Genomic DNA, 141599 nt, shown 5'->3' with positions numbered 1-141599 from the left:
ATGCATGGCTAGATGGATTTTCATCTTCAGAGTTCCTGGAGGTTTTCATCTTTGTAGTTTTCAAATAGCATTGTATGTTCTATACGTAGAAAAGCAACTTTTTCAACAGGAACAAGATTCGGTCCTTTGCCTTTCCTGCTTTATCTTTTGGACGCTTTTTCTGCTGACACATCGCCCTCTTCTGGCCTTCCTGCAATCCTGTCAAGGAAAGACCACGAGCAGAGAAATGCCATATTATTTTTCTTTGACATTTTCTATGCCCTGATCACACAGATTCCTAAACCTTCCAACAGCATGCTTGGTTGCATGTGGTGAGTGGATCTCTTCATCAAAGCAAGTATCAAATGCACCTGTGACTAAAACAAGACATGGCTAAGCCAGGCAGTTCTACAAAACCAGATCCAAACAGGAGAGTCACTGGAGTACATTTAAACCTATTCTTGAGCCTGCTCTTTGCCTTGCTATAAACACACAAACCAGACACCAGGCCTCTGACTATGAAGAGGTGGGATGGGGCAGGCCAGGAAGTCCCATGCAGACTGAGCATTCTCCAGGTGAGGTAAGTACAGAGGGAACGAGATACAATGGTTTTACTTTCATGTTACCATATTTACCTATCCACTGTCACTTAGTCCCCTTGATCCCCTTGGCCTCTGGGGGGTGAGGAGCAATACTTGTTAACAACAGCTGCATGGATGCTGTCTTAGAGGGTACCATTCCAATTTTAGTCATGCCACTGACAGCATCCTCTGCTTTCAGACATGTCTTTGGAGACCTGATAAGTGATTGGGGCTTACAGCCAGTATGCGTGTATTCCAGAGTGGTGTTTTGTACAGTCACAATCTGTTTAATCACAAATTTCCAGTTCTCTGCTGAGCAGAGGACAAACTCTAGCCCTTGTGCCCCTGAGAATGTGTTCTTGCTTAGCTAGCACTAGCCTATCTGTGAGCGCAACCTTTTCTGCCCAAACACTCCGACAATCCTTATATCTAGCTCCCATGTCAGGAAAACTTCCTACTGGGCTGCTGTCATGTCCATAGCTGCCTTTGGCAACACAGCATGCTCCAGGCACACATTATGGAAGGAAAGTCTTGCTGCTGCAGGATGAGCTTGGTACATTAAACCATGCTTAAGAAGGGTGAGGCACATAACTGTCTCCGCTTTTCTATTAGGACAGACTAGTGGCCCTGAAACATATTCACTATTGTGTGCCTCCCCATGGTCTCAAGATGAAAAGGTGCCCTACTAAGTCCAAGGCAGTCAGAATTGCTGGAGGATGTAAACACAAAACAGAGTGGAGAGCTGTGCTGTTCTTCTTGGCCACTTCAGGAATTTACACAGCAAGGCTGCTGTCATGATCTCAGAGACAGTGAATCCTTCTTACTATGGAACTATGAGTTTTGGCATCCCAACTGGAATGTGGACGGTATGTGTTAAGGAAAAGGGAAGGTGACTGGGACTCATCTTAAGACAGAGCAGGGCTATCATACATCCAGTTCCATACTCAGCTTAGATCTGTGGAGTCTCTCTCCCATTGACGGTCTGAGCATATCGTCCACATCCAATAAGGGAGTGGACTTGCAACTGCATTGGCAGCATGCTATCATTAGAGCATGGAGAGTGTCCGGGCCATGTTCTGTTCTATGTTCAATACTTGAGTTGCAGGTTATCTGCCATGAGCAGAACTTATTTGGCTTGCTGCCATGTGATAGGACAAGTCACTGGCACTTAGGGCTTGATATCATTCTTATCACATGGAGATGATCACAATTCTCTAGACACCAGATGGCCAGCTCTCCATTACAATTCCTTGGGATACAACTCTGCCACCCCTTCATCTTGCCCTCTTCACCTAGCCAGACTGCAGGGCCAGCTGCATCCCTGCAGTGGAGAACAATCCCTTTGTGTGCCAGCATCTGCTCTGTGCCTCTAGCACCATCTTCCCAGAAAGAGCTGGGAATCAAAGAGATCACTAGGCTGGAAGATCAGTGGTCTTGTTCCTAGAACAATCTGTCCTGGTAAGCATTTCAGTGGCTGGTCAGCTCTAGATGATGTCCACCTATCCAGAACCATTTCTAACCTGATATGAATCAGTTAACTTTTCTGTTCTTAGATATGGGTAGGGGCCAGGGAGGGGACTTAGAGGGCATCAGGGACTAAGCTGCCAGCCACATGCAAGTGCTATATGCTGTAAAGAAATCCTCATTCTTCCAGGGAACAGAGGAGCTCCATGCAGCACCCTCAAGCTTTTACATCAGCAGCCAAACAGCTGTGATTCTCCTCCACAATAGCAAAGAGAAAGGATGGTACTATCAAAACCACTAGTGAGTCTGGCTGAATCACGTCTAGCTCTTGTATAATCTACAGATACATGGAACACCAGAGAAACAGGACTTTTAGATTGTCTACCACCTTGTGGTACCACTTCCCAGCATCAGAGATCCCAAAGCAGGCTACTGTTCAGGCTGTCATTCAAATGCCAGTCTCTAGGCACAAGGACTTTAGATCTAGCTGGCTAGAGCCTCTTGTCCAGCAGAGGATGAATCTTGAGAAGATGACAATGTCAGATTTTAAAACAGGCTGCTGTTCTACATGGTATAATTTCCTCCAACACAGAAACGATAACTCATCTGTCAGTACCTCTTCCTGTTGGGTTGGAGGATGTTGCTTTGATAACAACACTAAAATGTCTGATTTGCTTTCACAGGTAGAAAAGTCATCAGTGAGCTAACTGAATAAAAGCAATACAGATGTAAATGGCTGGATACCTCTGGGAGACTTAAACCCTGCTCTTTACAGATGCTCACTCCAAAAAGGGCTTTCTTCAAAGTGAACTCAACCCTTTCTCAAATCCTACATCAAGGCTGTATAGAATAGTATTTTCTATTTTAAACCCAGGATTTTTAAAGTGATGGTGAAGGCTCTCAAAGGTCATCTGCTTCACTGCTTTTAAATAGCACTAGGGAAAAGTGTCCATCTTGACTATTTACAGTGGCTGTACACTGACTGACAGCATTATGATCTTTACCACATTGGCACCTGACTAGACATTCTTCTAAACAGCCTGTAGGAAGTTTGAACTACTTCTTTCCTACATTAGCGCTTGTACTGTCCTCGACTGCAACTCACTCAAAAGCCAGCTTGAACTAGTCAGGGTCAATAGGTACAGAAAAAAACCTTGGAGTAGAAGTACCTTTCAGTAAGAAGGGCTCTGCTAAATTAGCAATTTGGAACACTTAATCTGGTAGAGAAGCTTTTTGTGCTGGGCACGCCTCTTCAAAAACTACTAGGATTGAAATTCATTGGTAAAGTAGAGAAAGGATCTGCTAAGCTAACTGAGTACGTGATAAAGCAATACTTCTTGCAATTTCACCTGAGGTCCAGACAGTCAAAGAACATAATTGCAGGAATACTTGACACGTTCTCTCCTATGATGTCCAGTAGCTAGGAGTTTGTCTTTATTAACAGACCCTTTGAAAAAATAAAAACACAACTTACATAATCTTTCCAACAGGAATTAGAGATTCCAGAGAGACAAATGCAGCAAGTTGTTTTATTGTAAATTTATAATAATTAGTCTCTCTATGTCAAACAGATAAAGGTGGACACCAAAATGAAGTGTTTTCAATACCATGCTCATAAGTCCAAAGGTCCAGGTTATCTTCTCAACGCAGAGCTCAATGAAGGAAAAAATGAAGTTTAGGTCCTGCTGCTACTAAGGGAAAATATCTTTATAGGTTATGGAGGGCTTTTCCTAGATGGAGTATTTCATGTGGGACATAGGACTAACACACAGATAGCAAATATCAACATACGGGTTAGGGACAGGCTTCTACTTTTCACTGCAGAACAACTGAGGCAACAAAACCTCTTGAGAAGAGGAAAATATTATTCCACCTTAAGCCTGAATACATCCTAATGTATTCAGTAGATAGAAAAAGTTACCAGTCTTGAGGTTAGCTGTAACCAAATCCTTGTCAACATACAGAATTCCTGTTGTGCAACTTATAGCCCAACTCCAACTTAAAGACTGTTGTAATTTCATCGTTTCTCCAGTTTTTTGTACTTGGCTTCTGCAGAAAGAAAAATAACAATATTTTAGGACTGGATAGGTAAAAGCTTTGAATCCTGTAAGCTGCTATACATCTTAAAATTCAAGTTAATTTACAATATCACTCAGGGTCACTTTTTGCTAAAGCATTTAGGCAAATATAACTGTACAATAAAATTTTTAAGAACCAGGTTCTTAAGTCAGACAACTAATATTAATTTAAGCCAAAGGGACTTGGGTGCCTGGTGGAACTTTATGAATCCCTCTGTTTGCAGGATTAAACATCTGTCTTTAAAATTTGGGTCAGCGCATATTGTAAAAGAGAAATCAAGCCTTACTAATAAGCTGTAGTTCAATACCTGTACTAGTCCACCTCCAAATAACTTGATATATTAATCTTTTCCCAACGCTTGCCACTTCACATACAATGTTCGTTGCTCAAAAGCAGCATAGGCAACTCTGCAGCTCAGACTTGTTAAACAGAGGAGGAGTTTACTTTGTATTTTTAAGTCCCCTTGGCAAGGGACTATGCTGCTAGGTAGTAACAGTACAGGACAATAGTTACCAAGTTTTTTGGAATATGCATCCAATTTATAAGCTGCCTGCTCCAGAGCTGCAACCTGTTCCTCAATTAGGTTGATTTGTTCCAGATATGGCTGAAGAGCAGCATCTTAAAAAAGCAGAAAAATTGTATCTGTCAGTTCTCAGTAATTCACTTGCAAGAAAAAGTTCACACTTCAAACACAAGAATTTCTCACGACACTCTTCAGAGAGAACAATTTAAAAGCTCCTTCCTTCCCCTGCCCCAAAATCAAGTGGTGATACTGATAGCCATGTTCCAGGAAAGTATGAAATGTGTAAGAGTACTGGCTAGACTCAACACAAGTAACAACACAACGTGAATCAAAAGAAGTGTTATTTCCTATCAGATCCAAAATCTGGGGTAAAACAGGACATCAACTCAGATATGTTTTCTCTTATGCTAATCTACATAGTCTATAGCTGTAAAGAAATATACAAGATTGGCATTGTATAGCAGCATGTCTATTTCAGTGAGTTTTCCCTCCTTTGGCACCTAACGGAGTGTGAACTACCTGAATCTTAGATACTTCATATCCTAAACAAGCGTACCATTCATTATACCCCTACCTTATTTGGTTTACTTACATTTTTGATTTAAATCCTTCAGATTTCTGCTGATGTTTATAGCAATATCTTTCATTTCTAGGTACTTCAAGCTAGTCAGCTTATTCATGTTTTCCAAGAGTTTGTAGTCTTCACTGGTGGCTTAAAAAGAATAGAGTTTATTTTAATTAAAAGCTGAGGCGGTTTGAATTGGGTGCAGACTCTTCAAGAGGACAAGAGATTTCAAACCAATAGCCAAATGTAAGAAAGAATAGTTTAGATGGTAATGCAAGTATTAGCAAAATGTTCTACAAAAAGAGAGATGGCATTTCGTGAATTGTAAAAATCAACTGGACTGATTAATACTTATTCACTTGCAGGGGTTTTTTGAGAGAGAAATTGACTAACTGCTCACATTTCTACTCTTATTCTGTCAGTTAAACACTTATGTTTACAAAACTGATAGCACATATCCAGACTGGTAATCTGTACCATCTACCTTTCAAGTCCATGCAAATTAGTAGTGCTGTGAAGTGCTTTCAAAATTAGAGCCTATGGAATCCACTAACTTGTTGAGCAGTTTACTTCGCTCCAGTTAATGTTGCACAGCAGTTTGTTCTACAGCACGAACGTTGGAAAACATGTATGATCCTTGCTGTCACTCAGAAAAAAATAGCTGCACATGTTCCACTCTCAGTTGTGCTTCTCTTCTAGTCCTTCTTAACCTAGACCCCTTTTGTTTGTTTGTTCTTCCATGTACAAGCTTCTGCAAGACTAAAAATAATTTTTTTAAGTTGCTGATATCATACTGAATTCTTTGGAAAAATGTGCTATTCTGGGACTTTATTAATATGACTAATCTCAGTGTTGTTAGTAGTCTAGCAACATGCCAGACTTGAACTGCCAGTCTTGCTAGATATGATCTAAATAGGTATAGTTTAGACAAACTACACAACAGACTTCTTTAAAAGAAAATGAAAAGGAACAAAAACTTACTTGCAGGTCAGTATTGCAGTGCCTTACCTGTCAGTTCACCTGTTAAATAAGTGGCCATTTTGTTGAACATGTCTTTACAGAGTTCATTGATGTCTGCCTCTGCTGGTTCCTTAGCTTCCTCCGCTGTTTCAACAGCAGGATCCTCTAATCAGGGTACAGACATTACAGAGTCAGGGGAAAGTTAGCAGGTACAGAAACACACCAGAAAGATTAAATGGTCACATTTTTTTTCCCTTCAAATTGACTATACCTGCTTTCCATATAAGTTGTCTACTTTACGCTAAGGGGTAACAAACCTAGGCTGTTTCCTTGAAGTAGCATCAAGATTATTTCAAAATAATACTTCAGGGAGCATTGAAGGGACAGGCACCTGGCCCAACCACACTTGCAAGTATCAGCCCCCTCCTGCGCTTAGACGACAGGAAAGGAATTTGGGGAGAACTTTTGAGTGACTTTGTGCACAATGCTACTGATGTTTATTTCTAGTCACCAATTCAGAATACAAGAACAACCCCCCCGAGTCCGTTTCACGAGGGGCTACAACAGATTCCCACCTGTGGAAAGCGATAATCACCGCTTTTCTTCTCCAAACCCATTTCTACCACAACCTGCTCTTCGCAGCAGTTCAGCACCTCTTCCTCAACCCGAAAGGCTGCTCTTTCCTTTGTCGGCAGCTTTTGCCGCCTTGAACACAAAGCCGAAGCAGCGGGGCGGGGGGGTGACAGGCACACGGGGGTAAGCCCCAGGCGGGATGCAGCCGCCGGGCTCCAGGGGAGCAGCCGCCGGGCTCCAGGGGAGCAGCCGCCTGGCCGACATACGCGAAGCCGCGGGCCCACCCCACCACCGGAGCCCTTCCCGCCGCGGGGCGACTGCTGCCCCACCGGGCACTCCTCCCTGCGCCGCGCCGGGAGCAGGCCGCGGGCTGGCAGGGCCCGGCCACCGCCACGCAGCCAAGGGGCGAACCCGGAGACGGCCCCCCGGCCCCGGCCCCTTACGCTTGGCGGGCTGCGCGCCGGCCTCGGGCAGCCCCTCCGCCGCGGTCGCCATGGCGACAGGCCCCCTCCCGCGGCGCCCGCTTCCGCCGTCGACCCCGCGCAAGGCCGCGGCCCCGCCCCTCGCCGCTGCGGCGCATGCGCGACTGCGGGCGGGCCGGGGGAGGCTGCGGCGGCAGGGCCGGGGCGGGCCGCGGGCCTCAGCAGCGCTGGGCCCTGGCCGGCGGGGCCGCCGCCGCCGCCGCGCCGGCCCCGGCCCCGGCCCCGGCCCCGGCCCGCTCCCCGCCGGTCCACGCAGCAGCCGGGGCCTGGCAGCTGCTCCGCGCGTAGAACCGCTTCTGGCCGCGTCGTGAGGGCAGGCCTCCGCTACCGCCTACAGCAGGTGTCTGACGGCCTCAGTTGCGGGAACAAGCAAGAACAGCTTTCATTACGGCACGGGGAGAGAGACAAATACCGAGATGTAAAACGTGGCACGAGTTTACTTTTTACCAGCTGTAAAAGGCAGTGAAGCAGCACAGAAAGAGCATGGTTTGTGCTTGACGTGGCTGCGCTCTCAGTTTGTTTAGTTTCCCCCTTTCTGACACCACGACTGAACCATTTATTGCAAGAGCACCAGCAGCACTTTCACACTGCAGGCCAGTTTCAAGAGCTGCTGCTAGCCCAGCCCTCGCAAGCAAACTCTCTAGCCTTGTGTTTGAGGCTGTGTTTCTTTGGCCTAGCTGGCCCACTTGCATCTGAGGGTCTTAATGCAGCTTAAAAGCAGGTCTGCTTTTGCTAGTGATGTGGTGAGGAGATAACTGTATGCTCCAGTCTGTCCTGTTGTGACTGTGGTAAGCGTTGCTTTAGTTGCCACAGCAGTGTCTGCATGGGTTTTTTCAGTCTGCAGTATAAGTAGCACTATATATAGATTAAGTCTGTTAAAAAGATAATTGCTAAGTATACAAATTTTTATTTTTTTTAAAAAAAGGGAATTTCCTCCCCTCCTCTTAACTAGTAAATATTTTTTGCCGTTGGTGGTTTGGGCAGGGAGGGGGCGTTGGTTTGGGGGTTTTTGTGGTTTTTTTACAGTACAACAGTATATATTTCTCACTCTTCTTAGATGAGATTTCTCACACCACTGCTGTTTAGTTTTTATTCAAGCAAAAGTTGTTTCTGCAAGTAGCTTCCATTTGGAAGCCAATACAAGTACAGCTGTTCTTGCTTGGCAAGGAGCACTGATTCCTGTACTGATTTCAAACTCAAATGCATCTCCAACACGCTGGGAATGGTCTCTGGCTCTCCTCAGATGTGATCGGTGCTAACAAGGGGCAACACATCAATGCATAAATGCCATCATCACCTTATACCATTTGTGATGGAGAAGCTCATGAGTTCAAAGGAAAATGTTTCCCTTTGAACATTTCCTGTATAAGTTGGCCACAGGAGAGTAATGCTTTACAATATATAGTTCGATATGAACCCTAAGGAATTATGAGAATTATATTCTCTTACAAAAAAATCACTTCTGCAATGTACATTAATGCATTTCTTCTTAAAAACCAAAATCATACAATCATGTGGAGATCATGCTCCAGAAACAAGGGGACAGGGTTCCCATCTGAAGTCCAGTACAGTCAGTTGAAATCTTTTGGCAATCTCCAGTAGGCCCTAACAAGCTTTACAGTTTTAAGACTGGAGAAGCTGCAGAGCAAGGCAATGTAGGAGTCTATGTGAACTTTCTCATAAACCGGAGTTTTGCATAGGCAATGATAAGGAAGATAACAGTCATGCAGAAAAGAGCCACTATGTTTTCCCACATTGCCCAGTTTGTAGATGCAATTCCTTGGCTGCACAGGTATGCTTCACCCGAACACCTGCAGAAAAGCATGAGGCAGAAGTTGGTATTACTATGTGGTGCAAGTCTTCAGGTAGTTACTTTTATTCCCATTCCACAAAGATTCTTCTACCCTTAACTCTGCAAAACAGGTGACAGAAATAGAGTAACTTCATAACCTATCACTAAAAAAAGCTTAAGGGACAAATCTAGATCTCTGGTTCTCATCATTTTTCAGTAGTATCCTAATTGTTGTTTATAGATAGCTGGCAATTTATGAGTAAACCTCAGAACCACATTAAACCATGATAAGTACAAAAGCATTAGTTTCACACAGCAATCATTGGAGGTCTGTAGCAGGGGTCTGGGGTCCAAAAGCTGTGGAAACAGTGCTCTAGCACAGTTCCCTGCAGTACCCTCAGTTTGCCAGCCCTCTAGCATGTGTCATGGAATACTTGCATTCCTGCAACTTAAGGTATCAATAGTCAAGAGTATTTCAAATGGGGCAGTAGCGCTGGGAGAAAGATACCTTGTCTCTCTGCTGTATCTGCAGGGAGGTTAATATTTACAAACAAGCTCTGAGGGGCAGGCATGTTTCTGATCTCAGGTCTACTGCTTCTCAACAACTTTATAGCTGTCCATACATTGCATTTCCATTGCTAAGTGACCCTGGGTTTGTTTAAGAAAACTGATAAGCCAGGGCTAGGTTATCCAAAACAAAATTTCATTTAGCTCATGTGCCTATTTTTAGGAGTAAGGTTTCATCCTTACTTCACTCTTGGGTAATTGTGAAGTTTTACTATATAATCCTAAAATATATTATTTTGGGACATATTATTGAGACTGGCCTGTGAGTGGTTATTCTGTGAATAATATAAAAATTTGAAACAGTCAGACTTCTCTTTAAGCAGGCCATCACAATTCAGGCCCAAGAACCACCATGAGTTAGAGACTTACATTTCTCCTGAAATATTGGGGGGGCAACTGCCTGTATCTCCCACAGACGCTGTAACATTTGGATTCTTCTCACCACAGAAGTAGAGATCTCTGAACTCATTCACTTGAAGAGCCTAGGGAAAGAGGCAGACATCAGATTTTTACAGAGTTAGTGATTTGGGGTGCTAAAACTGAAACACCTCAAGGAACTTGATTAGACACATATCACTATTCTTGGAATCGTATGTTTATGTTCCTTTTTATTTTGAAGCTCTTAATCACTGCCTTTCTGAGGAACTGTTACAAGTTGTACATGCAGGATGGTTTGGTGTCTGAGTCTTTGCCTTCAAAGTTATATTTCAGTGATTTAGCAGAGGGTTTCTGTCTTGCCAGCTAGAAGTTCTGTTCATCCACTTTCATCTGGGTCAATCTGCTGACCCAGAAAACCGTGTGGCTGCATGCAGACACCCCAGCACCAGCACACTGAAGCAGATGGCACAGTCAGCCAAGGCAAGAGGTGAAGGGTTCCCCTGCACTGGCATCCTGGGCTAACTGCAATCTCAGGGGACAATTCCACATTCAGCAACACTGATAAAATACCTCAGTGATACCCAAACAGGGGAGGTGTCACACATCTCTCCCACTCCCTGATCCTACCTTTCTCTTCCACTGCCAGTCAACATGGTCCTGCCCACACCACCCTGCACCAGCTCCGGCATTCATTTCACTCATTTTTACTCAAAGGTAGCAAACTATTCTTCCCAAATAGCCTTGGCCAGGATGAAGACAGGAGCTGGAAGCACAATTCCCACCTGTGACCAGTGCATGACCTGCTATGCCTAGTTACTGTGTTTCAAGCAGCTGCACCCTTAGCTTTCTGGTACCCCAGCTCCTTATTATTCAGAAATGGCAGTAAGTCATATTTCACTTCAGAGGAAGACACACTGAAGACTGAGACACTCGGGCATTATGGTAAATCCTTTAACCAGTTGGATAGTCATTAACCTCAGACTGGGCACCCAAACAGTCTCTGGAGAGGCCATACAATATTTGACTTTATTCTAAACCTATTCAGGCTAGGAATTAGTGCCTCACTGGACAGCTCACTCTGCTGCTGTCCAAGCAGCACTAATTTTGTGGCACAAAGGATTTGTTTGGTCTCTGAGACTTCCACCTCTCACACAGAGATTAACTTTTGCTTCCTTTTTGGGGTTGGCTGGTTTGTTCTTTTACCGTGTTTATGCAAGGAAAGAAACCAAATTTGACTTTTAAGAGAACTTCATTTATACTCAAAACCTCTCCAGGAAGCAGCAGTGTGGCTACACTACTCACAGACACCAATGCTACTTTCTACTCACAGTGAGGCCGTATCGGGGGATGCTGAAGTACTTGAGCCAGTTCAGCCAGGCCATTACAGAAGGGAGGTTTACTAAGAGGCCTGAAAAGATCTGAAATAGAACAGAAGAGACTAATGAGTCACAAACTCTATTTACTGCAAACAATGCCATTCCTGCACGGATACTGGAGTTGCCCAGCAGAGGTGCACTGGGATAGACAGACCTCCTACTGCTGTTGTGCCTGTGCCTAACAGGCATGAGGTTCAAACCTTGCAGCAGTCCCAGCCAGCTGGCCCAAGAGCACACTCAAGTACTCTAGTTGAACTGCTTGCAAAGAGGTCAGAAAGGTTTTCTACATCCACATGTGAGCGAAAGCATGCATGCCGACAACTTCTTACTCTAGAGGACTGTGTCCCTATGGTAGAGATAGCCAGAGGCTAAAGAAGGATGACTAGGAGATGAGGAAGTGGAGAAACAAGAAGGAAACCACAGGGAGCCTTAAGGGCTGTTACTGTTTCAGCTTTCTGCTCTGACCTACATCTTTTATCTGTGCTCTCTCCTGCGTGGAACAAGGTTTGCTCTTCTTGGCACTTCATAGCTAAACATGATGCTTCAGGCTGTGCTTCATCACAAGTGCTTACCCTGTGCTTACCCTGCTGTCTTTCAGGATGTGCATGTGCCATTCCTTATATACTGTGACTTAATGTACATCAGCTGCCCTTCACTACGCATGCACACTTCTCACCCACAGCAAGCACTTGAAGCAATACACTATCACCTAGCTTATTGCAAAAGCAGCCTAAGTTAAATATCGAAGAATAAGGGATGCACTGTGGGCTCAGAATATGTATGCAGACAGCTACCAGGAATCACCTGACAGAAGGTACTTTCTACTCTAAGGTAACTTGATAGGTCTCACAGGCAAGAAGTTTCATCATTAACATTATCTCTCTGAAAAATAATTCACATCCCTTATCGATGAGTAGTCAAAATTCCTTTCTCTCTCACTTGCTGTCTTCCTTAGAAGTCCTTGAAGAAGAGTATTGAAGTAATTTCTGGAACCCAAGGGCAATACTGAATTTAATAAAGAGAGGGTATGCTCCTGCTAATCCCACTGGGCAACAAAAATTAATGCAATAAAATCAATCGATCTAAAGTTTATTTCAATATTTTTTCCTTTTAAATGATCTAGTTGATCACTTAGATTTCTAATACCGGAACTGCCAGATTTTTAAAATCAATTTTTGTAAGGTCAATGTAAAAAAAAAAAAAACAAACACTTTTTTGGGGCACACTGTATGCAAAGCTCTGGTGGCATCATACCTACTGAATTGCACCTGAGCAATGATTTGACCCTTAGATTACAAGTTGGCAGAAGTACATCTTTGACTAGTGACAATAAAATCACAGGCATGGGGCTGACCTTCTATTGGACTGTGGATTCTCAGCCTGCTTAGGGCTAGCTCAACCCAGTCCTCTCAGCCTGTCTCAGCTGCTTCCTCACCTCCAGCAAAGGAGCACACACACCCTTATATACTTACAAGCATCAGGACAAAACAAATAGTGATGAGCAGATTGGCCACAGCCACCACATCCATCCCAGCACTGATAGCCAGAGACATGGCCGTGGCAGTGTAGGACACCAGTACCAGGGTCAGCATGAAGAAGAAGAACCGGCCTGCAACAGCTTGGTATCCTGTCAAAAAACAGAACGGAAAGAGTCCAGTAAACAACCACATTACAAATTCTAGAGAGGTACCCTTGGACTCCTATACGAGACAGGGAAAGCAGGAAGAAAGACCAAGTTTGGAGTTGGCAGGAACTATACATGCTCCAAAGGCCCTAAGAGCATTACCGAAAGATGTGGTCAAGCAGGTTCCTGTCTTAGATTGCTGGTGTCTCTGCCCCTGCCCCAGAGTCCTCCAAAGTTATGATGCCAAGCACTTAAATCAGTTGAAGGTTCAACTAGTTTCATGTTATAGATACAGGAATTAAACTCTGGCTAAGTCAGAAATCAAATGTGTTGGAAGATGACAGGTTCAATGAAAGCATCAATTCTTTACCAATCATCCAGTAACTGATGCATGAGAATATGATGGCTGGAGCAGTTCTCATGGGCAGCAGATCTCCTATCATCAAGGCCAGGAAGTAGGCAGACACACGGTAATATCCACTGGTGTACTGATGGCTGCGAGGACAGGAAGGAGGGGAGTTGTACAGGTTTAGAGGTTATCTAGGAAGCAGGCTCAACATGTGTGTCTGGTTTATCCTGATTTGGTTTCTGTTCTCTCTACCACTGACTCCTTCTCTATATACAAGTTGCTTATTTTGTCTGTGCTATCACTTCCCACTCTGTAAAGTAAGAGCTGATCTATCTCACAGGCCCTGCAGTCATACTGAGAGCCCTCCGAGGAAAGTGAATGAAAGGCTATGTGACTGCTAAGTAACGTATTGGAAAAAAGCTCCTAAATGTCTTTTCAAAGAGAATGATCCTTAACACAAGAGCATGGGGAAGTATTAGACTGCTATTAACTGGAGGAACATTTCATCCACAGCTAACTCATACAGCTGCTTCCAGGGGAGAAGGAATGATACCCAACAATGGGAAAACACCTTTAGGACATCAAGTCACCTCCAGTTCACAGGGCAATTAAATTTCATTATGATTGTTTTGCTGCTTAATGGAGCTCATGAAAAGATGCTTTAATTGGTGAGGTGCTAAAATCCCCATTGACACTGCTGGTAAGCTAAGCTGGTAAGCAGGGCAGACTGGCAAGAAATGTCAGTGTGGGGGCGATTCACTCCTGAGCAGCTGTTAGGGGCAATATTAAGCTGCTCTGAGCAACCTGTGGGTGGACATATGCATTCCAGGCACAAATCTCCAATTTATTCTTTACTGCCTAGGATCTGTCTCTTGCCCTTTCATCCCATGAGCTGGAGGCTATTCCAAACTACATTTTCAACATATATGTATATGTACATGTGTGTATATAATATACACATGCATTTACATACATATACACACATACAAACACATATACATATATACATAGACAGAGATGCGCTTGATTATTAGGGAGCTCTTGTAAGCCAGACAGCAGCCCTCTTCATCTGAGCATCCCTTGTGAAGCTTTTCCAAGAACTCTCCCTTTGTCTTTGCACAGTCTTACCACTTTAGGATCATTGCAAGACAGCATTTCAACCCTGTCAGCAAGAGGGCAGGCAGGGTTCACAGCCTGCAGAATTCACATGCAGACTTCAAAAAGAGCTGTTACCAAAAGTGGGTAGGAAAAGCATGTCTTAATAAACTGTGACACAGCAAGCAAGTAAAAGCATTGTATTTCTCCCCTCCTTCCCCCACCTCTTAGCATTTCAGCTCTCTGCTCTACAGACCAATTTAGCATTACTATTACAATCTGATGTTGCAAGGGAGCAATCAAGTCTTTGGTGGAAATCACTTTGTTCAGCCTGTAAGATACTCCCCCCGTCTCACTCCACGGTATGAGACAGTCTAAGTGCCTCACTACTTACACAAATAGTTTCTTGTCTCTGATGAACAGCTCAATTGCAGAGACGCTGGAAAAACACTGGTTTGTGGTGACAAAAAACAAGGATCCAGCCCTAGAAGGCAAAACAGAACAGTCAAAAAGTGAGGAAACAGCCTAGATCAACACTGGCAGCCTCAGACATCATCATACCATCAAGTCAGTGCTTTTCTGTCTCTGTCCACAGAATGGAGATATTTAATTGTGCTACTGTAGATCTGAGCTGTAAAACCAGGTTTATTCCTTTATCTTCCCTTTCACATCTCCTTTGTACATATGTGCAAGCCTGACAGAACTGGGGTCCCTTTAGGACCTCCAGCAATACCATGCTGCAGTGCATTGAGGCTTGTGAACCCTCCTTTGTGGTCCAAGTGGATCCCAAGGCCTTCCCTGTGGCTGAAACCTGTCTGCTACAGACAGAAAAATGAGCAAAGCTGTGGCTTTCCAACTTACCTATTCTGGATGCCACTTTGATCCAATTTTACACCAAAAAAGATAGCACCCACAACCAAGGCTAGAATTATGGTCACTGCAATCTAAAAGTGGAAAGAAGAAAGGGAGAAGGGAGTCCTTCAGATAAGTAAACAGGGACAAACTTATTATTAAGGCACACGCAGGGTTTAAGATTCAGACCTGCCTAAAACTTTGCTGTTGTAAGTCAATGTATACCTATGACACACACAATTAAAACCCTTATGGCAAATTTTCCGAGTTTATCCTCTTCACTTTTCTCCTTTCTCTGATCTTCTTTGGCTGGGAAAGGTTGGTAGAAGCACGCTCAAATAATAACCCAGCTTAAAATTTCAAGTGAGGCACACAATTAACGTCACCCTAGAAGTTCCCCATGTGAACCACAGAATGGAGCCTTTCGCCCCACTCCCCAGTCTTCAGTGCAGTAGTCCTTGTGCTAAACTAAAATGGAGATTTTTTTCAAAGGCAACAAAGGTAGCTGTGCATCTCACTCCACTGAAATGGCAGTGGCACAGGACTTTCCTGTTTCCCTAGCTGCCTTTGAAAACAAAAGTCTGTCCTACAAACAAACTGCAGATTGCAGGACTGAGAGCAGAGGGAGTCTGAGACTTTTAGCAATTGTTACCTACTTGTGCAATGGATGCCTGTGGGTTCCTGATGAGGTTTTTCAGGGAACGCTTGGACACCCAGTACAGTTGGGTGAAGAATCCATTTGCATAGGTAATCTCATGCCCCTGCTTGGATACACTCTGCTTGCTTCCCCGTCTCAGCTCCACTTTCCCCAGTGCTTCCTTTGTGCTCTGATACAGGCTGGAGTTGAGATATTTCTGGTGCAGCACATCTACCACACTGCTGTCCACGTTAACTTCTGCCACTCCATTTTCACTGCTCACCTCTGAGTGAGAAAGACAAGATATGGCTTGTGATTCCCCATGAACCCTACCTTCAGACATGGCCCATCAACATGCTCAGCCCCTTTGGAGGCTGAATAAAAAAAGCAGGAATGCCCAGAGAATTCAAATTGTTCAAGCCTTAGCTCTGAGCTTAAGAAGCTAGCTTGAGTGAGAGCGTTTCCCTACAGTTTTAGTCGAACTAGCTAATCTGCCTGTTCTTTGTGGCACAAAAATGGCCATATTCTTAGAATGAGGCACCAGAAAACCTTTGTTTCACTGAATTTTGGGGAAGTCAATGTTTGCTCTGATCCATTTCCCCATCCTCAAAAAGCACCATTATGAAAACTGTTCCCTTATAATCCTTCAGTCGTGGATATGCTACAGCATCCCCAAACAAATATTTCCCAACATTTTACTCACTATATTGTTAAGAGAGTTTGTTCTCTAATCTAGTTCCAATCTTTCTCACTGCCCTGGAAATCCATTACTCCTTAGCCTATCTACCCTGTCTTCTCTGCAGCAGCCTCTTACGTGACTGAAAACTGTCTTCTCTCAGCTGTCTCTTGAGACTAAGCAATTCTAGTTTTTCAGTCTTTCCCACATAGGTTTTGTAAATTACTGATATTTATCACTGCTCTCCTGTATTACTGAAAGAAGAAAAAAATCCCTTTTAAAAGTTTTCTGAGCTCTTTAAAGAAGCCCAAAGCAAAGTGTATCTATTAGTAGGAAAAATAAAAAGATAATGAAGTGCCCCTTTTGGGCACTGGAGGAAACCCAGCGAATAAAAGCTTGCCATCCCCCCATACAACTTTCCTTCTACACCAGCCAACAGTGGATTTCTCCTGCACAATTTACCGTTTCCTGGGTCCACAGGTCTGTGATCTTCCTTGCTTGCTGCCACAGCCGTTGAATCACCATTTATGATATCAAGGAAGAAGTCAGCTGGATTGTTGAAGGGTTCACATTCATATCCTTTTAAAAAACCCAAAAAACATACATGCAACATGTTTGTATTGCACAGAGCACAGCTTGGAAGATCAGGTCTAATACTATATCACTCTTCCACAACCCTGTTACAAGAAAACTTCACTGCTTTCCATGAGCATTAGTTTACAGCAGTAGAATGGACAGGATTTAGGAGATGGTGAATGTGAGGTATCTATACAGAGCTTCAAAGTTGCTTATTCTTCCCTGATCTTAGGTGAGGAGAAATCCATAACTTGCTTCTACACAACTCAGCATGGACAACTCTTGCCTCCTTCCCAGTGCTGTTCAACCACATCTCACTCTAAAAGACACAGTTCCTCAGTAGAGGTTGCTGGATGTCTGCTCTATAGCCTCAGATGCTTGCTCTAGAAGCTCAACTCTTGCTTGTGTTTCCTTGGTCCCAAGGAAGAGGAAGGGCTGTCCAAGAGCAGCTTCTTATAATATGGTTCTAGCTTTGGGATGAGGAGGAAAGGGGGAAAAAAAAAAAAAGGCAAGGATGCTTATTCTATAGCATTCCTGTGAGAAAGGAAGTGAGGTGGGATACTAAGAGAAGGAGTAGAAGTAGTGAGATTGGTTAAAGCATCTCCCTTAAAGCCAGGGGAAGCTTACAATCCAATGTGTCCGTGGCTGCATCTAGACTAGATTGGAAATTCACTCCACATTCTCTGTCCATTATAGTCAGAAACCCTCACCCTGCTTACCTGGAGAGGGGGCAGCCACCCGACAGTGCAATTATTAACCCATCTTAAGACACACCATGATTTTGTCCTCTTGGTTGCCCACCTGCATTCAGACTAGAGCAGATTCTTGGATCAGCCCCTACAGATTGCTGCCAATCTGCAGGCTGTGGTTCAAAACCCACTGGGTCTGCCACCTAGGCCTGGGAGAACTACAAACGTCATCTTGTCTCTTGTGCATCGTGCTTCTAAACGTCCAAGCGATTCTGTGTTTTTGTCCTGATGCAAGGCAAAACAAAGGCAGGAGGGAGCCATGCTCTGTGTTGTCTGGAAAATTTTGTTTTTATCATTTTGTTTTTTTCCTGTTCTAATGTAACACTGTTCAGACTGTATTTGTACAGCCTCTAGTATCCTAGTGATAAAACAGCACAGGACTGCTATCCAGTGCTAGGGTAAGAATCTACCCACAGATTAAACGCATTAGCCAGTTGCCTTTGCTCTTGGCACAGAAGACTTACCAATAGAACTAAAGTACTCCAGGGCCTGCTTCGCAGGACCATGGTACAGCACCTTTCCCAAAGCTAGTAATGTCAGACTGTCAAACAGCTTGAATATGGAATAGCGGGGCTGATGGATGGAAAATATGATGGTTCGCCCTCTTCTTGAGAGCCTGAAACAGAAACAAAACATCTCTCAAATACACCACACTTTGCATTTCAGAAAGGTCATGTTAACCCCAGCAAAAAATAAGTATCCAAATCCAAGACAAATACTTGTCAACTTCTCAGGGTCTCAACCTAGAAAAGTTGTAGTTCCCCCTTCTCTGTCACTGTGTCAGATGCTGCCTGCAAGACCTTCAAGACAGCACCCATCATTACAAGAGACCATCACTGTAGTCCAGGTACACAAAGTACGATGTTGTCTGTAGCTAGCAAAGGTTGAGGCCACGGCTATGTATAAACCCTCCTTGCATGTTTTCTATACCAGGCTTCAACCTAACTGGAACAGTCCTACTGCACTCAGTGGCAGTACCAGACTTTACATAGCAGGCTGTGGAAGTCTGGCCAGCTGAGATTTCTCTTGGCTATTCTGCTGAAGATTTACTCTCTAGAAAAGTCAGAACTAGTTTTCCTTCAGGTTTGTCAGACACTCTTTCACAGGCTTTAGCACTGATGCCCAACAAGCGTCCTCGCCGATCAAAGACCTCTATCCACAAACAGCAGAGCAAAATGTCCCCGCAAGCAAAACCAGACAACATGCTACAAACCCAGGAGGAGGGTTAGGAACTCATTCTCATCAAATAAGCCTTGTTTGGTCCTCTTTGTACCAGAAGACAGTTCGTCTCCAAAACATAGGGGGCACTGAGGGTAAATCTGCAGGTGAAGTCTGATCTGAGTTCAAGGCCGTTGCCAGAGTGGAGGAAGAGACTTTGTAACAGACTCAGCTGGAAGGCCAAGAAATTATGATTACAAGGCCTGACCTCCCAGTTCACCCCTCTCTGTGGCAAAGGGAAGCTGTCCAAGCTACATCTGCTTTTTGGGCTCCAATCCAATGCTTGCTGTAGAAAGGTTCCCATCAACTTCAAAAGGCTTTGGACAAGACCCAAATACAGAATTTACTACCACTTCTGAGTCTAATTGTCTAGCTTTTTTTTTTTTTTAAAAAAAGCACTGTAGCTGCTCAGTCATAACAGCATTCCTTTTTTTACTAATGAGCTGACAACAAAATTGCAGCAGAGCCCTGAAGAACTGACTCTTACTTCTTCAAAAGGATGAGGACTGCATTGGCTGTACTGGCATCAAGACCAGTTGTTGGCTCATCCAGAAAAAGGACTGGTGGCTCTGTGATGAGCTCCATCCCAATGTTGGTTCTCTTCCGTTCCCCTCCAGACACTCCCCGGATCAATTCGGTTCCTACCTACAAGCAGAAGAAATCAAGTATTTGCAACAAGACCTGGTCAGTGCATGCTCTGGAGTTCAGGGCTCTCCACACCCAGCAGCACTTTTCATTTTCAGAGTCCCATTAGTGAACTCTAGGACCAGAAGCAGATGATGGGTCTGACTCAGTGTGGGGGACCATGTAGCAGTAAGCAGAGCCTGATTTTCAGAGGCACCAGGCACCTTATGACTTCAGGGAACAAGGATGACACTGACAAGGAAGAGCCAGAATGAGGCCACAGCAGTCAGAGATGGCATTGGTGTTCAGGGATGCCTTTTGTTGGTAGCTCACCTGCTGCTCAAGAGTGAGGTAAGTAAAGTAAAAGTAAAGTAAGAGTAAAAATGCTGCTGGGAGGAACAAGCTCTGCACAGAACTTCTCCATCACAGCCCAGCTTTCCATCCCTCACAGTTTTCAGCACTGTAAAAACAATTTCCCTGTCTTGTCCCACAAAGCCAGGAAGTGACTGAGCAGTTTTCCAAGGCACTATGACTAGGTGACCTTTTCTCCTCTGAACTTATACAACATGCTGGATGTGGTCCAAAATCTTCCTCTTTTGGTAGCAAATAAACATACCTCTTTCCAAGCTCCCTCCTGAGCTGGAGACTGATTTCTTGTGTGCAGTATGGTTTAGTCAGGTTCCTGCTTAGCTTAGTGTAGCTGCACTATGTACACCATACTGCGCAGAGTCAAGTAGTTCAGTTTCCAGAGGTAGTATGATTTCTGAGAAAGGTATTCTCACTGCTCACCTTAGCATCAGCCACTTTGTTTAATCCCAGCTCGCTGATTATCTGGGTGACTCGTTCTTCCTTCTCTTTAACACTGATGGAGCTGGGGAGTCGCAGGGCAGCAGAGAAGTGCAGGTTCTCCCTCACCGTCATTGTGCCCATGACAACATCATCCTGAAAGCAGTACAAATGGACAGTTGGAAAGCCTTCTTCTCAGCTACCTGACTGGGCACCAGAGTCCCTGTAGTGGCAGCTGCTGGAAAAGCTGTTTGTGGACCATAGTGGAAACTGGAGTGAGGGACAACCCCTGCTTCAAAACTTACATGACATGAAATTCAAGGTCACTCAGTAGCAGTCAAGGGGAGAATGCAGCTCTGCAGGCTCCCAGCTTACACTAAGCACCACCTCAGCCTGCTTTCAGGCTCAGGAGTTCAAGTGCAGACAGTACCATTTTGTACCACACGTGCATTTTCCTTACCAGCCAAAGGGAAGCAGAGCAGGTAGCTGGTTTTGTAAAGAGCTAACTTCTGCCAGTCCAGCTGAAGCTGATGGACATTGCTAGTGCTCAGTCTTCAAGGCAGAGACACTCAGGGAGTCACCCAAGTCAGCTCTGTTCCCAGTTACAAGCCCTATCTTGCTGTGGTCCAGAGCACCTGCTGAGTTCAGCTGCCAACAAGGAGCTCTCCCCAGCTCCTTGCTGGCAGCAGCTCCTCAGAGAAACAAGAGTATTGCACCAAGATGCTCCTGATTTTTCCCATGTCTCAACTATCTATAACTCTTGGGCACAAGACCTTATTCTAAGGGCTACCCCTTTAGGAAAGCTTCAACAGTCATGTGCATTCTGAGTAAGAATCAAATCTGTCCAGTTGACAAACATCTGGGCAGCCTACACCAACCTGTAACAACCATGAGCCAAACAGAGTTGATGTCAGGTGCATCCAGAGCTCCATGCCTCTCCATCACCCCTGCTTTGATATTCGAGCCAATTCTGCATCTCACCATATGATGGGAGAAGGGCTGCAACACTGGGCAGCTGCTGAGAAACATGCCTGTTAATCAGGCACCTTTCAAATCTAGTGCCCTTTTGGAAGACACAGCCCCTAAGCTGCAGGGCAGCAGATTCTTGCCTGCTTTGGCACTCCTTCCACATCAGATGTAGTTGATCAGCAGCACAAAGGATGTGCCAGCCAGCCACGGCACTGGAGTTAACAGAGGAAGACTGAACATGCTGCTGTGCTAGAAGTATGTTACATTACTCAGGGTGTAGTGTTACGGTAAACTGGCTTTGCTGCCAAAGCTAGTTTAGGAATTTCCTACCATCACTTCCCTCCCCACACACTCTCAGTCTCTCACCCTAGTGTCCCATTCCCCATCCTCAGATCCACCAATACAACTGTTGGGTCACCACATTGGAAACTAAACTATGAATTTAAGCTACCTTAATACCAAATGTAACCAACTGTGGCATGACACCCTCACTTGCAAGGCATGAGTGGAGAGACCACCGGCAGTTTTATAGGGATAAGACATGAATTAGCATGTCTATATGCTCATCTGCATAAAACTGATGCTATAATTATGTATGTATTTATGTATTTAGGCCTTAAGTATTGTTTGTAGTCTTTGGGCCATCTTTATTGATCTAGGGAGTACTGCACAGGGGTGGGAGGGGAGAGAGGCCATTTAATGTCTCACCTAGTTGCCTATCATTTTAAGGTTAAGTTGGGTTGCTTTGGACATTTGAGAGACAAATATCTCAAACTGGGACCACTTGCAAGAAACTTCCTGGCCACTCAGGAAACACTGAGGATTTGGGGATCTTTGACGTGTAGGATCAAGACTCAGCATCAGTCTCGTCACATGCATCCTCCCAGAGCCCCCCAGCTGGCAACTTTCAGAAAAGCTGCCTATTTCACATCTGCCTGCAGTCAGAAGCCTGGATGGTTTCCAGATTTGGCTGCTTATATGGCTGCCAAGAATCCCCTTCTCCTCAGCTCCCCCAGGGCTTTGAGGGTCTATTATTGGTCCAGGCCTCCACCCACTTCCACAGATTCAGCTGGCTTTTCCTGTCCCTGAGTGGAATGAAGCTCTGTCCCAGCCAGCCAGAATCAGAGGAAGAACAGCAGGGATCTATTTACTTCCTAGAATTATTGTCTGATAGCTTGAAGGTACTTCTGCTAGCTAGAACTGCTTCTGAGTTTTACAACAAGAGAATTTGGGTGTTGTGGGTTTTTTCCTCACCTTTTTATTTTTTTAAACCCTTGCTAGTACTTCAGGGCAGAGCCCAAAGAACAAGCCACGGTATCCCAGTGGTTTGGGCATCCATGTGGCTTTGGGAAGACAAACACCTACATGCTTGACTTGGCTGGAGTAACAGTTTCATCCTCTTGTCTTCCATATCCCAGAAAAATACTAAATACTGTAACATCTGAGTTATCAAATTAGACTCTGTAGGGATCATTGAAAATTACCTAACCTAGTAGGTCATGCTTTGCCCATCTTATGCAGTCTTCCCTCTCAAGGGCTCCCAGGTCTCCACTGAAGGCAGTTACTCACCTGCACAACATATCCTGAGATGCACTTGAAATTTGGAGGTTGTGGGATGCCATCTATGAGCACTTCTCCAGACAGGCCTGCTGGGTCCTTTCTGGCAGCCAGCACATCTAGGAGACTTCAGAAAAACACGAGGCATTAGGGTTTGCCATAACAGCTGCTTTTGCCTTTGACTGGATAAGTACCACCAGTCAGGACTGCAGTTACAGCCTGCTCATGGCATGCTGCAAACCAAAGGGCACAGAAAGGGGCTTCCTCTACTCTGGGGGCTTTAGCTCTTTGTGCAGAAAGCCTGTAGATGCAGGATTTTCCAGCACAAGGTGTGCTACAGCAGTATGGTAGTATACAGACCCTCACAATTCACAGCAGTGAACCCCCTACAGACATAAACTCAGTCTCCGTATTAACAGCTAACCTCAAATGCACACAGACAAAAGCACCCTGCCGAGTAGCTGCAGTCTGCTCTCCAGCCAGGGGAGCACAGAAGTAACTACTTTGATCTCAAGGAAATTAATCCAAATGAGTATAAACAAGACTAGAGTTAAGATTAATTCTATGAAGTAATTTTGTTTTAACATGTCACTGGATCTTCCTTACTGCCAATGCAGAGGCCAGCCTGCCTGCTAGCTAAGTAAACACCACCCTGATGAAAAACATCCTGATTAGCCAGCAGTCTCCTTAGAGGGGAAGATCAAGGGTCACCACAAAGACACACCTGTGTGAACAAGGGCCATATTTGCCAGTTTCTGATATTCTTAGAGGCAGAGAGTGATAAAGAGCTCTCTTACCATGGTTATGCGGGAGAGAAAACGGCATCAGCGCTGGCTGGAGATAGTCTGCATGGTATTTCTCTGTGCTTGCATCCAAAGAACTCAAGCACTTGTGCAATCTCACCACCAGGCCACAGCCAAGTTGGGGTGAGGATCCAAAGCATCCTACAGACTGACGTTACGCCATATTCCCGTCAGTTGTCAGAGAGGGGTTTGGCCTAGCATCTTCAAGTAAGTCTTCCTGCAGCAACTTTACAGGGGACAACATCCCTCCTTCCCCCAAAGGAGCTTGCCCTCCTCCCCACCCACAGGTCTAGAACAGAGCCTACACCTGAGCTCCAGTCACCCCAGTTCAGCCTGGTATCTTAACTCAGGCCACCACCAAAGGTGACCGCAGTAATATGGACCACCAATTGGAGCAGATGAGGAGTGTGACACCGCTGCAGGGCAAGAACTCCAGCAAAGCCGACAGCAGAGGGCCACGAGGTCGGACTGCATCACCAGATTTCTCACAGGCACACAAAGGTCTGAGCCTGGAGATCCCTCACATCTTCCCCAACCCTCAGAGTCCCAAATCCTCTTTGCACAGCTGACTGTCCATTTGAAGGAGCAGAAGAAAGTACTCACGAAGATTTACCGCTCCCTGTTGGCCCCAGGATAGCATTCAAGCCTGGCTTCATAATGCCACTGGAAGAAGGAAAGAGTTATTTCCAAATGGAGGACTGTTCACATGCAGCTCATAGTAGAGGTTAAGGTGTGAACAAAATGCTGTTGAAAGGAAAACTTAGATATTATTAAAAACTTCTCCTTAAATCTGAAATCAATAAGCATTTTTCCTTTCTTCTCCCAGACTGCCAGTCAGAACAGAACCAGAGCTGGACATAAAAAGCAATCTACAAAAGACAGAAATTAAGTGTCTTCCCTGCTGAGCTGGGTCTTGAAAAGAGTAAGCAACTGCTCTCTACTGCTCATTTCCTCCCTCCGCAGCTTGAACCATAGTTAAGGGAACCCTCAGATCTTCTGGCAGAAGAGTTCACACAAGTTTGGTCCTAATTTGCTCAGATCAGTAACTGAAACTGCTCCAGCTATATTCCGGCTCTTTTGCCTAAAGGCAAATTAGAAAGTGCTCACATGAACTGCAGACTGGCAGGAGGGTAGGCATTTCTTTACCAGCACAGCTGGATCTGGCAGGTGACATTGAGGTCACCGATTCACAGCAGCAGATTAATTCCTACCCTCTGGTATTTTACTTAAGCAAGAACTTACTAAACATTATGAAGGATCTTCTTTTCCACAGTTTTCCGTTTACACAGGAATCCACTGGACTGCTTAACAGAGTACTGGATGTTATGGAAACTCACAACAGAGCCCCGAGGGGATCGGAGTGACTCTCGTGTTGGAAGAGCACGTTGGAAATTGCCCGCTCCTTCCTCTTCTCCAACAGAAATAATGCTGTGATCAAATGTGTCTGCCATCATGTCCTTGTTACACAGGTCAAACTCCACTGCATGGAGTTTTTTGAGGTCACTGTTGTTTTGAGCAGTTCCCATCTGTTGAGACAAAGAACACAAAAACATGCAGGGAAGGAGGCATGCGAGCAAAGATTTCTCCAGAAAGTGTCTTGGAAAAGCAAGTTCACGCACGCCACACCAATCCTTACACGTGCCAAGTTTCCAAAAGGATGGACATCCACACTGGAAGACATCCAGTAGTCCTCAAAGGCATAGAAACCCACAGATTTAGAACAATACACATAGCCTTTAAGAATGAGACATGTATGTTCTTGAAGTGATGCTAGCTCATTTTTACATCTCATTTTTACATCTCATTTTACAGCTCATTTTTACATCTAATGAGGTAAAAACCAAGCCTATCACTGATGGTCACCATCTTGCTCAACACAGTGGGGACTACAAATGCAAGCTGCTACCACTTAAGCTAAAGAGAGTCAAGCTCCCCTCCCAGGTGTAACGTGCTTACCTCCCCTCACACCCCCACAAAGCCAGCAGAGAAAACCTGTTGATGAACCTGTATGAAGAACCACAGGAGGAAAAACAGTTGTGCTTATGAAAATGAAGGCCAGTCACATGCACCTTTTTTGCTGGCATAAGTTTGTTTCAGAGATACCAATATGATTAAAATAGCAATTACACATGTTGTTTATCATGTTTCAGTCACACCAGTATCAAGGTACTTCACAACTACAAATAGGAAGATTAATTTGGATTTGTCTGCAGGTACCATTTACCCTGAAGAACAGTAGGAGTTTCCCCCTCCCGCAGGGAGAGATCTGGGACATCCCAACGTAAGGAAAAACATGGTACAAACTGGTACATTAAGGAAAATTAAATAAGGTATCTATTTGTAATCACAAAGTTATAAAACACTCTGGTTCAAGCAGATAAGCTGCCCTGTAGCTCAGGATGGGAGCACGTGAAAGGGAGGACATGTGAACAGCAAAGGGAAGGAACTGTTCTCCCTGTCCATGCATCAGGGCCTACATAGTAGGAAATACATCAATACGGGTATAACCATTCATATGGATTCACTTATTAGTCACAGCAACAGAGCTCTTTTGTCAAGGGGCTGCTTCCCTTTCTGTTGCTGTAACTGATGGAGACCAAGTTTGGATCCCTTCAGTCTTTAAAAAAAAAAGAAAAAGTTTAAAGTTCTTGCCTTGACATTCCATGTGAAGAACTTGGAAACTCTGCAGTCCCCAAGTTCTGCAGCCTGTGCAAGGCCTGAGCATAACTTGTACCCTGCCTTTTAGCCAGGTGCCCTTGCAGCCGTAAACTTTCGTGTCCCCTTTCCAGGCAACTACAGCAAGGAAGAGAGGAATTACTACATGCCCCTTCCAGAAACTGAACACGACAGGTTAGACTAACATAAGTTAGTCTAATCATTTACTTCCCTTCTAGCTGCTGGCATGACAGTGTTTGCTGGAAAGCTAAAAATTTACTGTGATGTTACGGAAAGCCGAGGCAGTCACCAGGCTAAGAGAGCAAGGAGAGAGAACTGTCCACAAAGATATTCATTGCTGGTTACTTGAGTTTTGTGGGAAGGTTGATGTATCCCACCAATCACCCTTTTCCCACCATCTGCACTTCTTTCCTCCCAGGACTGAGAGGGTGATAACCAGTAGGACCAACAATATGCACCACTGCAGAAGCAGTGGATTTCTCAGGGAGAGAGATGGTCATCCTTTTAAGAAACTGGAACTACAAGAGCCAGATTTAGAGAAACAGGAGTTGCCCTTTCCTCTCTGCCTCTTCCTATCACTTAAAGTGCAAGAAGTTGCAGTAGCTTTTTCCTGTATAAGTAAAATAAAAGTGGTGGGGAGAAGGAAGGGTTGTTTAGCTTGGACACATCCTGAACTCTAAGGCTGGTCACCCCTGGGAAAGCCTTGCTTATGGGAAACAAGAAAGGATATGCTGGTTACATCAGCCAGAGAAGGCTTACATGCTTGAAAGGTTTTACAACAGCTCAGGGGGAAAAAAAAGTCAGGATGACAGTGACACCAGGGGCAAAGACCTGGTTAGACTTTTGAACATTTGATTCCCATGTATACCTCATATCTGTTCTGGACAGGTTCTGTCCAGAAAGGGTTCATTACACTATGAACCCTTTTATTCGCGTTTTTGCAAAGCTACCGGTTAGCACTGGCAAGCCACACCACTGCTGCGGGTACGTGCCAGGATGACAGGAGGGTGAGAAAAGCGTAGCAGAGCCTACAGGTAGGCTCAGGCAGCAGCAGCACCTCACAAGCAGTGCCCCCCCCGGCTCCCACCCTCGCCCCTCGGGCCGGTTCCGCTACTAAGCCGGAGCCGCGAACCGACCCGGCCGACCACGCTCCGCTTCCCCCCCCGCACCCCGCCCGCCCGCGGGTCAGCCCCGCGCCCCGGCCGCGCCGCGCCAGGAGCGCTGCCCGCCGGAGGGCTCCGCCGCACCCCGCCCCGGGCCCGGGCCCGCCCCGCGCCGTTACCTCCCGGCTGCCGCGGCGCTCCGGGCGGCGGCGGCGAGGGTCTTGGCGGCGGCGCTGCCTTGGCGGCGTTTTATAACCGGCCCGGGCGGCGGGTTACATAAACCGGCGGCGGGAAGTGCCCGGGGCTGTCACGCAAACCCCGCCGGGACGGGGGCAAAGGCGGCGGCGCTGGTGATGGAGCCCGGCTCCACTGGGCAGCGCGGCCCGGCCCGCGGCTGTGCGACTCCCGGGGCGGTGCCCCCGCTGAGCCGGGCCGCCGCCGGCTGCCTGGGCCGCGCTGGGGCAGCCGGTTCCCCCGGCCGGGCGCTCGGTGCGGGGCGGCGGCGCGGCGGAGCCCCCGCGCGCGGGGATGCCGAGGGCTGCCCTGCGCTGTTACCCCGCCTCCCGGGGCGGGGAGAGGAGGAGAAGGGGGACAGCGACTTCGTTCTCGTCGGACGCCGCCGGAGGGGGGAACGGGCATGGGACGTGAGATGCCCAGTAAATTGCCCTGCACGACCCTGGCACAGAGGGGTACAGCTGGGGGGTGGGAGGCAGCACCCACTCTCTCTCCCGGCCTCCCACCTTCTGGAAAGGTCATCAGGCCCGGGGATGGTTCCTGTCCAGCCGGGTCAGCTGAGGCCAGAGGCTGGCCCGAGAGCCCCTCCAAGGGCGGCATTGCCACACTGGTCTCACACCTTGAGAGGCAGTGTGCTCCTCAAGGCGTGGGATCAGGTGTGAGAGGCGTTTTCCCGCCGGGCCCAAGGGGGTCATGGCAGCCCGCTGGGGTTACCCGTTATCCATCGGGCTGCCTCTCCGTGCTGCCATGTGTTCCCAGCTAGGAGAATGTGTGAAAGCAGGAAGATCGGCTTTCCTTCAGTTTGTTGTCAAGGCTTCTCCTCGGCCTCCTGTTCCCAAGCACTATTGTCTTTATAAATAAGCTCGCTCTCCCCAGACTCCTTGGTGTTGTGAATGCAGGAAGAGCCCGCTTTTATGGTTTATAAATATGATTTATAGCAGAGCTGTCAAGTCACCATATGAATTGCCTCCAGTTTGACTACCCTCTGCAGCTCTGTACAGCATTGCTTTTTTCTGACACCTCTTGCTAGATCAATTTAAGGCTCAGCTAAGACAAAGCATACCTCTAGCTACCCAACTAATACCAATAGTAAGAGCTCCAAAGGTTCACCTATCCCCTTTCCGACACCTGCCTCCCTCCAGGCATGTCGATGCACTCGATGCCATTGATGCACTAGGCAGAAGACACTCACATCTCATGCAGCTGCATTGATCTACAGGGCTGACAGGAGTCCAGAGCAGGCGGGATTATGGGGGTATTGAAATAGCCTTAGAGATTTGTCAGGAGAGCAAGTTTTGCCATAGGTACTCCCAAGGATCAGGCTTGCTGAATAAGAATGTTATTTTCAGTCACTCTATGGGTCAGAAGCAGGCTTGAGTTCATGTTTCATTTGTGATTTAACTTCCCCTTTTGAGGAAAATCTGCCTACATTGAAGACTTTTGCCCTAGTGTTTCACCAAGCACACACATCTCTCTGTCTCCAAGTGTATTTCAACCCTAAATACTCACTAGCCCTCCATGTGCTGCAGTGGCAATCCTCTCGTCACATGCCTGGGACAGTGAGAAAAAAAAGCCTGTGTGCTTGGGAGCAGAGGTGAGCATTTTCTGAGTCATGAACTTGCTGCTCCACATAGTGCCTGCACAGTGGTGCAGGAGAACAACTCGCTAAAGGAGGACAAAGTTTCAGTTGCTCAGCTGCTCTTCAGACAGAGATTATGTATGCCTTCATGCTGGTGAGTTCAGGAAACAGCACTGCTCCTCCCACACTTCATGGAATGGAAAACCCAATTCTCTGCCACCTGTGCCTAAGCACATCCCAATGGCAAAGAAATAGAGACCCAAGATATGGGGAGGAACCAGATCTGCCAACTGCAGCTTCTAGCTGGAGGCTCTGGCTTTCCTCTAGCCCATTCTTCAAGCAACAGTCATCTGGACTTCTTCAAGGGCCTTTTGATCCTCAGCCTGTTTCATCTCCCACCCCAGTTGGGAGTATTTTTCAACTGTATCATTTTACTGATCTGGTTGATCTAGCTCATACTGTTGCTGAGGAAGATTTCGGCCAGTATGGGGGTAGAAAACAGTGGCCAGGGCTGTGGTTTTTTAAGATGAATACTCAAACAAGCTAGAAGAGAGCCTGATGTTACGCACTGTACTTTCCCTCACTGCACTACTCTGTAGGCTGGTGGGTGCCAGCACTGCTTTCTGCTGCAGCTCCACAGAGAGGGGCATTTGCCTTGTAAACTGTCAGCCTTTGCTTCTGATTAAAGGATGTGGTCTTTACAGAAAGACAACAAAGGCATTAGCCCAGCGTAAAGCTCTAGCAAGCATGAAGCTACAAAGCCCTGTTGCTTTTATGGAGTGACATTAAACAAATAATGCTGCAGGCCTTGCCTTGATACACTGTGATAGCAAGGCAAGAGCAACCTGGGTCATGTTTCAGATCTCGTGCAGGTTTTAGCACAGATTTGGGATCTTTGCTCTTGCTCCTTAGCCTCTGCTGCCTTGAGCCTCTGATCTGTCTGCCACTACAGGGTCACAGAGCAGGAGAGACCATAACACTGTGCTGGACATAGGGGAAGGGACCTAGCAGAAAGTCAAGATCTGAGGAGCCCTGCTGAAAAGCATCATTCTCATTTGCAGCTAATTTGAACATTGCTCCTTTCTTACGGGTTCTGGTCACCCTAGACATGTCCCGCATGTGCCCCAGCACACTGAGTGGATAAGTTACTGAGGACTATGAGTTGCACTCTCTGCTGAAGTTCCTGGCCTCTTCTTCCTGTCTTCCTGCAGCCTGAGCCACAGCATCACAAAAACATCTGTTTGAAGGGGGTGGTGGGGGTTCCCTCTAGGCCAGCTTTCCACTTGGACCAAGACTTGCCACCACTTCATCAAGTCAGACATGGCTTTGTCTAGCAGAATCACCAGGCACAACATTTTCAGATGTTTCTCCACTGCTGTCTTTAGGATGCTGCTTTCATTGCCCTGAGGATCCAGGTTGTTTTTTAATCCTGCAAAAAGCTGAATTTCATAAAGCTCGTAAAATATTTCAGGGACTTGAGCCAGCAAGAGAGGGCATGATAAATATGTGCAGGAGGAACTGCATGCTAATGAGTACTATTGCCTTCTCTACCGAATGCAGCAAGAAGCAGATCCCAATGCTCTCTGTACATTGTACAAAATGTACAATGTACAAAAGCAGCTCTGAGATCAATGCAGAAGACGGCAATATCAGACATGGTGCATGAGTGAGAGAGATTTCCTAGCTCTTCTCTTTTCCAAAAGCTCCAGTAAACGACCCTAAAAGACACACCCTGTACAGATGTGTACACATGTACTGAATCTGCTGCATCTACAAATTCACCACCCTAGGCACAAAAAACCATCTCATCGTGCCTTTTCCACCCTGATTGCTCATCATGTCAAAGGTAGTGCTGACTGGCCTCTCTTACTTGGTTAAAGTGCTGCTTGCCTTGGGGAAGTTGGCTTTTGCAAAACTTGCAATTATGTCAAAGAAATCTGACTTTGTCAACTTTTGTTAATCATTTAGTCCATTATCTGAATTCATAGTAGCACTAAATCCTTAATTGGTTAAAGATAAGAAAGGATTCAAGCAAGTCTAAGAGTAAAGCAAATCAATATTTAACTAGTGTGCTACACTGAGCTATCATGGCCTTGACTGACAGAAATCATGAATAGCTAAACAATAGGATCAATAAAACTACACATGGGTGTTACCTGGGTAAAGGAAGTAATCAGATGAGGATATAATATCTGTACTCTAAAGTATCTAGTGCATCTAAACCACCACTGCAGTTCTTCAATAGTTAAAAAGCTAACATCATAAATGTGCTCAGATATTTACAGCTCCAGCTTGCTGTTGTTAGTAATGCTACAGAGAACCTAGGACTATCATAACATGTACAATAAAAACAGAGACACTCCTTTCCCTCACCATCTAGGTAGATGAAGAGAGGGAGCTAACACAGGCAGAGGGAGCAGTAATGGTGGGGTCTGATGAGAAAGCTGGGAAGAGAGACCTAGACCAGGGATACATCTTAGCCACACTGTATAGCAGCTACTAGGGAGGTAAGCTTCAGGAACCTGCTGAGAAGAAAGGAAGCTCCCATGTCCTCTCTAACGAAGCAGATCTGGAGAGACACCAGTCGTGACTGCTCCATGTTCTTACACCTTTAGGACAAAGCCTGCGACTGCAGACTAGGAAGCAGCACCAAGCTAAGCTGGGGCAGCAACACAAGTTCCCCAGTGCAAGATTCTCCCATGCTCAGCCCAAGCTCCTGGGACAGGACTCCCTCAAGTACAGTTTGCATTGCTAGTTGCGAGTCAGGAATGGGCACTCCATCCTTCTGCTTCCCTTTTGAGGGCCTCAGTGCCCACAGGAGGTTAACAGGATTAAAGTATGTTTTATCTGTCCCAACTCAGCTCTCCAGAGGTCAGCTCCCTCCCTAGACATGAATGTTGACATACACAAAATTATGTAGACATTTCACCTCTTCCTCAGGAGCAAAGTCCAGGCTGCCCCACCAGCCATTTCTAAAAACTGTTTAACTTTTATCTACCCCCAAGGCCTGCACTGTTGCCGTTACTATTTATTGTGGCAGCCCCGAACAGATTCAGACTTTTTTGCAGTAGTGGCTGTACGCTCAGAGTTGCAGAGTGTCCTTCCCCAAAGGGACACTGCACAACAGCAGGATGTGAGCGAGCTTGACAGTAAACAGCTTGTATGCTGGAGAAGGAGAGATAAGGAACTAGCTCTGTCTCATCCATAACTTCCCCCTTCCTTTGTGCCTTCCTAGATGCCTAACAGTGCTATAAGACCTTGATGGAGAACTACCATGCCACGTCCTTCCAACACAGGGCAGAACATCATGTTAGGTGAAAGAAAAAGGCAAAGTGCAAAGGCTCAGAAATCTCAGCTGTCCCCTACTCTGATGCATACTGCAGGAAAATCACATTCACCAATAGGGAAACTGAGGCAAAAAGATGGGCAATCGCCAGGTAGCAAGTGTTATCAAAGAGAACCCAAAGCCGTACGGCAGACTAGATATTTGACTTAAGGATGAAGGCAGTAACATAGATGAAGGGGAGAACAAAAAGAAGGAAGCACTTGGTTGCACAGCTCACCCAGTAATGCCACAGGAAGAAGCTCCACACTCCTAAGCTACTTATGCCAGAGCTCTTTGTACTCACCTTCCAGCTTGCCCAACTGTTCCACTAGGTCCCAAGTGCATCTCAATACTTAGCTGTTTCTTTCAGTAGAGCCACTGCCTGGTGTTGGTCTTGGCCAGGGCTTCCCAAGTTTTTTGACAGTGCTGCTCTGCTCCTCTCCAGATGTAATTTTTCTCTCCTAGTTTGGAAACTGCTGTGTAAGTGGGGATGACTAGTGCATGAAAAAGGGGCAGAGGGAGCCCAGAGCCAACCAGGAACCACTGAAGGGCAGCTAGGTGTCCTAGGGCAGGAGACGGTTGGCAGTAATTTGGGAGAGGCAGGGGGAGCAGAGAATCATAATAGAAAAGCTAAGATAGATCTGAATGGAGAGTAAATGAAAGCCTGGGTGTGCAACACCAGGAGTGGCAGATGTTAATGGCACTGAGCTTAGCAGCTCACCAGGACATCAACATATTTCGGGGTAGCTCCTCCAGGCACTCAGAGTGGGAAAGAAAGGACGATAAGTAAATCATAATGATGCACAGAGGAGGGACAGGATAAGAAACGGAGCACTGTCATCTCCTAAGGGGTATGAAAAGGCACATGCAAAAACAAGCCATGGTCACCAGGCTAAGAATGCAGAAGACATGAGAACTCTCTAACTGGTGTTCCTTGTTCTGTGTCATCACAAGGACCCCTGACCACAGACCTTGGTGCCCAAATTCTGAACAGTCTATTTGGACACATCTCTTGCTGCTCGTGAGTACGCAGGTAAGAAAACAGAAGTGAGTGCAATTGGTTCGGTTTTACTGAAGTAACCATTGAGCTTTGCTGCATTTTTTTTCCTGCTCCTGGTGCCTGCATTGCCCACCTCTGCACTGATGTCTGTCCAATTCAGCCTTCTCTTCTGCTCTACTTTCAGCAGCTCCTCAGCAACACAGCCCTAACCAAGGCCACTCATGTCTCACACCAGAGCTAAAGACCTCTCTAGCCCAGTTCTGCGGCCAGAGCATGGCCCACAGACCACTCCCTTCCATCGAAGTGCCAGGGCCCTGCATATCTGTTCACCAGGTTGGGTTGGCCATTCCTGTAGAAGGCCTTCCTTCTCCTCCCTAGTGCAAGAAACAGGCAAGCATGCAACATAGTCCCTCAGGTTTTCCTTCCTCCCAGCCCTCTCTCACAAATCCTGCCAAACCTAACAAGGCTGGCAAAATCAGAGCTGGAAAGGCCTTTAACAGAGCATGTCCAGCATATAGAGGAGTTGATCAGTGCTTTTTCAGTGCTGTACTGTGTACTTCCCCTCCACCTTGCTCTTGGAAAGTCTAGACATGGGTTGGATGTCACAAGTCTCCTTCCACCACTGTTTGCCTCTTTTGAAGGCAAACTCCACTCACACATCTCAAGTGATCAAGTAAGCAGCTCAAGGACCAGACCCTGGTGCTATGGGACTTCAGCTGGTCCACTGCCCTTGTCTCCATACATACATGGTGGAGAATGCAGGCTGGTGGCATGGCCTCTTCTGGGCCGGCACAGGATAAAACCCTTTGAGGCAGAAGAGGCTGTATTCCTGAAAGGATTCAGAAAGACTGACATCTGTCATTGCCGTAACAGTTGTCTATTCTATAGGAAACTGAGGAAAAGCTCTGCCCTTTTGTTTGTCCCAGAAATATTTGTATGTGATTTCAAAGCTTGCTTTGCTTTGCAAACTCCAAATATGTCTGAACAACCTGGGTGGTTTAACACATTACAGCAATGCGTGTGCATGTATATGGAGTTTTTCTATGTCTGAGCTAGCCATTTGCTGTTATTTCTGATGCTTTTTGCAGAAGGGGACCCTTTAGGTAGTCACAGCCAACAGAAATGACGGGATGGCTTTTCAGCCCTTTCTCAGGCAGCACAAGCACAGGCGGCCTCAAGCTCCTGCCTTGCAGGTCGCTCTGATGGGCTGTTTCCTAGGCTGCTACTGTGCCTTCGGGCACCCAGAGGTGAGCGTGCCAGCAGAGGAAGGACTGGTACCTTCTGGGGACGGCAGTGGTCAGGACACAGCACCCTCCAGAGCTGGTTTGGGACATCCTGTGCCACAGGGCCCTGTCGCTCTGCCAGGCGCACGGGCTCTCCTGGTAACTTGCTGTGGCATGCCTCAGCGAAGCCTGGTGTGACCTCAGGCCGGAGATCTGTCACGGAACACTCACATTGTTTTGTCAGCTGAGCATTCTCATTCCTCCTTCGGAACTCCTGGGTCAGGGCTGGGCCTTAGCTCACCGCGCCCTGGGGCTGGCACCCTCCTGCCACCCACTTGGGCGCAGGGCACGTGCGCAGCATGGCTGGCTGGTGATGAGCTACGCCCGGCATTTGCCACCTCAGAAATCGGGGCATGAGCAAGGCTTCTTAGTCAGTTCCTCAAGCGTTGACTTCTGCCACCTCTCTCCAAAACTTGCCATATTCTTTTTAATCTATCCCTTGGCCTCTGAGCTCAGGGGAGGGGCTGGACCTGGCACCCACTGAAATTCCTCCTACCTCTACTGCTCTCCCAGTGCCCGGCTCCTTGCTGTCAGGTTTGGAGGGACGGCATGGCACTTTGTCTGGGTTTGCAATCAGCTGGCTCATCAGGTGATGCTGACTTCTCCCCTCCCTTTTCCCTAGTTACTGATAAAGTCTATGAATACTGATAGTTGTTCCCTGATGTTGCTCTTTTCTTTCTAAATGATTCCTGCTATGGTGTGTTTGTAAAAGAGGCAGGGGCCAGGTGGTCTCCAGCCAACAGTCTCCTGTGCTAAAGACTGACAAGTCAGCAGCAGCTGTAGGCTAATACTGGCACTTACTAAGGACTTTTCACAAGACTGCAAAAAAGTGAGCAAAACCTGTACTAACCCTGTTTAAAGGTTGGAGAGAGAGGAACTGTAACCTGCCAGAGATGGGCAAAGTTTGCAACAAATACTTGGGTGGGAGGATCTCGTATCATAAAGTGTGTTTTGGAAACTCTGGGTTCTGCTTCTGTCTTTTTGCCACTGACAAAGTAATTTTTCTGTGTCTCAGTTTCTCTCAGTAAAACAAATAGGAGATTTGCTACCGACCTCCTTTGAAAACAGAACAGAGAAGGGTCTGTAGGTGCGAAGGGTTGTGAGTGGTGCTGACTGACATCTACTGGTAAACTAAACATGGTTCATAAGGTAACTCCAGAAGCTGGGCTGTATTTGGCGGGGGGGGCTCTCTGGGGATTTCCATGTTCCTTTTAAACATGAAAAGTTAGGCTTGCTCGTTGTTGAGACAGATGCATCATACTCCTGGAGCTAAACAGAGAAGAGATGCTGCTGGGAGCTTTCCACACTCATGGCCGTGGCTGGTTGGGGCTGCCCCTTGCCAGACGCCCGAGCCTGCTTTCAGCCATCTCTGCCGTGCCGCTCCCTGCGCACATCAGTGAATCTCTCTTGTGGTTTCACACCGTGGTTAGAGCACTGCTTTCTTCCCCCTGGGCTGGATCTGAGAGCGCCTTAAGGCAAGCCTCTCCTTCAGAGCACACGCGGCGTCTACCATAGTGGGGCTCGGACCCTGGCCACTGCGACTGCCAACACAAATAACCATGGGGGTGATATCTCTTCAGAGCACCTTATACTTTTCCAAACCTCCTCCTGAAGATTTTTAACCACCTCAAGGCACAGCTGTCTTCTGCAAGACAGAGGCTCCCCAGCCAGACACGGCAGTTTGGAAGATGACCCTCTGCAAATTGGAACAAAACACAGCCATGCACCTGCTAGTGAGGAAAAAATACTTTACTTTCCCCATGAGACAGATATCATCTAAATAATGCCAGCTCCTGACGGGAGGCCTGACAACACACATCTGAAAAGAAAAGCTGTATGAACTTACCATTCAGTGTATTTATGTTATTTCTCAACCAGCTTGAACACACAATTGACGATTACACACAAGCGATTGCTGGGGACAAGTAATTGCCTTGCCCTTCTCTAGGGCACATCATATACATGACGGCACATTGTCAAGGAACAGACAAGTCACGGTTGCATGGAGATGTACAAGTAAGAGAAGACACTAATGCAGGCACAGGCATATACCAGTGACAGAACTTGTTTTACACTGAGCAGCGCTGGCACTACCAAAATCACAGCACGGGGTGAAGGGAGTGGTCTTTCTGCCAGAAAGGGGGAAAGGCGCTCGCTGACCAGGCTGTGGTGACACCCAGGAGACCACTGCAGCCTGTGGTTCTTGTCTGATCCCAGCCAGAGCTGGTTCAGGGATCCTCGACAGGGCAGGCTGACTGCTGCCCCTCGCCCCAAAGGAGAGGAGGCTGCCAGGCTGTTCTTGTCAGTGGGGGGGGAGCCCTGGCAAGATGGGCTTGCTGCTCCTGGGGTTGCCATGGACAGGCAGAGTGAGGGGCAGACATCTCTCCCAGCTGCAACGGCCCCGTGGGGACTCCATGCTCTTCCTTTGCAGGGGAAAGGTGGCTTCCTGGGATTCAGACATGAATAAACCCTGCAGCACAAACACAACTATTTTGCTCCTCCTGCTGCCCTAAAGAGCATTCCACATTGCCTGTGACCTGGTTGTCTGAGGCTGATGGTCACTGTCCCATGGATCCGAGCCCAGCTGCCACAGCATTGTCCTCTTGCCTCACCTGCCTTCCCTGACACTTACAGGGGTCCCTGTGCAGAAAGGAGCAGGGTGGTGGAGGTTGCCTCCTGTGTAGTGACAGCAGGTTCTTGTGCTGCGCTGCTATGGTTGCAGCATCCCTGCCTCAGTGGGTAAGTTATCCGTGGGGCTTGTCCTGCAGATGCTTGGCACAGCTCAGGAGGGGAACAGAAATACTGGGCAATGCAGAGAGGGAGGTCTTGTGCCACCTTTTCTGTTGAGCAGAACAACCAAGCAACACACTCCCTGTGAGAAATCTGAGGCTTTGTAAAGCCAGGCCTTACAGATAATCACTGTCACCTTAATTTTCTTGGCAGGACGTGAGTTCAGGATCCTGCTGTCCTCACGGTAGTTGTTGCTGTGTTAAGGAGCTGAGCCTCAGCCAGCAACACACCTTCCACTGACTCCACCAGCACAGGACCAACCCCCTGAAGCAGAGAGTTGCTGCTTGGATCTCTCCCACGGTGCCAGACTTAGTTCTTCACAGATCCGTATCCCAAGTATTTGATATCTATGCAGTAATGCAGACTCTGGACCTCACCCAATATTCTGAGTCTCTGGAAAAGGCAGGCACTCCTTCAGAGACTTCAAAAGAGCAGCCTATATTTTTGATTTTGCAATTAGGCTTCAATAGCCATAGTCTGCTATTGAGCCAGGATCTAAAACAAGGTCTTACAAATGAATTTAAGGAAGAACTTTCCTCTGTGCCTTTCAACACACAGACCACCCAGTTCATTAACTGCAAGGGGCTGTGTGCACTCTTCAAGCCCACTAGAGAGCACGTAGCTCCTCTGTTCAATTACAACTTAGCATATGGATTTTCTGTTTAATTAAAATTTGGGGGAAAAAAAAAGGCCTATTTCAGGAAGTTCTTCTGACATAGGCCCTTTTCTTCTGAATAAGACAATAGCTTAAATGCTGAGAGTAGGAGGAAAAAAGCAACATCATTGTTCTGAGTTCAGCTGGAATAGCTGAAGTAAGAAGCTCTTGCTCAATTCTGAATTCGGTGGAACTGGGAGTCAAGAACCGTGGCAATGTCTCACAGATTGTCTCACTCTGGCAATGTCTCACTCTTATCCCCAACAGCAGGAGCCACTGATGGGAAGTGAGCTGTGAAACGCTGCAGTGCCTGCATCCACAGCTCTTGGCTGAAATCTAAGCTCTCTGTGAGCTGGGTGACAAGGTCTCACAGCTCCTGCTAGGCACTAGCAGCTGAATGACCCCTGCTTCAGTTTATCAATGATATCTTGTAGCTGTGACAGCCCTGGAGCCTGGGCCGTCTGGGGACAGGCCTGATCCTGAGGTCCTTCAGACGTTCCCAGGGAGGCTTTCCCCCAGAACACAGTGACACATCCATCTTGAAAAGGCGGCAATACAAAATGCCACTGCACAGTGTCCCTGCTAAACCTGTCACTGCACTGCATAGCACACTAAACAGTGTAGCATTAATACGAGTTGTTAGCAGTGGTCTAGGACAACTCGCATTTCCATTGGCTTTAAGCCTACAGAGCCTATTTGAGGTTAACTATTGGAGGATACCAGAAATTAAGATATTTGAAATACATTTACAGTGGTCCTGTAATAGCTGCAATAGTCTGCACCAACTACAAGGAAAGAGAAGTCTCAGCAAAGTGAAAAATGCCTGGAAAAGAAGTATTTTGCGTATGATGATTGAAAAACTAATGTTCATCTCATTTTCATGATATTCCTAAACTGAAATGGTGTCAGCACCCACAACTGCAAACAAAATTGTTTCCTTCACAAAAATGAGAAGTGTCACAACTTTGTACGTATGGTGCTGTTTTTGTAAAGTACCTTGAAATGCAAATTAAGGAAAATAGGCAACATGAAGAGATTTCTTAGTGTCAATAGCTGTGTTAGAAACCATATAACCAGAGGTCTGTTCCCTAACACTCAGACCTCGGACTCTACCACTAACAACTATTTCTCTGTTTATGATATTTCAGATCTCCTCCCAAGTCTCATTTTAGTTATCCGAAGTAAGGTGTTAGTATCCTCTTTTCTCAACATCTGAATCTAAGGTACAGAGGAGGTTACCAAAGTGTCCTGGAAACCAACTACAACAGAACAAAACTGCTGGTAACCAGGTAGACACAAATAACTACATTCCTCCTTTCCATCTCACACTAATTATTATATTCTTCTCTGTTTACATGATTACCACATCTTTGTCCTGCAGACAATTGTGTGTGTTGGGAACAAGTTGCAATGTGCCACTCTGGACACAAGCGTTTACAGCGTTCTGGGGTCTTTACTTTTTGGGAAAACATAGATAAAAGACTTTGCATCGTCCTGTTCAGAGGCAGAGAACTAATGCAACACCTGGTTCCAAATTTCTACCTACTCTAGAGATACAGGGGCCAGAAGTTCTAGCTCTGTGACATTACACATCATTACACTGGAAAAGAGCATCCCTGATTTTTCACATCACCGGTTCCTGGCAACAGTGGTATCTGCGTCCAGCTGTCCTGATTTTTCTAACAGTGGGGAAACAATTGACAGTGACTTAGTACTGTGGGAGGCAGACTGGGAGCACTGGGCTGTTCGCTAGAAGCGCACATCAGGCTGCGGCTGGATGTTCTTGGGCACCTGAGATCCCGGCACACTTGACCTGGGCAAGATGGGGTAGACCCCATTTGGGGAAGAGTTGCCACTCAGATTGTTTCCCCATACACGTTCCATTCCCCAGCTTTCTGCTTCTTCTTTCCCCAGCTGGTCTAGGCTCTGGGGGAGCAGCTCTTCCTGACTGGGTTCTTCCTCCTGTGAACCAGAAGAAAGAGTGACCTGCATTGTTAGCAAGCTACCAAGAAGTCTAGCAACACTCCAGGAGAGAGACAAGGTGCGCATGATACTTACATATCTTCCCACGTTCTTCCAGAAATTAGTACAACCTGCCTGTCTATGAAAGATCCAACATACTGTTTGCTGCAATACACTGATGAACGTACATTCAAGCATTAGACAGTCATCCCTTTTCTTCCTCTACAAGAACATTCACAGAAATCCCAGGGCAAAGCAAATCTGCAAGCAAACACTCGAATAATCTTTCGGGCATCTTCACATGAGAAGTAGGACCCTCCAAACTACTCTTTCAGATGGGAAGAGATCACAAAACTACTCTGCAAAAGAGAGAGGCTTCTTTCTGACTCAGCTGGATCACTGTACGCTGTTGGACTGTTCTTATTATGAAGGCCATGAAGACATGAAGTAATGCCATGGCTCCCGCATGCCTTTCTGCCTTTGACTTTAAAGCTGAAGACCCAAAATATGCTGGCTGACTGAATACAGGCAGTCTTTGGCAAAAGTCGCAAGTCTGCAATGAGGCGCTATGGGCACACTGCTAACAATCTTCCACCTGATGTGTGATAAGTAATCCACAGGCAAGATGTTAAGATCACAGTCCATAACACTATCATGAGCTGCTCTTGCTGGGAAGGACAGTATGATCTTTTTGACATCTGAGGATAAGTAGGTGCAAAGAAACTGAAGACAGTGAATTGTGAATTGCATCCACTGCCACAGGAATGAGCTTGGCCTCAAAGGGGCTGGAAGGTGTGTTTAAGGGTACCATGGTTAACTGGGGGGACAGGAAAGCAAGAAGCTTTTTGTCACTGTGTTTGAACAGAAGAGGCTTGATCATACAAAATGCTGACCCTGCCCAACGCTTTTTGTCTTATGTCAATGGGGACCGGGAAAGCAAAGATGATATCATGTCCATTCACATAGCAGGGCTGGTCACCTACCCTGAAGCTGGTTCAAATGCATGGTGGAGCGCTACCAACCTTGCTAACATTATCCAGTGGCTTGCCCAACAGGTCCTTCCTCTTCAGCTTGTTCCTTTCCAGCATGTCTAGCTTGTTCACCACTGCATCAATCTTGGAGCCAATGCTGTTTATGGACTGTTCCAGCTGCAGCACACGTTGCAGGAGGCTGAGGAAGACATGGAGAGCATTTGCAAGCTTTTTCTTGTGATGAACAGCAGGATTTGCAGCAGAAATCTTATGGGAAATGGGTCAGACCTCAAACAGGGGTGAATGCTCCACATCAAAGAACTGATTCATACCCACTGAAGACGTAACTCCCTGCTACACTGTGTTTTCATCTGTAATCGGTGATTCTGCTTACAATGGATCCCAACCAGTTTGGATCACAATATAATCCCATTATTAAATATTGCACCTGCCTCTCCTTTGATATGGCCCTATGTGGATTGCTCAGTGTTTCTCAGTAGCAGAATCAGGATCTCCTGATTCTCTGTGCTGTATTTATCCCATGCTCCTCCTGTGGAAGAAACAGCCAAGTGTTATTCTCAGACCTGGAGGATGAAGGTGAACTAGGCTATAAATCAAGGATATTTATTCCCACAGGACCTTCTGTAAAGGTATTAATTTCCCCTGACCCACTTACCCGGGCTACCTTCTGACCTGAAACATGACAGCATATTGCCCGTGGCCAGCTGACAGCTGCAGAGGTTATTCAAGAGGCAGAAAGCAAAATTTCTTAACCCAATCTTTTACAGGAACACGCAAACTACATTACAAGAACTGTCCCAGTTCTCTCCTGACCTGCTCATTTACACGTGTGCAAGATAAAAAGGGACAAGATCTTACTGAATGCTCAGCACCAGTGTAAACAGTTACATCAGGGAAGAAAGCAGCAGGGAATCAGACCCCTCATTTGCAGAGGGATTAAACTACTGCCAGCACAAACATACACTTGGAACTCTTCTTTGGAGACCCAGCTGGCCTTATTGGCGTGGTTATTCCTTGCTTCCATGTAGGTCAGATTCTCATCCAGATTGTTGTCACCATAGGATTTCCCCAAATTTTCAATCTCTGTATTCAGAACAACCTAGAAGATAGATGAAGAAACTCCTGCAAAGTTGGATACTAACTCTGTGTCAGCTTCACTGTGAATAACACAGAGCTTCACAGGCAGTGATATACTCAGCTGCTATCCAGGCAGAGTTGGAGCTGTATTTGAGTTGTCTGCTTAGTTTATACCACAAACCCAAAGATTCCTGAGGCCACTTTGAAGTGATCTCTTCCAAACAGAGGGTTTCTTTCCTTTCCCTTTTTTTACCCTTTTCGCCTCTAGGTCATGCTTCATCTGCTGTTGCTCCTCTTCATCAAGGATGTGGTTGCCATCTTTGTCAAACCTGGAGAAGGCTGCTGTGATCTCATGGTCTGCATGGCCCAGTCTGCAAAAGAACAGAAAGAGAAAGCTCAAGGCACTGAATTACACTGTTAGGCTCTAACAGCGCGGGAGCACACCTTTTGAAATCAGTGTATTGTTTCCTCCTGCCAGTGACAAACCTAAACATCCCAAATGGGAAAGAGATAGCAACACAAACCCATTTAGAACAGGAGATTAAACATGAGGAACGATTATAACTATTTTTTTTTGAGTCTTACATTGCCCAGATCTGAGCTCACTGTTCTCCCAGCCTTGAAAACCAGATAATTTAAATTACCTGTAGGACCAAGAGAAAGGGATAAGTGGGCATCCCTCAAGCTGACTCACTTACTCCTTCAAGCTGTTCTTGAAGTCTTCAAAGTCCAGTTCTTTTGTTCCATTCTGCAGTGCTTTCTGCACATCGGAAATCCGCTCCTTCTTCAGCTTCAGCCTCATGAGCGTCCGGTTGTAGCTCTGTTACCAAAGGTGCAAACGGACACAGAATCATGCAGGCAGAACAGTGAAAAATAAGGCAGAGCGGACAATGCAATATGGGTGAACAGATGCTAAGTAATACAGGGAGGTTTTAAGCTTTCCAGAAGCAAAAATACACCACTGCTGAATGAGTCCAATCTCTAAACTAGGATCACACCTTCAAAGCAACACCAACATGGTAGCCAGGGTGTCCATGACAAAGTTTGCCCTCTGCTTTTCTCCTCCTGACTCTCCCTTTATCTGAGCTCCCAATCATCATCTGTTTAAGACAATATCCCAAATACCATTCTTTGCAGAATATTGGTCCCACAGCACAGGGGACCAATTTGTGACATTCCAGGACCTTTTCTGGAATGTTCCCATGGGAAATTCAGATGTAACCCACTAGATTTGCACCACTGTAACATGCTCAGAGTAGCAAAATAGGACCTGCCATTTTATTGATCAAAGTACACTCTATCAAGGACTGAAAGAGCTTTGTCTAGAGACTGTCCTGAGAAGAAAAGTCTCTCAGAAACACTACAAGCATGCTCAAGTAACAGGATTCCCCCAACCCATGCTTTCTCATCTTCCCGTTGCCAAATGATCTGGGAGCTTGATTTATCCCAGAAAGGAACTGTGACTCCTATGTGCACCAAGAAGGTGGATCTGGAGTTGGCAAGCACTGTTTTTCTCTAGTAAATTCCATGTAGGTCAGGGGCTTCCAGAAAATGCTTCAGGATTTAGCTAGAAAGTAGCATAGCTTTCACTATTCATCACCTGCTTCAAGATGTCTGAGAGCTGCAGCTCATCCTTCTGGCTTGAAAGCTCCTCCTTGACTTCTGAGTAGGTGTCATTGATGATGGCCAGAAACATGTTCTAGAAAAAGGGGAAGAAAAGAGATTAATAAGCATGAGGCATCTTGCCTGCTCCAGCAGCTGAAGCAGCAAGAGACAGGCATAGCTGTGCAGGGCTCAGTTAAACAAGGAGCTACTTCCACATGGGGTATCCCTTGGGCAAATTAAAGTGGGTGAAGGGAAGACCCACTTCAGCCACACAGTGCTTTCTCACTGGGGAGGAGGTCCTTGCAGTTAAAGCAGTGGCCAAAGGTACATTTGTTCCCAGCTCAAAATAGCATCTTTGGTAGCCTCTTCTGCAAGATCTTAGGTTACATTTGGATTCCGAGCACTGGGTATTTAACCTGGTCATTATGAGCATCCCTCTGCATCCATTGCCTAGGAAGCCAGAGACTGTCCCCCATGCTTTCTTCACTGCCTGCTACAGAGCAGCTGAACTGATCCCCTTGAATTCCGCTACCACATCAGTGGATTCCCAGTCAGTTTTAGTCTTCACCTTAAAGGATGTGAATATGGCCCTTAATCGCCCTGATCATCAAATCTCCAATTGCAATGACATGCTCTTTGTCTACTTTGGTCTATTTGCACTGAAAAGCTATCGTAACAGAACCTTCCTTTCTCTCTAAGCATTTGCACTGCACCTAACTCAGGGATTATTGGGAGGGGTCTCTCAAACACTGCTGTGAAGGACAGTATGATCTCAAACACAGGGGCAAGGAGGGCTTTCTTGCTTACCAGGAGCACAAAGAAAACAAAGAACACATAGGTGACGAAGTAAATAGGCCCAAGGACCCTGTTGGCATTGTCAATGGAATTGTAGTCAAAATCACCAAGAATGATCCGAAACTGGGTGAAACTGGAGGAGAGGAAGAGCACAAGGTCACACAAAGGCACATACATTTATCCTACCTCCTCAGACAGTCCTGAGGTGAACCCTGAACCTGCCTGCAGCTGAGATGGTGACAGGCACAAGCCAGAGCAGGGTCTAAGCCACTCAGTCTGACTGGTGAGTTAAATGTACCCATAGTATTTCAGGGGTGAATGGAGCTGATCTGGTCAGAGCAAGAGCTGGCTGGAAAGTAAAACATGGTTTCCACACAAATTTCTGGTTGTCCAAAGTGTGTTTTGGTCTAAACAGGAGTTAAAAACAAAACCAAAGCAAAAACAACCTGAATTTTCCCTTATTTGACTTATTCCTGAATATTTCCCTACATTTGACTCAATGAGGCTTTCTCTGGCAAGTGAGTTCATGAGACTGTGGAGAGGATGTTAGTACTGGACAGTGCTCTTCAACCTTTTGCAACTCATAGCAGCTATAATGAAGCAAGTTTAAGTTTATTGATCAGAAGTTTCCTTATCTCACTTATCTCTTGTAGACCCCTTAAAGGCAGGACCTGGATGTCAGAGATCTGTGGGACACAGGCTGAAAACCACTGCTGTAGCAGGTACCTCCCTTAACATCTCACATTGCCTGAGGAGGCCCATAGTCTGAAGGGCTGTCTGAGACTGGATATCTTAACTCACTTCCCCAACACCCCCTTCTGTGGGTGCTCATCCACCTGCCAGTCATCCCTCATCTCAGGTGTCCTGATACATTATCTGTGGGACTTCTCTGGAAATTGATCAGTGAAGTGACCCTTATTAAAAAATATCCTCCAATTAAAAAACGAAAGAGGAAAAAAAAAAAGAAAATAGACAGACAGAAAGACAGACACAGACTGTGAGGCCATGTGCAGGGAAAAGGACGTCGAGAGCCCGGAGCCTGAAAATCCTGTCTGAGAAATGCAAAGTTCCATTTCAGATTTCTTGCATTTGGACTATTTAGGGAGCTGGGGATGTTTTCCAGGTCTAAGGAAGAGGAATATGGCATTGCTTCCTCTTCTTTGGTTTAAATTGTCCCAATTCAGTGATGTTGAAATGTCTCCTTCCAGTAAGAAATTATTTTTATCATCTCATTTGCTTTGAAAATGTCTACTTAATCTTATTATACAGCATATTTTAGAAAACTTCATGCTGAACTTGCTAATTAAAATTAGCATATTATAGGACTACCAACTTTCAGAAATTAAGTAGAGCTGCTATCTTATCAAAATTAGATATATGTACATAACATAAATATGAAGTTTCTGACTTTTTCATTTCAGTGTTTAAAGCTATCATCTTGATAAGATAAATGCATTACTTCTGCTTTTCCCTGTGAAAACTCTGTAGCAACAAACAGTATTCCTTCCAAATCTTTGTTTGAATTAAAATGCACTCTCTGATGAAAAACAGAAAAGTTTTCATGCAGCTGTTGCGCAGACACTGAAACGATGTGATCAGCAAGTATATTTGGAAGCCAGAGAATTTCAAAACTCTGGATCTTCTATCTGGCCCTCTTCCCTATTAAAAAAAAAACAAAACAAAAAAAAACAAAAAAACCCCCAAAAACCTACCGCAGAACACTTGGTTTGAGCTGTTTAGTTCTTACCACCAGAATTACAGAGAAGTTTAACCTAACTAGGCCTAAAGCCATCTGCTGGTGTATGAAAACACAAATTTGCCAACGTCTCAGTGACAGTCAGCACCATTCTACCGCCTTTACAGACCCACAGCAGGTGAGAAGGTTTCAGAAGGTCCTGCAGAACAGAAACTAAACTATCAGCTGAGCTATGATGCTTTTCTGCAGAAAGACATTAAACCACTCTGCATGTTGAGTAACCTTGGTGTGCCTAACAACTCCACATGAAGGGAAAGCTGTCTAGACTTCAGCAGACTGAAACTTCTCACTAAATGCTCCCATTAAAAGGCTGGGATTTCCATTGAATTGTAGGGCTGCAAGTTTGGTAGGCTCAGCTACTTGTGTCCCTACTGATAAACACCAGACAACCAGAAATCTGTCTGTAACCCTCAATTTTCTCACTGCATTCTTTTGTCTATGAAGACATCACAGCTGGAGGACTGTGAGTGACTTATTACGACTTATTAACCATTGTGGCTTTATTACGAGGAGATACAACAGGTGTCTGATTGACGTTCAGATTTGCAATTGGGGACAGGTTGGAAAGCAGTTAAAATTCTTTTGATGAAATGATGGAAACATGGTTCTGACTTATACACTTACATGCATTTAACAAAGGTACTGAAGTTTTCCACTTGTGTCCCAAAAAGAAGGTAACCCAGCTGGGCATAGGCAAAGAAGACAATAAAGAACATAATTGCAAAGCCGAGGATGTCCTTGGCACAACGTGCCAGTGTGGAGGAGAGCTGGGTCATTGTTTTGTTAAAGCTAATATACTTGAATATCTGCAAGAAGAAAGAACAGGGACAAAGTTAGGTCAAAGCATCAGCTAGGTCATCTCTCTCATATATGCACATGCTTACTAAGACAAGAGGTTCACTGTAGTACCAAAGCACCAAGAAGAAAGCCAGGCTAGGGGAACAGTGGCTTAGTGTTCACAATATTTGTCCCAGGAGTGCCACCATCTTCCTGTGGTATCATAAACATATGACTTTGTTCCCTGTGTCAAAGGAAAATATAAAGAGGGACTTCTATAAGGCCAAGTGTCTTGAGTCTAATGACGAGCCCCAAGTACAGCGTGGGTTTCCACAATGACAAGATGCTTTGGATGAAATGCAAAGTCCATGCCAACAGACGAGTCATTTCCAGTTGTTGGGTGGCCATCATGAAAGGAAAACATGGTTTGCCAGATTATGCTCCAAAATACTAAAATAGTACAGGATGGACAAAGTTATATGCATTTTCTAAAGGACTTTCTCATTTTCTCAGCATTTTCTAAAAGCACTTTTACACGACAACGTCTAAGTTCATCTCCCTGTCCATTATCTCCAAATAACTGGCCTCAGAATGCTGGGTGAGAAGTTGACAGAATCACAGAATTGTATAGGTTGGAAAAGACCTTTAAGATCATCGAGTCCAACCGTAAACCTAACACTACCAAGACCACCACTACACCATGCCCCTAAGCACCTCATCCAAACGTATTTTAAATACCTCCAGGGATGGCGACTCAACCACTTCCCTGGGCAGCCTGTTCCAATGCTTGATAACCCTTTCAGTGAAGTAAAATTTCCTAATATCCAGACTAAACCTCCCCTGGCACAACCTGAGGCCATTTCCTCTTGTCCTATCACTTGTTACCTGGGAGAAGAGATCGACCCCCACTTCTCGACAACCTCCTTTCAGGTGGTTGTAGAGAGCAATAAGGTCTCCCCTCAGCCTCCTTTTCTCCAGGCTAAACAACCCCAGTTCCCTCAGCTGCTCCTCATAAGACTTCTGCTCCAGACCCTTCACCAGCTTTGTTGCCCTTCTCTGGACACGCTCCAGCACCTCAATGTCTCTCTTGTAGTGAAGGGCCCAAAACTGAACACAGTATTCGAGGTGCGGCCTCACCAGTGCCAAGTACAGGGGCACGATCACTTCCCTACTCCTGCTGGCCACACTATTTTTGATACAAGCCAGGATGCCATTGGCTTTCTTGGCCACCTGGGCACACTGCTGGCTCATATTCAGGCGGCTGTCAACCAACACTCCTGGGTCCTTTTCTGCCGGGCAGCTTTCCAGCCACTCTTCCCCAAGCCTGTAGCATTGCATGGGGTTGCTGTGGCCCAAGTGCAGGACCTGGCACTTGGCCTTGTTAAACCTCATACAGTTGACCTCGGCCCATCGATCCAGCCTGTCCAGGTGCCTCTGTAGAGCCTTCCTCCCCTCAATCAGATCAACACTCCTACCCAATTTGGTGTCATCTGCAAACTTACTGACGGTGCACCCGATCCCTTCATCCAGATCATTGATAAAGATATTAAACAGAACTGGCCCCAACACAGAGCCCTGGGGAACACCGCTTGTGACCGGCCGCCAATTGGAGTAAACTCCATTCACCACCACTCTTTGGGCCTGGCCATCCAGCCAGTTCTTTACCCAGCGAAGAGTTGTATGGATTTAGTGCAAAACAGAGCATACAACTTGGAGGAAAATCCTTCTCTGTTACATAGCTGTTACCCTCATTCACTCAGAGGGATAGAAGAGTCAATCCCCAAGCTATCTAGAGGAAGAGGTCTGAGACTGGAGGCCTGGCACCTCCCAGACCCCCTACAATACCTTGATCCAGGCGAAGAATAAGTTGACTGCATTCATATTGTTGTACTGTGTCTGCCAGAATGCCAGGAACTCGAAGTCTGCATAAGTGTTGGGGTGTTTCAGCAACTCTCCCAACAGTCTGTTCACCTCAATGGTGCGAAAGATGTGAAACCCAATAGCGATGATGGAGAGCTGCAAAGAGAATGAGTCTGCAGTGACCGCTGTACCTATGCTTTCCGCAGAAATTAAAGTATCACAGAATTCCTTGGTATCACACTTCACAACTGCAGTCTACTGGTGGGGGATGGAAATAAGGTCTTAATGCACTGAATGATGCCCTGACTTCACAGCCGCTCAGGCATCTCTAAGGAAAGAATTTGCCCCTAACAACTGATAGAAGAGCATGTGTCCATTTACTCTGCTAGTTCATTTTGCTATTGGAGCAAAGCACGTGCCAGCTCTTGTCTTATCTAGACGAGTTTCCCCATTCCTTCATTTGTTTTGGCTCTTATACCTCCCTGCCATTGCTCCCCCAAAAGCGTGCAAGGATCCTCACCAGAATGACGACCACATCCAGGATGTTCCAGATGCTGGTGAAATACCGAAGCTTATGGATACGAAGCTCCAAAATCTCCTCCACCACATAGTAGAAGATGAAGACACAGAAGACAATTTCACAGGCAACAATGAAGAAGTCCCATGCACTGACATATCGTATAAGTTTGACTGTCCGGATTTGCCAGGAGGGAATGGCACCACCAGTGGCTGGAAACTCAACCACTAACCTTGAAGGGGACAAGAAAACTCTGATAATTACAAACAGGGGGAGGGAAGCTCTTAGATAATTTTGAGAGGCATCAAACCTGAGCATGAGCTATCCACCAAACCATGAGTTGAAGAGTTGTGCATGTGTTTATGCAGCCTTATCTCTGCTGCTTCACTGCCCATGATAGGAAAAAGGGTGAAATGTGAAAAGAAGTGTGACTGGTTATGTCAGGAAGACCAAGTCTTCTTACTAATCTATGCAACATCTGCTGACACCACTCAGTCCTACCCCCCTGGTGGAGCATATTAAAATATTTGCATTTTAAGAAACTGTGGCATTGAGGAAGATGCAAGAGGCAGAAGAATATTCAGAGGGACTCAGCTTACCTCAGAACACAGAAAAGATTGATGTTTGCGTTATACACAGAGAAATCAATGAAGACAACTCGTGTCCCCCGATCCAGCCACAACTTCTCCTTCAAGACTTGCAAGGCTTCAGCACTCTCTTCTCTGGTCAAATTGAGGTCTATGTAGTATCCTCCCCCACTGTAACTGGTTAGTCTTCCCCAGTGAGATGAGCCACCCAGCTCGTCCTCAGAGTGGTACCTCCACCTGCAACAGAGAAGCCATAAGCAAAGGCATCACCATCCCAGGCTTGGATATGACCTTTTAGCCAGGAGAAATTAGACTTTATCTTCAAGGGACAGAGCAGTTTTTAATTAAAGAGTTGGCACTTAATTCCTATTCCAGATCTGAGCCTACATCAGTTCTTCATTATTGATAGATTTCTGATCTAGTGCTTCCCAGCAGTGACACAACACGACTTGCGATACTATGGAGGGAAAATTCTGCAGGTTTGTTGGCTATGCCACAGTCTTGTTTGCATGGAGGTTACTCCCAGGATCTGCTGTATTACTTTCTACCATGTTGCACACAACCCTCTGCTTAGAACACACTTGCACTCATTTTCTTATGAACAATAGCTTCTCATTCACAGACCAAGACTCATGCAGCAAGCAAAGAGTTATTAAACTGCAGCTACCTCACATTATTATAGAGAAATAGGTTTTCAAGATGAAAGAGATGCACTCCCTTCTCTCTGGCTCCTGAAATCCAGGAGGGAAGCAGATAGCATCATCCATTTGATAGATCTGGTCCCAAAGGTCGCTATTTATCCTCACCCTCTAAAAACATACAACATTCTCTACCTAATTCTCCACTGGATTTTTCATGGCTTTCCCAACAGGTCCCACTCTGCCAGTCATTCTGTTGTGCTTTTCCTCAAAGAGACACTTGGCCTTATTGATAGACAAAAAGGACTTGCTGCCACTGACTGGAAGGGGAATTCCAGCCTTATATGAAAAACTCAAACCTGGCATCCTGTGGCTCAGCAGATCTTGTTTTAATTTGAAGGGACTAATTTGGGGCAACTTAAAAAAAAAAAAAAGAAATCACAGATTTTCTAATCCTGAACAGCAGAAGATGTACTTACGCCGTTCCATTGATGAGTCCAAAGGAGACCCTTTCCTCCTTGTCTTCTGAGTATACATCATAGCAGCCTGAGATTTCCTCCTTGAAGTCATCATGGACCACACAGGAATTGTTCTTCACCTTCAGTTGTCGCATGCGTGGGACACCCAGCAGCAGGTTCTCATAATAGATGTATGACTGGGTTCCATGCGCTGCTAGGGACTCGTTGTTGTACCACTTTGTCCAGTAAAGATTATCCAGAAGGGGACCTTGTGCATACTGCAAGAGAGGGGGACGAGAACAACTTCTTCATAGCCCACGTATCAGAGGAATTTTCTTGGCCTGGGCTTGAGATAGTAAGACCTGACCCACCCCTCTCTACTCCCCAAGGTGGAAAGTAGAAGAAGCTTGTGTTGGATATATGCTAAAGAAGGCAAAGACCGGGGCTGGTGGAGCCACAGGGTAGAGGAGGGATGCTGGGCAGCAGGGTGGTTGTTGGCTTCTCACAGGCCTGTAATATGGTTGCTGCACCTTGTTGGGTCAGTGAAGAGACAAGGGCCCTGGAAACCTCTTTGTCCCTTCCACTTCAGTGAGCACAAGCCTCAAGGAACTGTCCTGGCATGAGGTGTGAATTATGAAAAGGGGGTGTGCCAGTGCCCTGGAAACAGTGGGGGAAAAACAGTAGTGCCATAGTTCATTTTACTTTTCTAATACAGCAGGAAAAGACAAAGCTAACTGACAAAATTTCTGGATGACTGTCAGAGACAAGTGGTTGCAATATCTCAACAACATTCACTGTGGCTCATATTATTTCTTCACCAGTTCTTTGACAGAAATGTGTTAGATCCTAAACATCTTTTCCCCTCTTTATTCTCTTTGATAAAAGTCAGTGCAAATTTTAATCCAGCTTCTTCATAAAGAATCTATAGATCAGCCCAGCCCAGGCATGAATTACAGACAGGTTAAGTATGCTGTTCCCACAATTTCCCATGAAAATGGACATAGGCTTATTAGTAAGACACCAGCATGAAGACATTGGACTGTAGTATTCAAAGCCATTTCTACCACAAGGAAACCTGGAGTCAGTCACTTGGCCTCTCCAGGCCGGTACTCCTTATCTGTGCAATGAGCATCATATGACAGCAATTTCTTTTTGTTATGTCCTGCCTGTCTAGCTGGTAAGTTTCTGGGGAATGGACTCTTCTGGGTACACACAACAGCTAGCCTAGCCAGTATTCTGGCCACAGTGCTCAGAGGGATAAATTATATTTTAAATCGGTGGATATTTTGCATGCAAATGATATTGTAACTATTGCTAGTAACTGGCAAAAGCTTGTGGCAGCAAAATGCCTTGCTGACAGCACTAGGTAGCACATTCAGAGGGAACTGAATATCCCAGTCTAGCTGAGATTTCCAGGGCTCCCCATGCCGGGCCAGACTTGTACTCACCACCCAGAAGTCAGCCATGCTGCCGATGGACTGGAAGGAGACACGGCCATCTGTAGAGGTCTGCAGGAAGAGCTCAGACATCACTTTGGTGTAGTAATAGGCATTGGAACTTGTCATTCCATATGTCACTAAGAGAAGAGACAAGAGGAGGGTCCTCCCTTATACCTGAATATTGGAGCCTGACATAAATATATGTATATATTCACTTTCTGTATAGCTTGTACTATCACAGGTAAGCTGAGCAAGGCACAAGAGAAGAAACCTTGGGAACTCTAATCATATTACTTTCTGCTTTCTTAGGGATTTACAAACTTATCTGTTGCATGTTCCAGAATTTAAACTGTCAGACTGACAGATTATAAGAGTTTAAAAGCCAGAGAAGACCACTGGATGATGCAACTGAACATCCTGGGTAACATTTTTTTTTTTTCTCAGACAAAATTTCTCTCAGAAATTTTCTTTCTCAGAACAAAGTCCATGATCTGTATTTTGAAGTTCTGATCTGAATCCATAAAGGTATAGAGACCACCCCATTTTCCCAAGTGGAAAGCTCCAGTTAAATTCTCATCTACCAAGAAACCTCAAACAGGAGCAGGCTCTAACTTCCCTGAACATGTTGTTTCACCTCTCCGGCGCTCCTTCCTGCAGAAAAGCGTCCATCATGGTGATCACTAAGAACATGTCCTACTGTTGAAAGAGCACCATGAAAATAAAGCAGCTGACATTCAAGACCCCACACACACCACTTGTGGATGAGTCAGTGTGCAACCACATGTACATCTGTGTCCGCATCTTTGTTCTTTAGGAAGAGTGGCTGAAGCACTGTCTCCCTGGGCCAGTGTGATAGTAACTCAGGTTCGTATTGTCTGACTATCTCTCCTGCCATAGGGTCCATGAAATATAATCCTCTTCACTGTCTCATGCCACAGGTGCTCATTTGTGATAATGAATTAACCTTCCCAAAAAACAAACAGCCATTGTCCTACCCACACAAAGCCCATTAGCATTCAGTACAGGATGCATTAAATCCACCCAAGAACAACAGTGTGAGCTGCCATCTGCTTTATCACCTCAGCCACCCCTCCAGTCCCAGAGGGGAAAAATCTCTCTGAACCCTGTGTCTTTGATCCCAGGAAGTTTCTAGAGCTGCTCTCGGGGGTTTGAACATTCACTGTGAAACTAAGAAAAGGCCCTGGGCAGATTCTCCCAGGACTGTGGAGCTGATGGCTAGAACTGATAACATGGATCAGAAAATACTGCTTAAACTTAACCAATATCAATTGGGTCTAGAGCAATAGTTAGTTATTTTACTTGTGCGTGCAGCAGCTATTCTGTAGGTTAATGACACACCTGCTTGCTGCAGCGAGTGCATGTACAATAAATTTAACACCTACAACAGAGTGAGGAAGTCTAACAATAAAAGCTCACATTATTCCCCTCACGCTGCACATAGAAAAGACACCTATGAGATGTGACAGCTACTTACGTAGACAGATGTCCACCAAGAACACAATATAGACTAGCAGCTCTCGCAGTGTGGTCTTCACATAAAGCTCTCTGTTTTCAGCTGTGTTCTCAGTCAGCGTAGTGCCCCACAGACCTGTTGAGTGTAAAGAAGAAATTGGAGAGTTTTGATGGCCATTCTCAAAGGCCATGTGAAGAGCTGAAGTCCCGTTCCCAAAGAACACTCTTGGGAGTTGGATTTTTGTCACTTTTCAAAGCAAAACCACTTTTTTCAAAACTTGACTACGAGCTGTAAAAATGTGTTAAATAACCCCTAAAAAGAACCATTCCAGCGTAAGCAAAAGATTTGGGGCTGACTGAAACTGAAATATATTTGCTTTCTTATTTTGCTAAATCACTCTCCAGTTTTCTGTTTGAGTTCAATATGGACTAATCTTTTCCTGCCTGTTTTTCAGCTTACTCTTTGCAGAAATTCAGTCTTTGTCACACGTACTCTTCAAAACACAAAATTTCATCTCAGTCATCCATGTGCCAACAGCTGACCTTCTGATAGGACTTCCATAGCAGAACTGCATCTGATGTTAGCTTTACTACTACTAGTCCTTTTAGTGTATATTGAACCATCAGGCCCCAAATATTTGTCCCTTGCTCCCCTAAAAACTCTTGCAGATTTCTTGTAGGTCGTAAGACTCAATCAAATAATCCAACTCAATATTTTCAGCATAAAATTTAGAGCCAAATTATCTTCAGGATGTCTATCAATGGAGCTCTGCTGACTTCAGTACAGTTATGCCAATTGCACCAGCTAGTGATCCGATTTCTCCACACAGTGAAAGCAACTCATTAAACATCAGCAGAGTTGATCAAAAAAAGAGAGAAACACTTCCTTTAAAAGGAGCCTTGATATTTTGGGTTTGATGAACCACCTGACACCATTAGTGTATTTGTTTGTTCTTGCTGTAATGGCTTTCTGTTGTGATTTCTGAAACACTGCTGAAGTTGAAAGGCATAAGAACTGCCACTTGAAAGCCTAGTGATGGAAGCCATGTCAATAATACCCATAGTCTTGCTGCTTTCTGCAGCTTCTAGAGAGCTCAGCCCTGATGCCCACCCCCAGTGGTATGCAACAATCATTTTCCTGCAAGCCAGGATCAAAGCTGATCAAAGGCCACACATTTGAAGTCATCTCTGGCAGAGGACAAAGGGCTTTTTTCTTTGGAGGAAGCAAAAGTGGTAGAGTGGTCTGTGTGCATTTATTCCTGTCCTTTCGATAGCTCTTTGGCATCTCAACAGATTAGAAAGCTTTTTGCACTTTCAGCTACCATAGTGCCTGTTGCAGCATCCACCCTCGTTCCTGGACAGACAAACCAGTAGCCTGTTCTGGACATGCCAGACCAGCAACAGAAATGAGAGCCTCGAGAAGATCTGGATTAACTCATGTGCAGGAGAGAGTAGCATGTGGTCTACGGGAATCTCCACAACAGAGAAGAATAGGGGGCAACAACCACCCATCTGTTCAGGTCACTTTTAAATGACCCCCTTCATCTCTAGATATGACTACACCACAATCTTTTAACAACTTAATATGTTTTTCCATGAGGCAGGGAACCCCTGCTATCCACATGTTGGGACCAGAGGCACAGACTTTCTTTCCTTTGGGAGTAGAAGTGTACTTGGGAACACCTAAATTCAGGGACACTCAAATATCCTTGAAAACTTGGTTCAGAGACTTGCCCAAAATGATACCTGAAGGACCATGAGACTGGCCCAGTACCCTTTCAGACTGCATCCAGTAATTGTAAAACTCTATCAGTTGAGGTTTGGTTTCAGCTGTTTCTTTAGGAAACATGCCATGGAAATGTACCACCTCATACATGAAGCATGTCCCCATCTGTGCCTCCTGTGGCACCACCTACTCCCTTGGGGATGCAGCTGTTTTGGACATGACATTTGGAGTAGAAGGATACTCAAGACTAGAAGACATCCAGGCTTCCTTATGGCATCTTGCATGACCGCCCAGCACTCACAAGGCAGAGCAAAGAAAAAAACTCAGAATCTAGAAAACAGGCAATCAATGCAATCTGTTTGTAATTCTTGCCTTCCTGATAGTAACAAGTTACCAGTAAGAATTAATGGCAACATCTACATTATCTTCTGAGGCTGCTTTTAAACCAGACTTGTGACCCGGGTGAGTGACTAGCTCACAGCCTCGGGTACAGCCTTCCAAAGGCAGTGGGAAGCTGGGTGCCCCTCACCAGCCACTGTGCCACCCAGATACCCAGCAAAGTCTGTCTGTAGGCTGGCCATGAACAGCTGAGGTGGCAGGAGGTAGGCAGGAACCAGAGGACCCCTTGTTGCTTGGACACAGTTTAGAGAGGAACAGTCCTGAGCAGTGGCACTAGGAGCAGCAGCTGCTCACTGGTAGTCCAGCCCAGTAGCTGGTGAGGACAAGAAAAGAACTCAATAAGCCAGCTAGACCAGTACCCCCAAAGAGCTATGGACATGTAATCCCATGGAATGCTTTTTAAGCAAAAACCCCCACAACCTGTCTTTGGCTAAGCAACTTATCTTTACTACCTCCATTTTCCATGTGAGACCCTAATGTGTTGAATGGAAGGGAAGGGCAGGCAGGGGGAACCAGCAATATTTGGAAAGGCAATGGAAAATAATGAGCACTTAGAAAAGATGCAAAGGAAGGATGCAAATTCTTCAAGGAAGAAGTCCCCACCTCTGTGAGGCTGACAGAGGCCTTTCTTCTGGCTGCATTGGCCTTTGGATCTCATCTTCCCAGCTCTGGTCTGTCCTACAACGCTATTTACCACCCTTGCTGGCAGAACATGCTGCTGCAACAGTCACAGAAGAAGGGAATGCTGTAGTGTCCTGACAGGTATTTTCATTTGAATGCTCCAATTTCAACCCCAGCATCTCACAAATGGAATTTTGGTGTTAAAGTATGGATTTATTTTTCCTTTTTAAGTCTCAAACAATGCCTAGAAGAAAGGATATCAGAATAAAACAGGTAAATGAGACACTGCCTCTGAGCAGTCTGTAATTATCCACCAAGCCCACCCAGCACTGCTCCTTGGCCAGGAGAAACCTCTAAAGCCTCAGCTCTGGCTTCCATGTGAATTAACAGTGTTAGACTGTAACTGCAATGACAAGTAAGAAAGAATTGATCATAGAGGGGCTGTGCAATTCAGGACCAGGCTATGCTGTTACTCACTCGCATGTACTGTTAGAGGGTACAGCTCTGAGAAAGGTTCTTGCAAGACCAGGAAGCAGAGCTCCCTGATGTTGCTTTTCTTCTAAGTCAGGAAGAAAGATACATTGGCAAGAAAATAATAGTTTCCCCGAGAAGTAGTTCTTCCCTGTTTTTACAGCATTAGGACTTTATGCCTTCTATAAGAAACTGTTCCATGAATGCCCTTGCCCAGGGCTGTATCCTTACAGGAGACCTAACTTGCTCCCAGCTTTCTGATTGCCTCTGAATAAGCCTACTTATTTCATTCCCCGTTGTCTTTTAAACTGGAAACTAACACCTCTTTCTTTCAGATATCTTCAAGCAAAGCCTTGTTTGATACATTCCTTTTTTCATCTGCATTTCAGTCCTGACAGTGCTAGATTTTCTGGTGGATATTTATGTCCATTCTTAATTTATTGTAACACAGGGGCCAGTACCACTCCATCTAGAAAATGCACACAAAGACAGAATAGTCTCATCACCAGAGCGATGGCTCCTGTGGATTCAGGGCACCTAAGCTCTGGCAACAGATTCATTGCATGACCATGAGCACACCACTAAGTCTGTCTGTACCTCCTGCCGTGTAGCAAAGGTAACAGGACAGACCCTGGAGCTACAGCAAGGCAGCCAGAATGAGGATGCTCCCTCCAGGTCAGCCAAAGATGATCTCTGGGGTAATGCTAGTCTATGTTGAGCAGGTTCCTGGGCTACACAGATAATATGGGGTTTCTACCTTCTGCATCCCCACACTCACCCCACACCCCCTCCCGCCCCCCATACCATTGCTCTACCCAAGGGCTAGTAAAGCCTTTCTAGTGAGATATCAGCGCTTTACCTCGGATGCCTCTGAAGATGTAGAAACAGCACTTGAGGAAAGGACTTGTCTTCCCATCCACAGCTTTGCTCTGCTTTTCTTGGTACGGCAGTGGATCCCCCACCTCTTCAAAGGTCTCGTAGGGATTCTCCAGGATGGACTTGGGGTTGTAGATGGCTTGAATCTTCAAGGAGGTAGAGGGAGAGCCATTGTAAACAGGATTATCCCAAGCTTTCTTCCCCACTGCCTCCAGTTCATGCTCCTCTGAGGCTCGAAAGTGGCTCTCAGCTCTGTTGTTTAGGTGAGATGAGCTCATGGTTAGTCACTGCCAGCAGGAGTACTTTTTAACGGGAATTGTGAAGATTGCCTGCCCAGGAGTTGTAAGCTAGCGGAGGGAGAATCAGTGAACACCAAACAGCTTGTCTGCCTCTGACCCAGGAGAAGGCACACCACCAGCTTCCCACAGAGAGCACGCATCCCCTCTCTCTTTTATACCAGCTCAGCTGGTGACACCTATCAGAGGGGTGGCACTACCCGTTGTTCGGAACTACCATCAGCCCTATTATCCCAGCAGTCCCGGTGACACCGACACGTCCCGGAGACCGTCTCTGCTTCCCAACGGAGATAACAGACCCAGACGCCGTCGTGGGAAGAAGAGGCTGCTAGGAGACGGCCCCTGAGCTGAGGGGGGCAAGAGGAGGAGGCGGCCGGGATTTAATTGGACCCCGCGGGCTGCCCGCAGCCCAGGCCAGCTCCCGGCGAAGCTCCGGCGGGGTGCGGCGAGGCCGGGAGCCGCGCTGGGGCCCTGGGCCAGCGCCGCTGGGGAGAGCGGTGGGCGGCCGGCTGCGCGGGGCCGGCGGGCGCGGGGCCGGCGGGCGCGCCCCCGCCGCGGGGCTGGGGGAGGCTTCGCTCCAGCGCGCCCCGACAGCCGCACGCTCCCTGCCAGCGGCGGCAGCGCGGGGCCGGCGGGCGGGGGCAGCGGCTGGCTCGGAGGCAGTGCGATTCGTGCGCCAGGCGTTGCGGGGACTTCGGGAAGAAGCTGGGTTTGGGCCTAAAACGTGATCCCGGCCAGCGTGTCCACAGTATGTTCTTTGCTGTCTCATTGTTAAAAGGAGGAGTTGAAAAATGGGAGTAAACTTCTAATGTTGGTTTTGGAAACCAGGGGCTGGACTCTTCCGCTTTTGCAGAATTTCCATAAGCCCTGCAGTGCCTGCTGGCCCTGAGGCAAACCTGGGAAAAACCAGGATTGTACCAGGCAAAACTGGAAATAATGATAGCTAGGGGCTGCTAGTGTTCCCCCGTCCTTGGGCAGCGGCAAGTAGTCCCAGGCCCCACAGGTGCTGGAGGCCTGTGGCTGTACCCCTGCAGAGGAAGATCAGGTGATGGCTTAACCCTGGCATGACAGGCTTCTGTCTTGGTGATGAGATGATAAATGAGCGTACAGCCTGAGCCTGGTCCTTCCTCAGGTCTGAATACGTAATTTGGAAGAGGTGCTTCTCCGTGGGTGCTGGTGGTAGCTATTTCTCTGACATTACCCAGGGGTGCAACATGACCCTTGCACCTGTAGGACCACAGGGCAAGGGTGTTTTCTCTGGACTATAATGTTCATACAGGTGATGTTGCCAGGCCAGCTGGGATGTGCAGAGATGTCCCCTAGATGTCACTTACCTGATGATGGCACTGAGTAGCTGCTTGAACAACAGTGAGGCAAGAGCTAATTTGTCACAGGGCACTAAGAGCTGGTAATTTGGTTGGTAGGTTGGCGGTCTGGACTAGACCCTTGGAGTGAATTTGGTATTATTAGTGCCTGTTGTTTTTTATTACTCCCTAGCAAAATGAGAGTGGTGGAACGGAGTCAATGGAGTGGATGGATGGAAAGCATTTGCAGAGCTCTCTTGCAGCTGGAATGTGGAGGGACGAGACCTCAGTGAAAGGCCACTTGCCAGGGCTGGGCATCGAGTCACACCCCTGGGACCGTACAGCAGATATCCCTGCCCGTGCCCAAGCAGCAGGGCTTATGGTGCAGAGCTGCTGCTTCAGGGGAGCATGCGGGTTTTTCCCCAGTGCATCTCACTGCCTGTGGCACAGCACCACTTCACATCACATCGCATTCTCCAGGTCCCAGGTACATTGCAGATCTGCTTTCTTGCTGGCTAGGGCACAGAGCAGGTGGTGAGAGGGGGCACCTTGAGCTTCTGTGTTGAAAGACTGAGTCACCTACCCAGGCCAGAGGACAGGTCATGTCTGTGTCACCTGATTTTGAACAGCCTAACACAAGGCAGAACGAAGAACACCCTATAATTAAAGAAATGCACACAATGCTTTGCAGGCAGGCTGGGGTGACTCATTCTTTTGTGCAGGTCTGTAAAGGTCCTTTTCAGCCAGTAAACTTGAACTGTACTGCTAGTGCACGCTTTAGTTTGGGAGAGGAATCTAGGTGGGGCTTGAGTTGTCTATCTGGCTTGCAAAATGGTACAAGCACTTCCCTGCTAGGAGGCAGGATATGCATTTGCATAGGAAGCTGCCTCGTTTTACCCTAGATGGTGCAGGGAGATATGTCAGCCAGGGAGAATATGACCCAAACCTTAGGACCTCATAAATCACCATGCTATGTGTTGTCCTCCATGGTGTTTGATGTAAAACCCTGTGGCACACCAGTATTTGCTGGCTAAGGAGCGACACGTGTCTGATAGCACGTTTCAGCACTTACCTCACATACTTATTCCTTCCAGCGCCTTGGGCCTTATTCACCAACCTTTCATTCTTGTGAAAAACAGCCAACAGAATTTCTCTTCTCCATTCTCTTTTTTCCTCTCTGTGTTGAGGTCTGTTTTTCTGCAGGCCTAGAAGAAACCTTTCAGAGGCATCCAGGGAGGACTGTTTCTAAAACCAGAAACCACCATCACAGTGGGATTCAGCATGTTAGGATAAGACAAAGGAGCACAGGCCCGGAAGTTTTCCTGTCAATAAATTCCTTAAAATATGATGTGGATCACAGTAGTTCCTGGACTGATCACTCATTCACTGCACAGAGAGATTCCCCAAGCAGAAGAACTGTCAGCAGAACTGCTCACACCCAGCCACAGATGAACAAACAAACAAAAAAAGCATATGTATTCACTGCATTTACAGCAGAGGAACTCCAGGTTTGCTGTTCCTTTTTTTAATGGCTTGTTTCTAAGAGTCAGTTCTGATACTCTGAGGGGAGCCTGGAAGTTTGTCCTGGGGCAGAAGCAAGGACTGGGAAAGAACAGAGTAAGTGTTCTGCAGTATAAAAAGCCACTGTGAAGAAAGGAGATAATTTTGTTGTGACCGCAGGGATGAAGATTTAACTTAGACACTGAGGGAAGCCATTGAGCAGGTGAGAGGAAGAAAGACGTGGCAGAGTTCACCTCGGGAGGGCACACATTCCCTGCTGTTATGAATAGGCTAGGTGAAGGTCTCTCAGGGACGATAAGGAGAGAGAGGAGAGAGATAGCCTTTTAGAGACCATCTAGCCTCTTTCCATCACGGAATTATGTGATGCTAGGATTAGGCGTCCAGTCCCTGGCAACTGGCCAGGGGCTCTGTTAGGTAGCCTGTGAGCTGTTCATCCTGAGCGTCTCAAGCCTTGCAGCAGGCTACAGCAGCACACTGCTGGAACAGCGCCCTGTCAGCTGGCTTGCATTCACCTGTGAATGAAACAGTACTTCCATGCTGGAGGGAATAATGACTTTTTAAAATTAATTAAAAGATTTCATCTATTGGAAATCATGTGAGAAGAGGAGAAAGGGAGAAGAGTTACATTTTAAAAATCCAACAAATAATCTTACTCATGGTATATTGTTTGTATAATGATGTCAGTGCTCTGGCTTCATTTAAATTGCTGATTCAAGTGGCTAATTGAAACAAAATACTTAACATTTAAAAAAATGTCGAGTTATCTTGAGGTACACATACACAAACACCCCTACTACAATTTTCCATCAAGATCCCCACCAACTAAAAGCATTAGAGCCACTACTGATGAGCAGCACTAAATAGAACAAAATATAAAGATACTGTCTACTAAATAACGCTGCTATCACAAAAAAGGCCGTCTGTAAGAACAAGGAACATCCTTTATTATACTGGCATAGTTAGGAAACAACAGACGTGCTTCTGAGTGCATTGACCCTCCTTCAGGTTCCTGCAGATCTTCTCATTAAAAAAAGCCAAAAGGCTTGCATTTCTAAAAACATGTTTTTCCCAATGATGTCTTCTGGCCTAATAAAATATGTTGCCTTTCCCCACACACCTGGTCTTGTTTATAGCAATAACTTGGCTCATCAATGGCTATAACAAGGTTAAATTTTACAGCACTTACTCATGGGTTAGCAGCAGCTGGGCAGGCATTGCAACTCTGGAAAGCTTTGCATTCTTCAGAAATAGTTCTCAAATAATCCTGTGCAAAGATCTCCAGAGACAGGACAGAATGTGGTGGTGGGACAAGGAACACAGGTGCCAGGTGTACGTCCAGTGCTCACGACTGTTTTAGTGACTGCTGTGTACGTTTGTGAACACTGAGCGTGCACTGCCATGAGCCTGTAAGCAGCCTCTTGACCTGATCCAAACCTACCCTTTCTCACCAGCTTTTCACAGGGTCATGAGCTAATCTGATTGGGGTAATATAGATTTTTTCTCTCAGTGGCATCATAGGGTTTGGCTTACCTGTGTCTGTAATTATGGGGCCTCAAATTATGGGGCTCTTCCTGAGAGCCCCTCAAAGGCTCTCAGGAAAATTAACATCACAGCACTCAAAGGGTGGGTATGCAGGAGCCTTTGCAGTTTTTGTGTGGTTTTGTTTGGTTTGTCGGGGTTTTGTGTTTGTTGGGCTTTTTGTTTGTTTTTTTTTAAACTGTTCCTCTATACAGCTAATCTATGGGCTAACCTATGGTGCTTATACAGTATGAATAAATCTACCCTGCTTCTTCACAGATGACAATTTTGCTTTACAACAAGTGATTGAATCTGCTATTAAAAAGTCCAACCACCTTCTGTATAGCAAAGGATAAAAGAAAGTATGGATTTTTGTCACATCTAAATAATCCAGATAGATAACAATTAAAGAAAAATGTATTAGCAGTAGGTTCCTTCAGATATTCCCTGTGAAGTTAGTTCCTGGCATGAACATTATATTATTATATTTGTAACTGTTTTACAGAAGAAATAAAAGGCACAGCTAAGTTTGCCATCAGTTTGTAGCACAATGATGACATGATGCGTGAGCATGGTGAACTCAGGCAGAAGGCCCTTGTAAAGGAATAGCAGGCTGCCTATGCAGAGCCAAAATAAAAATCCCTTTCAAACACTCCAATTTTTAAAAGCTACAAATAGTGTAAAGCAGAGAAAAGAGGAGTGAATGTGTATCATGACACAATTAGATGGTTCTTCGGTTTCATGGTGGCCTCTTTTCCTAAAAGAAATGTCCGACGGAGTAGATATCCTAGACAGCAAACAAGTTATGCACAAGCACAGTTCCTGTTATTTAAGTGTCAACACTAGATTCATCCACTGTGGCAGTGGATGTCAGGCCTTAATATGCACAGTACATTGGGAGGGAATTAATCACAGTAAAACACTCAAAGATAACGAGATGGCAAATTTGATTCAATTTTTATTAAAAAATACACACCGGAAGAAAGTTGCCTTTCTTCCAGTTTAGCTAGGACAAGCTTGAACATCTCTATTAATTCTAATTACAATTATGTGGTAAGACTTAAGGGGGGGAGGGAAGCTTTATTTTGACAATGTGCAATACAGTCTAAAACGTAATTTGGGAAACAGACGAAGTGGCACGTTTAACCAAATCTTCCTGGACAGAGGAGAATTCCCCATCTGTGTATGAGACATTATCACTCAAGACCAGCTTTCCCCACCTTGGTGCACTTTCTCTGAAATGTGCGGAGGTTCAAGCTTGCAGTGCGTCACTCCAGTGGGGTGTGGTACCACTGCAGCCATGCACCGCCCTCCTCAGCCCAGCCAGGCAGCGGGAAAATGTCTACAGCTGCCAGCTGGATCTTGAATTTTAGGGTCACTTGCAAAAGCCCACTTCTCATTAGTTGTCCACACCAATCTGATTGCACCACACAGGCAAAGTGAACTTCGCCCTCTACCCTACACCTAACTTGTACCTGTCCAACTCTTAAACTGAGAACTGTCCAAAACCTACCTACTAACTGTCCAAATCTCATCCTTTCACTCTAAACTGCTCTCTCTACTGCATCTCATAGTCAAGCCTTCACAAAGCCACTCATCCTGCAATAATAGTGCAACATCAAACACCTGCATGAAAACTTCCACCATAACACTCCCACATCAATGACCTCTGGCATGGAAAATTTCACTTTCTCCTTAAGATTCCACCCTACACTAACTGCTGATGAACACACACTATGCTCACCAAAGCCAAACAGTACAGCAACTAGTGCCAAGTTAAAATCGCATGTGCAGTGCAATATTGTAGGTGTGAGTTAATGCAGAGGTGGGCTTGGAAGTTGCAGAGCGTACACCCTATGGTTTAATATGGCATTTTATTGGGGAATCTGTGTTCTCCCTGGGAGAAGTGTATAAGCAGAGGCTGTTTAAAGGCAAGATGGGAATGGTTCTCCAGGTCTCTGAAGCTGAGAGTAATAACTTCCATCTGTGTTGTGGTGCAGGATCTTCTTGTCCACTTGCTTCTCTATCCAATCAGGTGCTGAGAGAGAGAGAGAGAGGAAAATATTTAAGACAGGATTAACAACTCAACATCCCTGTCCCCAAGCCTGCAGACATCCTAGGAGGCCTAATCAGAGTTTTGCCACTCTCCCCCACTTTACTGGGATACGTTACTACAGAATTTTCTGTCCTAAACACTCTTGACCCATCTGACATGCTTCAAGGTTCCTACCCCAGCATTCCCCTTTGAAACCACACCTCAGTGATATCCCCTCCCTGAGGTACCTCAGCATTTCCTGCTGAAGCCTCCCCTGATGCTGTCCCCTCCCTGAAGTACCTCAGTGTTTACCACTGAAACCTCTCCCAATGCCATCCTCTCCCTGAGGTACCTCAGTGTGTCCTGCTGAAGTCCCTTCAGTGCCATCCCCCTCCCTGAGGTACCTCAGCATTTACCGCTGAAGCCTCCCCTGGTATTGTCACCTCCCTGAGGTACCTCAGTGTTTCCTGCTGAAGCCCCCCTGGTGCCATCCCCTCCCTGAAGTACCTCAGCCTTTCCCGCTGAAGCCCATTCGGTGCCATCCCCTCCTTGAAGTACCAGGGCATTTTCCACCAAAGCTCCTTTGGTGCTGTCCCCTCCCCGAGGTACCTCAGCCTTTCCCACTGAAGACCCCTAGTGCTGTCCCCTCCTCGAGGTACCTCAGCATTTCCCACTGAAGCTCCTTTGGTGCCGTCCCCTCCCTGAGGTACCTCAGGGTTTCGCACTGAAGCCCCCCCAGCATCATCCTCTCCCTGAGGTACCTCAGCGTTTCCCGCTGAAGCCTCGCCCTGCACCGCTTCAGCATTTACCTTCCTGCCCCGGCGCTGTCCCCTCACACTCACTTTCCTTCCTCTGCCCTGGTGTCATCATGGGCTTCACCCTCAGCCCCACCGCCCGCATCTGAGCCCTGCCCAACCGTCAGCCCGGGGCTCCCTTCCCTCAAAGCCACTCTCATGGTTCCCGCCTCACCCTGGTTCCTCCCAGCTCTGCAGCCGTGGCATTGCGGCTGGCGAGGCACCTCAGCATCTCCCCGTGGTGCCCGTGGGCTGGCTCCCCCTCGCCTTCCTCCTTCCAAAACCACCTCGTCCCTCACCCTCCAGCCTCCCCCCTCACCTGGTATCAGGGTGGCCCCACCAAGTCACCTCAGTGTTCGCCCACCAACCCCTCCATGTGCACCACTGTGGGAGGGAAGGGGTCGCAGGACAACACAAGATGGCAGATTTTGTGTCATTTCCACCTCCCAGTTTACAGGACTGCATCTTTTCTGGTAGTTTAGCCCAAGCATCTTTCTTACTTCTAATTGCATAGCAGTAACACTTGCAAAAACTTGCTCCTGATTAGCTTTCCACACCAATCCAATTGTACTACACAAAGTCAACTTTGCCCCCTATGTTTTACCTAACAGGTACCTACGAACTGTCCAAAACCTACTTACAAACTACCTGCCTACCAGATTTCATACATCTCACAGACAAGCCTACATAAAGTAAGCCTCTTTTCCTGCAATCATACTCCAGCATCAGTGAACACCTGCATGAAGACTCTCACACTCCCCTGGAGAGCCCACCCTACACTAATTGCTGACGCAGACACACTGTCCTCACCACAGCCCAAACGCTGGTGCAGAGTTAAGATTGCATATGTGGATCGGCCTGTTCTTTTCCACCTTACCCAAATGTTTGCCTGCCTGGGGATGCTCAAGGCAACCCCAATCTCTGACGTGGAGCTCAGCCTCCTCCGTCTCCTCCCCAGCTTCAGCATTCCCGGTGTCCCACACCCAGGCATCGGGTGAGAAAAGCAGCTGGGACACACACGATCCTTGCATACAAAGTGCTCACTTCCATGCTACTGGTTAAGGTAGTCTAAAGGACAAGATGATCAGAGATGCTGAAATAATTACAACAGGGAAGATGTGAGATGAAACGCCCCACAAATCATGAAAAAAATCCCATTTACTGGTTGCTGTGCCAAGCACACATACCTTTAGACAATGTCCCACTCTTAAATCCTTTGTCTAAGGAGAAAAGAGCACCAAAGAGTTCATAAATTCCCCAAAACAGCAGTATCGAACACTGAATTAGAACTATAAAGCATTTAGATTTCATGGTTGGAAAAAAGTTCAATCAGTTAATAAAGAGCAGACACGTGTTGAGACACTGCAGGTAAATCTGCTTGCCAGACCCAAGAGGACAGCCTCTCCAGGAGCTCACTAGCCACTGCTGAAGCACCCCTGAGGGAAACTTCTTTTATCAGTTAGAGATAATGCTGGGACACCAGTTAGAGACTAACTCTTGGTGCTGAGCAGGACTGGAAGCTCAGCTTTGAAGGTCCTCACTTCCCCAGCCCTACCTCCTTGCTGGAGGACCAGGACGGAAGTGTCCAGCTCTATAATATAACCAGCTTCTATCTGGACTCTGAACAGTCCTTTTAGTTTTCTTCCAGGAGCTTACTAATCATCACAGAGGTTTAAGGTTTCCCAGATGTCTCATTCTTGAGAAACCTTGTACAACAAAGTTATAGCACTACACAATATACTATAGTCACTCTTTGCTGCAACTAAAACAAAAAAAGACAGAACCATAGAGAAATAATTCTACACCCAAGTTCCCATTTTGTTATTTATGGTGCTGTGTTCATTCTCTTGGCCATAATCCATTTTCAGCAGGTTCCCATGCAACTTGCACATAAGCATTTGGTTCCCACTTCCAGACGACATGAGCTGAGCTAGAGCTGGTGGTTATCCCTGGGGACTGCATCAGGGCGAGAGGATGGGGAAGCGGTGGTGGCAGTACTAATCAACTGTTAAACATCAGAAGAAAGAACTAGACTTCCAGGCAGAGTACCTCAGTGCTGAGTAAGCTGTTCATGCTGCATTTTGAAATTTTTCCCAGCACAGTGTATTCAGATATATGTGTTTTCATTACTTTTCATTTAAACCAAGTCTTCTCTGGCTATCTCCATTTTTGCATCAAATAAGTACTCTGCATTTGAATTACTTGATACCATTCTCAACCATTACTTGCCAACCATCTCATGAGGAACTCGTTGAGGAACCAATATGAAACGTGAAAGCTGCTATCTTCAGACCAAGATGTAGGAACTGAGTCAGTAAGCATCCCTACATGTCTCAACTCCATCAAGATAAACCTAAGGAGGAGCAGGTGGAGAGGGATAGAAGTGCCTCTTAGACAAGCACAGATTGAAATTGAGCTATAGAAAATTATTGTTAAGTTGTACAGCACAGTAACAAGTTTCCATAAATATTTGTATGTGTATAAATATATATTTACTAACATTTATATATTTCCTAATGCATTAGAGAGCTCTCTTGCATTCATGTACCTGTGCAGTGGCCCTCAGTGGGAACTTCACTGGCTGGCTGCAAACTCACGGGGAATGGCATGTCCAACTCCGGCTGAGCGGAAAGAAGTGGGTGTAGGAGAAAGTTACAAGGTCCTTTATAAGATAATGGTCATTTTTCCTCTTTTCAGAATATAATAATACTAACAGATCAATAATATTTAGTTATTTTGATGATGAATAACCTTTACTATCGCTCTGCAGGGTATTGTTTTCTTAAACCTCCCTTGCAATACATGCACATGTGCATATGCATATGTGTGCATGTGTGTACACATACCTACTACAGAATTTTCTGTTGAGTTCCACATCAGCTAACAAGCATTAAAGCCTGCACTTCCAATCACCATTCCCTTTCTAAACTTGACGTCTTGCAGGCATCTTTCCCCCTGGTTTTACTCAGGACATTCAGCATAGCAGTCTTGGTTTGCTGAAGCAAATGGGGTCTAGGATGGGAGCCCCTGTGTCCCATGGCTCCCACTGGCTGCTCAGGGCCTTGAGCACTCCTATGCCAGTGACTGTCCAGCACCCACGCAGCTCCTGTAGCCCCAATTCCAGTAGGGCTGGTCCAGCCTTGGTGAGCCCTGATATGACATGATGGCAATGCAAGAACCAGAATCAGGCTAACGGCTCTGGTACAGAATCTCTGCAGCAAGCATGCTCTGTGCTCCTAGGAGCTGTCTGGGCGAACGTTGTACTGGCATTACCGAGAAGAAAGTCCATCTTTGAAGCACTGTGGGCAGGGATGAACACCCAGGTGGGCACCACACCTAAAGAAGCACAAGTGCCCTAAGGGGCCTGGCTTGAAAGCAAAAGGTACCTCCTCCTGTGCAGTGCAACTGGCTCTGGGGTGGCAACCAACCAGCAGTTCAGTCCCAGAGGTGACCCACACTTAGACAGTCAAGCAGCTTCCTTCAAGGTGCTCAAAGAGCAGCTTCCCGTAGGCTGGGCTGCTGTCAGTGCCAGTGGCAGGGTGTTTGGATACGGGCTGCTCCTTTGACCCAGATTTAACACAGCCAGCAGAGAGAAGGACACACACAGCCTGTGTCCCGTGGCATATCACAAGCAAACACCTGCCAGTGTCCCTGCACAGACAAAGCAGGACTCGGAGATTGAAGATGTCTTCTTCCCCAACCCAGCTATCCACCACATGCAGGTAAGTCCCTGCATAATACCCCTGAGAATACAGCAGGTTGCAAGCTTGTGTTGAGTAAGTGGGATGAGAGGAAGGGATGCTGATCACTCGTCCTTGGTTTGCTCCTGAAAGGGTATAGGCTGGTTTTTAAACACCTGTTTGGAAGGCCTGTTCCTCTGAACCCTTCATACTAGCCACTGACTATTCAGACAGACCACTTGCTGCTTTCCCACAATGTCTCTGGGCACAAAGTGAAGAACCAGCCAGTAAATGGTGTGTTATACAACTAGAGAAAATCATTACACCATAAAGGCCTTTCAGGAATCCTTAGCCTCTGCATAGCCCGTTCCCTTAGAGGACTTACAGGTTAGACAAATAGGAAAGAAAATAAAAGCAGGCACAGAGGTGAAGAAACTGGCTGGATCTTCTATGGCAGGCAAAGAGAGCTGAGCAAGGAAGACCTCCAGACTCCCATCCCACCAGCTTCCTGACAGATGCAGCTTGCCTTTCTATAGCTCAACCCCAACAGGAAGAGGTCCACATCCAAGAATTCAATACCTTGTCTGCTTAGTCCCCAAGAGGCCTTCCCTACTAGTATGCTTCTATGATAAGGCAGTGTAAGGAACAGTTTAAATCTACAGAAGTAGGAAGAGCTAGTTGAAGAGAAGCAGCTTATCAGATAGTACAGGTCTAAACTGGTGAAAGTTGTGCTAATGCATAGGCTAATGCATAGGAAAAAATAACAGGAAGAATCAGAAGTGAGAGATGAGATGGGACTTTCTATCAGCTTTGTTAACAGAAGCAAGCACGGTGGAAAACAGCATCATTACCTCCACCTTCCTGATTGAGTACCATAATTCATATAATGGGAGACTAGTAAAAGAAGTGACATTGTTCCCCTCCTCCTGAACTTGTGTTCCTGCTGGTGTTCCCCACCTTTAGATGCACCAGCACTTTTTTAAGCATTTAGTCTCTGAAGCGTAGGTAAGGCCTATGCTCTTTTCAGTTTATTCACAGTAAATCTTGCATTGAAATATTATGTGGTTTCATTAGCTATTATTTGTACTTCACTGCTTTTCATCTACTCACCAATTACACGCTTACAAGTTTAGTAAAGCTCTTAAACTCACTATTGTGACCACCTACTTTTGCTGGGAAGCTCCCAGGAATTTTATAGCACGTGGCTCTTGCCTAGAAGCTGGCACAGGGCTGCCCCGTTTGGGAAAGCTCACTGGCAGCATCACTGACCTTTTCTGACTTTCTGGATGCATCCCATGAGGATGGCGTTCGAACTCCTTAGCAATCTGGGTCCAGCCTACCTCAGGCACTTGCCCCCCTGACTGGGGTGCAAGCCAGCAGCTGAGATCTCTGCAGGATGCTTCGAGGGCTGCAGTCCTATACTTCCAGTTTTTGCTGGACTTTGGCAACCCTGCAGGAGTCAATGGACCAGGTATGTCTCTCAGTTTCTCCCCTTCCCCCCGTAAACAGCTAAAATGTAAAATGCTCTATGAACACGTGAACTCTGGGCCGTGTGGCAGCACAGGACCGCATTGAACAGGAAAGCGGCAGCTTGACGGGAAGGCCAAGGGCAGACCACCAGCAGAGCCCACGCGAGACGGCAGCGGGACCTTGCCCTCTCCCATCCCCGCTCCCCTGCCCGTGACCGCCTGGGGAGCCGCTGGCCCCGCTTGGAAGGCGGGTGGGCTCCCGCCTTTCCCGGGCTCCCTGCCCCGCACCTCCGAGGTGCCGCCCGGGCCCCGGCCACCGGGTGGCAGCAGCGCTCCGTCCTCCCGCCGCCGCCGCCCATGGCGGGCGGCAGGGCCCCGCCGGGCCCACACCCGAGAGGCCTGGCTGCGGAGCGGCGCGGACACGTAGAATCCGCTCGTGAACCGTGGGTCAAGGGGCTGCCGTGCGCTCCTCACCCCGGCCGGTAATGCCGGTTTCCCACCGCGACCATCTCTTCGGGTGGGCCTTCCATGCGAGCGGAGGTGGCCCAGACCCCCGATGCACACACAGCAAAGCCCGTGTATGAGGAGAAACCTCTACTGCTGTCCCAGGGGCCCGCCAGTAACATGGTTATGGGTGGAAGGGGAGATGGCACTTGTGGGTGACATCGAACCACCTCATCCGCTGACGTCCCCAGACACCTGCCCGTGCCAGGGCAGAGGACAGCAAGGGGGAGGCACAGGGCAGACCACCGTCCCAGCAGGCTGAGCACGGTTTGTGAGCCAGAGTCAGCCCTGATAGAAATCTCATTTACTGCAACATAAGCCCATTCTCTCTTGTTCAGTGCAGAGAGGAAGCAGATTATTTTCTCTTTCCAGCCTTGTCCTTGCCTCCCTTCATTTCTCCTGTGGCCGCCACCAACCAGCTCCTTCAGGCTGAGCACACACCTTGCATTCCTTCCTATTTTCCTCACTCCCTTCCGAATTGTCCCAAAATTTGCTCCCTCTCTGAGGGCATGGTGCCCACTGCTGAGCACATTTCTCCAGATGGTGCATTCCCGGTGTTGGGATGACTTCACGTAGTGACCTCTGCTGCTTCTGCTGCCACAGCCTGAGCTTTGTTAGCTTATTTAGCAACCCCCTGGCACTGCTGACTTGGGTTCTGCTGCAGCTCCACATGCCTCCTGGGCCAGGCAGCACAGGACAGCTGCCTGGGCACTCACTGCCTTGTTCCCTTTGTGCAGCTGGTCCTGCCTGCACGGCCCCACCTCAGTTGGCTCTTACTGCCTGGGACCACATCCCGCAGCAGCCGTGAGCACTGGGAACCCAAGCCCCACCAGCGCTCACCTCTCACACCAGACTGGTGGTGTCCTCTGCCAAACTCAGTCAGTTACTGCCTACTCTGTTACCCTGGTTAATAAAGACAATATGAGCAGAGCCAGCACAGCCCCAACAAGACCCATCCTGTCACTGCCAGGACAGAGCCACAGAGACATCTGCCAACTAGATGAGAGGCAGCCAGTCGTCTTCAAGAGCTACACAGAGCACTTAGCTATCAATCCTGCCTGAGGACCAGTGCAGGTGTTTGGAATGAAGGGAGTGCAATTTATTCCACCTGGGAAAGCTTTTTCTGGCAGGTTGCTGCTCCCTGCATGCCATCCACATGCTGCTGCATGAGGGGCAGACATATGCCATGGAGGGCAGTACCACAGTCCCCACCAGCAGCCACCTGCTGAAAGTTGCCAGGCTCTTTGTGGTTAAACCATTGCATGTTGAGAGGGGCTGGGCGAGAGACCTTGGGAACACTCCCACCTCTCAGGGCCTTCTGGCAGGGGCAGGCAATGCAGATATCCCATGCAGATAATTTAGGGAAAGTCCAAGGGATGGGGCTGGGGGGATAAAACTGGATTAGCAGTTCAAACTTACATCCTCAGCACTGGTTAACTGTCATGTAACTCATACCTGGCCCAGGGAACTCACCCTGCCTGTTCCTGTCATGCCTGGAGCAAACTTTAGAGATGACACGCAATGAGATCGGGGACCTCCAGAGCAAAACCTCGAGCATCTCTGACACTTGCTGCAGGAGTATCCCTCTCCCTCAGGTGTCAACTGCTGACATATTGGTGCTGTTTTTTCTCTTAGTCCCTGGCTGAGACTCACATTAGCACCCACGTGCTGAAGAGGAGAGACCCTGTCCCCAAGGGTGAAAGAAATGTCCATGATAGATCCAGCAGCACCAGGGGAAGAGCTGGGTCCCTGCACCTGAGGGCCTGGCACCTCCTGAGATCCAGCTGTGAGCCCCAGGGAGGAAATGCAGAACAAGGAGTCCTGACATCTTTGGAAACCAAGGCAGGGACCCTCTGGGCACCAAAGAGCTGCCCTAGTCCTACCCCAGCATGTCCTGAGCTCACTCCACGGATTTTTGGGGGGATGGTGCTGACCAAGTCCTGGCTAGAGAGCAGAGGGGCAGATTCCTCAGGAGCTGTAAATGATTCACCACCTTTCTACCTTTGTCCACCAGTTTTCTCTAACCAAACCATTGTTTAGATGAAGATCATTTGTCCACAGTGCAATTATATCAACTCAACCTGCACAGTCCTATGCTGCACGGTACTTGTTTTCCTCTACTCATTCCTGACCATGTCTTTCCAAATAATCCATGAAGGTCCCATTTTATAGGTAGGAAAACAAGATAAGAAAGGCTCAGGTGGCCATTTGAAAAGCCAGAGGCTGGCATCAGTTTTGGGATTAGATGCTACATGTGTTTGATATTCAGAGATGAGCCAATCACCTGGTTGAGCCAACTCTTTAAGGATAAACTTGACTGATTGAGAAAGAGGAGGTGAAGGAGGAGTCAGGGCCCTACCAGTCACTGGCAATGTTGCGTGTTTGCACACCAGCTAGCTGTTATCTGTGTTTCAGTGCTTTCCAGACTCACTCTACCCCAGCATTCAGGCATGTTAGCTGGGATCCTGGGGTCCCTGTGGGGTGCTCTCAGCATATTACAGAAGCTGTGATCAGGTGGGGACATCCTTGGAGGAACAACATTGCAGTCGCCTACTGGTGGTTTAAGAGGTGCCATCCTGACAGGCATCCATCCCCCTGAGCTGCACAGCCCAGTCTCACACATGCAACCGAAGCTTTGCTGGTGCAGGACAGGGTAAGTTTGCCTGTGTGTTATTTCCCTGTGTGTTATTTTTTCTGTTCAGGGAGGCTCTTGAAGTTTTAGGGTTGCTAATCTTTATACATAATTCCTTTTGCAGAGTTGTTACTCCCAAGGCACAAGACAGAGCCAGCAGACTATTTAAAAAACAGAATGACACAATGGACAAACAAAGCAAAACCTCAGAGCTAAGGTGTCCCCATGGCAAGCAGAACCAGACAGTTACTCCATGTCTCTTTCCTATGCCTCTATTTCTACATCTACAGTTTGCTGTGCTCACAGTAGCATGAGGCTGTGAGCACGTGCTCCACTGTTGCCCCCAGACCCTTATCTGTAGAACTGCTATCTCAGCAAGTTACTCTCCCAGTGTAGGTTTCAACAGTTGGCTCTTCCCCTCAAGCTAGAACTTTGTACTTGTCTAGTGAATTGCATCTTATTTATTTCAGTCCATGTATTGCATTTGCCAAGCTCTTATTGGAAATCTAAGCAGGGTGACCTCCGACACGTTTTCCACTCTTCCTAGTCTAGTGTAGTCTGCAGAAGTAGGAAGCTTGATCTGTCTTCCATCATATCAGCAGGGAAATTCAGAGTGGCTATACTCCAGGTATGGATCCCAGAACCATTCCAGCAACCATCAGACTGAAAGTGGGTGCTCTTAGCCCAGTTTCCCAAAACCTCCACAACCATCCTCATCTAGGTAAAATTAGGAGAGTAAGAGCAGTTGTGATAATGTCATGTAACTCTATACCAAAAGCCACACAATTCTGCTACTTCACCCTTACCTTACTTTATTTTCTCAAAAACTCAGGGATAAAATCACCTGACATTATCAACTAGAGAAGGTTGAAGTCATTTCTGTGCCAACATGGGTTGTTCTTGAAGTTTATACCTGAATTCTCTGCAAACATGACCCCCTCAAACACAACTCAGATGAAGCAAAACGCATACCTTCCAGAACACACCAAATCCCTGCCATGTGTGGTGGCTGATCATCTGCTGCAGCTCTCCAGTGCCATGAGGACCAGACTTTGTAAGAGGCCTTTGTAGATTGACTTTTTGAATGAGACTTCTATGTTAGCACTGTCAGAAGACTTAAGAGACAAAACGAGGACACTTTAAAAAGGTAATCAGAAATAGCTAAGAGTAGATATTGGGCTGCAGGGTCCCTTCAGTCTTACCTGCCCAGGATTTCTTTTACACTTGCAACAGATCTCTCCCCCTATTAACACTCCCAACACAAACACCAGGTTAACACAGGGCATTTTACCCACCAAAACTAACATGGACCCAGAGGTCTGCAGCCCTTTTCTTTAAGTGAGAAAGTAGATGTGGAAAGGGAAGAGTGTGTTTCCAGCTCCATTCTTTAATGGAGACAGGGTAGACAGGTTCTTTAAAGACCTGGAAAGGCAGCAAAACCAGGCAGGCAGGTAAGGGCTTCATTCCCAGCAAGGAGACCTAAAAACATTCCTGGCCAGAAATGTAACAGCTTGTAGCACCTCTCTCCTTCAGGACTCTGAATGCCCTTTCCTTGGCCAGCCATGCACACTGCTGCAGCCCATCACATGTCACGGTGGCAAGGCACTCTGCTCAGGTGGGAATCCTGAAGGATTTTCAGTTGTGAATGGACTTGGACAAAGGACACAAATACCGTTTTATAGACAAAAAAAATGCTGCTCACAAGATATAGCTCTTCACTGAGATAAGCAAAGATGGAAAGAAAGAAAGAAAAGCTGGCTTCTGGAGGAATACAAAGACAGCTCTCTGCTCTAGTCCTGTTGCCCAAGAAGAAAGCAAGCATTCACTTTAAAGGATACTGAGGTATGGATGTAGGCAAAGTTGGGGATGGCAGACAGGGACAGGCACACCCCATCTTTGAGGTTTTCCTTTGTGTGCTACTGCTAAGCCTAGAGTAGGGAAGGTTGGGACAAGGGTCCAGCAAGTTTCCCCTTTGTCCTTGCTGCTTCTCATACCAGCAGCATGTATGCATTCTCAGGGCAGTCCCACCAGTTTCTCCCTGCCAGAGTATGCCTGCTTCCCCTAACAGGAGTCTATCAGAAACCTCTCCATAAGGAGAAGAAATATCTGGGATTCAGGCAGCAGCTCAGAAGAGAGATGTCTCCCTGATCTCTGGACCCCAGACTATTTTTAACTTGGGGAAACCATTTTTGTTCTCTTAAGTGTTGGGCAGTCCCCAAATGCCCAGGCTGCTATTGCAGCAGGGAGACAGGGTAGAAAGCAATGATGCAGAGCACACACACAAAGAGGATACACAGTGGCATGGGACACCGCATTCTGCCCAACAGGACCAGCAGCAAACTGACCTTGGATGTGCCCTCATCCCTTCCCAGTGCTGCAATTTGCCCCTGTGCTGACTATGTGGCAATCCGTCCCCGGGGCTCATGCTTACAGCCCCACAGCATCACCTCTCTCCCCACACAGATGGAGATCCACACTTAGATGCAGCTGGCATCTTACATGTTAGCTGCATCTAAAGCTGGGTGACACCATGGAGCAGGAGACAGTGTGGCATTGCCCACGCCACCTAAGCTGGGTCAGAAGATCTGCCACTAGGAGGTGGCACTTCCCCAGGTCCCTGCTTGGCGCTTCCACGGTGCTGGCAGCAGGGGATGCTTGAGAGGATGGCCTCAGCCTCAAGAGAAGGGGCAGGAGGTGTGGGCTGCAGGTGTGGGAAGGAAGGCACAGAAGGCCTGGAGGAGGAGAAAGGACAGCTGAGATGACCGGAGCAAACTGCATCCCGAAGAAGGGAGGCTGCAGAACCGCGGAGGGCGTTGCTGCCCAGCAAACGCAGGCCGGGGAGGGTGGGGAAGAGCGCTCAGCATGCCGGCTCCTTGGCACCTGGCCTGCCATGTCTGATGTGGGTAGAAAGACACCAGAGAGCACCAGTGCTGAAAAGAGGGTGGCAACACAAAGACTGCTGTGTTCCTCTGCTCCCCATCCCTTTCTCCCCCTCCTCTCCCAATTTATTTACCCGAGTTCAAAAGACAGCCTCACAGTCCGGAGGGGCTGGCTGAAGTGGCCAAGGGGTGGGCTGTGAGGTCATCTTTAATGAGGGCAAAAATCCAGTGTCAACAATGCTGCCCATTGTATGGCCTTGTTTAGACAATACCGGCTGGGTTCTTGCTGCTGGCAGCCCAAGGACTGGGAGCAAAGCCTGTTTGGGGTAACAGGAGGGGAGGAGGATGGGCAGGGGGTCTGGCACTGCGTCAGGCAGCAAGGGATGGGGCAAAGTGCAGAGATAAGCACCCTATACCAGTCATCAGCGTGTTATCAGCCTAATTCTCAGTGCCGATAAGATTACTGCACCAAAGGCAGGGAATTTAGCCATCCTGGCCACAGCCTGGAGGCATGGCCCGTCACCCCAGTTACAGCTGCTTTCCCTTCTGACCCTGGCAATGAGACACCAGTGATTTCTGCTACCTTATCACCTCCCTCTAACCCCACATTTCCCACTCAGCAGCAGTGTGGTGTCTAAGTGAGCACCAGCTTCTTCTTTCAGCCCTGGCCCTTCCCCAGGCAGTTGTGGGAAGGCAGCTGGGGCTTTGGCCACTGCTGCTCTTCTGGGAGCTCCCAACAGCAGCTGTTAACTGAAGAGCCCAGGTAACCCATGCTGAATTTAGCCATGCTTCAAGGGTGAGGATGGAGCAGGACATCTTCAGGACTTTGTGGGATCCGCTGAATTTATGGAGCAACAGATGATGTTTTAAGGAGGGGTTTGAAACATGACAGAAAGCAAGCAAGCGAGCAAGATGATGCCAGTTCTTGTAAACATAAATCTCAATTTTGGTAAATGCCATGATATCAGACTCCTCAAGTCGCAGTTTCTGGAGCCAGGTGACTATGCAAGAGTCTTAGCTTTCCATTTCAAAAAGGAAAGCCATTTGCTACCTCTCCTGGCCAAGGAAGAGTGTGTGAAAATATAACATAAGGTCACCAGATTCCAAAAGAAGGCATGGGGGAGAAAGCAACATTAAACAAGGGTGGCAATCCCATGAGCTGGCATCTGATCCCCTGGCATCTGGACTCCTGTGACTGACAATCCTGAAAGAACTGCAGCTACCATCACCTTTCAAGCAGGCATTCACTCTGAACTCCTGTAGTCTGAGCCAGGTCTCGCCCCAGCTCGTTCTGTAGCCATGGGCCCCACCTCATTTCTCTGCTACACGTAACTGTGCCCAGAAGTCAACCTGTCAAAACCAGGGGGACCATTAACCTCTGAAACTGCCAGCAGCAGTGGTGAACCACGCTGGTGTTCCTCTGCTCTGCAGAGAGGGCTCAATGCCTTTGAAGAGCAGATTCTTTATGAGGGGAAGGGGGAGAAAGAAAGGAGGACTGGTGAAATGACAGAAAACCACCCCTGCACTTTTCCTTGGATGAAAGGCCCATGGCATGATTCTCCTATACCTAGAAAAAGCTCTAAAGCTAGAATTGCTTCATACTTCTTCAGGAAAACAATTCAAGAGATGCAGAAAATAATCCTAGTAGAATTTTTGCAAACCTTTATTTTTGGCAGAGGGGGAAGGTGTAGGGGTCAGCTCTTCCCCAGTTTTCAGCTTATTTCCTCTTTATTTGAATCTCTTCTTTTTTTCATCTTCCAATTGTGAAATAGAAGAAAAAGAAAAAGGGGGAGACAGGGAATGCTGTTAAAGAAGAGAAACAAACAACATGAAACAAACCTTGCAAAGCCTTTGCAGCAAGCTTTTGTGTGTGTGTGGCTTTTTCAACATTTTTGGAGCGGGTAACTGAGGAGACTCACTAAAATTTCCAAGATTTCAAAACCAGATGAAATCTCCTTGCAAAACTCACCGCTAAATGGAAAAGCAATACTTTTTCTTTCTTTTTTTTTTTTTTTTTTGAGGGGAGACTATGAAGGAAAATGTTTTGGTGAAATGTCCTTAGCTTAGCCTTGATGCTTTTTTTCTGCATCCTGGCAGTGTGGTAGCAAAACCAGGCTGGTTAGTGCATCCCAGGAGAGGAATGCAACCATTCTTTCTCATATGGGCTCTGCTCACAGATAGTGTCTTGTGATAAACCCCACTGCTGGTTGGTGCCCCTCTTTTCCCCAGTCTTGATAAAAAACTGTGAGACCCTCTGACAAAAAGTACTTTGCAAGAGCTTTTCACTAGCACAGTGCCTCAGCTGGGTCGTGAATCTGTGGGGAGGACTTCTCAGGAAGGTGGAAAGAGCCTTACCTTAGGCCATGCCTTTCTAAAGAAACCCTGTGCTGAAGTTTATGGCCTGTGCTGCCCGTGGCATGGATCTGCTCATCACTGCCCTGTGCCACCGCCCTGGCATTGCATCAGCTCATTTACAAAAGACCACGACCTCAGGCAGCCGTCACCAGATGCAGAAGAATTGAATCAGTTTCCTGAGGACGATGGCTGAAGCCAAAATCTTTGCTAAGCTGTGTTGGTTAACTTCACCAGCAACGTACTTCTGCTGAAGATTCAGCTGGGCAGCTCTCCCTGGAAGGAGGGAAAAGCCTGGAGAGATACAAACTAGGGCAGGAAAAGCCCAGTTTAAGCTGTATTGCTGTGTCTATACTAGATGTTTATGGTTTCCCACCTGTGCTGCCCAGTGATCCCCCCTTTTGTCTCAAGCCTTGAGCTGCAGAGCTGAGGCAGAGACTCAGATGGGCAGGGCCCGGTAGTGGGGGCCAGGGGTGCGCAGGGTGCTGGCCATCGCCCAGGCCAGCAGCTTTCCAGCTGTGGTGGTGTGCTCCCGCCCCACGCAAGCAGCAACCACCAGTGGGAGTCATCCTCATAGCTGCATCCAGCTTATGCTGGACCTTGAGGACGGATGGCAACACAGTAGCCAAGGGTTGCCTGAAGCAGTGATCCAAACGTCTTGCTGATATGCAAATATGGCCTTAAGTCAATCATCTTAGTCCTTAGATAGTGGACAGCCCAGGGCCCATTGAGCTCTCCTGCACGGCAGCGGGCTGCACGCCAGGGTCTCCCCTTGAGTAGGGACACCTCTCAAGGTTACTCCTCGAGGCTGAGAGATTCCTTGCCACAACAGATCCTCAGTAAGTGACTAATAGCATGCTAAACTGTGAAATCTTATCTAAGTGATATAAAGGATTGATTGTGCACATATAATCCTTTAGACATAAACCGTTGACCAAGTCTGGGACTAGGACTGGATCTAGCCGCACCTAGACTCCTCTCTGAGAAGGAGTTTAGAAAGCAAGGGGATCCTTTTCCAAACCTCATGACTCAACGGGAGGGTCTCCCTGACAGTTTTGTCTGACCCTGTCCTCTATGCAGTAAATAATCAAGTGTACCTTGCCATCAAATCTTGTTAAAACACTGTCACATTGAACTTTGTTAACTCCCTATTCTGTATCAATAAAGTATATTTTTGCGTCTCTCTTATGAGTGAAGTGCACTCTCACTCCTTCTACGACACCAGGGGAGGGAGCCTGGCTGCTGTGCTGGCCATCGCCCCGGCCAGCAGCTCTCCAGGGGAGGGAGCCTGGCTGGCACGGCACAGCCAAGCCTTCAGCCCACAAAGGGCCAAAAAGCCTTTTGACAGGCAAGGCTGGAGTTGCCACAATCTAAACACTGGGAAAGCAAACTACCCTGCGCACTTCACCAATACGTCAATGCCTGAACCTCGTGGCCACATTCAGGAGCATTAACCTGTTTCAAAAGTGATCAAAATGCCAGCTGGAGAAGCTGACTATGCTGTGAAGGGCCTTCCTCAGGGCTGTCCTTAGCGCGTAAGACTTGAAACCTGCCAGGTGAGCAGAGCCCTGACAATGGTCAAGATCCATCTCTCCCTCTGTACAAGAAAAAAATGTGATGGTCACCTCCCAGGATAACTTGGTAGGGGAATATTCAGAAAACTTACTGCTGTTCTGTGGGAGCAGCCAGACATGGTGTTAATTTTAAAGGATGACAAACTCTAGCTGCCCTGTAAGTTCCCTCTTAGCCACGCTCCACATCTGAGGAAAGAAACCGGTGGGAAAGGAAAGGGCTCTGGTGGGTCTGCAAAACTGCAAACCTTGAATCCCCAAAAGCCTCATTGTCACCCACCGGTAGCATTGCCAGTTCTCCCCCTGGTTCGTGGCATTGAGATTATTTTCCCCGTGTGGCACGAGCTGCCGATTATTTTTTTAAATCAACAAGTACCACCTTTTTTTTTTATTTATTTCCTTTGTTTTTCTTTTGGAAATAGCAGGAGTCGGATTTCCTTAGGGTAGTTTTTAGCACTGTTTATAGCTTTTCCAACACTCACATAGAAAGTAGGTAGAATCTTTAATTAAAACATCATTTCTCCCCAGTGTTCAGTAACCCTCAGTGTTGTTAACCAAACATTTAACGGAAAGTCTTAAAAGAGACAGTCAGAAGTCCCTCTCTGACTCGTGTCAGCTTTTGCCATCTAGGAACACCTTCTGACATGGGCTCTCTGTTTTAATGCTGTGTCTCAGCAAGTAGGCAAGACTCGAGTTCCTAATGCAAAACTAAAACACAGACTCCTCTCAGACCTCTTCACCCATCACAGTGAAATGAAAAAGGAGAGACATATTTTTCCCCCTTTGCTGGGCACCTCTAAATCCAGAGAACAACTGCGCTACTGTTACTTTTCATTGTCACTTTTCCCTCCCAGTGATTACAATGCAGCTCACTTCTGGCAGCTGCCACTGAACCAGCCCCGCTACGTCTGAGCAGGGTCAGCCCAGGGACGGACTCTGCAAGACCTTGGTTGTCCGTCTGCACCTTGTGTGGTTGGCTCCATCGCTGTGGGATAGCTGCCTGGACATGATATGTGTCAGGGGATATGGGCACACTTCAAAATGGCTTTTGACATCCCTGTTCCACTCCCAGAATGACTCATGTGTCAGTGGGGGGCAGAGATTGAACTCGGGACACACCGTGAGTGGGGAAAAGAGCTGAAACAGGTCCTGGCTGGGGTGATGGCACTAGGGCACCCCAAGCCGAGCTGCTAAACAGCTGAGGGTGCCTGGTGCGGTGACCACACGGTGGGGTTAGGAGAGCTGCCTCCAGGCTCTGCTACTGGCAAGGTTTTATTTGTAAAGGCCCTCTTTTCCACTTTTAATGGTGAAGGTCTCCGTGGGATAGAGCTTGGATTTTCCTGTTGCTGGCATTACTGGCTAGCAAGGAGGTTGTTACAGAAAATAGCTGATGGCAAACTGAGCTGCTCCTTTTTCCTTCCGCCCTCTGCCAAAAGGGACTGTTTTCTGGGGGAAAATGGCCAGGATTCTTTTTAAAACGTTACAGCCAACATTTTCCAGACTGTTTTTGCATATTGAGACAAACACCTACACAGATCTACATGCTTATCCGGATATACAGTTGTGGGTGTGCTTTTCTTTGCAGAGATGTACCGTTTATAGATACACACATATATATAAAATGCTCCCCATACAGATCCCCTACCCAGAGTAGACGTTTTACGCCGAAGCCCCTTCTTTCCCCGCCGCACTCCGCAGGCAGCTGGGGAAGGGGCGCGGGCTCCGTCGCCGCTCCCCGACACCCCTCGGGCGCCTCTCATTTCGTGAGGGGCAGCCCCCGCGCCGGAGGAGAGGGGGGATGCGGGGGCCCGGGTGCCCGCGCCCTGCAGGGCCGGCAGCAGCCCCCGCGCAGGCCGGCCGGGCCGCGCTCCCCGCGGCGTGCGCGGGGCCGTGCGCGCAGGCAGCGGCGGGCAGGCAGGGTGCGCGCCGCGGGGAGCGAACAGCAGATTGCGGGCAGCCAATGGCGAGGGCAGGCCGAGGTGGCACCAAATTTCCCGCAGCCAATCGGCTCGCGAGGGGGAGGAAAAAAAAAAGAGGAAAGGAAAAAAAAAAGCAAAAAAGCAGCCAGGCATCAAGAGAGAGCCTGGCCCTCGTCACCCTCCTCTTCCTCAGCATCCTTCCTCCCGCCCCCCGGCCCGCCCCGCCCCGCCCCGCCTCCCCTCCCGGGCACGCCGAGAGCCGGGCCCCCGCCGCGACTCGCCGCCCGCCGCGCTGACCCCGCGCATCCCAGCCGCGGGCAGGGGGTGACCGGGAGGCCGGGGCGCGGAGAGCCCAACCCCGCCAGCCGCCGAGCAAACAGCCCCGCTTAAATACCTCCGCGCCCGCCTCCCCCAGCCACACAGCTCGCCGGGCGAGGGGCCGACAAGCGCCAGCCTCCTCCCGCAGCCGCCGCCGGGGACCTGCGCGCCCGCGTACCGCCGCCGAGGAGCAGAGCCAGGGCAGCCCCATGCCTGCGCACTTGCTGCAGGAGGAGGTAAGCGGGGGGCTGCCGGCGGGCCCGGGGGTGCGGGTGCTTTGTCTTCCCCTCGCCCCTTCCTCCTTCGTCTCCGCGGCTGCGGCAGTGCTGTGCTGCTGCTGTCTTGGGAAAAAAGGTCTGGGCATCCACGCGTGTCCGTGCACGCACACGCACGTATGCACACTTATGTGTGTGCGTGTGTCCTCTCCGTGCCGCTTCTCAGTCATGAGGCGAAGTCATTCGGTGCTGACTTAAGACATCACCCAAGCCTCATGGGGAGACCGTGAATGAAGCGGGGATCGCCGCCGCTGGGATTATCTCCCCACGGAGTCTCTGCCCTCAGATAGACTGAGCATCAAATACAGGCTTATCTTAAAAACGCCCATCTAAGCGTGCTCATAAGGGCTGCTCAGGAAGGTCTTTTGTGCCAAGAGGTCGTGGGGTTTTTGGTAGTGCTCAGGCTGTGATTTTTTTAAATTTTCTTAATTTTTAATTTTTTTTGTAAGAAAGGGCTTTCACTTACAGCGTTTTTAAAGCAGACGTTGCAGCAGGGAGCGTCTCTAGGACAGACGCAAGGTGAAAGCAGCCAGCTGCCCAGATGAAATGAATGACTGTGTCTGCATTGCCTGAGCCAAGCAAACGTACAATGGGGAGACTGCCCATTTTTGGCATAAGAAGGTCTGAATAACAGCCCGGCACCGGGAAGATACATAGAGCTGTTGGATCTTTAGAGATTTTATTTTTGCCCCTCCTGGCAGCCACCCTTTGCCCGAGGGGAGGCAGGGGCTGATTCTGGTATTCCTGTTCTCGCCTTCTCATCCTTCCCCCTTCTGCGTATGCCGGGGGGGAAGGCATACGCAGGGATAAGAGGAGTAGAGGTAAATCACAGCCCTGCTCTCTTGCCTGTTGCCAGCACGCTGGGTCTCCCCTGGTCCTTTTGTGCAGGTGCTGTGACCTTCCAGGGATGCTGTGATGTAAAAAACTTCACTCCTCTCCCCACCTGAAATGGATGCCAAGGGCAGTGTGCTCAGAGCACGTTTCATGGTTTTGGCTTGTATTTTGGGGCATATCCTGGAGGCTGGAAAGAATCCTGTCCCTGGGTCACGTTGGGCATATTCAAATACACTGGACCTCAGAGTGAGTGCCCTGGGGCCCCTAGGCTGAACCCAGCACGGGAGCCTTTGAGCTGCAGTTGGTTGTATAAGCTGGCTGGGTGCCAGGATCACCTATGGCGTGTTCAATGCTGGTAGGGTATGGGGGGGTGGTGTGGAGATGGGGGAACACATCTGTTCTGCAGATGAGAGCTGCAAAGTCAGTCAGAAATGAGGGAGAGCTCATGAAAATGATTTAGCTGGCCTCCTCCCCCTCTCAGCTCTAGACCCCATATCAATCCCCATCCCATTTTTCTCAGTAGGTGCCGCAGGAGCCACTATGGCCATAAGGGGGTAAAAAAATCCTCTTTCTTTCCTCCTCATTTCCCTGGTCTCCAGCAAAATAGCTGCCCACCCTCTCCCTCCCTCTTCCCCCCATGCTCTCCCCACCAAGTCAGTAACGGTGGAGCTGTGTTTCACAACTGGTTTATAGCCCTTTTGATTTAAGGTTAGTTTACATGTGAGAAATGACCAGTTTGATTATATCAGTGTAATTCCAGCAGCATAGGTATGCTGGTAAAATTCCTCATGTGGCTACTATGACTCTGGAAGGAAGAAGAGGTTTTTTTCCTCTCTGCTGTTTCCTTTGTGCTCTCCCTCCTCCTGCTCTGCCCCTGTGTAACTTCGATAGTGACATAAGCTATCGCGGAGGAGAAAAATGCAACTCCATCCCACATTCTTACTCTGGAAGCAGCATGTCCATATGGGGAGTGTTACCCATCTAATTATACCACCAGATCTCTGTTGGGAATTTTTCCTGCATAGACAAGTCTTAGGTCTTTTTAGTAGATTGTCTTCCAGCCAGGGAAGAAAATAGTGCCTTCCTGCCAAAATGCCAGATGAGAATATCTGACACTTTGGATTGGGCAGGACTTTTCCTTGCCTAAGCTCTGGATTAGAAGATGTTTCTCACGGCTCTTTTGCGGGGGGGGGGGGGGTACCTCTAAATTCTCCAGCAGCTCAGAGTATCCTACCCTCAAAACGTTAATTAGGAAAGCAGGTAGAAACAGCCTGTAGCTGGGATGCAGAGGAGCCCGTCCCGAGCTCAGCAGCTGCCTGGGTTCAGTGAAAGCAGCAGGATACTTGGTGTCCCGGTTTTTTGCTTTCTAAACTTTGATTCCAGAAGGAAAAATGTAGAGGACTGCCTCTGTAGAGATCATTTTACTTCCCAAACGTGGGGAATCTGTCAGCTTTGCCAGCTCCTCCCAGTAGGAAGGTATGTCTGTAACCCTCTAGTGCCTACCCTTGGGAAAGGGAGGAGTTGGGGTGGCCACGTAAGCTGCCTGGCCTGATTTTAATGCCTCCCTCAGGAAACTAGGCCATGGCAGGACAGTGGTCTTTTACAAATTGGGGTGCCTGGGTGGGAATCTGCTGTTAATTCAGGAGAGATTTATATTGGGAAAGGAGCTTTCCCAGCTTGGCCATGCTCCCTCCCGCGGTCCTGGCTCTCCCGTTCCTGCCGACTGACCTGTAGTGCCCCTTCGCACGTGGAGGCAGCGGCGCGGGCGGCGGAGGGACGTGTCCTTCGGGCAGGGTCCCGGGAGGTGAGGGGACAGGGACAGCATGCCCCCCACCGCTCGCGTCCCATGTGCTTGGCACCCCCAGGGTTGAGCCCCGTCGGGCGCTTGGGCTCGGGCCTGACAAAGGGCTGCGAGCACCAGCAAGCACGTGGCTGTCATGATGGAGATGGAAATCGGTGATTCAGGGTTCAGTGACCTGTCTCATTAGGGTCAGTCCTGCCTGCTCCTTTCGTCATGCATGCCTGATCGGGCAGGCTGTCACTCAGCCAGGGCAAACAAGCGTGTGCGGAGGGAATGTTGTGTCACGGTTACAGGAGGGAGCCAGGAGCCAGGCTGAGCCAACTTGCTGCTTAAAACTTCCTCTCTGCATGCTGGTGGCCTTGGCTGAGAGGACTGTCTTGCTGCGTGCCTCAGTTTGCCTGTGGGTGGAAAGCGGGAGCGGGATAAGAGGCTTAGCAGCAGCCATGGAATAGGATGTCTGACTGGAAGCACACCACTCGACTGCTTCCATCTGCTGATCTCCAAGCGTGTTGGTCTTGCCATGTCCCAGCCTGGAAGGTGAGGCAGGGGGAGATAAGGAGGCACCCCAGAGGAATCCCCCTGTGGATCCTCCTGATGTTCCTCCAGTGATCCCTAGTGGGGTGACACAGAGAGGCAGGATATCAGGAGCAGCCCAATGATTTATAATAAAACCATGTTTCAGACAGTATTTCTCTCCTGCCTCTTTGTTCGTTCACAAGATTTCCTTTATTGTTGTCTGCTTATGCACAAGCCCAGACCACAAGCCCACCTAAAAACGCCTATTAATAAAACAGAAGGAAAATGAAAATCCTTGCAGCCTGCAAATGATCTCGACAAAGCCACTGGTGGAAAAAAACCTGGCTTTCAAGTCTTTTACTTTACTTTCTGCACCCTGTCCACCATTCACCTCCTCTCCCCAGAAAGATCAGGCCCCCTCCCTCTCAGGCCATGACTCCATGGGGCCAGAACGGGCTGCTCTTGGTGCTAAGGGCTCATCTGAAAGAATGGAGCCTGACAGGGAAACTGCAGGCTGCAAGTCTTGGTACTGCCAGCCTAGCTGTTTGTGTTTCAATTCCCTGCATTGGTAACCACCAACTTCTTGTTTGGTTTTCCCTTTTTCCTTTCTTGAAAATGTCCATTGCCGCGTCTCCAAGGAGTTCTCCTCCGCTTCCAGCACCACCACTGTCGGCACCGTCACCTCCCGGGTGACCAGGAATGTGGATGCCGTCATGGAGAAGGACTTACTCAATCACCAGGACTTGGCAGGAGACCGAGGCATGGTAGACGATATCTTTGATGAGACCTACCGGGAGAAGGAGGGCCCCAAGCCCCCCATGCGGTACGTCTGGAGGAATATCATCCTCATGAGCCTGCTGCATCTAGGGGCCATATTCGGGTTGATGCTGATACCTTCTGCAAAGATCCAGACATTGGCGTGGGGTAAGCACATTCCTCCACTTGTTTCTTGGCATCTGCAAACACATTTATTGGGTGGTATTTTTTTTCCTCCAGGCCCACAGACTCAGGGAGGAGAAAAAAGGAAGTGGAGGTCTTCTGTTAGAAGAAGCTACTCGGCCAGCTTCGTAGCAAACTGTGGGAGGGCTTGGTAGTGTCTCTTGTAAGGTCATGCATGAGAGAGAAGGATTTGGCAGGGGACTGCTTGGCTGCTTAAAGGGCAAACTTGATTCACAGGCATTAGGCTTGGACATAGCCCACAACTGAATGTGCAGCCACTTCTAGGATGAAGCACACAAAATGTCTGATGGAGTACTGTGATGGTCCCAGAAAGGTACCAGCAAGAGCACTTTAAGGGGTGGCTGAGGAGGTACAGGGCATTATTTGGCATGCGGCTGCTGCCCAAAGACAAGAACCATTCCTGTCCTTACCAAGGGAGGATAAATCCTGCAGAGCCTCCATGTGTGGGTGAGGGGAAAGAGACAAAATACAGTTTTGCTGAGGATAAAAGTCAAGAGTTAAGTCTGAAGCTCAGGTCTTTTATCATTCTTACAAAAGCACAGATTAGCCCCCATCATCCCGGAACTAAGCCTGACAACTTTCAAAAAATAAATAAGCATCTCTCCAGGCAGCAAATTCCAATGGAAAGCACAACCCAGCAGAAGGTAGCTAGGCGAAGCTCCCCTTTCTTAGAGACCTTGCCCTGGGTAGGAACCAAACTCCTTTGACTGCTTGAAAGGCAGCTGGGCGTGGGGCCCAAGCTGCAGGGGAACCTCGCTTTCCACGAGCCTTTGTGTGGACCCCTGGAGGAGTCAAGAAACCAAAGGCTCCCAGTGGGGAGGCTGAGAGATTGCATCCAGCCCCTGCCTTCCTGTGAAACAGAGCATCCTGAAACGAAAAGTGACAGTATAATTGGGGCAAGGAGGAGGGAAAAGGTGAGTCAGGTTTACTGGCTTCATTTCAAGCTGCTGAGATGCACTGTGATTTCCAAATCCATCCAACCCTTCTCCCTTGGGCTACCCCGAGATACTTAAATGGGCTTGAGCATCTTGATCCAGAAGGTTAATGCTGCTTTGCATTCTGCTAAGCCCCACCTTACCCCAAAATGGTCTCTGAGGCAGTGTCTTTGTAACCCTGTGCCTGTTCGGGATGTCTGTATGGCATCCCATGGTATTTAGTGGGAATCTGCCTTGCTTTTTACCTGATGCCAGTCCCTCCTGCTCCCCTCCCTCAGTCAAGTCTGGTGTGACATGCTAGTTGCTCTCCTGCCACTGTGAGGCACTGCGAGATTCCTCGGTGGCTTCTGGAGTGACACATGCTCTGGGAATGGGAGAAGGACAGGGGTTTGGGGGAACTGCACTGTTTGGGACTGGCTGAAGATCTGTCTTGCCTTACCAAAGCTGAAGTAGTTCCATAGAGCTCCCTGTCCTGCATCCCTGGCACTTGTTCTGGAAAAGGACCACCCTTCCCTGCACCCTGCAGGCAAGCCAGAACTTTCCCCTGTAGTCCATTCTCCTCCAGTGCTGACTGGAGCTGGGATACTCTGATCCTGCACAGGTCTGGCTTCTCAGCAAGGCTCCTTGCTCCTTCTTGCATTGCCCTTTTCTCAGTTCATACCTTTCTTTAGCACATACAAGGCATCTGTGGCTGTCATCTCAGTGACTTGCTGTTATTTTCCCAGCACCCCCTGGTTGCAAGGAGAGGACTATGGTTCCCATTTTACACACAAGGGTAGAGCAGCGGAGTCTTATGTTGCTCCCAGCAATACATGATGGGCTCATGGCAGGGCAGCTCTCCCAGTGGTAGTTCTGGAGCTGCTGGGGATTTTGCTTGTTTCTTTATTTGTTTTTCAGATCATTCCTTCCTTAGGCTGTATACATGTAATATAAAATTAACATGGCCCCAGTTGTGCTCTGCTGTGATGCTACAGGCAGCTGTGGTGCCTGGTAGCTGATCTGCCTCCTCTATTTTATTATAAGGAGCAATCCCCTGCTTATACCCTCTTCATCCAGGCCACCGTCTCCTTGATGTTCCTGTCTCTCTGAAACCAGTTATATTGGTGACTGTGTCCTCTTTTGTTTTCATTTCTCTGTGTGCTAATTCCTCTTTGTCTCAAGCTCTCCAGCCCTGCCTTCATCATTGTTTGCTGTTCTCTGTTGCTGTGTGCATTGTATCCCCTGATCTCTTTCTGGTACAGAGCTTCCCAGAACGAGCCGGGGTTGTTGATCAGGTGAGAGCTCACCATAATGAGAGCTCTCTAAGCCCTTCCAGCACTATGGCTTTCTAGCCAGCTCCCCTTTTATTTACTGTCTTCTCCACCGCACTCGACAAAGTCTTGCGCAGTCTTTTCAGGGATTGTGGGCAGATTTCACGTCATTTGCCAAACGGCATAGAGGTTGAGTCTGGAAGGGCAGGCGGCAAAGGTGATTGACAGTTTCTTCTCTAGCTGCTCTGAGCCTCCCTGGAAACATGAGTTGCAGGTTGTCTTCCTGGCCCTCGGGTGCAGCAGACCGATCATATTTGTGTTAACCCCTGTTGGCCTGGCCAACAATGTCTATAAACCAGTGATGGTTCCTCTTGACATGGTGCTCTGACAATACCCCAGCTTCCTGCAGTGCCAGCGATGGCAGCAACACAGGTTGATACCATTTTTGATGCTGCTGCTTTGGACCAAGGAGAATCTTGCTGGATAATTTAGGCAACTCTGACAGCCTGAAAATCTCAGCCAGTACTACCCCCAGGGACGTGTCCAGTGAAATGTTTGCAGAATTTTTTTGTTACTTTCCCATCAAGACTACTGCTGACAACACCTCCCCACTTAGTATCCTCTCCAGGCTTAACTAGCAGGTGGTGTGCTTCTCCTCCGAGTATGAAGGGGAACTTCTGATTTTGCCAGACAGGGAAGTTAGGTTTTGGCAACAGCAGCTCCTATTGCTCCTCCTAAACACTGTTCCACTTATGCAGCCTGCACACGTTTCCTTGCTCTTAGTATCTTTTTCCTGAGAGTAGCATGACCCACCTGGCGAGCAGGGGCTGGAAGGCAAGGAGGGAACAGTCTAAAGCAGGAGTTTTCCCTCGCACTGAGCAGAAGCTCAAGGACACCTGCTGGAGCAGGGACACCTCTTCATGTAAACATCCTTGGTGTTGACTGCGGGTGACAATGCCTTTAGCACATTCCTGGCTTCCCATCATAACTTGAGGTCTGAATCTGGGCCCTGAAGAGGTAAAGGCTAGTGAGTCATATAGACATGACTGAATCTGGAATGTTTGGAGTTTAATTTTTGGAGCACTGAGTGCATATTACTGCCAGTGGTCATGATTCTTTGTGTTCCAGTTGGATGGGTCATTGGGAACACCACCTGTGAGCTGACAATCTTTTGGATCTTGAATACTTCAAAGCATCGCGTGGAAAGTGACTTTGAAGCCTCAGCTGATAAAGTCCCTAAGTCCTTCAGTTTGGGGCAGCTTCACAAGGCACCTGTGAAAATCTGTGCTACTTTATTTCGCCTTCTCTATTCTCTTTCCAATTTCATTCCTAGTCGATGATCTTGGAGGAGATGTTCTTCTTTCTTCCCTGTGAGATGCTCATTTCCTGGCTATGCAATGATCATCATTGTACCTGTTTGTGGGGATGAACCCTCTGAATCATTAAGGTGCTGGATTCTTCTGTTTTCCACCAGGCTTTTCAATCTTATTGTCCATATTCTGTCGCTGTCACAACAACTCATAGGAATGGCTGATGGAGCTAATAGCCCCCAAGTACGTTTGGGTTTCTGTGGGGCTGGGTGCCACATATGCATAGACTGAGAATCAGCTCCTTTCCCACAGAAAGCGTCTGCTCCTTAGGTAAACTATGTCTGCTGTATATGGGCAAGAGGCAAGGCAGCACAGGATTATAATTAGATAGTTGTGTCCATTGTAGTGACCTGGGACACAGCTCCGAGAGAAGCCAACATGAGCTGCTGAGGTTCATGGGCTTTGGATGAAGGCCATGACTGTTCCATACCCCACCTGAAAGCAGTGGGTACTCTTCCAAACTTTTAACAAAAGCTTTCTGTCAAGGCTACCCAAAAGCAGGTACTGGGTTGTCTGGTTGCTGGGTCTGTCGGTGTCCCCACCATGTCTCTTTTGTGATCCTTGTGTTTGCTGATAGGTCTTCATTGCTGGTGTCATCTTCCCCAGGTGGATATCCACAGGCAAATTCTCAGAATTGCCTGTATAAAAGAGATACAGATGAGCTTCCTTCTTGCAAAGCTTAAATACCACAGTCCTCAGCCAGAGTCATCTTCCCGGAGGCCTCTCTTACCAAAAAATTCCTAGTCAGCATGTGAAGATTCACTAGAGAGGGAAGCCTGAACTCAGGGCTATAAATAGGGCCTGTACTCGCCTAACCTGGCATTTACTTTCTAGTGGCATTGAAGACCATGAAAGATTGCAAAGTTCATTTCTGTCCCCAGTGCACTGTTAACTCATGCCTGCTTGCCCCACAGTGGAGAGCTGGGCTCCTTCCCCAGCAATTTGCCCCCTACATCCATTGCAAGCTGATGTTTTCCACAGAATCCCTGTCTGCTGTTTCTCATAGAGTCTGTATAGGTTGGAGGTTAAATCCAGACTCCTGGATGCTGCTCTCAGCTCTGCTATAAACTGCTGGTCACCCTTGGAAATCCACCTCAGCTACTGAGGTGTGCACTGTAGGTATAAAGTTGCCCAGAGGTTTTATGAAATGCGGTTTGCAGGGTATAGCAGCTTATGTTCAAGGGAGAATGGTGGCGAGTCATGCTTCTGCTGCTAGCAGGAAGCGTCTGAAACATCCAGGAGTGGGTTTCCTTGCTGTTGCAGTGTCTGAGGCCAGAGAGGGTCTGCAAATCAGTCACGTTAGGTGCTTTTTCAAGGTTTGCTCTTCTGTATGAATCTGTGGGGATAGTGACTGATTTAAAATGAGTCTTAAAATCTAAAACCAACAGGGAGCTGGTCACGAGCTGGTTCATAACTTCCAAGTCAGCATCATGGGGCTGGGTGAGACCTTCAAGGTGTCCAGCATAAGTACTTTCCTGTCAGTAAAGCCAAAGGAAGACCTGAACCAAACGCCCTGCTCCAGCATACCTCCCTTCTCCCCCTTCAGGTTTGGCCAGCTTTGGGAGCTTTGCTTAGCTCCATTGTCTCTTGCAAAGGCCAGATCCTGCTGCATTTGCAATGCATTTTCATCCCTCTTCACGTCCTATAAATCAGCTATGACCAGTGACTGCTTGGCTCCTCCGAGAGACCGCAGCGGTGCTGGGAGACACGAGGCAGAGGTGTGCTGGTCCAAGGCTTGCTCTGCATTCAGCAGCAGGCGGGGAAGCCGAGGGAGAAGATGAAGATGGGAAGTCACGGTCAGATCAGCATACAGGGCAGGTTGCTGTTATACAGCAGGATAGGAGTGAGGAGGGTTCATGCAAGTTTAAGGGGCCAGAGGAGGATGTTAAATCAGCCCACACTGGCTTTTAGTGGATAAGAGATTAGGTTTGGAATGCAGAAAAACAAAAAGGAGGTGACAGAAGGAAGAGGGAGCAGGAGATGATAGGAGATAAAGCCTGGATTATTTTGAATGAAAGAACAGGGCAACAGTGCCTTGCGCGTGTCTCAGACCTCTGATTCCAGAGAAGTTTCTGGCAGAGTATCTGTTTTCTGGGTTCAAGATAAGCTTGATTAGACCCATTTGGCTGGACTGAATGGTATTGTCAAGCATACCCGTGATTCCTATCCACGGGTTTACGTGTAAGAATAAGGAGCTGTTTTCATGATTGATCCAATTGGCTGAAATCTGCAAATTTATACTAAGGAAAGAGTTTCCCCTGGGGAACTGGGAAGAAGGTGTCTCTTCCCCCAGGGGACTGAAGGTGGATCAGTTGACCTATGCACAGATGTGCACCCTTCCGTCTCAGTGTCTGAGCTTGCAGGGCAAACCAACTGTTGAATGCCCTCCATCTTTCTGCCAAACTTCCTGACCCTTCCTTCCTAGAGAAAGAGTTAATTTTCAGATCCAATTCTCTTCTTATCCCCAGCTTCCTAGTGTAATGCTGCAATGACCCTATTGGGGTCTTTTCTCCATTTTAGATCTAGGACCAGATGCTGGAACCCAGGTTAAATTCCAGAGGTCCCAGGAGGACATGTGGGAACACACAGACCAGGGCAGACATAAACACATGATCCAGAGGGAGAGGGATGTGTTGTTTTTTACAAGCTGCCAGAGAGGCAAGGAATTCCTTCTGATCTGTGTGGAGAGGGAACGCATGAAGCAGCCTTAAAGGTCAACTGGGCCCAGCAACATCTGCCTCTGCTGTGGGCACGACTTGCAATGAGTTGTTGGCCTTGAAGTTTCCTTTTATAAACGGTGCAGGAGCTGAGCAGAGGTGGGGTCAAAAAGACCCTGGGAACAGGAGCCTCTGGGCAGATTTTAAGTCAGTGGTGGAGCTGAAGGTGAAGCCCAGGCTTCAGTGGGATGGTAGGTTAGATCTTTTTCTAACCAGCTTCTGCTCAGAAAGGCAGCAGAAGAGAAGCCTAACCCTGGGCTTGAGCTGTCCCCCTGAAGAACTGTAAGATCATGTACCAGCTCTAGGTGAAAAGAATGCTAGAGATTTAGTGAGGAGTGGTGAGATAAGAAAGCAAGACCCTTGATTATTTGGGGGAAAGGGGGCAGGAAAGGGGGAAGCTGTTCCCTGGTAGACTGCAGAGCTGTTACCACAGGGCTGTATGGAAGCAGTCACTTTACACAATTTTGACGATCCTGCACCATGACAGATGGCACTATGCTGAAGAACCAACCCTTGTGACAAGTCTTGTAAGGAGGAGCCTCCTCTCTTGTCAGAGATGAAGAGCTGAAGTGATTTGCCCCACACTGCTTAGGAAGCCTGTGGCAGCTTGGGCACTCTCACACTGATTTTTATTGCCCCAATCTGTGCTCTCCATGGGTTCCTCACTTGCTTATACAGCTTTGGGGGAAGGCCTGCCTTTGTGTTGCTCTGCCTGAAACTTTGCTGCAGGCTGACTTGCTCTAACTGCTCCAACGCTTTCTTTTCCTCTCCAGCCGTTCTGTGTTTCCTGGTGAGTGCGCTGGGGATAACAGCTGGATCTCACCGCCTCTGGAGCCATCGGTCCTACAAAGCCACGCTGCCCCTGCGGATCTTCTTGACTATTGCAAACTCCGTGGCCTTCCAGGTAAGCACCTCCTCAGTGTGCCACTGGTCCTCAGAAGGAAGTACTCCCCTGAATCCCTGTCTCGGATGCAGGGCACAAGCTGATGGAGAGGTTCCTCTCTCCTACTGCCTCTTGTTAGGAAACAACCTGCCCTTTCCATCTAACACTGCGGTGCTAGAGTCCGTCTCATTGTCTTCACCTCATCAGAGGGTAACTCCGAGACAAACTGGGTGGGGAGAGGACTGTTGGCCAAGACCAGGGGTAGGAAAGCTCTCCAAAGCAGGAATATACCCTTCCCTCAAGGTGTGGCCTCCCTATGCTTGCTCCAGGTCCTGTGAAAGAGGTGTGGAAGTGCTAAGGGCTGTCATGGTGTTCGGGTTGCCTCACCATCCTCTTGCTGCATTGCTGAAGGGGGGAGACATCTGCACAGCCCAGGGAGCCAGGCTGTGGAATTTGCTGCTGCAGAAAGACTAAGAACTTGCTGAAATTATGCGGTTAAGGGGATGCTTCTCTGGTTCAGAAGAGTGATACTTAGGAATAACCCTGTTATAAGTCACACCACTGGCTTCCAGAGAGTCATCCCAGGCCAATGATGTTTCAAGGAGAGAAGGGTTGGGCCCATTCAGAGTGGCACAAGTGACTGCAGGCAGCTGATAAAGCCCCTCAGGATATTGCCTAACCACTCACGAGAGCACTTCACAGTCCATAAAGCAAACAAACTGGGAAGTCCTTAGGGACTGTAGAAAGTAGCAGAGATGGCCCTTTAGAAGTTAGAGTGAAAGCCCAGACTGGCGCGGCACAGAAAAATCCTGGTGGTCTCTCGGGTTTGCTGCTGTGAGGCAGCTCTAATGGCACTGCATCCTCCAGCTGTACTTGAAGGGACTTCATGCAGGCTTGCTCAGGTGTAGGAGGTACTCGGGAGGGTGGCAGGGTGCAGCACTTTCCGCTAGAAGAAGGTAAACAGAAAAGTATCAGTCAGTGCTGTGCCCCTAAGTAATTCTCCAGATGAGGTATGGGACAAGGGTAAAGCCCAAGTGGGCCAGGTATTTTAGAGACATTATCCCTGTTCCCCCCCTGTGTAGCTGTAGAGGATATCCCATCATTGACATGTAATCAGAAGGGGGTGGAGATAGCTTTTCCAGCCTTTGTAAAGCACGATTCACTTTCCTGTTCTCTGGTAGTACCAAACCAGAGTCTTTCGTGAGGAAGAGGAAGGACCAAGCTGCTGACTCCAGCTATTGGTCCAGCACTCAGCAAGGGAACAGGATGGGTCGCTGTGTATTGGTTAGTCCCACACAAAGACCATCTTTCACAGGGTTATAGGGCAGAGGGGGAAAGAATTTGCTGACCTATTGCTGTAGGGGATAGGAATAGACAAAGATGAGAGACACAGATATTTCAGCTTCAGTAGGAACTAATCCAAAGTTTTACTGAAAATTCAGTACCGTTCCCCATGGATATTTTTTTTTTGTTAATACTTTCGATGAGATCAAGACAAGGTTTATTTTCAGTTTACCTCATTCCTGTTAGTGGCAGAAGCTCTAAGATCAGACTGGTAACTTTTAAGGCCAGAGAAGACTATAGATTATCTTATCTGAGGTCCTCCAGAAAATGCCTGTTGGCTGCTCGGAGACCTATGGCTTGTGATCTCAGGGAATTCTGCCCCTAGTCAGCTCCTCCACCTGCAAGACCAGGCAGCTGCAGCACAGCAGAAGCTCTCCTGGTTATAGCCTGTAGCTGGAAACTCCCAAGGAAGGAGGCGTTCTCCTAGGCTTTGCTTGCTTGTCTCAGAAAGCCATGATTTTCAGACAAGGTTGCAGTTTAGAGGTGGTCCCAAAATAAGATCTGTAGAAAAGGTATGTGCTAAAGTTTGGGTCAAGATTCTGACTCTTCAGCTTTGAGACCCCTGATTTGTATTTGTGCACAGGGTCTGGTGGATGAGGTGCTGTGGTTGGGGTACATGGTCTCTTTCCAAACTTGTACCTCCTACCTCCAGCAGAAGGATTTCCAGGAGGCAGGGAAAGCCTCCCCACATCTGTAAACCCAAGCTCTCCGTCAGCTTTCAGGCTGGGATTTCTCACATTAGGTGATGCTGTGTAGGATCTGGGATGTGAGAGAGACTTTGGGTCACAGGTGAAACATTGCCAGCATAGGTACTGCCTGTGCTTCTCTGCTTACTGGATAGGGAAGGCTGCTGGGTCACCCTCTTCTGAGGGGATGCTGAGTGACCAAGCTCCAGCCAGCATCAGCGTGGGCTGGTGATACTTGGAGGTGCTCAGGATTTGGCTGGAAGGAAGGCAGCAGTTCCCAGTATTTGGAAACAAGTGAGAGTTGAATCCTGGCCCGTGTCTATCATTGCCTTATTGCATGGCCCGCAGGTAAATCATTTTATCTCAGTTGCAGGAGGAGTGGTTACAGTACTTTGAGAGGGACTTGAGGAGTTGTCTCTCTGCTACAGGCTTCCTATGTGGATAAGTCACTTGGTCTTTCCTGGCAAGAAATAGGGATGATTATGCCGCTTCCCTACCTTCACAGTGTTTTGAGGAAAAGTCCTATGCACTTATGAGATTAAGGAGCATCCTGTGTAATACAGGCAACAGAGGCCTGTATTACAGGCCTGTTTCATGTTTTCTAGGATGGTGTAATACATGGCTTTAAGCACATCAGAATCTTGGTGTAAAGGAATGAGTACAGGCTCATTAAAATCTATTCTTAAAACTGGCCAAAACAATCATTTATTAATACAAATGATGGAAGTTTGACATTTTCCAAACTGTATTGATTTTGCAGCTTAAACGGAGCGGTTATGGGGCTGAAGGGAGGTGTTTTTCATAATTGTCATTGAGATGCTGTGTTTATTCTGTTTCTAAAGAGGGGCCTTTGGTTTAAGACCATTTGATTTCCAAGAAAAAAAAAGCTTAAAAAACCTCGCCCCCACGTTAAACAGATCTGATTTGGCAATCCCAGGAAAAGCAAGGCAGGCTGACCCACGGAACATGTCAGGGCGGAGGGAAGGGGCAGGTTGGTCAATCCCAGCTGGCGCTGCATAGGGACGGGGCCAAGCGACCAACAGGAGCTGAGCGTGTGAGGGAGGGGGCACCGACTGGCCAATGAGGGCTGGCTATTGCAGGGGTGGGGGAACAGGCTGACCAATCAGAGCCTGTGATGCTGTAGAGCATGTGCAAACCAAAGCCTGTAGGTAACCAATTAGAAAAAAGAGAAAAGGCGGCCCACCGAAGAAGCAGATTTCAAAGAAAATTGAAGTGGTCGACCAAAGAAGATCCAACCTCTATTTTAAAAGCCAAAACCCCTAAACGCTAAAGAAAGACAAAATGACTGATACAATTTCAGGTCAATAGGATTTAGGTGTCTAAATGTTTTAGGCCCTTTTGTTAATTTGAAGGGAACATCTCCAGCTGGCCCTAAGTCTCTGCTCCTGTTGCCTTGCAGAATGACATCTACGAGTGGGTCCGGGACCACCGCGTCCATCACAAGTTCTCCGAGACAGATGCGGACCCTCACAATGCCATGCGGGGCTTCTTCTTCTCCCACATCGGCTGGCTGCTGGTGCGCAAGCACCCAGATGTCATAGAGAAGGGCCAGAAGCTGGACCTGAGCGACATAAAGGCTGACAAAGTGGTGATGTTTCAGCGGAGGTGAGTGGTGGGGTCAGCCCCAGCAGAGAGCCATGTGGGACGGAGCAGGGACTCCACAAATGGGGACCTCGAGCCCTTTGATGGAGCATGAGGGGATTGAGGGCACCATGTGAGAAATGTGAGTCTTTGGTCTGTCCGAGGCTTTGCTGTGGGATGAACCCTGTGAGAAATGCGCTGTGCCTCTCCTATAGGAAGTGTTTAGGAGCTAGTGCTACCTCCAGCCTTCCCACGCCCCTTTCTTGCCCGCCTACCATGTAGCATCTTGCCAGCGGCAGGCTGAGCTTCCCACAGCAAAGCATCTCCACACCTGCCTGTCCACAGCCCAGCTGCTGCTTTGGCTGGCCCAGAGCCCACCCGCAGGTGCCTCCAGGCCATCCTTGGAGATGTTGTGGTACACCTTCTGGGCCATGCCTCTGCACCTCTCCCATCAATCTTCTGGAAACTGTGTGGTGAAAGGAGTTGAAAATGGGGACGTGAGAGAGGCAGTCCCTGGGAAGGACAGTCTTGATTCACTGGTGCCTCTTGGATGGGGTATCTCTCAGCTGTTTGGGGCTATACTGGGACTGATCCCCAGAGGAGGCGAGAGCCTGTCACCAGGGCTGCAGGGATGGGGGACTGAACCCATATAGTAACCACCCTCACTTGGGAGGTCCCTAGGTCAGTCGCAGATGAACCAAGCAAGTTTTATGGCTTCCCTCCTTTTTGTGCCTGGGATTTTTCTTGTGGTTCATCAGAGTGTTTCAGCTTCCTCTCCTCTCACCCCTCCAATGTGAGAGACCCCACATGCTCATCTGTTTGATGGCACAGGTGTCCTTGCTTGCACTTGTTGGTGGGGTGTATTGGTAGCCAGGGCCAAGTCTGCAAGGAGGAGTTGCAGCACTGGGCCAGAGCTGGAGAAAGGACCTTCTGTGGGACTCTGCAAGTGTGGAGTTACCTTTATGGGGACCAACATAGCTGAGAAGCAAGTGGAAGATGAGGCCAAAAGCAGTAGCTGGTGTCTGGACTCATGGTGATGGGGACATTGCGTTGTGCACATGTGAGACTGAGACAGGGAGAGCAGGACTTTAGTTTGAGTCTCCTGCCCGGTCATAAGACTTGAGAGTCTCCAGGAATGGCTTCTGCACATCCAGGGCAAATGATGCAGGGCTCAGGGGTGAGGTATTTCTGCACTTGATTTTCCCTGCATAGCTGAGCATGAATCCTCCAAAGGGAGGAGGACTGAACCAGCCCTTCCTGTCCTGCCTCTGCCACTGAGCGCTTTCCTCCTGGTCCCTTCCTTTCCAGATACTACAAGCCCTCAGTGGTGTTGCTGTGCTTCACGCTGCCCACTGTAGTGCCCTGGTACTTCTGGGACGAATCCATCATCATCAGCTTCTTCATTCCAACCATCCTGCGCTACGCCATAGGGCTCAATGCCACTTGGCTAGTGAACAGCGCTGCTCACATGTTTGGGAACAGGCCGTATGATCAGCATATCAACCCACGGGAGAACCCCCTGGTCAGCCTGGGGGCCCTAGGTACGTTCAGCATCTGTGTCTTTCGCTGCCGGTAGACTGTAGAGCTGACTGCCCCTTAGGGCTTCAGCTTCTGGGAATTTCTGTGAAACGAGGTGTCCCCATTTCCCCCTGCACCCTTCCCCTCCAGCCTTTGCATCTGGGGGTGTTTCCTAGGCTGGCCAGTGAATACATAGGGGCAGCGGGGTTATCAGCTCCCACCAGTCTCTCTCCAGGCTGGAAAGGACTCTGGTACACTTAGCAACACCTCCTTATCTCAATAGCAATATTTTATTTACCCTGCTGGAAGGTCTCTCTGCCCTGTTCACCAGACTGAAAAACGTGTGCTGCAGTCTCTGCTTATCTGTCTTAGATTTGTCAACTTGAAAACCAGCAGATGCACATTTGGACATGTTCTCGGGGCAGCTGGTGATTTTTGTGGGTACTTCAGTATGAGAGAAGCCAGATCATCTCATGTGTTTCCTTGAAATTTTGAGGACCTAGGAAAGTACATCCCAGGGTCATAATCTGCTCTTCCAAGCCCAAATCCTCAGCTGGTTTGCATCAGTGTACACCACTGGGGCTGCACTGACTTCCACCACTGAAGGACCTGCTCCTGGATTTTTACTAGGGAGGGATTTGAACTGTAGAGACTCAGGGGATAGGAGCAGGAGTCCAGGTGATGTCGTGGAAGGGGTGAGCACTGAAGCCAGCCTTGACAGTCTCTGGAGCAGAGCGTGGCTGATGGGGGTAGATCACTTAGTAGAAGTCTGTTTTATTGTCATCTGGAAATGCCCTTTGGATTTGGCATTAGGACTGCCAGTGTCATAGGGGTGTTGATTGGCCTGGCTTGTTGGGGACTTGCTGCAGATCTAGCTGGTAGCTCAACCAATACTAGGTTTCTCGTGGTGGCAGAGGAAAAGCCGTTAGGATTTCCCTGGTGTTTTGCTGCAGCCTGTGAGCCAGAGCCTTTCTCGGTTCCTTGCCACATGCTTGTTTTCCTCTAAAGCACCATAGGTCTTCTGTGACTGTCATTTCCTCATTTGGGCCAGCCCGGGCATGCTGGACCATGCCCAGATGAGATCGGGTAGATTGTAGAGAGGTGAAATTGGGCTGAGAGGAGCCTGGACTCAATCCAGAGCCTGTTTCAGGAATGTGGTGCTTTGGGCCAAGAGAAAGGGGCCGCCACCTACAGCTTTGCAACATCCTCTCCCTGATTGTGTTTTGCAGGAGAAGGCTTCCACAACTACCACCACACCTTCCCCTACGACTACTCCACCAGTGAGTTTGGCTGGCGCTTCAACTTAACCACAGCCTTCATCGACCTCATGTGCCTCCTGGGGCTGGCCAGCGATCGCAAGAAGGTCTCCAAGGAGGTCATCCTGGCTCGGAAAATGCGGACTGGAGATGGGAGTCACAAGAGTGGCTGAGTTCCTGCTCCCCTTCACACACACATCCACACCTCTCCTTCCTCCTTTTTTCTCCCTTTCTCCCTTCCTGACCCCTCTGAACACGCTGGACAAAGGTTTAATGTTCTGTTTACTAACTACTGAATAATGCTACCAGTTTGCTTAAGATAATGATAATGAGTTTTAACCCCCCTCCCACGCTGTATTTTATGTGATGTATTTAAGATCTAGGACTCTGCCTTTATAACGCAAGGCCGCCCCTTTCCCTCCTCTCCTTTTCCTTTCCATTCTTTATCTCTAGTCCCTCTACCCCGTCTCCCGCTTTACGTTGTCCCAGTCTCTCCCTGGCAGAGGAGCTGGTAGGAAGCAGCCCGGGGAGGCCGATCGCAGCCGGCTACGTACCATGGAGTTAAGGGAAGCCTGTACCAGCCAGCTGAAGAGTTGAGCCAAAGTCAGTGACCCTCTCCCCACCACCTTCGCCCCAAAACTCCTTCCTCTGTCCCTCCTCCTATCTCAAGGGCTGCTGACACATGTGGCATGGCTAAACTGCTCTTCCCAGGAAAAGCAGCCCCGTCCCCTTCCTTTGCCATCAGAAAGAGAGTTGTCTCTTTCCAAGATGTCTCTTGGGAAGTGTTTCCCCCCTCCCCACTGCACAGCCTCTCTGGCTGGGGAGAAGAGAGCCCCCAGACTCTCTCAGAGCTCCAGCCAGGTCCACCAGTGGCCGGGAGGGTCTGGTGGCAGCAGCGGGCACTGGAGCAGGAGCCTTGGTGGCCTTATTACCTCCTCCCTCTGGCATCAGAGCCTCCCTCCTTGCACTGCCCGCTGAGCCCCATGCCACCAGGGACTGAAGGCAGAGCCTGGCTCCGGGCTCCGCGGCCCCTTCGGAGAGCCACAGTGAGGAGGGGGACAGACGGAGGGGTGTGCCGCTGGCTGCCGTGGGGCGGCACCGGCCCAGGGTGGTTCTGTTCACCACCGCCACCGAGATTTTTGCCGGCAAACAGGACTTTGCCAAAATGGCGAGGGGGAAAAGGATGTAAACCAAAGCTCCACCGCTGAGTTAAGCTGCTTTATGTGCTGGAGGAACAGGGTCCCTGCTGGGTGGCAGGCGGATGTCCTGGTGTCTGTGCCTGCCCTGCGGATCCGCATCCTGTGCTGAGCGCGGGGACGGGGCAAGGGAGCGCCTGCCAGCATAGGGAGGGGTGAGGGTGTCCGCAGGAGCAGGCCTCCCCGTCCTCGTGGGCTCCGCTCAGTCGATTAACAAGTGCCTGAGAAACACCAACGTGGGGCCAGGCAGCACAGGGGCCTTGAGGGGGTCGAGACCGCTGAGACGACACACTGCCACCAGTGTGTGCCACCTCCGAGCTTTCCTGCCCAGGGTCCACTGAGGTGGTTTGCAATTCCCTGCTCCTCTGAGGGACTGGGAGGCACTCCTGAGGGAGAGGAAAGGGGAGGTGAAAGCAGCTCCTTGTTAGTCCCTTAGATTGCCTCCTGGCCCCCTCGGCAAGCCATCTTGCCACCTCGCTCCTTTGCCGGCGCGGCAGGCAGCGAGGGCGGCCGAGCCTGCGGAAAGGTCAGTTATATCACCGAGCCGATGTGGGCACGCAGCTGGAGGGCGTGCAGGAGCAAAAAAGTCCTCGTGGGTGTTGCTTCCTGCAAGTTGCAGAGACCGCAGCTTGAGTTCAGGCAGTGGGTTAGGTTCTGGGCGTCGTGGCCCCGAGACCCTCACTGGGCTGAACGTGCTTTTTTTCCCCCCTTAACTCTCTCCATTATTATTAATTTTTATTATTATTATTAGTTGTAGCAATAGTATTGTTTTTGTTGCTTAAATGCATCAAATGGAGCTGGAGGAAAGCACAAGAGGTGGCCGGAATGAGGTGATGTTGGAGTGGGCTTTGCAGCATCTCCCTTATGCAGGCAGGCCAGATTGGGCAGAGATGGAATGGATGCCAACTTCCTCGCCTCAGCTCTGCCACATAGCAGCCAGGCAAGCTTCACGGGAGTGAGTCTCTGCAGCTTTGCTTGCTCCTGCTGCTGCAAAACTCACCAGGAGCCAGGACAGCTCTGTGATGCTCTCCTTAACAAGAGAACACTTGTTACTCAGAAAAGAAGTCCTTCTCCTCTCCTTTCCCCTCCTTGCCATTGCTACGGCCTTGTTATTGCTCAGCAAGGGGACCCTTCAAGGTTTTGGGCCATCAGGAGCGATGTGATCTCCAGCCGAGAGGTACAACAGGGAGGAAGGAAGCAGGGAGCCCTGCAGCTCACAGTATTGGGAGATGGCATCCTTACTGCTCTGAGGCTCATGACTGCCTGGGGGCTGGCTGGGGCAAAGGGGCTGTGGCTAGAATTGTATCCTACCATTAAAAAAAAAAACCAAAGCCCTCAAAAAAAAAAAAAAGAGAAACACTGTTAGCTCTGTGATTGTGGGCCGACTTCCTGACTTCCCTCTAGTCTAAACCCTTCTGAACTGATGGAAGTCTCTAGAGAGGATGAATTTGCTCCAGCCAGTAATTTGAAAGGGGTGTGGCGAGGGGAGAAGGTGAGGAGAATGATTTCCTTGCTCCTGGTGCCCTTAACGTGTTGTGTGACATACCCTACGGTAGAGAAGCGTGCCATGACATGCTGCAATATTTCACATCCTCTCAGCAGAGAAGCAGGGTTTAACATCAAGGGTTCCTTTCAAATTTCAAGTGCTGATTCAGGTCCAGAATCTGGAATTGGGGTGGAAGCTGAGGAGCAGTAACCAAACAGTCCTGGTGTTTGCCCAGTCACTTTAAAGGTAGATTGGCAAATATCTCTGGGTGCCTTAAATCTTTCTTTAATATACATAGGAGTATTGACAGCTATTTGCCGTATTTTTTTCTTTTTTTTTTTCCTGAATTACGAACATTTGAGGGGTTTCTTAATTATTTAATTGCCTACATTGAACTGTGGGTGCAGGTGATTTTGAATGTATTTGAGTTAGACTTTTTGTTAGATTAGGAAACAGATACAACACTTTAAGTAGAACTTTGTTTGAGATATATATATATATATATACACACAACTATAAATATATATATATATTTTTGGTGGCATGTTTGTATCCTGGATGTGTCGTTTGTATGTTTAGCCTAAATGAGTCTGTGAGAGGTGGAAGCAGAAAAGGCAGCAGTGGGACCTCGTGGCTAGAGCAGCCGTTCTCCTTGGACCTGTTCGCGGCTTAGCTACTCGCTCACTGCGTGATTTGGGACAAAGTCACTTAAAAACTCTCTGTGCCTCAGTTTCCCTATCTGTAACGGGGTTACGCCCTGCCTCCCGGGGTGTGGTGAGGCTCACTGCCGGCCGGCCGAGCGTGGAGGAGGGCAGCGTATGTACCACACGCACACCGCTGCTGGCAGAAGCATGGACTGGTTTGTTTTCCAAAACCATTCCCAGCCCCACTGGTATTGTGAAGAGCAGCTGTCCAAGTGTTGGGTGTTCAGGGAAGGACTGGAAAGTTGAATCTGCACATTGTCTAAGCTCTGTCACTGTTGAAATGTGAGTAGGATACGATTTTTCACAGCTTAGGGATTTCTGCATAGTCGTATCTCTGTTTTGTGTACTGGAAAAGAAAAAAAAGAAACCTTTTTGAGATAATTTCTACTAATATGGAAACAGACATCTGGTTGTGCTGATCTGGAATTTTATTTGTTCATAATAAAAATGTTACTTTAAAGCTTGTTGAACTGGTGACATGGCGGGCTGGGCGCGGTAAAGCACGCGATGCCGCATCAGGCTGGAGAACGCTACGTGTTACCGTTTCCAAACCCTCCTCCCTTCCAGGACAACCTGGGAAAAAACCTCTGGCTCTTTAAGCGCCGTGAATGAGTGGATTATAATGGCTTTCATACTCCAGCACAGCCCAGGCAGCAGGCCCTGCCAAGGCCTTCCCTGTGCCGCGGGGTTACTGCAGGTTAATTCCAGCCGGGGCCTCTTGCCAGAGCCTTGCGGCTGGTGGATATACATGCAGCATAACACGTAATACTGGCAGCCCGGCTCCCCGGCCAGGCACGGCTGCCATGGCGTCAGGCGGGTTCATTAACCTCAGCGAGGGGGAATTTTCCTCCTGCAAGAGTCAGCGTCCCTGCTCTCCCTACCCCTTTTGCAGCTGGAGGGAAGTGAAAGGAGAAGGGGGAAATCCCCAGACCAAATCTCACTTTAATTGACATTAGCTTCCCCGCTCCCCGCCTTTTGAACATCCGATCGTAGTGGCAAATAAGGCCATCTCTGCATGCGGGAGCAGGCACGGGGGATGGCCTTGTTTGCAGCAACTTCACCACCTGCAGCACCCGGGGAACGCAGAGCCAGCCCCCGTTCCCTGGCACAGCCGCCCCTTGCAGCTGCCATGCTGAATTTCTCGGCAAAACTGGCCCACGCTTTCTGCTGCCAAAACGCCCTTTGGGTGGGAAGGCCAGAGCCAGCGCGCTGCAAAACGGAGCGCAGGGGAGAGCACGGGAGCGTGTGCCTGCGGGAGGGACAGAGGGAGAACAGGTTATTCGGGAGGAAGGTCTGGGCTCTTCGTTCTCCCACTTGGCAGCCACGTTCTCCCACTTGGAGGTGTGTGACCAGCCCAGGCAATGTGATGTGTGGCTGCCCTCAGCTGTGGAAAAAAAAGCAAACAAAATGCTCTGGTCACAGCAGCACATCCCTGGAAGTGACAGAGAGGTGCTGCTTCTTGTAATCCGGTGCACTTTTGATCCCAGCTATGCCAGCACAGCCCCTCCTAAAACAAGTGAAACAGAGAAGGCAAATCTTCAAACCTCCTGATTATTCAGCCAAGCCTAAAAATAAAGTTAATGATCCCTCTGTCTGGATTTCATGAGAGTGGAACTCGGATCTCGGCCTCTCCCTCTTCGTTGCAGGCTGTTATTAAATCCCCTGCCCAAAATATGTTTTTCTATACTATCAAGCCCTTCAGCAGCGCCAGCTCAGCATTTTGAGCTCATTGCCTGGAATTGTTTCACACATGATCATTGCTCCTGGTTTGCTATGTAATTCCATGAATTAGGGTTATAATTCCGATGTACCCCAACTTTGCTTCGCTGAAGATCTCCCGCCCACCAGGGAAGGGGAGGGAAGGGAAGGGTTAACGCACCAGCCAGCTCTGCTGGGAAGGAGAGGACAGCCAAACAAGTGCCTGCTTGTTCAGGCCCAGCCGAGGGAGCACAGGGAGGGCTGCGGGCCGACGCTGCTGGCTGTCAGCAGCCAGGTGGAGGGTTTGCTGCATCTTCTTACCCTGGACACAACATGCAGGAGATGCCAGTGTGGTCTTTGCGGGGCGGACCAGGTTCCAGCTACAACCCGCTCCCCAGAGCCGGGATGCAGTCACCGCAGCTGCGAGGAGCCCAGCATCCCCAGGCCAGGACCCTGGGAGCAGGACCAGGGAGGGTGCCCTGGGAAGGGCAGAGGTCCCAGCGGGAGCTGCCCAGCAGCAGGCCCGGGTGCCAGCGCTGCACCGAGCCATGGGCTCCCACCACAGCAGGAAACCAGCAGCTGGTGCTGCCCCTCCAAGAGTGGCCAGGACCCCGGGAAGGCTGCGGGGACCGCCTGGGGAGCAGGGGGGAGGCGGGGGGAGAGGGAAGTGAACAAAGCCCCAGCAGAGCACGTGGAGGAGATGGCACCACAGCAGGGAGACGACGGCACCACAGCAGCCCTGCGTGCCAGATGGATGGAGTGGGTGGCATTTGCTTAATGCCCAGCCAAGCAGCCTCAGCCCTGCCCCAGAGGGACCTCTTCTCCTGGGGAGCCTGGCAGCCGCCCTGCCCCGGTGGGCAGCGCTCCGGCACGTGGCTGCCACGGCCAGCCGCGGGACTGCGGGTGCCGGCACGTACCCCAAAGGAGCGGTGCCACAGCCTGCGCCCCGCGCTAGCGATGCCCGACCCGCTGCAAGCTCCCGCCTCCCGCGGTGCTGCCTCACACCAGGGAACCGAGCCCCATCCGCTCGGGCTCGGGCGAGCGGCCGGCACAGAAGCGGCTTTGGCGCGGGAGCGCGCCTTCTGCGACGCCCCTCGCGTGGCTGCCGAGGGCGAGCGAGGAGCTGCCACGCACCCCTACCCCCCCCCCCCCGGCGCTGGCCGGGCCGCCCGCCACGGCAAGGCCGCAGCCGGCCGGCGCTGCGCAGAACGGGCCGGGCGGGGAGGCGAGCGAGGCGGAGCTCCCGCAGGGTTACTGCCGGTCACCCGCGGCCCGGCCGGGCGCCCACCGCCGCCTCCAGCGCCCGAGCGGGCAGGGCCAATCGGCGGCGCCGCCCTTGTCTGATCCTGCCGGGCCCAATCCGCGCCGCGCCGCGCCGCACCGCCGGCTGGGCAGGGCTGCGGGGAGCCCGCCCGGCCTCGCTCGGCAGGGCCCGGCCCACGCCACGCCACGCCACGCCACGCCGTGACGCCAGCCCCCCCCCCCCCGGGAAAACCCGGCCCGAAGTCGTCCCCGTGCCGCCCCGCTGAGCCCCGCGGCGGTCGGAGGGGTTTTACCCCCCCGGTGTCTGCGGGCGGCTGCTCCGCCTGCCTCGCACGGGCTGCAAGGGGGAAAGGGCGAGCAGGATGCCGCGGAAGCAGCAGGTACCCTTTCCGACGAGCCGCCCCTTGCCTGCTCCCCTGCTGCCCCTTGCGAGCATCGCCCCCCCTAATTCAGCACAGCCACCCCCAGCTGCCGCCCGCGTTAGTACTTTCTCATAAAGCATCAGATGCTGGAGTCACGGGAAATACGAGCACCTCAGCTTTCATGCAGAAATGAGCTCCGGTTTTAGCTTTAAAAAGACAGTATAAAAAAATCCAGGAGACAAAAAATTATAATCCAGTATGCAAGTGGATACACATAGTCACACTCAAATACGTATATGTATACACATATAAACACACAACTATCAGTCATAAAGTGGGATACTTAGATTTGGGAGAGAGGCTTAAATGCGATTTTCATACACATAAATGTTAGTTGTGTTATAATCCGGTCATTTTGTGACTGTATATTGAAAGTTGGCGTTACATGAAAACAGTCAAATCCTCCCTTACTTGGAATCCTTAGCTAAAAAACCAACCTGTAAAACTATATATTTTATTTCTTTTTAGACTGTATGGAAAAACACAGCACTTTGCAAAACAAATAGTATTTCATAATGGAGACGGTAGCGATGACAGCTGTTACATGCCAATTTGGCTTTGTAACAAACACATCTGCTTGTTTTACATTTTTTCAGCTAACCTAAAATAGCTTTTTACAAAACCCTGGTCTTTAGCACTCAAACAGAAGAAATGCCTACCCCTTTTCAAATTGCCTGTGACCTTCAGTCACTTTATAAGCTAAGTGAAATTGTCATTTTGACCAAATGATCGTAAATACTTGTCCCTTCATCTACAGAGAGGTTTCACATTCTGTCACGTTTACACACATATATAAAATTAATGGTTTCTAAGCTAATCACACAATTCTGGTGACACCTGCCATGTGATTTTTAACAGTCAGAAACAGGAGGAGACTTACGCAGTCATAATATTGCACTTCTTCCTTGTCTTCTTGAGCTGCCTGATTAAACAGTGGTGATCCAAATATGATGTATTTAACTGCCATTTTATCACCCAAAATAGATTTGGCTTGACCTTGAATCCCAAAGAAACTATGCTTAGATACATAGTTCTTGGGTGACCACTGGGAAGTGCATCATTAGAAGGCCAAGATAATTAATTTAAAAGCCCTGAACAGCTACAGCTGTGACTGAGGTCAGGATGTTTTCCCACCTCAAGCAGGTGACGGAGCATCAGGCCACCCTGCACTCACGCGCCCACTATCCCCCCTCAGCCAAAATTCTTCCCAGATGACTTAGAGTTCAGGTGTCTCTTTTCACAGGGCAAAGGTGGGGGGGGACACACACAGGGTTCAACTAACTTCAGCAATTTTAAACTTATGTATGAGTTAAATAAGCATCCTCTGTTTAAAAGCACTCTGGTTAAATAAGCATCCTCTAGAGTCAAGAGAGACAGGGAGGCGGTTCCCACAGTGACTCACAGCAGCAATCCGAGATACCTGTTTTAGAAAAGGGTGAATCATCTGCTGGTGGTGCATCTGTAACTTCTATATATGGATACCTGGATTAGCTGTTGGGTGCCTGTCTTTTAGATTATGAGTTTGGTGCAATGAGATCCACTCCTGGATTTTAATCGAGCAGAGCCCTCAACTCTCCAGCAGCGACCCACGAAAGCGCAGGCTCTGAGTGCTCAGAGTGAGAGACATATCATCTGAGGCATCTTGGTGGCTTTGGTCTGTGACTCAGCTTCCTTGTTTGGAGCTAAGGAGGTTCAAAGTGCCCCAAGAATTACTGGAAACTTGAAACTGGAAAATTTTAGATGTGCTTGACAGATAAGAGCACTTTTGGTTTTTTACAGGAGGTGATAAAACTTCTGGAAATTGTTGTGGCCATAGGATGTTGCGGCAGCACACAGCATCAACAGGTTCACAAAGGGTTTAGAGAGACTCACAATAAACGAGGTCCATAACCGGATGATAAAAGCAGAGATGTACCCACTAGCACACACACACACACAAAAGGTTTGTGGACACAGGTCTGAGTGGAGCAGCCCTCAAACAGCCCCCAGGCTTGCAGGCTCTCCCTGAACAGCCTCTCCAGTTACCACGAGAACATGACATGGGGCAGGATGGACCATTGGTATGAAGCCTTCCCTCTGGAAGGCTTCACACCATTGTCAGGCAGGTACGGCGGGATGAGGAATAGTTGCTAGTAGTTACCCTGCTCTAAGTTCTGCTCTCACGGCCCCTCTCGCAGCATGGGGACGCAGAGGGCTGGAATCACAGCCCCAGGATCCCACCCGGCTTTGGAGACAGTGCTCCTATTCCTCCATGCATTCCTTCCAGATCTTCCAGTTCACTTCCCCCAGGCTTTGTTTTTAATACTCCAAGTTCCTGAGGAGTCCAGCCATCAAATTATTAAGATGTCTGATGGCACACAATAAATATTGAATCTTTGGGAAAGAAGCTCATAACTCAGTTTGCCACTCCTGACTAACGAGCCCATCTCAAACTCATAAATGAATGAGTATGTTCTTCGGACTAATGACCACATAACATGCTGGGATTGATGTCGTGGAAGATATTGCAGACACATGGGAGTTTTCAGGAAATAGCAAGGCTCTTTAGAACAGCTACTAACAATGCACTAGCTTTGTTTTAATATCCGAGTGGGATTTATTTTCTGTGTTTATGAGATTTTTCTTTGTCTCTAGTCTCTCCAATTCCAATTAAGCTGAGTCATGTGCAGGCAGAGCATAAGGGGTTGTATTAGAGGAGCATCAAAAATGGAAAATTTTGTTTTATAGAAATTACTTATGTCACTACTAGCTTTCATTTGGATTCAGAACAAACCTGAAAGGTGAAAAGTCGAAGGAAAAACTTCCCAGTCTTTTCCGATTTATCTGAAGACAGACAAAAAGCCAGGATCTCCCAGCTGTCTTGTCTGGTTGGTTGTTCATGAGGCAGTTCTCTCAGCCTCAACAGTGCTTTCCTTCCTTTCTTTTTTATTTTGACTCCTTCCATCATAAATATACATAATCAGCACCTTTGCACACAAATACAGCTGAAAAGTCTTTTCCAAGCAAAAGCTAGAAGCATTTCGTTTTGAAAATACTCAAAACCAGAACATTTCAAAATGGCCAGAACATTTGTTTGCCTTTTTTTCTCCTCTAAGAAGATATTTCTGGTTTCAGGCAGTGTTTCAGTTATGATGACCACATCTTCTACTGGCAAGAGCTTCCCTCGGTGGAATTTAGCTGGTCAGAAGGATGATGCAGTCTTATACCCCTTGGGCTGGGCCAGCCTGGAGTCTGAGTCACTACTAATGCATTTATTTGGTTCCCACTCTGCTGTTGGCTTCTTACATGATACTGGGCAGGTCTCCTAATACTCCAGGAACTGGTGCAGATGCTGCTTTCCTCCTTCCCAGATTTTCTGCTGTGCTCTATGGAGGAGAGACGTCACGTTCCACATCTAGCATAGAGAAGCCAGCGTTGTGGTTAGGGATGTTATAACCCAAATGGCTGTGGTAGAAACCTTCTGTCTCATTTGCTCTGTTTAGAGTTCAGCCGTTCCTGCTTCTGTGAGGTTCACAAGGCAGGTCCTCGGGCCGTCCCTTAGCCTTTCAGGAAAACCAGAGCAGAACAGTATCCCGTCCTTTGCTGCTGCAGAAACCCTTGCCAGAACCAAAAGCCTGTGCAATGAGAGACACTGAACCACTGAAACTAAAGCACCCTCTCCCAGGAGGTGCATGCACAGGTTTTCCTCTCAAGAGACTCAAATCAGTTCTAAACTGCACATTTAAATACTTAATGCTTTTGAATGATTGATGGGTTGAGGTACAGCTCTCCTAATATCTGGTTTGTTCTATGCCTGCATCCTCATCTGGATGTCTTGAGCTAACAGAACAGCACAGCCTCGTAATAAATGCCTCTGCCGTGGGAACTGGACACATTTCATTCCTTAGCAGCATGTTTACTGCTGGCTCCTTCTTCTACCTGAGCAGGTACAGGACATACTGCAAGGATCACTAATTGCCTGACGCGTCTTTGTCAGTAACCACCTCAGCTGAATTTTCCTTGCCCTGCTGAGTTACTTTTGTTCAATGCCAGTATCATGTTGTGCTGTAACAGATTTCCGTTTGGCTGGACAAACCCTTCTCTGTCTCCTGTCCAGCCCTGCTCTGCCGCCCAGCAGCACAGTCGCTGAGCTGGGGCACAAGCAAACTCTAAGCTCAGCGAATGCTAAGGGCAGCCTCTTTGCCCTTTAGTTGCACAATAAAGATACACCTCCCTTCCGTATGGCCAGCACATACAGGTATTTCTAACCCAAATGTTTGCCTGGGCATAGTGTATAGTGTCGGTGCCAATGGCCTCCGACCTTCTCTGGTCTCCAAGCAGATAGCTTTCTTGGCCTCATGGCATCAGCTCTAGCACAAAGGGTAGTATCACACATATACTTATAAATGTGCTTGCTGTTCACTGCCATGCTTAAATGCATAGGACTGCTCAAGGCATATCAAATAGTAAATATTTATAAGGTCAGGCCGGGATCAGGCACTGCATCTTTCATGCAAACCCCATTTCAGAGCACATTAGCCTATTAAATGCACTCACTTCCCTTCTGTAAAAGGCTACTGGGGAGAAAAGAATCCATTCCTGGTCATGAGGGGGCCCCAGTGCAGCAGTAAAAGAGAGCAATGCTCACTTAGAAAGTGAGTTAGCTTAAAGATAATCCACCCCCTTAAAGATAATTTCCCCCATCCTTAGTGAAAAATACTGAGACACTCTAGATCAGCTGGCGCAGATAAAGCGCGTCCCAGTACAAGCTCAGATTTACAACTACTGAAAAAGGGCCTCCTTCCTCCTGAACTTGGAAATGGCTTTTCCATAGCTGAGAGGACAGGGTTAGGCAGCTCTTCCTGTTGGGGGAGATGGGGACAGCGATACAAAAATGTTCCTACTGCAAGATAGCGATGAGAGTACCATCTCCGAGAAACAGGCAGCAGAGGCTGAGAAAAAACCCGGCTGCTGAAGAGCTGTTAGGCCGAGCCAGCAGAGAACTGGGGGTGGGAGCTAATTCCAGTTAAGGGCATGACAGATAACAAATGGCACAGTTGCCATGGCTGGCAGGGTGTTTATCAGAGTGACATAAACAAATAATGAAAGAGAAGGCGTTTGGCACCGCAAACCGCCAGCAAAGTCCACGCAGAGCACGGTCTGTCAATAAGGGCTGCATGTGCCTCTGATTTCCCAAATGACAGCTCTGTAATAAGCTGGGTAAGAAACTTGGCTTTGTGAAACAACCTGTAGCACTTCACTTAGCACTTAAGTCCACAGCCAGTGACTCTTCTTTACTGACATGTCAGCTTGGCCTTTTCACACTTTCCTGCTGGTTTATACTTTTTATTATTTGAACCACAAACCACCACCTGTTTTTAATTTCTAATTCTGTGTGGGACTTCTGAATGCTTTTGAAACCTAACAGAAAACACCAGCGATGTAAAGACATGCAACGTGCGCTAACCTGCACACCTGCCGACCTCACCTCCACCGTCACAGGCAATAGCTACACGGCTAGCTGTCAAGCACGGCATCACAACCCTCTGCATTTTCCCCAGCAAAAATGAAGTTATTCATTCAGAGTGTTTCTCCATTCTGGGCCCTTCTAAAAAGCTGACTCCTCCTGTTTTCATGGTTACACTAGTCAGATCCCCTCTGTGCCTCCTGGCTCCCCTGCAGCTGACCATGACATGGGTCAGAGGATCAATCAGACCGACTGGGTCCTCTCTCCCTGCTGGCTGCTCCAGTCACACCAAAAGCCAGCCGGCTGGCAGGCCAGCCCTCCCGGTAAGACAGAGAACACCACCTGAGGGATCCTGCAGTAGGGAAGGGCCCGTGTGATGGTGATCAGGAGCCATTTCTCTGTTACAGTGTCCCTTTACCCTTATTCCCAGCCACTTTGGCTGCTCAGGGCAGGAGCATCTTGGAGGGTCAGACTCTATGGAGGGGAAAAGGCAGGGCTGGAATTAGGAAGAGTTTCAGAGCACTCACCCCTTTCCTCCACTGTGGACACCCAAGATGATAAACACTCCTTTCTCCAGGCTCGCTGGCTGGCGTTAAATTCAGGCTTGCCAGCTACACACCAACTACAGCCCCGACTTCGTTGGAGACCCTTGCTGTGCAGCCAGCAAAGGTGTTTCCTCCTTCAGCAGCAGGAGACCAAGACAGGTCTGGGCGAAACCAGGGAAAGCCATGCGAGACCATTGGCGAAGCTGCCACACTGAGCCAGTGCTGCTCACAAAGGAGCCAGACTAATTGAGACCTGCTGAAGGAGCAGACTGTCTCATTAACCACATGTATAGGAAAGCCCCAAGCGAACCTATTCACGAGTAACCAGTACAGCATGCCATATGGCTAAGATCTCAGAGAGCTCTCTCCTGGTTTAAAAGCTTGGGCCATCCCGCTCTGCTACGTTCCCGAATATGGCACAGATTTAATTTGCTAGCTGCCAGGTGCTGCGCAGTTACCGTGCTCCTCTTAACCCTTCTCGAGTCTGCAAGGAACTCTTTTCTTCACTGGCAGTCAGGCTGGGCAGCTGTACGTTACAGTGCAGCTATGGGAGGAGGTCACTGTTCCATATATGAGACAGCTGGACCACCAGGAAAAACCTCTGCATGTCCAGATTCAAATCCATAAAGTGTCAGGAGTGTCCTGAAGACAGAAATGCTGACACAGGACGAAAGTCCATGGATACTATTAAAAATCAGGAACCAGAATTGGTCTTCCTGGACTCGTTTCATGTTTATACATCTCTAAAGGGTATAACTGAATAGTTTTGGTCAAAAGGGGAGACAGGAAGATTGGTTATACGGTTGGTCACAAGCCCAAGCACAGGCTTTGAAATGGGAAAGGAATTACATCTCCATGGATGGAGAGATCCAGGGAACAGCAAAGGAGGGGGGGACCCCAAACCGTCTGCAAAACACAAAGGAGAGCTGTGGCAGGGAGCCTTTTCTTTGAGTCAGGAAGTGTCACATATAGGCTCTGGGACCAGTTGCAGTAGATAAATGTCGACTCCATCCATGTAAAGTTGATGGTGTCAGTGTGCCCAAGTACTGATCCGTCCACCTATTGATCCAGCTTATTCCCCATGTATTTGAGCCCACCTCATGCCACAACATCACATATTCTGCCCAGGACATATATCTTCCACCACCGCAGTAAAGCACTTACCTTCTGGTATCATAAAAGCCCCCTTTGTACAAGTTTGTGTATTTAAGTTCTATAAGTTTCTATATTCGGATGGAGAAATAGTTACCAGAAAACATCACTGGCCAAAGACAAGAAAGATAAATGCTAGGAACATATTATGTGAAAGTTTCCCAAGGACTGATAAGCTTTGGAGACAAGTAATCCTGATGAATTTGCAAGAACTGATAAACTTAGATCACCAGAGTCTAATGCTGTACAAGGCTGCCAGCACACATTAGCATCTACAACAGGTTGTATAATTTGGGTCACACCCAGGAGGGCAGTGGCTGCTGTACGCAGATGAAGACTACAGAGTTATGTATACAGCTGGTGAAACCAAGTGCCCTCTGAAGGAATTTCTGAAGACCTACCTAGAAGCCACTGGTGCGTCAGGATGACCTTCTGCTTCTGGGTGTGCACATTGGGGTTGGCCTCCCAACGGTTGCTCCAGCTAGTAAATGAACCTGAATGAGTGGTGTGTTATGTGAATAGTTACCTGCTATTACTAATAACACCTTTATTCTATTAGCAACAGCAGCTAATGAATAGAAAATATTTTAAGAAATAGCGATTGTAATCTGTGTTTTCCCCTAACATTATCCCCTATCAAGGAAAAAGGAATTTACACCACCTGCTTCGGAGAAACATGCTAAAGACAGTGTGGCACTCATATCTCTTCATGGTGGGACCTGCAGATCCAGCTAGGACAGACAGTGTTAGCACAGGACAGCTTCTTTGTCCAAACAAGCCACTAGGCATGAATTGATTTATTGAAATCCCAGTGAAATCCTTGCCACTGCTTGCCAGAGGGAATGGGTGGCTGTGGGGAATATGTTCCTCCTCCTGAAATGTGCTATAGGAAATTCAGTCAAATTCAGCCCTGCAGAGGGACTTGACAGGGACCACGTGAGCGTTTGTAAGGGCAAGATCTGTTCAAAGGGAGAAGGTCCCACAGAAGAGCCAGCTAACCGCTGTCTGCTCCATCACCCACACATTGTCTTCTCTGCATGCTTCAGTGCATGGCTGGGGACCATGAACTGGCAGACCTAACTCTGCCACTTAGTCACGCTGTAGACATGGGTTGTTGCTTGAGTCTGCTATTTTTCTAAAGTATCTCCATAGGTGATGCCTCAGGGCTGCTACTGATGTCCAGAGAAACTATGCAGACTCAGCACTTCCAATGCAGAAAAACAACAAGTGTTGCAAGTCACACTGCTGCAAAAAAATGAGACCCACAACATTTTATCTTGTAAGCCTCCCCCTCAATCTGCCTCCAGGTAACCTGCATTCCCATCTCTCCAGGGCTGTCAAGTCTGTACCTCCACTTAAGGAACAGACAGACTTCTCCATCTATAAAAAGAATGTGAGGTTGTTTGAATAACTATTGCAACAAATCTAGCTTTATTGAGTCAGACCAAAAGTATCCTCTGACTAAACACAGCCAGCAGCAGATGCTTAGAGGCCTGTAGAAGAACAGTCAGATTATATCTGGACCTTTATTTTTAATAACTACCAACAGCCTCATCCTCTGTGAAGCACTCCTTCCATGTAAGTGCTGAAAGGCTTGAACCAGATCACATGGTCTTGCACATAAAAGCAGCTCCTACCCTAGAGAGAGTTTCTAACCCAAGAGGCAAAACCCCCATATACAGGTGCAGGCACAGAGCTGCCTTGGAAGAGGCAGCCCAAAGCATTCATGGCAATGCTGAGATCAAATGCAGTCTCTTGACACCGGGTTATATTTTCAAAATCATCTGTCCAAAACATGATGGAAATGATTAAACTAAAGAAACAAAGGTTTTGACAGGTGAAACTTCCTTCCAGATTTTCTGGTGGAGTTCCAGCCTCGATCACTGAAATTTCACATGCACACCTGACCTCTGCGAGCGCATGAGTGCAGTGCTAACACATGCCTAGCTGAAACGCCATTCAAGCAAAACTTTCTGCTTGGTAAGCATATTTCCTGTTGTCTCCAGTAACTCCTTCAATGCCAGCACACTGATATCAGCAACATCATGATTTATTAAGACATGGAGCAGTGTTTTTCCAGGGGGTTTTTTTTCCCCCCCATGCCATTGCTGTCACTGATGAGGTCCTGGCTTTGAGAGCTTTCTGGGTTCAGGCAGCCGGAGCTGGCACCCTCAGTGAGCTGCAGTCAGCAAACATTTGCAATCAGCAGCTGACTTCCCACTGTCACCTGCCCGCTTGGGCAGACAATGGAGCCCTTCGCTTTTGTGCCCAGCACCTCGCTCCAAGGGCAAAAGAAGATCCCTCAGCCCTTGGGACTTCCTGAGCCCACGCGTTGCCTACAGCCGTTGGATTCACTTAATGCCCAAGTAAAAGAAGCCAAATGGGATGTGATCGAAGAACAGAGGAAAAGTGAGCTGGCTCAGCTCTGCTTTAATGATATTAGTCATTCATTTTTACTCACTTAAAGTTCCCAAAGCTTGCTTTCCTTTTTTCCCCTCTTATCTCTTTCATCTGTGTGAAACACAGGTGATGCCAATCCTGCTGAGACAGTCCCGAAAACTTTGCTCAGCTTTGACGCTTGCACCTCTACCTCAGACTTCAAGGAAAGCCTGTGGGATGTCAGCAGCTGTAAAGCTAAAAGGACTCCTTTCCAATCCTCTCTACCAGTGCCAAAACATTGTCAAATCCCCACGCTTCAAGCAGAAGCCTTCCTACTTCAGAAAGAAACATGCCTTTCCCTCTACTTCCCCCTGTGCATCAGCAAGCAGGGTAGCTGATGGCATGGCTCCAGTGCCCTCTAAAGCTTCCAAACCACTGCTGCCAGCAACCCAAGCAGATGCCACCTTTATCTGGCAGGGTGGCATTTAGAAAGCCACAGGGTATCAAGTGAGAATTCTCCAAGGCTGTATCACCAGACTTGCTAGAAAGGAGCCAGCAAGAAGCTTAAGATTAAATCTCATCACTTTAGGAGTTAAATTAATTACAGTGCAGATGGAGTGGGTGAGGGAACCTGTGTGAAGTAATTAAGCAATACACCTACTGAAGTTAAACCCCAGTGACATCCACTCCTTCCCCTCAGAGAAGTGTCTCTGGGCCTATATGCAACAAGGTAAAAATACCAGCTCGTCCCCCAACGGAGTAGAAATTCCCAAGTCCCCTTTCCCTCCCTCATTCTCATGAGGATAAAAATGTTGTGGGTTTTTTTTTTTATCTGATGCATAAAACATGAACTGGACTGGGGCTCAAGAAGTTTGGATGCTCATTCCCACTCTTCCACTGACCAGCTGAGCAACCTCAGCCATGCCCTCTTGTTCCTTCTTCACAAGAAGGAATGATCCCCATCTCGCTGATCCTTATGCAACACACCCCTGCTGCAGCTTATGTGGCACTGCTGCACCCATTAAAGGAATAATTGGACCTGTCCTAGATGGCCAGAGGCTTGGCAAATCAGTTGGTTCTGAACCATCCCAAGGCCTATTTGGTTCTGCATTCTTGCCCAAGATCTTTTTGCAGATGGAGAAAAAAAATTCAGATCAAAATGTTTCAAATATTTGACATAGTTAAGTAATATGAAGGTTTGCAACTGGTTTATTTGCTTAGCGATGAAACAGCAAAGAATATAGCCACTGGAAAGCTTTCAGCTAAGATAAGATATCTGCTTTTCAGATATCAGAGGAGATATGATAGCTGTTCAGATCTAGTAAGATTCCCTATGGACACTGTTTGAAGATCAAACATCTGTAATTTTCCCTCAGACAGGACATCCTGCCAACCGCCACAGGGACACAGGTCACACTAACAAAAGTGCCAGATTTTCTGTTTGTCTGCAAGCACCAGAGAGTTGCTGAATCTTTGGCTGACCACAGAAACCTGAGAACAGTAAACTTCATGGGTGATAAGACTGATGCCAGGCAAGGAATAACCAGCTGATTAATGCACACCCCACGCTCTCTGACATGGGAAGAGCAAGGGGTTACTTAAGTGAAATGACCTGATCAGGCACTGCCAGCACGCAAACACTCACTAAGGCTGAAATCACCCAACCAAGATAGCAGCTCAGGGACAGACCTCATCAAAGGGTGGCCTCAGCCTCCAGCTCCTCAGATGACACTTCCTGAGCTCTGCCCCTCCCCGCCAATATCTGCAGGGTCATCAGCTGAGAAATATTCCTGGCTTGGCCAAAGAGACCCCACAGCAGACCTGCTCTGGCATAGGGAAGAGCCTGCCGATCAACTAAGTTGTTCAGAGACCCGAGAAACAAAGGTCTCCTATGCCCCTGGGAGAGGGCGCAAAGGCACTTAAAATAGCAGCTATGTCCCCAGAACTAATTCATAAGCTTCTAGACCCTAGTGATATTCCAGCAACAAGCAGAGAAAGCCACATAGGAGGTCAGACTGCCACATGATCAGAAGAGAGACTTTCAGAAGCCTTGATTGCATGTAAGGCCAGGGACACAACAGCACTGCTTTCCACAAGGACAGACTTTCAGAAACACTTACAGGCTCTGGAGCCTCATGATTGCTTCAGGTTCCTAATATCAGAGCCTAAAAGCTTCTCTTTCACGCTACCCAGAGCATACTTAATCCAGAAAAGAGATGGAAACAAGGGAGAACTACAAAAGATAACTCCCTACTCAACAAAGCATGCTTTCTTTCCTGAGAGCAGACCACGCATTGCTTTGCTCCCCTTCCCCTACACAGTACCAGTTGTAATTGGTAGTTTCCAAATACATCTGCTTCCCCTTTTCTCTAGCAGCTGCTTTACTAGCCTTAAACAACTGCCTAAACCACAGCCAAAATGTCTGAAGCTTAATCTCTAAACCTGCACTAAGAGTTTTGCTGCAGCCCATCGTTTCCCTAGCACATAATATCAGCAACATCCTACGTACTCTCACCCCCAAATAACCTTCCAGAAGCTCCTGTCCCAGCAGGCTCCTTTTCTAGGAAAGCCCACTGCTCAGCTGCCCTCTATTCCCCGCCAACCCCCCGCCTGGAAGGGGGGAGCAGGCACAGCTCCTTGGAGGCTCTGCCTGGCTCCTTGTAAGGGGTCAGTCCACCTTTCCTCAGCAGAGAAGTTACAAGCTTGTGCTAATTTCAGTACAAGCTCTCCAAAATACACAGGCTGAGCCCCTAACTATGCCTGAAAGAAATGTATCAGCATATTTGGGTGAGCGTAAGAGAACGATCCACCTCTTAGGCTTGCATAGAGGGCATCCAGCCCAAGGTTTACATATGCAGAAGGTGATTTTGGAAATCCTGCCAAAGATACTGGTGAAGTACCCAGTTTTTAGAGGGCAAGGGCTCTATTTTTTCTGGAAATCAGTATTAGAGAGGGGTTTATGATTGGGGTTTTTTTCCTTAGGTGTTTCTGAGTTCTGCTCTTGGACATGCGCTAGTAATCACTAGTTCCTTGGGAATTCCGGCTTTTATCCTCTCAAAATGATCCAGCAAATGGGGGGGGAGAACAGGTCCAAATTACCATTTAGTTGATGCTACAAACAACATATTTGGGACCCTGTTTTTATAGGGCTTATCACATTTTGAATGTGTGTGCTTTGACTGAGCTCAGATGAAGCCCCAGCAATGTCTGCTGGTGGTCCAAACAGAAGTCAGCTCTGCATGAGAGATAGCACATGAAAGACATGCTGGGGCCGAGGTTATGAGAGGACATGGCAGTGGGCACTGTTCCCATTTGTTGAGACATTGAGGGCAGAAATCTCAGAGGACTGAGTGATTTTGTTGGAGGTCGTACAACCTTCCTTGTGACATGTAGGGCGCTTGCTCCTTCAGTGCACGGGGAAGATAGTGGGCATGGTAGGACGCTGCTGAACTCTCCTCTACTACATCATTAATGCAGTTGCTTTGGGAGAGAGGGGGGCGAGACCCCAGTTAGGTGGAAATGCTGACAGAGTCCTGATATCCAGATCCTTCCTCTGAGAGGAGACTTTGCTGTTGGAGTCAACTCAGCAAACAAGATGCCATTTGATTAGTCAGTTGTTTTCTGGGCTGGTATGGCCAGAAATGATTGCAAACTGCTCTGCCTTTGGCCAGACATTTGATAGAGTGCCACATTATATATTTATTAAGGGAGTGAAGAAATCCTAACTGGATAAAAATAGCAAGGCTTGGATTAGAAACTGGCTGGCAGATGAGGAACAGAGGTTCACTGTTGCTTCAGGATGCCTAGTGTTGCCAGAAAGGTCCTGCACAGTGTTGATGTGGGTCTGCTAAGCTGGTGCAGAGGAGACACGGAAGGCACAAGACTGGCCTGAGGAAGCACAGTGAAAAACACCACCAGGTCTTTTGGATGATGTCTTGAGCCAATGAAATAGGCTCTCTCAGGTAGAGAGTGCACACAGAGCTGCTCCTTGCAGCCCAGCAAAGCTGGAAGACATACCATTGGAGGTGAGGTGCACAGTGGGGTCCGCTCTTCTGCCGTGCAAGGAAGGAAGTTCACTCTTAATGACAGGTGGAGCAGTATTAGTGGTCCTCACGTTATTTATGGAAAAAGGACAAAAACTCCTGTTTAAAATGTCCTTTGTCAGGCTTCTTTTAGTCAGAAGGGAATTTCCCTTATGAACTGATACCTCCTACCTCCCGTGGTGTTTCTAGTGGGTCGTTAAAAATGGAGAAGGGACTGGAGGGGCCAGTCTCCTCAAACCTTTGGTTTTTGCTCCCTCTTCAGACGGGTCAAGGGTATCCCTTTGTAATGAAGGCCCCAGTTCATTCCCCGGTGCCAGTGTGCTGTTAGCCCTGCTCTCTAAGGAGCGGCTCTCTGCAGAGCACCACCACGATTGCCACAAAATCGCACTTCGGGATCCAAGACCAGGAGTTGACTTCTTTTTCCCTCACAGAAGAAAGCTTCTAGCAGGCAGTGGAGGCGGCGTACACATCGTGCCCGAGGTACAGTGCTGCCACTGGGAGGGCAGTCACCTCCACGCACAACCCAGATGCTACACCCTCAGTCACTCCAGACCCAGAAGGTGGTTTCATATACACACACTTCCCTCTGTCACTTCTTGTCACACAAGTGATCTGGAGTCAATATGGCCAAAGGATTGTTCAGGTAAATTAATTCATGTAAAGACTTTGATGCTTCTATTAAGATAATGAGTGAAGGCTGCCATCAAGATCAAGGTCTCCATTGTGCTGGGTGCTGTGCAAACCCACGCTGGGAGATACCCACTGTCTCCAGAAGCTTACAGTTTAAGTAGACACTTGAATGGAGAGGGAAACTGAGGCACGTGAAAGAGGAATAATTTATCCATGGTCAAAGGCTGAGCTGGAATTAGAAGCCCCTGTGTCCTGAGCAGGATCTGCTGTCTCCTCTTAGCATCACCATCTACCAATGACTGATACAGTCTGTAAATACTCGTAATTAAAAGCTTCACAGAAACAAGCCACACTTAATTCCTGAGGACATTTTGTTCTTTCTCTGGTTACAAACCATGGGCGGGTAAGGGCTGTTCCAGCAGCTGCATGCAAGGCTTCGGACGTAGCAACAGCAGGCAGACCGTGGCTGTAAGAATGACTCCTGTCATATGCAATCATCTATCAGCACACCCTGTGGTGCTAATAAAGAAAGCCCTTCACAGAGCGCACAGTGTGCATTATTGGCTGAAGTTAAGAGCTGAGGCAGCATTGCCGTCCCTGAGTCAGAGAGGGAACTGCAGGGGAAACACGTCCGAAGTTGGTGCCTTCATTGCCACTGTGCGTTACATATTCCTCTCCGCACACCTTGATGGCATGAGGTCTGAATCATGTTGCCATATATCTGAAAACTGAGGAGAGGAAGGGTGGGACTCTGCCTCCAAACAGGTACTGCCATGAAATCTGACAGCAGAGAGTCTGGGACTTAGCACATCTTTCACAGTGGCAACGAGTAAGGACAAAACTACCTAAAGTACATCATTCCAGGAAATATCACCCAGTGATGGATTAATATGAACTTTAGTTTCTTCTAATGTGGTGGCGGTTGGGGTTTTTTGCCTTCTTCTCTCTTGGTGTGGCAATGAATGCTTTGTCTCTAAACACAGGGCTCATTCCTACTTTGCATGTGTTAATGTAAAACCAGTGCAAACGTCGCTGCCGATTTTCATTCTGAGACCAGATGCAGGCCACTATATAAACTCTGATGTTTGGGAAGAGCTAACATTATACAGGATCTTCATTTGCTCCTGATGTGGCGCCGTCCCAGTGTACTGGGGTCTCAGCCCCCAGCAACCTCTGGCTAGAAGCCAGGATGTTCTTGCATCTTCTTCGGTAGGGTACCCCCCTTCTCAGCATTGACATGTCACAGGGGTACTCTCAGCCCCCTCTTCCTCCCCCTAGTAGCAGGCTATGCTCTGGTCTGTTTTCAGCTCAGATGTTTCATACAATACACCATCTCACTGCCTGAGTCTGGGCAAGTCATTATCTGTGCCATGCCTCAGTTACCAGCCTCTAGTCAACAGCTGACACTTCATAAGTGTGCTGAGAGGTTGCAGTAGACCGTGTCCTGGGATGCTGCAGTGATGGAGGTCAGATAAGGATGACTTTGTAAAATGTTCATACAAAGCAAGCTTGACGGCTGTCAGTTGTGACAAATGAACGTAACCGGCCAGAACAAAGTTCCCGTCATGCATTGACTCCCCTCAGCAGCACCTGCCCACCATGAAGCCCTCTTTCCTAGCTGTGCTTCAACAGTGGCACTCAGAAAAGGGTTATTATTTCTAGCTACATTTCTCTTTCCTTCACTCTCTGGGTCTCTATTTTTTAGGGCTCAGTGGAAAATTTTGATCAGGCCACAGACCATGCTCTTAGCCTGTAACCAAAATGTCTGGTCCCTTTAGCCAGGAAAAGAAACACCTCCTTCAGAGTGTTATGTTTCAATAAAGCACCTCTTTGTGGTGGCCCATATCAGTGGTGAAACCTCGTCCAGCCTGACAGTATGAAAGCCAAGGGGCTTGTCACCATCAGGCCAACAAAAGTGCTGCTTTACTCTTTATGCAGCAGCCTGTTTCTTGGGACACTTGTAAAAGAGGTCGGGGTTGTCCAACAACAGAGTGTCCGCAACATTTTTTCAAAAACCATCAATAGAAGTGCCTCATGCTTAAGGTTATGACAGGAAACTGGATTCTGGCTCTGTCAGCAATGGCATTTGCAAAGGACTGGTGATAGATTTTGTGGCGCCAGTTTACCCTGACCATCCTGAAGCTGTTTCTTCATCTTGGCTGTCTGATTCAGCCTCCAAGCTCCTCATCATCACCATTTATTGGGACCAACTGACTATTTTGGCAGAAGAGATGGTCCCAGTTGGTGCAGATGACACTGAGGAACGCTGGAGCTGGAGCCAGATCCTGAGCCCTGGGTTTTATTGGGAAATGATTCAGCTTTCCTTACAGCTTGCTGGGGGCCACAGCACCCTATGGGCTGATCTGATGCTCACCACTGAAATGCAGCCGCTCCCAAGGTAAAGATTAGCAACAGGTAATACACCAAAGGCCAAGAGAAGTTCTTGGCCAAAGACAGAGCAAAAAAGATCCAGTATTTTAATGTACAAATGCTGAATGCCTGAGATCTCCCAGGCAAACAGCCAGGACCCACACTCAGCAAGTTTTGGGCAATGCAGAGAGATCCTACGTGCCTTCTCAGCCTCACTACCTCCTGTGATTTATGGCAAACCTTTTGACATTCAGTGTTCATCAGAAAGCCTGATCGCCCACAGCCCAAGATTCTCAGCTTGCCTTTCATGCGAGGGAACAGCATGTTCCCAGCCCTGCCTATTCCAGAGGAAACAAGCCCCAAGAGTACCTTAAAGGCTTGGACACAAATAGCTCCCACTGTGTATTATTTTCAAGCCAGTCTTATGATTTTGCAGGCCTGACTCATTCCGGGTAAATGCCGAGGGTTAGTCATGTTAGTCATCCGTAGGCAAAGAGGAAGGACCTCACTGGACTTACGCCAGTGCAGTTTTTACCACTATTTTAGGGCAAAGAACTAAGCCAGATTTGCAGGTCCTTGACCTTGGGATTTGTCCTAGGACCTGTTAGGGGGCACACCAGTGAAAAAGTGTAGATACAGATCTGTGCATACCACTGATGGCTTTACATCCATCTCCCTGCTGAGGGTTGATGAGCACCTGATCCTTCCCGAGCTAAGGCCAGGTGTTGGTAGAAGACTCATTGGCTGCCCCGGCAGCTGGCCCACAGGGAAGTGTGCTGCAGCACGCGAGTGGCGGCTGCACCACGGTATGCTGTGGCAGAGAGCTCACGTATGCAGCACGCGAGTGGCGGCTGCACCACAGTATGCTGTGGCAGAGACCTCACGTATGCAGCACGCGAGTGGCGGCTGCACCACGGTATGCTGTGGCAGAGAGCTCACGTATGCAGCACGTGAGTGGCGGCTGCACCACAGTACGCTGTGGCAGAGAGCTCACGTATGCAGCACGCGAGTGGCGGCTGCACCACGGTATGCTGTGGCAGAGAGCTCACGTATGCAGCACGCGAGTGGCGGCTGCACCACGGTATGCTGTGGCAGAGACCTCACGTATGCAGCACGCGAGTGGCGGCTGCACCACGGTATGCTGTGGCAGAGACCTCACGTATGCAGCACGCGAGTGGCAGCTGCACCACAGTATGCTGTGGCAGAGACCTCACGTATGCAGCACGCAAGTGGCGGCTGCACCACGGTATGCTGTGGCAGAGAGCTCACGTATGCAGCACGCGAGTGGCGGCTGCACCACAGTACGCTGTGGCAGAGAGCTCACGTATGCAGCACGCGAGTGGCGGCTGCACCACGGTATGCTGTGGCAGAGAGCTCACGTATGCAGCACGCGAGTGGCGGCTGCACCACGGTATGCTGTGGCAGAGACCTCACGTATGCAGCACGCGAGTGGCGGCTGCACCACGGTATGCTGTGGCAGAGACCTCACGTATGCAGCACGCGAGTGGCAGCTGCACCACAGTATGCTGTGGCAGAGACCTCACGTATGCAGCACGCAAGTGGCGGCTGCACCACGGTATGCTGTGGCAGAGAGCTCACGTATGCAGCACGCGAGTGGCGGCTGCACCACAGTACGCTGTGGCAGAGAGCTCACGTATGCAGCACGCGAGTGGCGGCTGCACCATGGTATGCTGTGGCAGAGAGCTCATGTCAGGGTGCTGCTGGCCCTCCACCCACGGGCACAGCCACCAGCGGCTCTGCACCGCTGCTGTGAACGCTGAACCATTCATCATCATCTCTGGTCTTAGCTCATGCTGAGGCCTCAGGGTGCTTGGTCTGGAGAAGGAGGGAGGAGGAGAGGGGGTTTTTTAAGCCCGGATCCCCTGCAGAGCCTGTTGTCTGTGCTGGACATGGCAATGCCCAGCACAGGAGCGTTTCCCTGCACGGCTGTGAACCGAGGATGCTCTTCAGTAGCAGCGCTGAGCCCCAGCCCTGCTGCAGGCCGAGCCGGGAGCACCATCTGCCGGCTGCGGAACAGCGAGCTGGCTCACCGGAGGGAGAAATTACAGGGTAATTCAGAGCTATCTATGCCGCTGCACGGTCATTAGACCGCATAGCAAATTAGAGATGAGAAAGATCACGGGATTGCATAAAACCCTCAGCTAAACCTCCTCCTGTCTGCGTTAGAAAAGGGACTCCAAACCAACAGTCTCTCTGCACTAGAGCTGAGCAAAATCGCTTGGGTGAAGGATATCCAGTTGTAAGTCAGCTGGAGCTATTTCCAGCTGCTGCAGAGCTCGCAGACGGTTTCAGCTAAAAAGATCAAAGCATGTCACTGGGCAGTTTTCTTAATAAAAGGGCTTGATTTTGTTCAGTTTGAAATGCGGTTTTGTTTCCAAATATTCCTGATAATAATAATATTGAGAGGAGCACAGGGAGCCTGAAAGGGAAACAGAATCTATGTCTCTCATGCAACAGTGGACCCATTTAAGCAGCTCCCATGTAGATTTTTCTTGGGTTCCTCAGGTCTGCCAAAGACCCAAGCTAGCAATTATTTCCTTGGCTGAGCCATCTTCCTGCTTTACCCGCCTCATCATCTGGTCCACCGAGCTTCACACACCTCTCAAGCCCATAGCCCTTTCCCCCTCCAACTACTAATACTTCTGGCCAGTACAGAAGGATATCTCTGCCTTTTTTCTTTTTCTTTTTTGCCATGCCCCAAATCTTCATGTGCAGGGGCCAAGCGCGTTTCCCCCTTGAGAGGCAGAGCCCTCGTGGGTGCTGAAGAGAAGCTCCTTTTGCAGAGCCGCCTGCACTGATGCCTGTGACATTTACTCCCTGTGACCCTGCGCTTGTCTGTGGTGGCCCGAGCAAGGCTCTCTGAAGGATGGTGGCTATGTCCAGGATGGGCAGTAGCATGTGGCCTGGGCTCCTGGTCCCCAAGGGGCATGCTGGGGAGCGCTGTAGCTGCCGCCCCACCGGGGACTCTGGCTTTCCTTCGAGGTGCATGGGGACAGGAGCGAGGTGCGGCTGGCAAGCGGCCAGGGTGTGTTGCTAGACCTGGGAGCTCAGTATGGTCCTCTCACCTCCAGGGTTATCTCACCTCCTGCCAGCCAGCCAGGAATGTGCTTTGACTCGCTCAGTCCTGCTCATCGTAATTAGACCTTCCTGGAGTGCTATACATAATTTCCCTCCCACCCTCACAGTCCCTTTTCTCCAAGCTGATCCTGCTTTTCCTTTAATGGCACACCACCTCCTCACTTTCCTTTGCTTTTCATCCCCAGATACCCCACCTCTCAGCACTTCTGTCCCTTTCCCTCTCGCAGCCCTCAGCTGCTTGGTCAGTGGGTGCTGGAAAAAGGTGCCCTGGACCCGTACTTGCTTTCTGGACTTTCAAAAGAAATACTTTTTTGGCCAACACACCGTGAGCCTGTGCAAGTCACTGGCATGGCAAGTCAAGACCATGCAGAGGGAATATCTTCTAGCACTGTAACTGAGGATATGTGATAAAGGAATCATCATAGCCCAGGCTAAGGATGAAGCGGAGCTTTTGAAGTGCTCTAAGCTCACTTGCACCAGGGCACAGCCAACTTCTATGTATCATGGCTAAAGAGGATGTTTCCCTAGAGACCTTTGCCTTTCTCTTGAAACTGGATGCCTTGAACATCAGACTAGTCAGATGGAAGCTGGGGCCAGCCTAGGGCACAAGAGGCTGGATCTATCCCCAAACCGCTGCCCGGCTCCAGGCCTCAGTTTTGCATCCTGTAAAATGGGAAAAGTGGGGGAGTTGTTTCGCTGAGGCACTTTGAGAGTTGCAGGTGGAAAACGCTTTGTAGGTGTCCATGCCTTGAACCGACCCTCTACAGCCATTGCAACATTTCTGTCCCTTCTGATGGGAAATAATTTTCTTGGTTTCTTGTGCACGCTTTAAGCTTTTCTCCAGCAACTGAAGAACAGCCTAAACATTTGACCCTCCTGCCTTTCCCCACAGTTTGGCAGAAGTCACTTCCTAGGAGATGTGTGATGGATGTGTCCAGTCACACAGTTCACTGCAGTAGGCAAGGATCTCCTGAGCTGTCCCTGCATGAACCGTAAGGAGAACCTGCAAATGTGAGGATACATTCAGTACTGGTAAAGCACAAGCAGACCTTATGGGAGGCTGCTCAGCATGCGGCACCCGTGCAGAGAGCAGCATTAGGGAACATAAAGGTTACAAAGCCAAGCTTATAGCGAAGAGGTCACGCAGTTGTTTGCGTGTCCTGGTGTGTCAATACCATATTTAATGGCATGATCTCAGATTGATATAGCTAAAAAAAAAATAAACAGACAGGCTTCTGGGCACACCAGCACCTTTCCTGCCTTTTCAGAGCCAAAATGCTCAAAAAACATGTTTGCTTCTTCCATTGCATATCAGTCTATCTAATAAAAGCTATTAAATTTCCCCAGTCTTTGTCTGGCTTTGTTTCTGGAACCACTTGACTGTAGGAGCAGAATAGCACAGGGCAAGTTCAGTACAGGATTGCAAGCAACACTTAGACTTTCTTGGGGTGCTGGGGGATGTTTTGGCAGGCATTAGGCACTCTTGAAGCCGTATTTAGCTGGTGCAAAAGGCAAAGCTGCAGTCAAGTCAGTTGAAATCTGCTTACTGCACTGGGAGGATGGACCTTCCTGAGACTTTTTCAGCTCTTTCACGGCTGAATTCTGTGCGCTCCCTACACAAGATTAATTTCTGTTTATTTTGATCTCATACTTTTTGCATATCTTTTAAAATAAGAGACTTCAAATTCCTTCTTGACCTTTTTAATGGCCATTTTGTTTTAAAAAATCTGTCCTTTGGGCACTTTGCATTGACACCAATAAATTTTTGAGATATCTGTGAGCTAGACTTGGAATTTTTACCCCTGTTCTTAACCTCATTTTTCATACCCATCAGTTGCATTGGTACCAGGGTGGAAGGCAGCAAGAGCATTAGAGGCTTTATTTTTTACTCTTTCTGTGATTACTTGTACAAGCCCTTTAAGGACAGTTCAGATCTTCTCTGTACTCTGGAAATTAAACCTACACGTCTTATATTAATGTTTTGGTTTGTTTTTTTAACATAATGGAACAAATTACCACAGATGGTGGTAGGTTCTCTATCTCCTGTTGTCCTCAAACCCTGTCTGCTGTTCTGGGAGATGAGCAAATAGTCAAACACACATTACGGCACTCAGTGCAAAGGTCAGTAGAGATCTGTATTGGCCAATGAGTCAGATGGGATAATATACCAGTCCTGGCCATAAAATGTATTTTAATGCTCTCTGGGCCCACTTTAGAAAATTTACAGAGCTTTTGTGAGTAACAATAACAAAATTTGAGGAACATTACAAAACAATTTTGCATCCCCTTTCTTTAGAAAGTACCTCCTAGAGTCTATTAAACAGCCTTTGACAGCTGTAATTAAGTGCTTTGAAACATGTTTGGGACAGTTTTGTTTCAGGCTTCGCCTCCAGCCTCTTTGGCTTGAAAAACATGCTTGTTTCCAGGAAAGTGACTATTGCATTTAATTGAAATTAGAACTTGACTAGGGAGGCTGCTGGCTCTGAAGTGCCCTGGTGCTGCTGGTGCTTCTGTGAGCTTAGAGGAAGGCCTGGCTGCCTCTTGTAACTGCTAATAAAAAAATAAATTCCTCCTCTTTATTTTGGATCCACCTACAATTATTTTTTTTCCTCGTTTTTGCAATCCCTTTACTTAATTTGTCTTGGAGTAAACAAAAATAGCTCACCCCAGTGAACCCAATGGTGTCCTTCCTTTCCAGTTGGTCAAGACATGTCTGAAGGGTTGCATGGTTTCAAAATGCTGTTGCTGCTGGACCCAAGGAATGAGAAAACTCCAGTTCAAGAGTTCTGAAACAGGCATTTGGAGACTTACAAGAAACGACTGGAAATTCTTGTTCTTCCTGCCATTGGAAATAAATGCCAAGTGCAGGGTGGCAGCATCCCTGGCACCCCACCAGCGCTGCCCTGGTGGGGCTGAGCCCCTGCAGGGCAGGCAGCCTCTCGGCAGCCCATCTCCCCTGGGGCAGCTTCTGCCTCTGCAGCTGCTCCCTACACCGGGTCCAGGACAGCCTCTTCTGGCAGGGAGAGCACAGCCACCCCCAGTACTTGAATTAGACCACCAAAGCCATTAAACTGTGCTAAACATCACAGCATTGAAATTCCATTTCAATAGAATTAATAATAATAATAATAATTATAAAAATGGGCTTATCTCCCTCACCTTCCAGTTTCTGGGGTTTTATCTTCTACTAGATAAATTTTCAAGCTTTTCTCATTGTATGTAACACCTTGGTTTTTAAAATGCTCATGGCTCCAGGAGATGGGGCTTTAATTAGTGCAAATACCATCAGCCTTGCTCTAATAGGATGCAGCTGGGAGGCACAGCTGGCCCTGGGATCAATTGCTGGCGGCTGCATTTTCTCCTCACCTAGGTGCTTGCAAGCAGCCCGGCCACCCCTCAGGGCCAGGAGCCCCGTGGCTGGGTGGGCAGCGCTCAGGGCAAAGGTGGCATTTTGCCAGCAGTGCCCTGTGCCCACACATGCCTGTCCGGAGCGTCCTGGCCTGGGCAGAGCCGGTCTTGGCATGGCCAAAGTCTGGCTGAGAGCAAATCTCTGCCGGGCAGGTTTTTCTCCTCGAGGCTGTGCGACCCACGAGGGACGTTTCATCCACTTGAGGTGGCCCTCAGTGAAGCTCAGCCTCCAGCCAGCCCTGCCTGATGGCCCAGCCGCGGGGTCTCGCTCCCCTTCAAATCTTGCCCTGGTCCAACCCTTCTGCCCAGCAGCTGCACCCTGGGTGAAATGAGTTTGACTGGTCTCAGCCCATGTTTTAGCTGATTATGTCCACAGCACGAAAACCAGCTGTGCAGTGCGGAGAAGGTGCTCCTATGGCTCTGGGACAGGGAAGCGCAGCTGGTCCTGTTGACCTAGGGCCGGTCAGAGTGGCTGTGGTGGGCAGTGTGACAGTAACTGGGATGTCCCACATGGCCTCGAGGCACGGGCTGGATGCACTTCTAAGTAGCTCCAGCAGCTCTTGGCCTGGGATAAGCCCTCACTGAGAGACCACTGACCCTCCCAAACCAAAGACCCCCCGCAAAGACTTCATAGGAAACCCCAAAAGCAAAAAATTAAGGGGGAAAAGGAAGATTCAGTCAGAGGCCTTTCTCCGGGGGTGAGGGTGGCATGTTGCAAAGAGGAGGTGGGAAGAAAGAGCGGGTCACTGTGATGAAGGAGGAGCAGATGGAGGCAGGAACTGGCCCTGATTCCCCATAAACTCCCGGGGGAGCCTGAGGCAGAGACGATGCTCACATATCTGTTTCCCAGCCTTCTCCCTGAAGCACGCTGCATGGCCTCCAAGCAGCGGGCGCGGGCAGCCCCCCATTCCGGAGCACCCAGCACAGCCCGGCCCCAGCGATGTCTCCAAGGCAGGAGGAGGTGAGGGCACGCCAAAAGCAGCCCTTCCAGTTGCCTTTGCGGGGGATGGAGAGGCAGGGCAGTGCTCGTGGAGATTGAATCCAGTGATTACTTTAAGGGATTTGCTGTCTCTTTCTTTATCCCTCTCTCTCTCTCTCTCTTTTTCTTTCTTTTTTTTTTGTTTTCCCCTTTTCCCTCCCTCTTATCCCTTTCGTGGTGCATTTGTCTTCGAGGAACCTGGGGTGTTCTTTTCATCAGTTCAGTCTCTCTCTGGCACTTGAGTCCTGATTGGCTGAAGGACTTAGGGAAAAAAAAATCTTTAATTAAGTAGATAATCTCTTCTTAGGAAGTTCTGCGGCTCCATTTCACCAACCCCCTTTAGCTCTTACTTTGGGATTGGTTACCCTTCGCAGAAGTTGGGATTCAGGGGGCATACGCCTCTTCATCACACCAGGAGTGCCGGGTGGAAAATAACTCCATCCCTTCCCTAATTTTGTTGTGTTTCTTTTTTCTTTTTTTTCCTTTTCTCTGGTGGTGGTGGTACCCAAGGTTTTTTTAGGATCTCCTTTCTCCCTCTTTATTTGGATTTTATATTTCACATGGACCCTTATCTGGGCATCTTCTTCCTCACTCCCTTCTTCCAATCCTGCTGTGCCTGGTGAGTATCAAGAGCACCTCAGTCTGTGTCACAGGCAGGTGCTCTTCCCGGACACCCTAAGGAAATTCCTCTTCACCTTCCTAAATGTTCCCTCTTTTCCACTTAGCTCAGTTCTGGTCTTTAATGGGACCAGATATTTAACTAAGTCCCAACACACTCATTGGCAGAAAGGTTAGATCTGAGCAGAGAAAGTCCCCTTCTTCCCCCTCACCTCCCAGCAGTAACTCGATGGGCCAAATCCTGAGCTGGGGTAAAATAGAGTAGAGGAGAGCAGAAGATCTGGCCCCTCACTTCCAACTGGGAAGATAACCCAATGGCAGAGCCAGGGACTTCTGTTTTTCCAAAGGCTCACCGTCTGCTTGTCTCTTGTCTTAATCAAATCAAGTGGGGCTTCTCCCACACTCTCCGAAGAGGACAGTCCCTGATTAAGAGCTCAGAGCCAGCAGGGGTGAGTTAGATCCACAGGAGCATCACTCCGGATGAGCAGCCTGAGACCCGGACTCCTTGGCAGGCACAGGGTCAGGATTACACATGTCTGAAATTCATGTATTAGGATTTCCTGGGGAGAAGCTTTCAGTATGGAGATTGCTACGGCTTGGTTCCCAAACACCTGGGTCCCGTCAGACCAGTCCCCCCATGCACAAACCTGCGGTCATCTCCTGTGGGCCTCTTGCTCTGTCCTAAGGGTGGTTTTACATTTATTTCCAGAAATGTTTTATGTGTGTGAGCAGAAAGAGATTACACTTGCATCAAATCTCGTATCATTCCTTGCGTAGCATATCTATCCCATGCTCAAATGGAGATAGGCTCAAATGACCTGGGTCTGTAGGTATTTTTTCCTGTGTGATTTTTACTGAGTACCCAAACTTTATTCTCCATTTCTGTGATGCCCTGGGGAATCTGCTCAGTGGGTTACAGACTTATCTCTAACAGCAAGGAACGTCTTTTCCTGTTCAATTACTAAAATCCCCTGCCTCCCCCACAGCAGATGTCTAGGGTTATTACCATGGATGGAGAAACCAAAATTACAGAAAGAGAAACTCAAGAGTAAACGGGAACTCATTCCTGTTAGGCTGAGAGCGAAATTTATGTTCTTTCAGAGATTTTTCTACTCCCTTCATTAAAAGAATGTGCAACAATTTGTATATGTCTAAATATTATACAGTAGCAAACTCAAGATAAATCTCCCTTCTGGAACAAGGGGAATATGTATGTTATGCAGAGAGGCTAGGCAAGAACTCACGCTGATTTTATTTTTATTTTTCTGTTCTTCCTGTGTATGTCTCTTGCTTTCCTCAATACAAACAGGTTTAGAATACATTAAAAGATTTAAAAAAAAAAAATCAACATTTTAAAGAAATGTTGTTCTTTAAACAGTTCAAAGAGGAGAAATTTCAGAGCACGAAGTAGAGTTAAATACAGAAATCCTAGGCATTTTCAATGGAAGTTGGATGTCTGAATTCCCTGTCTGCCTTTCAGAAGTTTTTATCTAAAAGAAAAGTTTATAGATCAAGATAGCCCTGCTTCTCTCTGTGTGTTGCTCATAGGCCATGATTTCCTGAGAGAAAGGAAAATTGCAAACTTTATTTGAAACAATCATATTACAGACCCTGTCCCTTAACTCTTGAGGAGAAAAAAAGCAAGGTTTGTGGGAATCATGCAGTAATCCTGCTTGCAATTTTTGCTGGTCTTCTTTATCTGATCCAACAGCTTAAAATGCAACAGATGCTTTTTTCCTGTGATTTAATCTTGAGAATTGGGAGTGGGTGGCAATATAGATCAACAATAATTTTTATATATATATATGTGGCCACTTCCCTTCTCTGAGTGTGGATTAGATTCTGCCGTATCAGCTAGGTTGAAGGGTCAGCATGTTTCTAGATGAGCAAAATGTCAGGGTTGCATTTAGGCACTAAAAACCAAACAAATATAAGAAAATAGAGAGAAATGAAGAAAAACAAATTTGAAGCTCCAAATGTTAATGAGTTGCCTCCCAGTCTCCTGTCCTGTGGGAATAATGTAACAATCTCTAATGCAGCAGCTTGTTTCTAAATTTTTTTTTTACACTTCAGCTGTGGAATTGCCTTTAGTTTCCAGTGTCGCTGGTTTTCTAAAAACTTGGGGGAGTTTGTAGTTGAGAATGAAACTCAGATCCAAAGTGAAATTGTATCCATTTTCTGTATTTACAATAATTACAGTAAAGATCTAAATACAGCTTTATAATTTTCTAAAGAGCTGAACCAGCAGCACAGTAGCATGAGTGGGGGATAAAGTATCAAACGAATACTTTAATGGGGAATTTGATGAGGCTCTTGGGGCATATTAAACTGAGGCATGGGGTGCTGTTATTGGTTAAAGTTGTAACTGAGTGGAAATTATCAGAGGCTTATTAGTATTTGATATGTGTAAAATATAATGGGACAGCTGCTTGGCAGGGTTATTTGCTTTCGGGTTCAATAAAACTGTGATAGAGAACTCCTGCTATAGATATTCATTAGCTTTGAGATGATTTCCTAACGCCGGATGCAATGAAAATCACTTGCCCTAGATTTGCTTTTTACCTGGATGCGTGGAGTTGCAGTGAGGGAAGCAGCGTGCCCTGCCCAGGGCCCTGCCCGGGCTGGGGAGGGGGCTGACGGACTCGGTGGGGCTCCTCTCTCTGCCTGCTGAGGTCCATCTCTGCTCCGCTTCAGTCCGTGTAATGCTGTCCTGGAGTTTGAGGGTGGAGGGAAGGGGGTTTAGACAGCTAGAAACCCTGTAAGCTTTGTTGGAGAAGAGAAATAATTTCAAGTGTTTCCTTTCACGTGTGTGATTTCAAAAAGTTTTAACTCAGTGTGGTGACACTGAAGTCATGGGAATTGGGCTGGTTTACACCCATTGTGAAAGCAGCTAGCTAGTTAGCTTGCATTCTGCTTTCCTTTACAGTGGTATGGAAAATTAGTAAAAATAAATAAATGAATGAAAATCACACTACAGAGACAAAAATGAAGAGAGATTCATTTTCACAATGATTCCTATTTGCAGCACAGAGGTGGCTCTAGTGGCATTGTCACTATTTCCGTGGAACCAGTGGCTGAGTTACTCCCTGTCCTTGCTGGAGCCTATATCCAGAATAGAGATGCATTTTTTCTTAGCTAGATCATATGGGCAAAGACAAAGCGCACAGAGTTTGTCTCCATTATTCTCTTTCCTTCTCTCTCAGCATAAATAAAAATTCCAGCTACCCTCCAGCCATACAACAGCCCATGCTGCAGCACACAGCACCCTGATATTCAAACTGTCCCGTCTCCCCTTCTCCTGAATCCACTTGCAGCTGCAAGAGTTAAATGTGGGGGGTCAAGTGTACCAGTCTAAATGAAACCTTTACTTGTCTAAGTCCTACAAACCAGCCCAGCAGCATGCCTGCCTGTTGGTCAGAGAGCTCAGGGAAAATGCCTTCTGTCTCTCCGACTTAATAAAAATGTTTAGAATATCCTGCTGGGAAATTGCTACTGTACCATTTGCTCAGCTGCAGATGGTGAATTGGCATATCCTGAACTTGGCCTTTTTGTGAACCTTGAGGTTTATCCCGGGAGGAACAGATCCTCTGCTTCAATGCAGTTATGTCAATTGACACCTCCTAACAGGCTGGTTTGCTGTAAACCCTGAACTTGTGGATTACTGTCCTCCTCCTAAAGCCACCCTTGCAACTGCTCAGCAAGGGTTTGAAGCAAATCCTTCTTGCACACTGTGAATTTGGCTTTTCCTACCCAGGTGGGAAGCAATGCAGATGGGACGTATCTCTTGTTTTGGCCACAAAAGCAAGACTTGCAATTCTCTGGATCTTGCCTACACAGGGGCATTTTACCAGAGTTTTCTCACAGCTGCTACCAGGGGCTCAGATTCACACTGACACCATCCTGAGTGTGGTCCCCATAGCAAAGCGCTTAAGGTCAAGGCAAAGGACAGGAGGGAAACCAGATGGAAAAATGACTTGTTCATGCTGCTACCCAGTTGCGTTAGGATGGGGACCCATGGAGCTCACAGAGTGTGAATAGCCCCAGGTTCATGGCCCTGTGTGATTCAGGTCACCCGAAGCTCTAATCACCCGGCTACAGATGCCGTCTCTCCAAGTCCCAGGAAATATTTAATTAGCTGTACAATGCAGAAGCAGCTCCCAAAGGAAAATTCCTCTGCAAAACAGCCATCGACTTCGTGCTAAAGTACTCACGGGGCCCGGAGCGCAGTTGGGTCTGAACCCCAGGCCTGGAACAAAGGGAAAGGATCTCCTGCTCTCGCAGTGCCCTGGCGCAGCCCTCTCCCTCCTGTTTTGACCCAGAGGAACCTTTCCCAAAGCAAGCTTCATCAATATGGACACATTTCCACAAAAAAAAGAGAAAAGTTAGACTTGCCTGAGTGAAACTTTGCAAACTAGTTCTCTCAACTCTTTCTAAACTGTGAGTAATAGCAAAGATCAGGTTTCTTGCAATTTTGACCAAGCTAAAATAACAAGACCTCCTTTTTGTGGTGTACCTTGGAGAGAATCTCCATGAGGGCAATTCTAGCAGAGGTGAAGTGGGCTCGCTGACTGCAGGAGCGGTTTTCCAGGGCAGGGAAACATCCTCTCTAAATCTCTCATGTGTCTGATGTCTGGGCATCAGTCCTGCCACCCTGTCTGCCCCCATGTCCATGGCAGGGCTGCAGCATGGCTACACTTTGTCCCCTGGCTTGAGATGGCAGTGCCTGCTCCTGCCTGCGCTCGAGCTCACCCTGGGATGCCCCCGCACTCTCCGTGCTGGATTTGTAGCACAACAAGAGAGTGCCTTTCTCTCCCTTACCAGGGATACCTGTGGCTCCAGACAGCATCGCTTGAAAACACACACGGAGGAAAAACCATACCCTAACCCGCACCTTTCTCCCCCACATCCAGCCATGGTCTGCCCAGCTATGGGATTTTCAGGGAATGGATAGGAGCTAGAAAAGCAGCAAGCATCACTGCATGCCAGGTAGCCCAACTGCGGAGTGGAGCATGCCACTCTGCTGAAGGGACAGTGTGGGTAGGGCTCTGCAAGGGCTAGCTGAAAAGGAGAGGGCATCCTCCACTGTCCAGCATTTGAAGCAGAACATCATCTCGAGAAGAAGCTGAAAAGCCCAGTTTCTCTTGGTGCATGCTCTAGCTTTTTCCCAATCACTCACTCACTGCAAGGTCTCAATGCACTCGTGCCACCTTTCTGGCCTCAGTGTCCGCCCCTGGGGATAATAGCACTCACCCGTCTCTCTGGAGTGCTGGCGTGCCGGTAGGGGAGATGCTCCAGAGACTCACCAGAAATAGTGATAAGGGTTATTTTGCAAACCTGGAGAGACTGGAATGAGGTGCTGTAGGAGAAACCTCCCTTTTCTTGCTTCATTTCTGGCTAGGGGTATTTAGGGTTGGCTCTTGGGCCCTTTTAAAGCCCAAGTCATTTCTGCCATGACACAGCTAAGCTGGATTCACCCAGCCATCCTCCAGATTCCTAATGGTCATCACTGCACCACATGGAGTCCTAATGCTGACTGACCATTTGCACTGAAACAGTCTTTCTTGCTGGAGAAAGATGCTCAGACTGGCCAGCATCGGTTCTGCTCTGCAAGCCCATGGGGAGAGTGATGGAGACCAGCCATGCTGCCTTGTGGCCCTTGGAGATGATCCCTTCACACCAGAAAGTATAATTTTGGCTAGGACCATCCCCCTCTCCCGCCCTGTGCAGTGCCCAGCAGGATGGGGAGGACAAGTGTGGCTTTGCTCAGCCATCACCATAACATTACCAAGAGGAGAGTGTGGGCAGCAAGAGCTGGCACTGCAGGAAAACAAGAGACCATGATGTGGGGGGATGCTGCCAGGACACATGCTGGGAAGGAGCAGCAGTATGACCTCCTCCTCCCTCCCTCGGCATGGTCCCACAGGGAGAGCGGTGCTGGCACATGGTCCAGCTCCTGGGGCTAGGGGCAATGCTACCCTGAGTTAAGCCAAGCAGCAGCTTGGTAAGGTAAAAAGCAAGGCTGGGGGAACAGGAAAGCACTAAAAAACTGGGGGGATTGGTATGAAGGGCAGCTGTGCAGAGGAAAGCAAAAGAAGGGAGCGGTGAGGGGGTTGAAGCCCAGTAGAGCCTGGCTGGGGGAGCAGGGAGGGGAAGAGGAGAAGGCACCGTCCTGGCTCGCAGGGAGCAGCGAGGGGAGACGGGGAGATACCAAAGGTGCCTGCAGCCAGGAGACAGGCAGGCTGTGGGGGGCGAGAGGAGAGCCCTGGGATGCCAGGCATTCCCCAGGCCCCTCCGCCATCACCCCCTCCCTGCTGACACTGTCTCTGTCTTCCAGGTCAGTGAATAATTTCCTGATGACGGGCCCCAAGGTAAGAGAAATCCCTTTGATCTCTGTCCCTGATTCCACCAAACCCGGGGAGGGAGGGGCTCCTCCTGCCCACCCTCTCAATCCAGCCTTGGCCAGTACTCCCCTCACCCCCAGGTTTCCAGCAACAAGGCATAGGAGGGCCAGGAATAACCTACTATGAGCTGCAAGCTCCTTGAACTGTGGTCAGCCCCAAACAAAGTTGGCCTGGGGTCCCTTTAAGCTGGTTGGGGCCAGATTTTGGAGATTTGTCTGTTGGCACCAGCTGAGGCCATCACCTGATATATATTGCTACCTGATGATCAGGTTAGCATCAGGACCCTCACTCATCGAGCTGGAAAGGTTATTTCTGTAGGCTCTGCAAAAACATACTTCCTCGTGGAGCACAACTGGAATTGCCAGGACCAGTTGTTCAGTATTTTTGACCCCCCACCTCCTTGCACCTCTCTTTCAGAGACTTTTTTTCCTACCCAGGACCAGTTGTAAAATTCACCCAACTTTTGTTCTGGCTATTCCCCAAGAACACCTCCAAGCCCATCTAGCTCTTTCTACAGCTCTCAATGCTATGGTGGAGTGACCTTGCCCCAAAGCACTGGCTGTCCCCCTGGGGCTGCGGTGAAGGAGGAGGTAGGCTGAGGCACCTGCTGGCCTGGAGCTCCCTAGACTCTGAGGAGAAGGCTCTGTCTCTTCTCACACTGGAGAGATAAGGGGTTCCCCGTCACAGGGGCTGGCTGACACATCTCCTAATGCGGCTAACAGCCAACAGCTCAGCCTTCTCCCCTTGGGAGGCTCAGGCTCTGACCCAGCACAGCAGAAAATGCATTTGCTGCTGGCGGTGGTGAGCTCCACTCCCCAGGGGAGCTAAGCCTGAGAGACCTGCTCAGCTCTGTACGCCTTGTCTCTGTAAGATGGTATGCAAGTTATTTTCAGTTGAACACCAGCCTCCTGCAGAGCCTGGGGCCGTGTTCTTCCTGGTGTTTTGCGCTGTGCTTCTCCATCCATCTAGACCCCAAAGCAGCAGGACCCATGATATGCAGCACAGGGCAGGAAAGCTACACCTGCGTCAGCCCCACTGCTGCGTGGGAAGTGGCTGGGACTACGCCAGCTTTGCACTGTCTGCGATGGAAACTAGAGCTGCCGAGTGACTCTCCTGGACCCTGGGAGTAGCCTGGGGACATTCCCAGCCTGTCGCCCATGGGGCTGTCCTTGCGTGCTGGTCAACACATCCTGACTCACTTTTGCACGTTAATGCTGGGGGGGCTGAAGTGGGGCACACACTGTCCCCCTTCCTGACCCGCTGCTCTGCTCCTAGGCCTATCTCATCTACTCCAGCAGCGTGGCAGCTGGGGCGCAGAGCGGCATCGAGGAGTGCAAGTTCCAGTTCGCCTGGGACCGCTGGAACTGCCCTGAGAGGGCACTGCAGCTCTCCAGCCATGGCGGGCTGCGCAGCGGTAAGGAAAACATTAGATACCGCTACCGGGACCCACTCGCTACAGGTTAGAGCCCATGGGCCCCTCCTCTCTTCCCAAGTCCCTCCTTTTCTTCCCCATCCCCACCTGGGATGTGCCTCTCCCAGGAATGCCCCAGAAGGATCTTTCCAGGAGGCCCCTTCACCCATCAGCTCCCAGACACACGCTGGGATCTAGCTTCAAGACAAGACAGCCTCGCAATGCCAGCATCGCCTCTGGACCCACCGAGACCCAGCTTGCGCAGGACAGGAGTGTCCCACCAACCCTCAGACAACTGGCTCCCCACAAGGATGCACCACCACGACCTGCAGCATGGGCTGCTGGACATGCCATGCCTAGGTGGTGTCTCTTGCCAGGGTGTCCCAGGGAGGCTGAGAACCAGCACAGGGTGATGGGTTCAGAGTCAGAGTCACCTTGGGCGGAAATCCAGCATCCATGACCTGTGCCACTGCAGGGCATGGGGCTGTGGTCATTGTCACTGTATCCTATTCCTTAACCGTTTGGAGGTGCCAGGAAATATTTCAGTGCATACCTGGTCCTCTAGACCCATGTATGATGCTGGGCTGACCTCATACCTGCCCTGTACAGGCAGGACCTGGGTATGGAGGGGAGCCTCAGGCCTCTGGTGGGACTGGCAGCAGACAAGGGACCAGGGCCCCAGGCAGAGGTGGACAGAGGTTTCAAACTGGGGTCTTGAGGAGGCAATTGCAGGACAAAGTAACACTCTGGGACTGGGAGCAAGTCCCTGAACCGCTCCCGTCAGGTTAGCTGCTCAGATCCAGACCTTGCTGGTATTAAATGACAGCCAAAGGCTCAGTGAAGTCAGCTGATGATCACCACACCAATCCTGGTGGGTAGGTATGGTCACTGCTCTGAGCCCTGGACAGTGTCCAGCAGAAGGTAAGGCTCAAGGGGGCTGTGGGGAAGGAGCTCTTTGATCCTTGGAGAGGGCCCCTTCCCCTCTGGGGTGTATTAATGCGATGTGGGGGACATTTGGCTGTTTGTGCTGTATCCCCACTGCTGAGCTCCCACAAGGACAGCCAAGTGCTAAACTCATCCACACACTTGGAAATGGCATGAG

At 48.3% G+C, this 141599-nt stretch overlaps 5 protein-coding genes across 7 annotated transcripts in view; 2 read left to right on the top strand and 3 right to left on the bottom strand.

The window, feature by feature from the left end:
- Positions 1 to 3539: 3539 nt before the first annotated feature.
- Positions 3540 to 7290, bottom strand: BLOC1S2 (biogenesis of lysosomal organelles complex 1 subunit 2). 2 transcript variants are annotated; one of them, XM_072870018.1, is made up of 5 exons: positions 7168 to 7290; positions 6200 to 6316; positions 5219 to 5338; positions 4617 to 4721; positions 3540 to 4073 (listed from the first exon to the last, which is right to left on the bottom strand). In XM_072870018.1, the coding sequence occupies exons 1-5, from the start codon at positions 7217 to 7219 to the stop codon at positions 4042 to 4044; spliced, it is 426 nt and encodes a 141-aa protein (XP_072726119.1). In that variant the 5' UTR covers positions 7220 to 7290; the 3' UTR covers positions 3540 to 4041. The 2 variants fall into 2 exon arrangements, with proteins under 2 accessions (XP_072726119.1, XP_072726120.1); XM_072870019.1 differs by lacking the exon at positions 7168 to 7290 and adding an exon at positions 6727 to 7113.
- Positions 7291 to 8209: 919 nt separating this feature from the next.
- On the bottom strand, positions 8210 to 28122 carry LOC140655466 (broad substrate specificity ATP-binding cassette transporter ABCG2-like). 2 transcript variants are annotated; one of them, XM_072870050.1, is made up of 17 exons: positions 27793 to 28122; positions 25791 to 25838; positions 25077 to 25360; positions 24438 to 24497; positions 23044 to 23158; positions 20509 to 20661; positions 19583 to 19740; positions 18342 to 18493; positions 17015 to 17131; positions 15896 to 16161; positions 15249 to 15331; positions 14782 to 14871; positions 13314 to 13438; positions 12792 to 12946; positions 11272 to 11361; positions 9935 to 10047; positions 8210 to 9017 (listed from the first exon to the last, which is right to left on the bottom strand). In XM_072870050.1, exons 3-17 carry the CDS (start codon positions 25358 to 25360, stop codon positions 8870 to 8872), a joined length of 2109 nt encoding a protein of 702 aa, XP_072726151.1. In that variant the 5' UTR covers positions 25791 to 25838; positions 27793 to 28122; the 3' UTR covers positions 8210 to 8869. The 2 variants fall into 2 exon arrangements, with proteins under 2 accessions (XP_072726151.1, XP_072726150.1); XM_072870049.1 differs by lacking the exon at positions 25791 to 25838.
- Positions 28123 to 40228: 12106 nt separating this feature from the next.
- On the bottom strand, positions 40229 to 58786 carry PKD2L1 (polycystin 2 like 1, transient receptor potential cation channel). Its single transcript, XM_072870475.1, has 15 exons — positions 58492 to 58786; positions 54438 to 54551; positions 52952 to 53079; positions 51525 to 51781; positions 50420 to 50644; positions 49824 to 50052; positions 49289 to 49459; positions 47291 to 47472; positions 44923 to 45043; positions 44111 to 44209; positions 43209 to 43330; positions 42764 to 42881; positions 42396 to 42532; positions 41464 to 41611; positions 40229 to 40441 (listed from the first exon to the last, which is right to left on the bottom strand). Exons 1-15 carry the CDS (start codon positions 58784 to 58786, stop codon positions 40229 to 40231), a joined length of 2559 nt encoding a protein of 852 aa, XP_072726576.1.
- Positions 58787 to 83188: 24402 nt separating this feature from the next.
- Positions 83189 to 105093, top strand: SCD (stearoyl-CoA desaturase). Its single transcript, XM_072869507.1, has 6 exons — positions 83189 to 83536; positions 87365 to 87650; positions 94732 to 94862; positions 98292 to 98497; positions 99782 to 100014; positions 101221 to 105093. Exons 1-6 carry the CDS (start codon positions 83510 to 83512, stop codon positions 101418 to 101420), a joined length of 1083 nt encoding a protein of 360 aa, XP_072725608.1. The 5' UTR covers positions 83189 to 83509; the 3' UTR covers positions 101421 to 105093.
- A 27534-nt stretch (positions 105094 to 132627) lies between these two features.
- Positions 132628 to 141599, top strand: part of WNT8B (Wnt family member 8B) — a 12475-nt gene continuing 3503 nt past the window's right edge. The window contains exons 1-3 of the mRNA XM_072869508.1: positions 132628 to 132686; positions 139020 to 139053; positions 140362 to 140500. Coding sequence (XP_072725609.1) covers positions 132628 to 132686; positions 139020 to 139053; positions 140362 to 140500 — 232 coding nt within the window. The remainder of the gene's footprint in view (positions 132687 to 139019; positions 139054 to 140361; positions 140501 to 141599) is intronic.

The sequence above is a fragment of the Ciconia boyciana genome, chromosome 8 (genome assembly GCF_034638445.1).
Source record: "Ciconia boyciana chromosome 8, ASM3463844v1, whole genome shotgun sequence".
Classification (NCBI taxonomy): Eukaryota; Metazoa; Chordata; class Aves; order Ciconiiformes; family Ciconiidae; genus Ciconia; species Ciconia boyciana.
This window is presented reverse-complemented; position numbering and strand designations above follow the sequence as displayed.

Coding starts and splice junctions, on each gene's coding strand:
- BLOC1S2 (XM_072870018.1), bottom strand. CDS start 7,219: ATGGCGACCGCGGCGGAGGGGCTGCCCGAGGCCGGCGCGCAGCCCGCC. Junction 6,317..7,167: donor CGGCGCGCAGCCCGCCAAGC/GTAAGGGGCCGG, acceptor TACCCTGATTAG/AGGATCCTGCTGTTGAAACA. Junction 4,074..4,616: donor TGCATATTCCAAAAAACTTG/GTAACTATTGTC, acceptor TTCTTTCTGCAG/AAGCCAAGTACAAAAAACTG.
- LOC140655466 (XM_072870050.1), bottom strand. CDS start 25,360: ATGGGAACTGCTCAAAACAACAGTGACCTCAAAAAACTCCATGCAGTG. Junction 24,498..25,076: donor AAGATCCTTCATAATGTTTA/GTAAGTTCTTGC, acceptor TCCTTCTTCCAG/TGGCATTATGAAGCCAGGCT. Junction 17,132..18,341: donor GGAGTACTTTAGTTCTATTG/GTAAGTCTTCTG, acceptor GTTTTTTAAAAG/GATATGAATGTGAACCCTTC.
- PKD2L1 (XM_072870475.1), bottom strand. CDS start 58,786: ATGAGCTCATCTCACCTAAACAACAGAGCTGAGAGCCACTTTCGAGCC. Junction 50,053..50,419: donor AATCTTTTCTGTGTTCTGAG/GTAAGCTGAGTC, acceptor GTCCCCTTCAAG/GTTAGTGGTTGAGTTTCCAG. Junction 40,442..41,463: donor CACTGGATAATGTTAGCAAG/GTTGGTAGCGCT, acceptor TCTGGTTCACAG/GAGGAAGAACCCAGTCAGGA.
- SCD (XM_072869507.1), top strand. CDS start 83,510: ATGCCTGCGCACTTGCTGCAGGAGGAG. Junction 87,651..94,731: donor GATCCAGACATTGGCGTGGG/GTAAGCACATTC, acceptor TTTCCTCTCCAG/CCGTTCTGTGTTTCCTGGTG. Junction 100,015..101,220: donor GGTCAGCCTGGGGGCCCTAG/GTACGTTCAGCA, acceptor TGTGTTTTGCAG/GAGAAGGCTTCCACAACTAC.